Raw genomic sequence first — 144,179 nt, forward strand, 5'->3', positions numbered from 1 at the left:
TTCCTTTTGTCAGTTCCAGGGTTCTTTACCCTCTTGCTTTTGACCTCCCATCTGGGTGCGAGTCCCAGGCTTGCCACGACTTCCTTTAGTCCCCTGCCAAGCCAGTGTTTTCTCATGGACGGTCTTTCTTTCACTCACATGGTCACAGACCCTCTTCACTTTAAAATCTGGTTTCTCATATGGGTCCCAGACTAGCACTGTGGCATAGAGTGTCTGCTTGCTTCACTTCCTTGCCAAGCGTACACCTCTTCCTTCTTTTAATTCAGGGCCCCAGACCCTCCCTTTCACCAGTGTCTCAAACTCTTGTATTCTTGCTTCCTTCTTTACTTCAGGGTTTGTTAGGGGTTATAAATTAGAGGCAGACACACAGTTGTAATATTTTCATTCACATACATCTTCATTAAAATAAAAAAAGGTTGGATAAAGTCCTCTCTGTCCCTATCCTAAAAAGGGTTTCCCTACCTAGGAAACTAAAACTAAAGATCAGCCTGTGTCAAGTTGTCAAAATGATATAAACTGCCCGTGTGTCCAAAACATACTAATCTGACCCTCATACTAAAAAGGAACAACAAAAAGTGAAAGTAAAATGTCTCTGGCTTATGTTTGGCCAAAGAGTGTTCACAATTAAAGCATATAGATACATTGAACAAATATAGTCTTTTTCAAGGAGAAACCCTTGGACCCAGAGGGTGGTTTTCTTCCCCTGGCTATTTCAGGTAGGGTGGAATTGTCTTTTCCAAACAACAGTTTCTTGAAGATGGCAGAAAGTGTCTCTTTCAAACAACAGCTTCTCAAGGATGCCAAAAGTGTTATTTCCAAATAAGAGTTCCTTAAGAATGGCAGAAGTATTTTTTCCAAACAGCAGTTTCTTTGGTTCTTTATGCCAGACTCAACAAGTTCCTGAGCAAACAATATGTCTCATGCCGTTTAGCTCTTCCTACACTTTCTCTGCAATTAGTTCATAATAAAGGATCTGGTTCAAATAAGATGTTCCATATAAGATTATCTTTATCTTCTTTGAGTATCTTGGTGGATTACCTGATACACCTGTCCATCAGAAGCCCTTCTGTGAGTTCTTTGGGTTTCTGAATGCATCCCTTCCCCAGGTGTTTAGGTCTCAACATAAAGGAAAGGTCTTTGTTCAACTGCACAACTTCAAATGCCTGTTGTCCTAGAGTCTCTGTTATATTTTTCTGCCATGTGTTCTACAAAGTAATGAAGTGTAATTCTGTAACTTTAGTTGGCCTCCTGGTATACTCCCCTGCCAGGAAACCATAGTTGGTTCTTCAAATCCCCGGATGTACTCTCCTGCCAGGTATCTTCTGCAGACCTTCCTCCAGCGCTTCTGACCACTCCGGGCTGGCAAGAGTGCTGCTTCTCGGCATGACCATGGCTGCAGTAGCTCTTCTGCTTCTGCCAGTCCTCACACGGTCCTCTCACGGTGCCCGCTGTGTCTCTCTTGGCCTCGCGCCACGCTAGTAAGTCATCACGAGCGCCCGCCTGGAAATGCCTGCATTTTACAGCACAGTCCTTCCCTGTACTGCCTGCTTCTCTGAATCTGCCTTCCTCTTTGGCTCTCCTGCCTTCCCAAATGTGCACACCAATTTTAAGTGCCCCGCGCACTTGGGCTGCATCATAACAACTAGTTTGCATGGTTAGCTTTGTGTTTCTGTCAGTCTGCATTGACTCCTTCTTCGTCCGCCTCTTCTCAGAACTTGAGGCTTTATGGGAGTCGGAGTCCATTTATTTTCTACGTTTCTCCAGGTGATATTGGTTAGGGTTTTTATTTGAAAAAACATTAGACAGGGGATGTTAAATGTGTTAATGAGGTATGTAAGGAAGGCATGGTATCAACAGTAAGACAGACACAAGTGACCACAGTTCAAGGGTGTTTATTGAACTTTCACAAGGGTGTGATAAATGCCTATCTAAACCTAAATCTACAAATGGGAGCAAGCTACAACCATCAAATAATAATAAAGCTGTCCTAGTGGAGTCTTGTCAAAATAAAAGGGCCCATACTAAAAAACCTATTGCCAATCTTTAGCGCTAATTTACAAATAGTGTGTGGAAATGTTTCTGAAAATGATATGTCAGGATGTTCGGGCCGTTGGTCCCTTCCCCATGTTTTCAGCACGGGGCAAGTCGGCTCACTTGAGCAAAGCACACACTCTGGCTTCTTCAACACGAGGATATAGTTCTACTTTCAGTATCATGGCCTTTCTGTGCCCAAGTCTCTTTTCTCATCAAAGTCTCTTGATTCAGAGGAATTGCACACAACAGGATAGACAGGATAGATAGCGTATAAACACAGCACAGAGAATAACTGAGAATTCTTTTTGCAGAAACGGAGCGGCACTGCAATAAGGAAGGTGCCCTTCAGATATATCTTTCTCTCACCATCAAAACCGAGGCAGGGAGAAGCCTAATACGCAAACAAGCAGTAGTGTTACCACTAATCCATCACAAAAGAGACTTGAAGCCAAACCAACAGAGTGTGTTCTCAGACGTCCCGAATACTACTGTGTGGACAATAGATCAGAAGATCTACCACTGGGGAATGGAATTGAGTTTCCCGACTATATTGCTTTGTCCTGAAGAGGGCCCAATAATTACATTGAGTGACAGCCTTTGAGAGGGTGCAGTACATGCAAGAAGGGCCGAAACATATGTCGACCAACTAGGGAACCTAAAATGTTTTTTCCCTATCTCGTTTGCATAACTTAATGACTGTTGTGTTATCTAAGAAAAGCAAAACGAAGTTACCCCATGAGTGAAGTTAAATTGTTGTATGAAAGTGGTGAATGTGAAATATTTAGTAAATGTTGATATGTTTTTTACATTGTTTTTACAAAAAAGGTAAATAAAGAGAATTGTTTAAAGAAATGTTTTTGATATAGAGAAGTGTCTAAGCGGCAATGGGTGTTTAATCTACCAATTTATCCAGTAGATTCCGATCCTCCTGCCAGTTGTACTAAAGGGCCCTCTAGAGAGGGGTAATCGATCTGTTGTTTCACAGTGTTTGCACCTCTTGATTCAGAGGGCCTGATGTACAAAAAATAAGATACACAGTTCTTTGCTTCTTACAAGTATTGAACTTGGGTGCTTTTTTCCTGGATCCCCCTCTGCCGGGCTCAGATCCATGTTATTTTATGATCGTTACTGCGGATTCCCCTCTTCCGGACTCAGATCCCACCTTTTTACAAAGTTCAGAGACTATTCGTTTTCTCGGTTGACTCATGGTACACCCTGGATCACCCTCAGCCGGGCTCAGATCCTTCACCTTTTCCAATTAGTCTTTAGTCTCCCTCAGCCGGGCTCGGACCAACTGTAGTTCACCTTGGTTTAACAAAGACTTTCGAATGTGCACGGGATTTTAGCTTGACCCACTGCAGGACCACTTCGATACAAACTTCCCTTTTACAATAAAGTCGCCATTCAGTTGGATAACTAACAGAGAGATTCGAATGAGCACCCACGTGGTGCCAGACCACTCTGTATACAGTATCTTACTTGGCCTCTGTAAGAAACCTGCAGGTGTCTCCCTGCCTAGACCTCAGGGATCTGTCATCCAGGTGGCCAGGATACAGCCATCGCTATTGGATCCAGTTCCTGGGGGTGGACCAGTGAGGGAGGATCACCTGGATGGGGGATCCTCGGGAGTAGGAATGGAACACCGACAGGTGAGACGTGGTATCCTGCTTCCTTTGACACCTTTTCTCCATCCTCTCACACAGGACATTCAAAACCACTACTCCACCCCCCCTCTTTTCTGACAGGAACACTTTCGCAGCACAACACAAAGGACAACAGACTAACACCAGAGCCGTTTACCTGACATGTCCCAATACCAGGGTCAGGCAAAGTCATGCAATTAACCTGAATCACACACACACCTGACAGCCCTTTCCCTTCCCCACAGGGATAAAAGGTGGAGCAAGAGAGCAAAGTATGAGCAAGGTGAGCACGGCAGACAGCACAACGAGATGGCTAACACGACACTAACCTGACGTGGCAGTTCAAGAGAAGGAGAAAGGCAGAAGGAATCGAGAGGGTGGCAAGGAGAGAAGTGACCTGGAACCTTTCGCACCCATGATAACAGCCTTGACTCCAGAAAAAACAAAAGGCCAGTGGTTCATCACAGCCGGTGAGTCGAGGGGAGAATCGATAAGAACCGGGCTGTGTTGAGTGAGAGAATCGCAAAGTGGCAAGTTTGAACAAAGTTCAAGGAACTGTGAATGAACTGTAAAAATGTTAAGCGGAGACAAGCTGCAGAGGGAAACCGGCACCACGTGGGTGCTAACTCAAGAGACTCTGGTCGAAGGGCCAGTGAAATAGGTCAAAGTGGTCACACAAAAGGTCGAGCTAAATCCCTGTACAATCGAAAGAATTTGACCTCCAAGCACTGTGAAAGAAAGGGAAGTGAATCCTGCAATCATTGAATTGTGTAGAAAGATCAAATTGAAAGTAAAGAGGGGTCAGTGCCCGGAAGAAGTGGACCCAGGGGTGAGCCACTATCACCCTGATCGAGAGCCACAGTAAACCTGGTGAAGGGAGGCTAAGAATCGAGAGGGGTCAGAGCTCACAAGAAGGGGATCTAAGGGTGAAAAGTTGTCACCCCAAGATTGAGAAAAGTTAAAGCAAAGTTAAGAGACGGCAAGAGTGAACCCAAAGGAGGGATGCCAGAGAAGATGGGTCTGAGCCGAGCAGAGGGAGATCCAAAGGTGAAGTTATCACCCAAGTACTAACAGTCAAGAGGGGTTTAAACCCAGCAGAGGGAGATCCAGGGGTGAAGCCATCACCTGAGTACCGCCAGTCAAGAGGGGTCCAAGCCCGATGGAGGGAGATCCAGGGCTGAAGCTATCATCCAAACTTCAAGTAAGAAAAGAACTGACACATTAATTGAGGAATACGATACATAATGGGTCAGCACCCAGAGGAGGCCGACCCAGGGGTGAACCCATCACCCAGCGAACATTGGAAACAAACTTTCATTGGTTAAAGGAACTTTTGCATTGTAAGCTGAATCCACCAGTCCCTCAAAGGCAAGAGACTTTCAAGTGAAACAAGACTTGGCCATCAATGGTCCTGAAAGCCGCCGTTAGAAGTGTTATCTCGTGCTGGAGAAGCCTGTGACTGTATTGTGCTCCAAGTTCCCATCTTACCCCGTGCTTAAAACGCGGGGAAGGGAGACCCAGGCTACCGCATCCTGACATATTATTTGAGAACACTTCTTTCTTTTCTTCAGAACTATCCCACACCCTTTTGTGCATTAGTTGTAAGGCTTGGCAATAGGTTTATTGGTATAGGCTCTTTTTATTTGCCACAACGCCCCTAGGACTGCCATCTTTTTCATTTGATGGTCGACGCTTGCTCCCATCTTAGATTTAGGTTTAGATTAGGCGTTTTTCCAACCTACATACAGCATTCATTGTTCAATAAACACCCTTGAACTGTGATCACTTCTGTCTGTTTTACTTATTGCCACCATGAGTTCCTTACACTTACCAAAGTGCATTCACTCCTTTGGTTTCCAATTATATTCACATGCGTTTCACACACTGTCCTCTTTGGATCTGTTCACACAATGTTGCCGCTTGTAAACCTGGTTCAAACACAAGCTAGTTTGGTATCAGTCTCTCTGACTCACCGGCTGTGCTGACTTTACTGGCACTGCTTTGTTGTAGGAGCCAAGGACAGTACCACTGTGCAATCACTCCTCCCTGCCTTGGTTGCAGACACAGGAGAGCCCCGGGTACCTTTAATGCACAGTGTAGGTTTTTTCAGCTTTAGTTCCCGGTTTTAGGCTTCTTACTTTCCACGGTTCACGAAAGTAATAGTCCATAAAGGTTAAGGGCACTTCCCTCCTTGCAACCCTCTCTGGCCGCGACCTCTTTTTCCTTGTATTTAACTGCCATCTTGGAACTGTTGTGTCCTCATGTGCTTTTCCTCGCTCAGAGTGTGCTCCGCCTTTTATCCATGTGGGGAGGTGTGATGGAAGTCAGGTCTTTGTAATGATCAGTAATTGCCTGACCTTGCCTGACCATTGTATTGGGACATGTCAGGTATAGAGGACTGGTGTTAGTCCGTTGTCGCTCACAGTGAACTGTCTGTGAGAAAGTGTTTGTGTCGGGAAAGGGGGATTGAATTCCTATGTACCCTACCTGGTAAAATGGGGATAAGGTGTTACAGGGAAGGTGTTCCACTTCCTCTCTCCGAAGGCCCCAAATCCAGGTGATCCTCCTGCACTGGTTCACCCCAGGAACTGGATCCAAAAGCGATGGCTGTGTATTCGCCACTTGGATGACCGATCCACGGAGACTAGCGGGTGAGACACCTTCAGGTTTCTCACAGGTATGAATGTTATTTTGCATAGAGTGATTTTCAAAAAGGGGTTTCTGGGTTTTACAATGGGAGGGATATATATAGTGACAACAGGCCATGAGGAAATTTAGGGATTATGGGGTTTTCTTCTGCAGAAAGGGAAGAATATCATGTCTCTCCTGATGGGGTCACACCTTCCCCCGACAGCCATCGCCTCCCACATGATCCTCCCCTATAGTACCACCCTGAAGGTCAGGATCGGGTAGCGGCTGCCGTTCCCTGGCCATGTGAGAGGAGATCCCGGATGGGGAATCAGTGATGACTCCACAGGATTCTTCACATGTCCCAGACCCTCTTGTTCTGTTGCGCTGAATCTGCTTGATTCACTCTCCTGCCAAGTATACAACTCTTTCTCTTTCACTTCAGGGTACCAGGCCGTCTCTTTCAGGCTTCTACGTTCACCCTGTTGCTTCCTGAACCTCCAGCACCTTCTGGGCAACCCATTTACCTGTTTCCTTCCTTTTCGCAGGTATCAGCAGTTCCTGGGCAGCTGCGTCCCTTTCTGAGGCTTAGGTAGCATTCGGGTCTCCAGCGGGGTCTGCAGCGTCTCTGCAGTCTGTCGACGATTCCCGGCTGCGTGTACACACTCTCTCGTGCTTTGCCGGGCCCTTGGAGAATTCACTAGGTAGCAGCCTGAGTAGTCCTCGCTTTGCGGACCATGCTCGAGTACTCCCGTACCTCCAGTTACGGCATTCCCCTTGGCTCATGTCAGCTGTTTCTGTGCACAGCTTCTGCTGTTCCTCCTCAGAGAACTACTCTCCTTCAGCATCCCAGCTGATCTGCTTTCAAATTGCTGCGTAGGATTGCTGTACTTCTTTGGGCCAATCACTTGTGTTGAGAAGCTAGACAGCTCACTCTGCTTCTTCTGAGTGATCCGTGAACTCCTGGTCATTTTCTTCTTCACAGTACCATTTTTAGAACTATATGTATAACAGTTTATACTTTCTGGTGTTTCAGTCTTGTCATGTCTGTTGGGCTGATCGACTTGCCAACAAAACATATTAGCTCTGACTAAAAAGGGGGAGGGGTTTTAGGGTTGGAGAAGGTGTTAAGTGCATTGGAGCAGGGTCATACCATGTTCTCTGGTGATGGTCGTCCCCGACCCCATAGAGAGGTTCCTTTCCCATGTGATCCTCCCTCGGTACAACACCCGCAGAGAGACTATTGTGCTATGGATGCACCGCCCTGGCCCCATGAGAGAGGTCTCCCTTAGGGAAGAAGGGACGACATCCTCATATACCTTTCCCCATATGAAGATTGCTTCCCCTTCTAAAGATGATGGTGGGGGTCTTCTGTACTTTTACAGCGGGTGGTTTCATCAGTGACACAACCCTCCCTTCCTGCACCTCTATCTTTGCAATCTGGGTAATCCACTAGTTAAAGTATGGTATGGTATTGCCTAGAATGAATTGAGTGGGCAAGTTGGGAATCATAGTGACTTTATGTCAGGACCTGCGTGTACTCATCATCAGACCTATTTCTAACCAGGTCCGCTCCTTCCCGAAGATAGAAAGACTTTCTTCCTGAGAGCACGGCTTGCAGGGTATTAAAACCTCTCCAGCCAGGGGCTCAGACAGAAAGGCAGGAGAACGCAGCAGAGCTAAAGAGGGAATAAAACACAAGATTGAATGGTAAGTATGGTTCTATCTGGACTTCCCGCTGGACACCCAAACACCCCCAAAACCCCACAATCTTACCTGTCGTCTTCTTCTGTTGCGAGATGAATCTACTTGCAGCTTCACGGAAGGTTGCAGAAGCGAAAGAGTAAGGATAGTGGAGGAGTCCCAAGAAGCGGGAGGAGAATAGGGAGATCCCTGACCCGGGCGGAACGAAGGCGCAACTGGGGACAAGGTTATAGACACTTGAATGAGTAATCCATTAAGTCTGTAGGGGAGGCAGAGATCCAAACTGGTGCAGGTTGATCCAATGAGAAACCAGCAGAGCGTCCATGTACCTGAACAAAACATAGGGAAATCAACTCTTTCACACACACACACACACCACACAGTATAGCATCCCGGAGTGTGAGGAAAGCAAACAATGAAATTAAAAGGACAAAATAGAAGGTCCCTCACACGGAAGCAGCAGAGCGTCCCAAAATGTGAGAGGAGGGAGGGCTGAATTGCACCAGGGCAGGAATCAGTGAAAGGTATGCAAAAGGAGATTTGTAGATGTTTTCACAGGGGGTTAAGGCAAACTGACATAGAGGGTTCAGCAAAGGCAGTACCGGCAAGAGTAAACTGCATCAGGAGAACCAGGGGAAGCAGTCCGTAGGGGCCGAGTGACAAACACAGATAAGGACGAGGCAAGGCGTAGTCAATAACAGGATAAGCAGGTCAAAGTCCAGGAAAACATAGAAACAATGAGGCACTTTGAAGTAGCTGCTTCACCGCGCCGACAAAACAACGGTTTAGGAGCATCGGGGCAACAGTAGGGCTGTCCCTATAAGCCATGCTTCCGGGTGAGGTATGGAACGCATGGTGGTGGCATTCCACGCGCTTCACTGTGCGCAGATGGGAGTTGTGGTCTTGGGCCTTTGTCGTGGCTGGCTTTGTCCCAATTTCCATTGCAACCGCCAAGCCCTCATGCTTCGGACATGTGGAGAAACCAGGGGAGCATGGGGCATGGCGTGGGGAGAACCCAGGAGAGCGTGGGGCATGACACTTTAACCCATAGTTCTTTTCCCAGGATGGTCAGAGGGATTTGTGTGTGGTGGTATCTCTCAGTATGCCCATGAACACAGATGGTTCTTTCTCTTCCAGCCACTTCCCAACCCCAACGCCAGTTTGTGCTCCTTTCCCCTAGATTTCTTCTTATCCTATATGTATCCCTTTTGGACTTCTGAGGCCCTTTTCTCTTAGATAAAATGTCAGTGGTCAATTCACAAGGTAATGCGTCTTGTGTTTGTGCCTCTTTATTCTAGCACCTTGGCACAGTTTGCTATCAAGCGTAGGATTCCTTTTGTCAGTTTCAGGGTTGTTTACCCTCTTGCTTTCGACCTCTCATGTTGGTGCGAGTTCCAGACTCACCACGGCTTGGTTCACTCCCCTGCCAAGCCAGTATTCTCTCATAGACTCTCTTTATTTCACTCAGAGGGTCCCAGAACCTCTACACTTTAAACTCTGGTTTCTCATATGGGTGCGGGTACAAGACCCGCACTGCAGCGTAGTGTCTGCTTGCTTTACTTCGCTGCCAAGTATACACCTCTTCCTTCTTTACTTAAGGGCCCCAGACCCTCTCTTTCATCAGGGTCGCAGACCCTCTTATTCATGGGTGCGGGTCCCAGACGTGCACTTTTGCGTTGTAGCTGCTTGGTGCACTCTCCTGCAAAGTATACAACTCTTTCTCATTTGCTTCAGGGTCCCAGACCCTCTCTTTCAGGCTTTTACGTTCCCCCCATTGCTTCCCCAGACCTCCAGCACTTCCCGGGAAACCTGCATACCTGTTTCCTTCCTTCTCTCAGATATCTGCAGTTCCCGGGCAGCTGCATCATTTTCTGAGGCTCCAGTAGCGTGTGGGTCTCCAGTGGGGTCTGCAGTGGCTCTGTAGTCTTCAAACGCGACCTGGCTGTGCGTTCTCACTCTCTCGCGCTTCGCAGAGCCCTCTGGCACTTGGAGGATTCACTCGGCAGCAGTGCGAGTAGTCCTCGCCTTGTGGACCATGCTCAGGTTCTGCCGTTCCTTCAGTTATCGCTTTCCTGTTGGCTCGTGTCAGCTGTTCCTGTGCACGGCTCCCGCTGTTCCTCCTCAGAGGAAGCTCTCCTTCAGTGTCCCAGCTGATCTGCTTTCAAACCCCAAACGTATTCTCACAAGAAGACAGTTACTTGCTGTGGAAAGAAATGACACTAAGCTTGTGATCGCTCCAGCTGAACACAAGGTGCACAGGTTTCTGAGGTTTCCTGGTGAAGAGGAAGCTCAAAATGAGACTAGTCATCAACCTCTGAGTGCTCAATGCCTCTCATCTAAATACATTTAAAGATGGAAGGTATTCACCGTCTGCAAGATATTTTACACAAAGAGCCTGGCTGGCCCGAGTTGTTTTAAGAGATGCCTATCTGACAGTTCCCATTTACAGAGCACATCATCGCTTTCTACAGGTTGTTTAGCAGGGACAGTGATGGGAGTTTACCTGTCTCCCCTTCAGGTTGTCGTCCACACTGTGGTGCTTCACCAAACTTTGAAACCAGTAATGAGCAAGCTACATGAGCAGGGGATCAGCCTAATAATCTAACTGGACGATATTTGCATTATGTCCCAGAACAGCCACCTGCTTCAGGTGCAATTGAAGCAAGCAAACACGTGCTAGAAGAACTGAGGTTTCTAGTGAACTGGGAGAAGTTGGCAATCAGCCCTGCCCAGACACTGGAGTTTCTGGGCTGTGTACTAGATTCAGCACAGGGGACACTCAAACTTCCACTTGCCATCAAAACAGAAATCAAAGCAGCGCTAGCAAAAACCTTTTGTCCCTAAGGAAACAAGCGAGGCTTGTGGGCCGCTTGGCATCGTCGATACAAGCTATTTTCCCATGACCGCTACACAACCAATCACTGCAGAATTTGAAGACCCAGGTCCTTGGGTGAGGGCTCTGTTATGACTATTATTACTAGAAAGTTCCTCTGTCAAAGGGGGCGAGGATAGAGTTGTCCTCAGGGTCTCACCACTTAATGCTTGGAATGGGAGAGCGATTTTCTGATCCACCCCAGACGTGATCGAATCAGATGCCCATCGAAGAGGCTGGGGAGCCTCATGCAGGGAAGTAGCAACCACAGGGTGATGGTCGAGAGAGGAACGCAGCCTTAATATAAACTATTTGGAGCTGCTAGTGGACTCCTTTGCAGTGAAGTGATGGACCCAGAAGGCAGTCAAATGCTGTATCTTCCTAAAAATGGCAATATCTCCGCAGTGAGATACGTAAATCCCCTTGGGGGACAAAATCCAGGGTACTAGCAGAATAGGCAAAATAGTTCTGGCACTTCTGCCTCAGAGCAATATCAGCATGATGGCAGAATACCTCCTGTGCCTGGCCAATCTAGTAGAAGATTGGAATTCAAGGCAGCTCAAGAGATTGCAGTGATTGGCAGGTGGACGAGACGGTATTCCACAAGCTCATGCAACAGGGAGGTCCATGTCAGACCAACATTTTTGCTTTGAGTTTGAATAGACAGCTCAAATAATTTTACAGTTGGAGGCCAGATCCGGAAGCAGCGGCAACAGATGCCTTCCTTCAAGTCTGGGGACCGCAGGCGGAGAATGTATTCCCACCGTTTGCGATGATTGCAAAAACACTTGTTCAAGCAAGAAGACAGCGAGTAAAGCTAGTCCTAATCACGCCAACCTGGAGAGGATAGGCATGATTTTCGGACATATCATATGAGAGTCCGATTCTGCTACCACAGGACCAGAGGATCCTTCGGGATCCTTCAGGATCACCTGACACCTTAATGTAGCAGGGGACCATGAGACTAATAGCATGATCGATTTCAGCAGAACTTGGAGCAAACCAGGGCTTTCAGGAGAGGCTGAACACCTCATTATCCTGGACACCAGATACAGCAAAATCTTACAAATCAGCTTGTGCCAAATGATGTAGCTGGGGCATGGCAGGGGACTTGTAGCCTGCTAGACAGATGTAATTCATATTGTAAACTTTTTGGCAGCGCAAGGTAAAGCATATAGGATGGTGAATACGGTTAGATTGGCGATCTCAGCAGGTAACAAACACAGAAGGGGATTATCCGTGGGGATCCACTCCTTGGTGCACAGGCTACTAAAAGGAGTCAAGTTTTCCAAATCTCCTGTTCCAAAATATACACATTTGTGGGATGTAAACAAGGTCTTACAATTGTTTCAGAGATGGCAGGGCAATGTAGAGCTGTCCAGGTGGCCCTTTCAGCCAAAGTGGTAACACTTTTATGTTTGCTGTCATGCAAGAGAGTATCGGAAGTTAGAGCGCTAAAGGTCCGTAACATGTCATACTCACCAGAAGCAGTTACTTTCTAGATCACTAAGTGAACCAAAATGGGCATCAGGTCAGTGGCTTACCCAGTCTTCCCAGAGCAGCTGAAACCTTTGTCCAGTCAAGGGTCTCGCGGCTTACGAGGTCATGATGAACTGTTGAGGCCGCCTGGGGAGATGCACCTGTTCATAGCATGGCAGAAATCCTTCAAGGCAGTGTCTTCATCCTAGCTAGGTGAGATGGAGTATCCTATAGGGAGGCATACATACATACATGTACAGGTGCACACTGCTGGAGAAGCTACGGCTTCCGAAGCTTTTGAACTTAAGGCTCGTCTGGAAGACATCCTGAAAGCCGCAGACTAGTTGAATGAAATCAGTATACAATACCTTTTATTTTAAACTGATCAACCAAGTTTCTTTGTTGGTGGTAAGTAAGCTTTAAATAAACATAATTTGAGCCTCTGGTCTTGACTTAGAATACAGATCTCCCACACTATTGTAAAAGAAAGTCATGATTCTATTAAAGACACTGAGGGGAGATCTTGGTCAATGGACCCAAGACATCCAGGAGCTTGTCCTGGCAGGACCTCCAGAATCTATCAATTCCTTTCCTAATGTCTCTGCCATAACCCCCCATGAAGAGCAGCGTCTCACCCATGTAATCTGGGACCAAGGGCCTGGGACATTCCGCCCTTAACTTGCTTCTGGCTTCCTTGGATAGGGAGCACCTTATTCCCTTCTTTATGTAATTGCCAATCTTGGCGGGTGGCTCCCATTCCGCTGACCTGGGGTGAATGAGCGAGTCGGGTCAAATACTTCCCCATCTCCTCGTCAGTCCCTTCTTTTCCTTTTCTTTGGAGCCTTATGCCTTACAGAGCGGTTTGAAGAGGATGTGTCTGCTTCTAGTGAGCTACATACGGGTGAATTTTCCCATTCCTCCTCCCTTTCTGTGTCCTCTGAATAGGACTTGTCTTCTGTGTGTGCCCCTCCTGTACCAAGACCTCACTCTCTTTTTGCCACCTTTAAACTTGCGTGGTGTGCCCGGGGGGGTAGGTTGCTGCGGACCTTTCGGGCCTTCTTTCTTTCCCCATGTCCCTCACGAAACCTTTCTGTGGCCTCTCATCTCAGAGCTTCCATCCCCTGATTGAAAGAGATAAGATCCTCCACCAGGCTCCTGCCATGTGCTGCACCCCCCACATCTGTCCCCAGTACACTCTATACTAATCTAATAGTGTTAGGCGATTTTAATCTTCGTTATAACACTCCTAGATCGAACGAGCTTAGCTCCTTCTTCGACAGTTTACTTGATCTTGAACTGCACCAATTGACCCATGGCCCTACCCATAGTCTGGGCAATACTCTTGATCTGATTTTTCTGAAAGATTCTTTTTTGAGCCTGGATACCATTGAACCAGTGGTATGGTCCGACCATTACCTGGTAACTTGTGTATTTCAGTCCCTGAGCCCCCCAATTAAGAACCTCCCACCTAAAATGCTGTTGCGGTCATGGCTCTCGGTTCATACTAAAGAGCTCAGTGCCCATATAATTATCAAATAAGACTCTGTGAGGCCTCCGTCTTTGCGCTCACTGTCTGCGGTATTTCAGGAATCTGCTGACTCTTATGCTCCCCTGAAACTGGTACAGGGTCGTAGACTACCATCCCAACCTTGGTTCTCAGAACAACTAAAAATTGCCCGTCTGAAGTTAAGACAGACCGAACGTAAATGGCGAAACAACTACGATCCCTGTATTAGAAAATCTTATAAAGCCTGTCTGTCCATCTACTTGGCAGACATTAAAACTGCCAAAGCCACTTTTGTCTCCCATAAGATTGAAACAGCACTCTGATAACCCAAAACTCTCTTCTCTGTAGTTAAATCTCTAACCTCCTCTGAAGCCCTTACCTCCAGGGTCAAACGTACCCAAGAACTGTGCGACAATTTATCCCTTTTCTTTATCAACAAAATAGAGGTTATTCGCACCAACATCGCCAAATCTCTAGCTACATCAGCCTCTGGTGCCAGCAATACACCTTCTATCTCGTCCTCTGATAATTCTGCCATTTGGTCGACTTTCCCTCTCTTTTCCGAGGCTGAAGTCCTATCAGCTATTCAACAAATCAAATCCTCTTCTTCCGCAGATGCCATTCCTATGGAGGGTTACCAGTCATTTGGTCGAAAACCAAATGGTCGAATGACCATTTGATCGAAGTAAAATGGTCGGAAAAAAGGTCGAATTTTTTTTTTTTTTTTTTAGGTTGGGGTTCCCCCCAACCCCCCTTTTTCTTTATTAAAAATATTTTTTAAGCAAATAAAACTTAAAAAATATATATAAATAAATAAATAAAAAAATTCGACCTTTTTTTTTCGACCATTTGACCGGACACCCCTATGGAGATTATGAAGAACATCGTTCCTGACCATCTGGTAGCCCTCACTTCAGCTGTAAATGACTCCTGCCAATCTGGCTTCGTCCCCCCTGAACTTAAATCGGCTAGGGTTCTACCCCTTTTGAAAAAGCCCACGCTTGATCCCGCAGTTCTTTACATTTCTGCCCTATTTCCTTGCTCCCTTTTCTCTCTAAACTCTTGGAATCACTAATTGCTGCTCTATTGTCTTCCTTTCTGGAAACCACTAATATTCTTAATCCTGCCCAGGCAGGTTTTAGACCAGGCAGAGGCACCGAGAGTGTGTTGGTGTCCATACAGGACAATATGTCCAGACTGGTTGATTTAGGGGGGGTTGGAGCCCTGATTTTGCTTGATCTCTCAGCGGCGTTCGACACGGTCGACCACCCCATCCTGGTGTCTCGCCTGGCCCAGATCGGAATTTTGGGACAGGTTCTGGCCTGGTTCACCTCTTTCCTGTCGGACCGCACACAATCTCTTGCCATGCCTCCTTTTCTTTCTTTACCCTGTTCTCTCACATGCAGTGTCCCTCAAGGTTCTTCCTTGTGCCCGATTCTGTTTAACATTTATATCTGGGCTTTAGGGTGCCTCATCCGCGCCCACGGCCTCAACTGTTACTCGTATGCCGATGACACCCAAATCCTGTTCCGGCTAGATCGGGATCAGGTGGCGGCGTCAGCGTGCCTTTGTGACTGTTTGAGGGCCGTGGGCGACTGGATGGACCACAACTGGCTCAAACTTAATGGGGATAAGAATGAGGTGCTGGTGGTGGGATGTCCCCCTGATCCCTCACTGTGGATCTCTGCCTTCTGGCCCTCTACTCAAGGTCCCCTTCCTCGTCCAGTTAGTAAGGTAAAAAATCTTGGGGTTATTCTTTCTGACACTCTCTCCAGGACTAACCAGGTGGCGGCTGTTTGCCAAGCTGGCCACTATCAACTTAAGATCTTGAAGAAGGTGCTTCCTATGATACCTGAACCCCTTCGTCCTCCAGTTGTTGCAGCACTGGTTCTATCTCGCCTTGATTATTATAACTGTCTGTACCTGGCCCAGCCAATCGGCCTGATACAACGGTTACAACGAATACAGAACCTAGCGGCTAGGTTAGCCAAGGGCACCCCATATGGAGCTCATATTTCCCTGGTACTGCGTTCGCTTCACTGGCTGCCGGTAAACCAGCGCATCCTTTTTAAGGCTACGTGCATTGTCCATAGGGCTATTCACGCCCAAGGAGCTGAGTTTCTGCAGGCTAAATTTCTTCGTTACCACCCCGCACAGTATCTTCGCTCCTCTTCCGCCGACCTCCTGGCGGTCCCGAGGTTTCGGCGTACCAGGATAGGCTGTCGGGCCTTCTCCATAGCTGCGGCTAATCTATGGAATGGCCTGCCGTTCGCTATGAGGAAAACGTCTAATCACCTAGCTTTTAGAAGAGCTCTGAAAATGACCCTCTTTTAGGCCTTCGTATTGTGGCCTCAACAGCAATGGATCTGTTCCTCCTCTCTAGCGCCATGATGCCTTCGGGTGACCGCGCGCTTTATAAATGCATATAACATAACATAACATAACACACTGTACTGCTGTAGCCTTATTAGCCGTCGACCACTGTCTGCTGGGGTGGGGTTCCTCGGCTTCACTGGAGCTATGCATTTTACTATTGGTGGGTTATCAGCAGGTATCTTGGGCCTGCTCCTGTCTGTTAATGCAGCTAAGTGGGTCTGGGTGTACCAATTAACAGTTTTTCCCAGGTCCGTGCCATTTATCTGGTGCTTAGCAATTACTGTTATCTTGGCTTCTGCCTCTGTACCTGCCCCAAGCAGTTTCACCCAATTTGGCTCTTCTGGGGTCAATAATTGGTTTGGCCACTAGGTGGTGTAATTGAGTAACGTTCAGCTGCTTTTCTCCGTCAGCCGTTCTTAATAATCCTAACGGCGGTGCCGTGTAATGATTTATCCCAACTATGGTCTGAGTACTGCTCTCCGCACCAAAACTCGCCTGTCACACTCCTTTACGCTGTGACCACTGAGCGCCGGAACCTCTGAGGTCCCGTCGCCCTCCTGTGTCGTCGCGTGCTACAGTGCCCCCTCTGCTGTGCTAATGGAGTTGCGCTGCCGGAGCTACGAGGTCCCCTCGCCAGTGTTGCCAACTCCTCAGTGAAGAAAGTAGCTATTGGCTCCCCTAGAAGTCGCCACAAGTAGCTAGATGAGTCACTGCCTAATTTGCATAATTACCTCCGCTTTCCCCCTACGATTTATGGCTTTTACTGTGGCCCCCTCCCCTTTTAACCATTTTGTTTAGGTCCATCCCCTTAACATACAGTTCCCCTAGAGCGTTTCTGGGGGCGGGCTGGCTAAGAACAATAAAATTGCAGTGATTAACAGAAAACACCTCCCTTTTAAGTTCATAGTGTGTTTTTGCATTACTCCCGTTAGAAAACGGGCGAATGACCACACTTTTTTCAATTGGTTTGGAAACTTGCATAAATGAGCAAGTCTCCAAACCAAATGAAAAAAGTAGCTAGATTTCTCGCTAGCTGCTTTTTAATAAAAAAAGTCGCTAGGGGGGCGTACTTTCCCGCTAAATATAGAGAGAAAGTCGCTAACTTGGCAACACTGCCCCTCGCTGACTCAACCTGTTATTCCTCAGCAATGCGGATATGCTCTGCCAAAACCTGACCAAACACTGTGTGCGCAATTGCGCTCCGATACTCTCATCACCTTGTTCTTGTAAAATAACAATAATAATAATGTCATTCACACTATGATAAACGAGAAAGGCACTTAGCTGGCTGCAAGGGCAGCAAAGAAAGAGGAAGGACACAGAAGGACAGGAGAGGCTAAGGGACTCGACTTTGTCAGATGGTATTGGTTGAGGAGGTCATGTGACTTTAAAGTTCATGGACATAAAGAGAACGAACTACACCCGGGGGAATTTATTTTGGGAAATGTAGTTTTGGTTGTGTTTTTTTCCTTTATGTGTTATGATGTTAAAAAATGATGTTGAATGTTGCTCGATCTTTCATAGTAAAGGAAGAAAGCATAATCCGAGTCTCCGGTCTTGACATAGAATCTGTATTCTACAGTGTTTGCATGGAGAAATGTAGTTGCTTGTTGGAGAAAATATTATTGCTGTCAAATATGTTTATAAAGATATCGTTCTGCCAAAAAAAATACTTAAAAATATACAAACGCCACAAAATAGTTGCCACAATGAATTGGAAAAACAAGAACGGGATTATACTGAAGAAACGTCGAGGCAGTGATGAAAGTAAACTATCCAGAGAAACGGACCAATAATAGCAAAACGAAGTTTGACCAGAAACTTCAGATGCACGCCAGATTTCTCCACGAAGTTATAGCAGCAGGTCGATGCACGACAACAGTGAGGGTGACAACTGTCATTGTCAAATACAAGCACGTGCAAAACAGCGAAAAATGCACATGTAAGAAGAAAAATAAACCGCCCCCTTTAAGAAAGAAAAAATGTAACTCTCTTATAAGTTTGGCCCCGCCTATCGGCATAGACATAGGACTAACAAATGGTAGGCTACCGCGAGTGCATCATCAAATAGATGGGAGTATGGCGACCATTTTGGATTGGGGCCTTGCCAATGTATTCTGCATAGAACGTTGCACCCCAATGACACCGAATTCCTTTCATCATTAAGAAAGAGGTCGAGGTGTCAGTATATGTTGCTGGTGCATTGCTATACATTGAATTGGAAATTCAAAATTAAAATATGTTTAAAAATGTATTTTGATATATTCCAAATTGTACATTTAAAAACAACTATTTATTTGAAAGACTGTATAATTGTAGTGAGACTTTTATTCCTAATGTTTGACTGTATGCTTATATGCAATTAAAACCGCACCCTTTAAGGTGGCATCGATCGTGAGGCCGCCCAGGAAGTACACCAATAGTCAACCTTCTATTTATCGAGACCGGGTGGCACGAAGATAGTGTGATGTGGGCCGGCCTTGGCTCTCAGCTCATATCCAATCACAAGGGCTCCAGTCGGATCGAATAACCAGTCACGGTTGGGCTCGGCACAATAGGGGTGTGGCCTGTCACTTAGCTGCAGTCAGTGGTGCTGTGGGATGGGTTGGTATGTTCATAGCATATCTGAGTTAGTAGCGTGACCCATATCTGTGCAAGTGCGGGTTCCAGACTTAGTTATGTCTGTAAAACCATGTTTGGTTCTTCTCTGCAGCGGAAAAAGAAAAAGTGGCAAGGATTACGTGACAGAGCTATTACGTAACAGGTACGAGCACTAGTGGCTAAATGGGTATCGATACAAACTTCTAGTGGTAGCAAGGACTAATAGGATCTGGGTAAATAGACGGGAGTGACATGATGATGACTCGATGAGAGAAGGCCAAGAGGAAGGAGCGTGGCGGTAACCAAACAGGAGATGGGGGCGTAGAAAATACCATAAGTGGCGTCCCTAGAAATCAATATTAAGAGGGCACGCATAGATTAGGGGTGGCATGGCTGAGGAGCAACCGGCCAAACTCACTGGTATAAGTAAACCTATTTTAACACGCTCTTTGCATTTATTACAAAAAAGTGAAATTCTGCAAGTTCATTGAAGGTTTGCGACAATAAAAAGTTTGCATCCATTTTTGTATACACCCTACTACAAACTATGTTTAAGGGTTTTAACAAGATGCCCCTCAAAACATTCCAAAGGCATTTGGTCTCACAAGTGTGTTACTGTTTGTTTTTCATTTAACACATGTTACATTTCTTGCTTTAACTTTAAATCATAACACTATTTATAATTTAACAATGTGCAACCCCCTCCCCACCCCCACTATTACCTTTCATGATTTACACTTCATCCTGAATTGCACCATAACAAAACGTGCATGTCATACATGCCAACTGTATACATTCCCTTCGGGAGACACTCGTCCAGTCCTTGTTTTAAGGTTGCATTCTGGGACTTGTAGCCCTGTGTTTCTAATGGGGAAATCCAGGACTACAAGTCCCAGAATGCAGGTTTAAATCCAGGACTGGACTACTGTCTCCCGAATGGAATGGATAATGTTGGTATTTATGCCCATTAAAACTCCAAAACAGTTCAGTGGTGTTCCTTAAAGTGCCCACCCGCTCAGCTCTTTAAATGGCTAACCCATAACAATGTTCCATCTAACCTTTCTCCATTATTTCAAGTTTAACAATACTAATATTACGTTTTATTTTTTGCTTCGTGGGCGATACATCCCTTGCCTAACTGGTGTAATATTTGTTATAATTACCCCAATGTAATGGTGATGCGATGTCTTGTATAGCACATCTGGCCTTTGGTTCTGCCACCAAAAATAGATGGCGTGGGTTATAAGAAAGAGACCGATGTGAAATGTGGCCTTGATGAGTGTGGGACAGAAGTATCAGAGTCCTGAGTGTCGGTAGGGTTCTATGTGGTTTGTGGCATTGACATAAAAAATCTGGGAGAGCCTGTGGCACAGTGTAGAAGGTTGTGCAATGTGCTCTGAGCTGTTCGTGCAAGGTTCCTGAGGGTGGGGTGGTGCTAGCAGACCTACATCTGCGTGTTTTAGTTTATGGGTGCTATTAGAGTAAACAGAAAATGAGTTAGTTGGGTGTTAGGAGGAGGAGGTTTCGGGCTTTTGAGGAGTCCTGTTATTTGAATTTTAGGGCTAGCCTGAAGTAGAGTATTTTGTTAGACATTGAGATGAACAGTTTCGGTTCTGGGTTCCATTTTATGACAATTGTGAGGTGACGGCAGTGTCCTGATGGGGAGAAAACGTTGGGGAGACTATCCCTACTGGGTTCTGATCTCCAAGATGTCCTTGATTTAAGTGTTGGGCACAGGCATACTTCACAAGTCAGTGATGTTGCACAAAAGGGATTGGTCTCTACTGGTTTGCGAGGTTGGTGATCTGATCCGTCTTTGTGTGCAAGTTTATGTTAACTATTCTGCTCTTAACATCCGAGAGGTCCATCCATTGGGAGATGCTGGTTCATGTGAATTGTCGTTGTATAACTTTATTTCGGCGCAGAGCCATAAAAGTTAACACACCAAGTACAAAAAACAACAAACAATACGAATATAAAAGAGTTAAGGATAACATTTCCCGATCAGAGACATCATTGGATTAGCCACATGAAAGGAAGCAAAAAAAAAACAGTTAGTGTTATGATGTGATATAGCATTTATAACGCGCCTATACACAAGTGTTTCAAGGCGCGACGAGGCAAGGGAGGGGAAACAGAGGGAAAACAGAGACAACGTTTCCTACTAGTCACTGTGACATTGAGATTGTGCAAGTGCAGGGAAGGGGAGAAGTGCAGGGGTAAGGGGAGGGGGCAGTGCAGTACATAGGATAACAGAAAAGATAAATAAGACAAGTGGGCCGCAACCATTAGGGGTCTGGTCTTAAGAAATCGCTCGTCTACCTTTTCCCCAGTGGGACAGCATTCGCCCCTGAATGTGCAGTCCTCTGGGGCGTGTTGGCACATGCTGCTTACTTTGGCTATTTTGATGAGCTTGTTGTTAGTATGATAATACAGATTTTCAACACATTCGTTATAGAAAGTCATGATTATATTAAAGACTCGGAGGCGAAAGATTATGCTCAATTCTTCTCTTTGCTTCTCGAGCAACCAACAAAATCAACATAATGAAAAACAAACTAACAATGAACTACATATCCCAAGAAAAATGAGTGAATCTGTAATTTGTTTTTCATAGGTTTGTATTTCCACATGTTTCTTTTAATCCAATCACGTTCAACAGTTCGACATAAACACTCCCAACGTCTGTGGTTCCTCCTCTTTCTGCAGCTAATCGACCTCTGAATAACTTGCGCCCCAACTGGTAGACGTCTTCTCTCATTCTAGTAACCTGAACACTCTACAAGGCCGCTGGTTTATTCTCTGCCCCTGTCAAAACCTACATAAACTCAATGAAACGACTCTTTCTGAACGGTTGGGCAATCGCATATAATAACAATACATGACATTTCCATTATCAACAACAATATATCGATAAAAGTCTTGTTATCATTCATACACTGAATGGGTGGAATAATCTTTCACCTCCAAATCTTTAATAGAATCATGACTTTCTATAATGAATGTATTGAAAATCTGTATTCTATGTCAAGACTTTAAGAGAATCTGTAAATTTGTAATACTAAACTTGTATATATTTGTAATTCGTTAAATACATCTACTGCATTCTCTCCTGCCAAACTGTACACATGTTCCTTCATCGTCACACTGTAATTATGTAATGTAATGTATAATTATGTAATGTAAAGTATAAGCATCCTGTAACCAAGCTTTGAATCACCTTGCTGCTCATGCGCCCTCATACCCTCGGGTCTGGTGCGCAATACAAATGAATAAACAAACAAACAAACAAACAAGACTCAGAGGCTCTTATTATGCTTGTTTAAAGCTTACTTACCACCAACAAAGCTATCTGATCTACTGGTCTAAAATAACAATTCATAAAAGTCGTTTTGTTTGACCAATCTACCGCCTTCAAAATATCCTCTAGGTGTGCTCCTAGTATTAAGGCCGTAGATGCCATAGCACCTCTAGTCGAATGTGCCCTGAACTGACCCATGTCAATGCCTGCTTGTGCCATGCACCATTTCACCCATCTTGCTAATGTGGCTGACGCTACTGCCGACGGTACTGCCTTAAACGCCTTCCTCACCGCTATTAACAGCTGAGACTTTCCTGCGGGTCCGACTTGTTGTGTCATGGCCTCATAAGGTTTAAGACACCTAACAAGGAATACTTTGGGCCTTTCTGGGAAAGCCATATACTCTACGGTCTTAATCACTGTCTTCGACCTCCTTTCTATGTAAAATATAACTCCTATGGGAGAAAAAGATTTCCTGTCTAACTCTAAAGCTCTGACCTCTGACACTCTTTACAATAGATTAAATGCAATAATGTAGTCAGTTTCGCCCAGAGTGCTTTCCTGGATAGATTTTCGTTGTTCAGCCAGGACTCAAACATACTCAACACCACGCTCACGTCCCAGAGGTGCGAATATTTTGGGGTCGGTGATGTTTAGCTCCCTTCAGTAATCTACAGTTCAAGGGGTCTTCCCCCACCGGTTTTCCCTTTATATATTCATGACCGGCAGATATCGCTGATCTGTAAGTGTTAATTGTTCTATATGCTTTGGCTTGTGCTGCCTGAGCTGCAAAAAAAATCACCACGTGAATCACATCTGTTCGTACGGGATGCTCTTCCCTCTCCATGCACCAATACTCCATTTGAGCCATGCCACTCTGTAAGCCTTCCCGATCCCTGGGGCCCATGATTCTCTGATAAATTCTTGTGCTGTTCCCAAAACACCTGGATTGGCACAGGATCTCCTGAAATCACCCATGCTATTAGGCTCAGGCTCCCTTCTTGAACCAGTGGTTGAAGCTCTCCAGCTGCTCCCAGTACTATGTCTTTAATTAGAAAGGTGTAAGACGTTTCCAGAAGATCTGGGAACCATGCTTGACTTCTCCAGTCGGGTGTCACTAAAATAGCTGTCGCTCCCTGTCTTCTTATCTGTGCCACAGTTCGTGCTATCATGGCAAATGGTGGGAATGTGTATTCAGTCGCTGGTCCCCAAACCAGTAGAAAAACATCTGTGGCTACCGCTTCTGGGTCTGGTCTTTCAGTTGGAGATCTTCTTGTTCCGCTTCGAAACAAACAAATCCGTCTGACACTGACCTCACTGATGCATGATCTCCTGGAATACTGACTCTTCCAGCTGGCAATCGCTGGAGTTCCTCAAGTGTCTCGAGTTCCAGTCTGTAGCCAGCATCCTGGATCTTGTTCCTCCCAGTCGGTTTATGGACTGCTGAGACGTTGTCCGTCTTGAGCAGAATGGCGCATGTCGCTCCTTCCCGAGTCGAGTAACGGACTGTAAAGGATCCTGGCAACAGTTCAAGACAGTTCATATGGAGACCCAATTCTTCGCTGGACCACCCCCGCCCCCTCGGTCGGCTGGTCGCCGCATCTGGCACCCCAGCCCCAGCGGCTGGTGTCCGATTCTATTACCAGGTCCGGGGAAGAGCCGAATATCGCTCTGCCATTCCATGCCTCCATGTGGTGGTACCACCATTCTTGCTTCGTTCTTGCTTCCTGAGAAATGGGTACCCTCTGCTCATAGGATAAACCCTTCCTGAGATGTTCTATTTTCAACCGTTTTAATGCTCTGTAATGCAGCGTGCCTGGAAAAATGGTCTGAATCGAAGATGAGTCGGCCTACCAGCCTGGCTATTTCCGTCAAGGAAATAATTTCCCTTGTCATCATGTTCTTCATCTCTCTCTTGATGGAGTTCGCCTTCCCCAGGGGTAAGCTGAGTTTGCCCTGCACTGTCTCTCTAAGATGACACCCAAGAATTCCATTGACTGGGTTGGATCTAATTCCGATTTTTCCCAGTTGATTAGAAATCCTAATCTCTGCAATAATTCTGTTGTTATCTTGACCTGTCCCGCTAACGTTTCCTTGTCCTGGCACATTATGCATGTATCGTCCAGGTATATAATCAATCTGATTCCCTGTTCTCTGAGGTGCCCCGCTACCGGTTTCATCAGTTTGGTGAAGCACCAAGGGGCTGACGATAACCCAAACTGCATGCTTGTTAATTCCCATTTCTCTCCTTTCCAGAGGAACTGTAATAGCCTCCTCTGACTCTGATGGATCGGTATCATCCCTGAGATCTATCCTTATTAGCCAATCCCCTCTTTGTAGGATGTCCCTCAATAGATGAATTCCTTCCATCTTGAAGTGTCTGTATATCAAGAATGAATTCAGTGCTCTGAGGTTTATCACTGGTCTGACTTTGTGTTTGCCTCTCACAAGAAACAAATTGCTTACAAATCCTTTCTGTTCTTCTCTGGCCCGGCTGATTGGCTTTTTTATTCTTGGCTGTTCTACTTCTCTGTCTAGCAGTGCTTCGTATTCCCTGCTGAACCGTATCTGTTTGGGTGGGAAGTCCTGTATTGGTTCTTGCCAGAATTCTAAAGAAAACCCTGAACCGTTTGCAGAACCCATGCATCTGAGGATATTTCTACCCAACTTTTTGCATGCTGTGCCACTCTCCCTCCCACTGGAGGTACCCCCGCTTCTACCTCTTTTGCTAGCGCGCTTTTTCTTCTCATCTGTGGCATTTTGATGTTGCTGTCTGCCGCTGCCTCTGCCTCTTCCCCTGGAAGGGAAGAACGGGTTGGCCCTTTGGTCCTGCTGCTCTCTCCAGTGAGGTCTATCTCTGTAAGACCTGTAATAAGGGTACCGGCTGGCGGAGCGGCACTTGCCTCTGCCAGCCTTATCGAAAAACTTTATTCCGAAAATCTTCTTGAGTGAAGCCTGTGCCTTGTCCATCGATGCATAAGTATTGGCAAACTTCGCCATGTCTTTTATGAAAGACTCTCCGAATAATTTGCCTTTGGCTGCCGCCGCAAGTGCTGATGGTGCCAGCTCCCCCAGCTTCGAGTCCATCTTCATGAAGATACATCTCCTTCTCTCTGTGGCTATTGCGCTATTCACATTCCCCAGAAGACATATCGTCCTCTGGGCCCAGCTGGCAATTATTTCAGGGTCAATGGCTTCTTTCTTTTGGTTGGCCTCCTCTGCTAGCTGCCATAGCCTTGTGATCGGTCTGACCATATCCAGCAATTTATCTTGGCGGGATCTCCAAGAACGGTCTATGCCCTTCTTGACATCTCTGTCATATCACCCCAGGAATGTTAACATCCTTTCATCAATCTCGGGTGTCTCTGCCACTCCGTCCGTCACCCTGGGTCTGGGGCATTGTGACCTCATTTTGTTTCGGGCCTGTTTACTTAAAGGAGCTCTGAGTCTCTTCTTTAAGTATTCTGCAATATTCGCTGGGGGGTCCCATTCTGATGTCCTCGGGTGTACCAGGGCATCCTGTTCAAATTCATCGCCCCGAGGTTCCTCATTCTTGGGTCTGCCTCTCTTGCTCTTGGGCCCTTCACTCGAGGACGAGGTTTGATATTCTGACAAGCTGTGCTCGTCCGACTTGTCACTGCTCATGCAGTATTCGTTGTGTAATCTAAACTATACTCATATTTGGCTCTTGACCTTGCCTTCCTCTTGCTAGTTTTGTTCTTCCGTGGCGAACCCGGGGGGGGGGGTCTGGGTGCTACAAACCCTGCAGGTTTTCTTTTTTTCTTCCCCCTTTATCCCTGCATGCTTTTCTCAGTTCTGTCATACCCCGAGAGAAAGTCACCAGGTCCTCCATTATGCCCCTTTCCTCTCTCCTGGGGGCAGTGCGTTAAGTGGGGTAAGAAATTGAGACGATGGGCTTGGTCTAGGGCTTGATGGGCGTGGCCTAAAGACGAACATGTACACATGCTCTGGCCTATATAACTAAGTGCATATCACAACACAGTCTGCTTGGTACAAACTGAATAGATAATTCAGCATGTGCACCCAGCACACAATGCATAAATAAATAAACCGGATCGTGTATGCAGGTGAGTCCTTGTGACCCAAGAACTGTTCCCGCTCAGCGCACTACCAGGTTTAATGATTTATGCATTGTTTGTCGGATACACCTGCAAATTCTCTCTGAAGTAGTTGTTCAGGTTACCCATCAAGAGCAACCATGTAGAACATTGGAAGTGGGCCTCTCTTACTGTATCAAAGGACCTCAGTGGAGGTAAACTGGAGCCAGAGGCCATGGGGGTGGCAGCATGGGCTTCATGGCAGAGGATGGCTATTCTGTATAACACAACTCTCAATGTGTTGCTAGCAATCCCCCTTCCTGGGTGTTGGTCTGTGTCATAAATGCTGTCCTCATCGGAAGATGAATGACCATGGGGCACTTTTTGAGATGATCGGCTGTAGAGGAAATGTGTGGGACCAAACACTTCAGCCTATCAAAATAGTTTCAGGGACAATCAAGATTCAAGGAAACCCAAAAAGAAACCGGCATGTAATTGTTGAGCGCCTGTGCAATGAGTCATACTGCTGTTAGTTCATTTTACGTTATTTCAAGAAGTGTCTTACGATGAGCGTTTTGTCAATTAACTCTTCTCCAGGCTCCCTGTCATCCCTTTCTTCTTGCCTTTCCTTTTTCGATGCTCTCATTACTTCTCTGCTCCATTCTCATGTCTTTCCTTTTCTCTTTTCAATCCATCTCCCCTCTTCGTCAGTCTTACCACCTTTAATTCCTCTTCTTCCATCTTGCCTCCTTCTCTTCCATTCCTTCACCTCTCCTGCATTCTCACCCTTGTCTTTCTTCTCTTTCCATGGTTCCTCATCCATCTCTCATTCTTACCCCTGTCTTTCCTTTCCTCTCCTCTTTTCAATCCTTTGCCCCTCTTCACCAATCTCACCCCATATTTCCTCTCATTCCATCTCTCCTTTCCACCTTCTCTTCCCCTTCTTCTCTATTCGCACCCATCTTTTCTTTCCTCTTCCTTTTCTCTCACCTAATTTCTCATTCATTCTTCTGTAACATCGTTTTCTGTCACTTTCTTGTGTTTCTTTCCTTCTTTTCCTTCTCTTTCCATAGTTTTCTCCCCAATGTATGCACCCATCGACTCTGTTGTGTCCCTATCTTTCCTGCCCTTATTTTCTCTCTCACTTTACCTCTTCTCAATATCATTTGAATATTTCACCACTTTTATGTCTCACTCTCTTGTCCTCTCTTACTTTTCCCTTCACTCACTTATTACTCTACTTCTTTTTCTGCCTCCACCTCACTTTAATTCATCCCCTTGTTCCTTTCTCTGTTCTCGCACCTTTGTTTTCACTCCTTGAACAGACCTGGTTTATTTATGCATTGTTTGTCGGATACACCTTTATGACAAGCAATGCATAAATAAATCGGGTCTGTTCAATTGTGGGCTCGGTTTTCGAATCTGCAGCGTACATCCCCGAGGTACGCCGAGGGTAAAAGACGCCTCGTGAACTGGGGCGCTGGTGCGGGCATTATTCTGCCCACAGGCAACGAAGGAACTGTAGCCTCCTCTCCTGACCCCTCGTGAGGAAGTTACAGTTTGGGGACGCTGCAGTGTGTTTCCTGCAGGCAGCTGTGACTGACAGAAGTGTCAGCCAGCCACAGCATCGCTTAGTGCGACACTAGGGCTGGCTGGCACTCCTGTCAATCACAGCTGCCTGACTCAATCATGATGGCGGGCTCATCACCCGTCGCAGCTGCGGCCATGTTGGGATAATGGCACACCATGGCATGGTGGGAAAGGCGCGCCCCGGCTCAGCCTCACTTTTTGGAGACTGCCAGGGCTCGGCCCCGGCCCACTTAACGCACTGCTAGGGGGCCCTGCCGGCACACATCACTCTCTGTACCGCCTGACTTATCTTCATGCCACTTACGTGGGGTCCTTCTTGGTCTTCCTCTGAGTACCCACTCATAATGGCCGTTGTGCTGTGTGTTTTGCCTTTTCAGTTGTCTTGGGCTGCCCCAGTCAGTTTCACTCTCTTCTTCGTAGTTGGGTGGGTCTAATGCAATTCTCAGTATTACCTGGGAGTGTCCCCGTCTTAACACATATGCTATAATACAATGTATATGTCTATAGAGCCTCACCTCCTCCTGGGACATTTATCTGCTCTTGATTCACAGTTTTTCCTGGGACTGTGCCCGTCTGTCCTTTGCACTTAATGTAGATGATGCTGCGGTGCACTCTTATGGCCACTAGAGGGCGTACAGCTCTATCCATTCCTCCGTGTTCTGTGGAACTTGTACTATTTGTACAGAACGTGTAGTTGACCTACGAGCTTCCTGCTCGTTAATCCGTTAATTCTTTCTCCTGTACCGTTGAATAAACTTCTACACTCTGCCCACGGAAGTTCGCAATGGCGCCGGAACCTCTGAGGTGCCGTTGCGTCCAACGTGAACTTCCATGTGGCAGTGCCTCCTACCGAGGCTTTGGAACGCCAGAGCTTGTTCAACCCGTTGGGTTCCTTAATGCGGATAAGCTCCGCATTAAGGAACCCAACGCGTAATATCCCGTGCGCCCGCCGTCGCTTAATGGCTAAATACAGTTCTAATCATATATCTCAACATTCACCAATCACCTCATAAAAAAGTAAGTCACTTATCTTAGCTGCAAGAGCAGCAAAGAAAGAGGAGGAATCACGGAAGTTGGGAGTGTTTATGTGGAACTGTTGAACAGTGATTGGACTAAAAGAAACACGTGGAGAAACAAACCTGTGAAAAACTACAGATTCACTCATTTTTCTTGGGATATGTAGTTCATTGTTAGCTTGTTGTTCATTATGTTTATTTTGTTGGCTGCTCGAGAAGAATTGAGCATAATCAGATCCTCCAAGTCTTGACATAGAATTTATCGTCCATGCCCGGATCTCTGAAGTAAATTCTAATGGAGTCTGTAGCCTTACTTCCATAACCTTGAATCCTAGTGCAGCCCACAATATATGTTCCCGTTCGATGAAAATGGAACCCCTCACCGTCCGTATCCAGTGAGTGAATTTATTGAAAAGTGTATTGCGTGGCTCAAAGAAATTGTGGGCCAATTTGGGGACATTATGGAGATAGTTATCCTCCACACCTGCCATACATGGATCTGATCTTTTTGATGATTTGCCCTTTTGTAATAGAACCCCCAGGTAGCTCAGGCCCAGGGCTGCACAGTGCATGCTGGTGGATACACTTTCTGTGGGCATTATTGTCTAAATGGACTTTAGAGTGTGGCTCAGCTCCCATTAACTTGGATGGAAGGCACCCACTTACTTCGACCCCCCCACCTCTTGGACCACTGCATGCCCGGCTTGGACTTGGTTTCATGTCAGGGATGAGTGCACCAGCTATCACTGTCGGGTCATGGGCCATCTTTACATCTTCCTGCACCAGCAGAGGCTCCTCCTTGCTCCATGCTCGTGCTTCCCATTAGGCCAATCGGAGATAAAACAAGATTTTTTTAGAATTAGCATTTCATCCAGCAAAAACACAACATTTGGCTCTATAACTCCCACTTTAGCCTCGTTTAGGGTGCAGTTCACCGCATCTGAGCATAGAGATAGATGAACAGGGGATCCTTTGCCTGGGATGGGGACACTATACGACCCTACGGATCGCTTGTGAGGTCCCACTTTTTCAAGCCCCATTAATTTTGTTTTCAAATCAGTAGGTCATTGGAATGCCCCATGTGACGAGTTGCGAGCTTTGGGGAACAGGAATCTTTAACCAAAGCGAGCATCTCCGGTTGAATATGCCCCCCCGCCCCCCGCCAGAGGCACTGCTGGGGGTTTAAAACAAATTGCAGTTACTGTCTTGCTGTGAATGTCCAGGTGCATATTCAGCGTGGGGTGCCAATGTCAGGGGCATGGTGCTGTTCGCAGTGAAGAGGGTTCCAGAGTCAAGGGATGACTTTCCATCCTCGGCCGCCTTTTTTGGGGGGCATGCGCAATCTTCCGCTGCAGCTCAGTTCCTGCACCTCCTAAACAAGTACTTTTCCCAGATTCATTATAGCCAACAGTGCCCCCTCCCCTGGGTCCATACTGACTGGGACTGAGGCTTCAAACGAACCTAAAAAGTTAATTTAACTAATTGCAACCTGCCTCCAAATCTGAGGTCCCCCTTGAACGGAAACATTACTCTGCCATCATACAAGCATAAACGTGTAGGAGGCTTCATCTTGGAGTAGGTGGGTTAGCTGCATGAAATCACATTAGAGGTGAGTGAAGTCAGTTGGTAGAGGAGGATCAGGAGGGAGAGAAGGGGAAGTTGTATGTTTAGTTTTGGGCGTAGCTTGCAATTTCCATGCCTGTTAGCTATTAAAATGCTTTCATTTCTTCTCCCCATGCACTGAACTGCATTATTATCTTTTGGAGGTGAGTAGGTATTTTCAGTAACCCTACCTACGCAGCTGTGAACTTTAGTTTCTGTCTGCTGGGCCCTCCCATCCCGGGCTACTCTTAAAAGTTGTATCTAGTTATTTACTTGCACATTGATTTCTAAAAAATGTGTACTTCTGTGCCCCTGGTGGAGGAGGGCAGGTGGGAGCAGCATGATGAAGATTGACTAGAGTGACCAAATATCTATTTGACACTGAGAAACTTTCTTTTTCAGGAGTGGTGGCTACAGAGTGCTTAGCGCTTTAGCAATGGGGCAAGAGCCTGACTTTGCCCCCCCGTGGACATGTTTACATTTTTCAATTTCAGACGGTACATCCTAAATGAGGCTGTGTGTTAGGCGGAAACCTGTGCAGTGCCCTCTGGGACCACTGCAAAAGATTTAGGACTACAGGTGTTTGGCAGTAAACCCACTTGGTAGCAGTGTGTACCACACAGATTCACTTGGTAGCTGTGGCTGAGCAGTCAGATTTCCCTCAAGAAGAGTTAGGCAGTATGTGGAGTATACAAAATACGGCAATTTACACAGTAGAACAAGCAAACACGGAACAGAGCTTCGGTGTAAAGATGTATAGTTATTTATATATAAACACCTCTATGGAAAACACACTGGCACTAATACGGCAAACAACTTCAATCACAATTACTATAAGTAAATCAATCCCCCTAACAATAGTTCGACAAGTCTAGGTTCCACGGCACCACTTATTTGCAGACAGAGGTGAATGCTTTAACCTAGATGGCACTCTAATATTCGTTAGGACGGGAGAGAAAAGGCAGGGTATGAAATCAACTCGGTACCAACACTTTTACGAACAAATGCAAGGCAAGTAAGGCAGGGTCTACTGTAGATCGCAAAGTTCAGAGGCCAGGCCCACTCGGAGAGAGGCAAGGCGATATGTCCCCAAAAAGTATCACAGTGGAAACACACTTCGAGTCTTTGTCGCAAATTGCTATAGAAAGATTGGACCAGTTCAGAACAGAAAGTTAAGAAGGCTTGGAGGCGACCCAATGGAGAGGCGAGGATTAAGACACCTCACTCTAAGCGACACAAGGGAAGCCAGGCAGACACGGTACCTTGTATGTGGAGAGACAGCTCCGGCGGGGGCAGTTGTTCCTGGTGGTGGATGCAAGTCGGGGCTTTGCCAAGAGAAGAGATGCTCTCGTCGTCGAAGGAAAGTTGAAGATCGTTGCACCACCAGGGAAGAGACCAGCCGCGGAATGCTCCGTCACAAGGTACCACCTTTTGGTCGCGGTACGGGTTAGTGGCTATCCGAATGCCGGGGTGCTCAGCACGGGCAATTCGACCACTACGCCCTGGAAGCGAAGGAAAAGCAAAGGGGACTGGTTGTTCCCACCAGTCAGGGGAAGAAGACTCTCCAGCCGGGAGATCTCCTCTGTCGTTGGGAAGTGGTGAGTCGGTTCAGCAGGGCTCCACCGGAGGTGTCGTCTTTGCAGGTCGGCTCAGCTTTACCCTCGTCGGATTCTTAGGTCCTGTGGCAACCTTTTAAGATCCAGTCCCAAAAGCCCTGCTTTTATGCAGAAAACCCCCATTCATTCAGCCTAGCTGTCAAGCAAAACACGCTAAGTGGTGAGCGGGGTGGCTCACCACTTGGGCCAATCACACCAGAGTGCGACTTGAGTTGGCAAGGCAACTCAGTCCAGGGTGCCTAAACCCCCTCCGACACCCCCTGTGGTACCCAGACAGAATGGCACCACTTTGGAGGGCCTCTGTGCAGAAGCCCGCCAAAAGTGGAACAAAGGGCTCAACCTTTGGTTTAGGAGTCACAGAGACGAACACAGACGCCATTTTAAAAACCGAGTTCTGGCAGAAAATACCAACCAATAGATTTATTTAAGATAAATAAACCGGTGGTATGTTAGAGATTAACGAGAAAGAGTATTAACCTCCAACAATGGGAAGAATCCCATAGAGTTATATTCGGGGTCGAATATAACAAGTAGTTTCCACTGCCACCAGCCAAAACTCGACGAGGGGGGACGGGACAGTGCCCCCTCGAATAACAGACCCAGGAGTAATCAAATTACCCCTACTAGTACGTCCACAATAGGATGATTTGTACTAGTTCTGTTAGTAAATTTAGGTCTAGTAAAGCCAATGGTGACTTTACATGCCCTGGGAGACAGTAGTCAGTCCCAGGGTATGGAGTCTATAGTGGGGATCCTCTAGGACGCCCCAGTGTTACGGCACGGAGGGTTCGGTGTATCACACATAGTAAAACATATGAGACCCTATGGAGTAAAAGACCCCATAGCCCATAGAACACATTTGACATTCAAAGGAATTAACCACATTCATGTCCAAGAGTGGGAGAAAAAGAGTCTCACTCTTGGCAGGATGGAAAGAACAAACTCCAGAAATCCAGCAAAGCTGCTGGGGGACTCACTAGGTTAGGAAATTCAGCCTAAACGGAGAATTCTCCCTAACACTGTGCATATTCAGGAAGCTGGAGATGAAACAATATTGGCTTTTAACTCAGGCTTTTAACTCATGTAGATGAACTGCATTGGTGATAATACACTAATTTTGAAAACAATTTGGTACCTGCACCCAAAGTTGGATTCTTTGAAAGTATAGAGATGTGTCCTAACGCAGATGGCTATCCATGTAGCTCAGCAGGTTGGGTGACTGCTGCTGAGATGATGTGTGCTTCAAGCTGCCTGTAAAGACTGTTTTTTTGCAATTTCTTTTAAAATGTATGTGCTGTGTGATAAATCAAGAGTATTCTCCCCTTCTTCCCCAGGGGAGCCACCACCTTTGAGGCTAGGGAGCTGAAAACGCTCTGCAAGACCCTCCCTAGTGGTCTGGTCAAGTGGGACCGCACTGGGGGTGACTCCCATATAGGGGACAAGGCCTCTCATTCCCCCAAGGAACGCCCTATGCTAGCAATACTATCTGCCTATATGGAATTGCCTTCCATCACAAGTAATGCGTCTCCCTCCTTGTTTGGCTTCAGGTAATGCTGGAGCGAATTACACACATGAAGAAAATGGAACGCCCCTTTGTACATGAACCCGTATCTAACCAGGGACGAACCAATAGATAAGGCGTAAAGAGCCATATGCAGGGGAAGCCGTCTGATGTAGCTATGCCTTGGAGGGACAGAGCCATGTGGAGGCTACAACTGTCAGCGGGGAAGAGAACGCCAGCAGAGAATGCCAGAGGACTGGTGTTATGAGTGCGGGCAAACGTACTGTCAGGACAGAGTCCAAAAGACCGTCATTTGGGGCGGTGTGACCACGCGAAGTCTGTGGCCCGACCAACAGCGTCGAAACCCGGAGCCAGACCAACGACACCAAAAACCAGAGAAACTGGAGGAATTAAACTTGTCTTGGGCAGTGTAATGCCGAGCAAGCAGAGCGAGCGAGACGTCTAGAGCGACTCCGCAGTGGAGTCGATAAAGCGGAGGTAGACCCACAAGGAATCTGTTCGATCCTGACGCAGCTCCCCTAAACCTAACCCTGTGGAATGAAGGCACCGGGGTAGAGCGAGTAAGTGGGAGGCAACTAGAACTACAAGTTATATGTGAAAATAACTACAATATTGAACATGAGGCAGTAAATAAGCACAAATGTGTAGTTGAGGAAACAACAAGAAAGTTACCAGGTATAATTTGGGAGGAAACATGGACTTTATCGTTAAGAGACTTGGAAAACCGCTCTGTGTTAATTGCAAATGTTACTCTTTTAGATCAAAGTAAGAGAAAGGGGTCCTGTAAAGAGGCCCCAGGAGTGGTGGTGCCACTCCATAATTAGGGGTGTGGCCAACCCCAGTAGAGAGAGAATCAAGTGTAGAGTATAAAGAACTAATAATAAGTGGAAGGACTATAGAAGACTACATCCAAATGGATAACAGGAAGGACATTGATTGATCTCGCACTCTGGAACAGTCGACTTATCAACATTCAGCACCAACTACAGAAACTCATGAGAGAGCCACTGAGAATCAGAATCAATTGTTTCTTCTAACTTGGCCTCTGTAATTGACAAAATCAGACCTGTGGTGATTGAAACCCCTGAAATAAAGCTCAAAGACAGAAGGCTAAACGGAAGGTGCGAGAAGATGTATATTTTGGCAATTATTAGTTCTAGTGGTAGGACCAGTTAGCGCTAGGTTTTGGACTGAGGACCTTTTTGCTTTGGACTTTTGATGACAGACGAGCACCCTTAGTTAGTTTGGTTAGGTAGGGACCATTTCCATAGCAATAGGGAGAGTTAGGCATTTTTCTTATAATTTAAATCAAGGAATTCAGACTGTCCAACACAAGTCAGACTCCTTCCGACCTGCCACAGCTGTAAAATGCACTGTTCAATTATTTGCTAACCTTATTTATTATTATTATTTGGGGGAGTTTTGCAAATGAAAATAAGAAAAGAAGTTTCAATGTTCTCCTTTTGAATGCTATATTGCTGTTGATTTCTTATTACGCTCATCGAGATTTCAATAAAAAAAGACAAATTTGAAGAAAAGAAAATGCACTGCTCAACCAGAGGAGGGGTTGGGCTAGTCGCATACTCATATTCAGGGTCGGGATGACAGAATGTCTACTTTCATAATGAAAAATCAAAAGTTGGCTCCTACGAACTCGCAGCTCAGTTTCCTAATAACTGCATTTAATATTGATTGAGCAGTTTTGGACAAATAATCTGGGACAAATACTCCAAGGAAGGGGCAAAAGAATGGCAGGGTCTTTGTGAGGCTATTCCTACCAAAAACTAACACGTGTTCAGGAATTCAATTGGTGTCTTTAGGTTTAAGAAGTGGTTCACTATGGAAACATTTTTTTTTAATTGTTTCATATTAAACTGTTGGAGCATTCATCAAACAGTGTGGGAAGCCGACTTTTAACAGGGAAGGCTCCTGCCACAATTATATTAATGAAAGGACAAACAAAAGAGGCTGTAAAACATGAAGGGCCGCTGTTCAGAGGATCAACATTGTCTGCTGAAAAGTGGCGGGGCGGAGCACCAATTAAAGGGGGCACATGCCCCTTTTCCCCACCCTTATGGAAGCCCATGTTCAAGTGGAGGCACATTTAAATGGGGAACAGGTGAGCAGAGGGAGCGAGTGCCAGAGCCATTGAGTACCTACAATAGGGAAGGAGGAGTATGTTGAAGGGAGAAGCCAAGTGGTGGAAATAAAGCAAATATGGTGTTGGTGCCAAGCGCCTTCCGGTGTGGCTAGCAGGGCTGTGGGTGAGGGCCTAAACGTCCCTGACAATAAAACACACACACACCAGTGAATGTAGTTTTCGATGAGGACTGCTCCTGTAGGGCACATTCTGCCTTTTTATTTACCAAAAGTGGTGACGACTTTCTTCTGTTGCCACTCTAACGGCAGGCCTCACATGACGCAACATTCCTTCTTTATCCCAAACCAGCAAACCACCAAAACCCAAACTTCGAAAATGAACAAAATCACGGATCATATGAATTTGCATATGTCCGGGTCCATTTCTGACATATCTGCTGCCGTTTCATGTATACATTAGGTAGTCATCCGTTTTATTTTGCACACCCCATCCCGTTCTCTTTTAATATATACTGTTCAGGGTAACCCCTCTGAGCGTGAGTAGTAGATTCACTGGCATCGTGTAGAAGGCACCATGGTTGCTCCAATTCCATGATCACTTGTCTCCAGTTACGAGCCAAACCATGATTGTCGGCACCCTCTGTCAGTGGGGCAGTACCCTGGGGCATCCGCCTCGCCCTCTAAATTGCTTGAAGAAACTGGAGTTTCTGGTGATCGTTTTGGATTAATTGGTGGTTGTAATCTTTGAGCATGTCACTTCTGACATATGCCACAGTTGAGGTGTGAAGGGGAGGCTTATCTTGCCAGTGGGCTTCCTATTCTTAAACGACAACCAGTCGCACACTTAAAAATCAGTTGCAACCAGCTGTAATGTCAGCGAGATGACCAAGACAAGCTCTGCAAAGGGAGTAGCAAAGAAAATGTCATAACTGGGTAGGATCCAAAGGGGCTCTGGTTGTGCAAGGAGTGGCTACATTCAGAATGGCAAATGTAAGGAGCTCTTAAAGCAGTCCACAATTAAGTGGGCCCTACGAATCCAGTTGTGGGAGACCCCTCCCCCCGGAGCAATTTGGCTCAGCCCTCTATGACCACTCAATGAGGTGCCATCGCCATCAACAACATCACTCTTTCTATCCCTTCAGCCTTGCTTCCTCCCTCTCTGATCTCGGGAGATGTGCAGGAGGTCCGACAGCATGCACAAGGAGTATGAATACGCTTATATGAGTCCACGGAACAGTATCGGGAGAGATTCAAATTTTCAGAGGGCCCTTGTCATCCTACCATCTCCACCATCACCTCCTCTTCACTCTGATAGATCCACTCTTGAGGCATTGGATACCTCAATTGATCGCCACTACCAGAACTGTGTGCGCAGACTATCTTGTGCCTCCATGAGGAATGCAGACAGGAGCAGCACGGCTGCTGATAATCATTCTATTTTCGACCAGCCAGGATTTAGCCTCGGCCCGGTCTGCTCTGATAGTCACCCTCTTATGCCAACACTGCGGCTCTTGTGTGCTCCCCTAATCCTTCCTTTGTTCCTCGCCCAATAGAGCCATCGTTTATCTCGAACTCTGCTATTTCCAACATTATAGTGGACCATTTTTACGGGATTGCAGACAGTTATAATAACAGCCCTGCTGCTGGTCAACCTTTTTTGGACAGCAGCATAAGTCAAGGCATGAGGAACAACAGTCTAGATCTTTTAGAACAGCAAGACCTGTGTATGGATAACTCCAAGGTCCATTTTAGGAGCCCCCCAGTCCCCATGGGAAGAGCACAATGAACTGTTAGACTCTGTGAATCCCAGTGGATCCCAGTGGTCCAGAAAGAATCCTGCAGAATACCAGTTTCTTAGTAGACTGTGTGAATCGGTTAACAAACACCTATAATGAGATTAATCTCTCCTTACGACATTTGGCTGAGCAGAGAGAAAAGGACACCATTTATATGGACAAGTATTTAGATATAATTGCCACTGTAACTAATATGATGGAGGGTTTTTACAAGCAGTCTGCCTCTAAACCCTATGCTGCCTCAGACCCCAGTGCAGGTGGTGCAGTGGCTGCACTTGGATTAAGTCAAATTACTAGCCAGGAGGCTGTTGCAGCTCTTGATTCAGGTGCTGCACACCTCCCGGGCCAAAAACCTCAAAAGCCTTTGGCTCAGACCCAAGCTGATCAGGTGGGGCTGTCTCCTCCTCCCTCTGCCTGCTCTTGTTTGCCTCAGCCCCCGGCAGTCAAGACGGCGAGCGGAAGTGGAAGTGCTGAGGCATCCCCAGAGTCTTGCCCTTGGGTACACTGCACTGGTGGTGTCCTTCTAACTGGCGATCCTCTGAAGAGCTGGAGGGAACAGAATGTAATTCTCTGCTTTAAGGGATTAACACATGGAAACTAACATTCTTATAAAAGAATACTGAATAGAGCATTGTCTGAAGTTCTTGGGATTAAGGATATCTCTTTCAAATTGTTTCCTTGTGTGCGAATCCTCTCAGACTGTATGTACTGTAAGAGCTGCAATATTCGGTTTTCTTTTGGAAATACTGACTTTGGATCATGTATTTTAAATAATCGTGAAGAGCTGGCAGCTAAAGGTATTGAAGTGTACAAGGATGTAAGTGCCTCAGCCTGCCACCTTCACAATTCTAACACCTTTTGTATCGCAAATGGATAACGTGCAGGGTGAGCAATTTTGGAGTACATTGATGGGGGCTACCTCTCTGGTGATCACCAGTGCTGCATATTATATATGGAAGAATGCATTGGAAATGATGGGGGTGGGGTTTAGTTTCGTCTGCTCTTCTGGATTTCTTTTACATGAAAATAAGGAAACAATATAGTCGTTTTTTCTTTTCCTTTTTTTATTGTTCTTTTAACATGTATTACATATCAAATGTACTGCTTTCAGAACTGTCTATTGTATTATATAACATGTTACCTGTTTTTTTTTTTAATCGAATTTCTCTTTATTCATTAAGTGCTTCACTAAGGGTCAGTCTTGGTTGGCTTACTCCACCTGCAGCTCGTTTGTTGAGTTGGAATGTGGCGGGAGTGGTGTATAAATTGGACGATCCAGATTGGTGAAGCTGGCTAAAAACCTTGCCACCCTGATACTCTGATCAGGGAATTGGGATCCCATTCACATTCTTTCACCAACAGACCAAATTCTCTTGAGGTCCACCACAGAGGGCAACGGGTGGGGGGGAGAGAGGGGGGTTGTTTGGTGCCAGACTCCTTATTGGGAATACCTTTCTGCATCCAAAGGAGGAATTAAAACATATTTTATCCCCAAACAGGTGGCTGGCTGAACATCTATTTTGTGAATTTGATTCTGCTACAGTCATTTTGGGGGATTTTAATGCCAGACTGCCTAAGTCGGGGGTTCACTCTGAAAGGCTCCTCCTTGAAGCAGCTTGTGGGATCCCCAAGCGAAATAACAAACTGATTTCGGGTGACCCACGGGGTGCTTTATTGAATGCTTTTTTAAATGCAACTATGCTGGTTGAACTAAATGGGAGGTCACAAGGCGATGTACTCCCAAAACCTACTAATTAACAAGGGGGGTCCTGGGAGTCCCTCTGCCAGACATTAGTCCTGGTTACGAGAGACTTGCCCAGAGTCTTTAGCTCACTATCTATCACAGAGAAGAAATATCCCAAACATATCAGTCTTTGTCCTGCCCTGGGGCAGTCCAGCACTGAAAGGCTAGGCAATACTGCTCTGAACAAGAGTACCAACAGCAACCCCAGACACGTGTTTCGGTCTGGTTGGACCTCATCAGTAGGGTGGCGCTGTGCCTCTCTAAGCCGAGCTGGAAGCAATTCTTTAATTGATTGCTGTCTGGATGATTGCTATTCGTTCTGGCGAGTGAGAAGTTTCAAGGTTTGCCTGTGCCCGGAGAGCAACCATGTTCCACTAATTATTGGTTGGACATTGGCACCCTCAGGCACTGTACTAAACCTTTCTGCTGAGAGCTGTGACAATTTGGTTATGGCTCACTACTCATGTAAACTTCCTAAAGGGAGGGTGGCTGAACTTTTGAGTATTGCACGGCCCAAAAGGGATGCATTTTTGACGCAGTCTTTTGCAGGGGACCCTGATGCCTCTGTAAGGGCTAGTGAGAAACTGCTGAACTTTATCGCGAACCTGTGCCAGGGTCCGGCTCTGACATCATCAGGGAACAGCAGAAGGAGGAACTTGGGGGTCTGCTCTGACACCCAGTGGTTTGATGTGGAATGTCGCAGGGCTATGTTCGCCTTATGGCTTAATGCCAGATTGGGTGCTAGATATGCATCTAAGAAAGATTATAAGAAACTTCTGAGTTTAAAGAAAAAATTATTTTATGAATCTCAGTGGGGAAAAACTTGAAGCCATGATACGTAAAAAAGATATGAGAGGTTTCTGGAACCTGGGTGCATGTGGGTTCCGGCAAGGTTCTTATGATTGGGTCTGCCCTATATTAGATTGTGAATATGCTGAGCAGTTTTAAGACTATTATGCTTGATGAGGGTGTTTTTGCAAGGCCAATAATGACCTTCCTTTCTCTCTGGATGAGGTGGAGAAAGCTATTATAGGCATTAAGCCAGGCAAGGCTTTGGGTCCAGATAATATCAGGCCTCAGTGCTTCCACTTGGTGGATACCAGTTTCATTAAAACTTTTCATTGCATTCTCTGCCTCATTGATGTTTCTTCACTCTTGGTCCCCGAGTCTAATCAAACCAATTTTAAGAAAAAGATTTGATGCTTGATCCTCACAGTTGCCCCATCTCACTATTCGAGTGTAGCGCAAAAATATATATTAATTAGCTCCTGACCAGGCTTGAGTTATGGGTGGAGGAAAATGAGATACTCCCGATGCATCAGGCTGGATTCAGGAAGGATTTTCGATAACGGACCATGTTTTTGTACTCTCGACAATCTTAGACAAATATGTAAGGATAAGAAGGGGTGTAGTGTATGCAGCCTTTTTGGACTCCGCTAAAGCCTTTGATTCCACTGAATGACCTCTTTTATGGGCTAAACTCAAGAGACTGGGTGTCTCCATCTCCACTACTCCATTTGATTGTATGTTTATACTCCGATACTACGGCCACTGTTAGAGGCCATCCCAGCGCAGGACCCTCAAGTGAGTTCCCCACAAAGGTGTGCTTTTATGCAGATGATGTGGTATTTCTAGATCTGACTCATAAGGGGCTGTCTCGTAGCCTTGACTATGCATCTAATTATTTTAAAAACGACGGTCTAAAATTAAATCTAAAGAAAACTAAGATCGTTGTGTTTGGTTATAACAAAGAAAATAAATATAACTGGTGCATAGACACAGTTAATTTAAGTTCAGCGTGGAGGATTCATACTGCTATTTAGGTGTTAGGTTTGCAAGTAACTGCCAGTGGTCTCTGGTCTGCACATCTTGCAATGGTGAAAACCTGCCTAAGGATTAGACTGGGTAGGCTTAGGCGATTTTACTAAAATGTTGGTGGATTTCGCTTTGATAAATGTGTTCAAGCCCTGGAAATTAAGATCTATTCTGCCATATTAAATGGCAGTGAGTTGTGGGGAAGTGTGAGTTGCACCTGTCTGGACCGTATACTTGGTATTTGTCTAAGAAAGTTGTTAGGTTTGTTGCCAAGTATTCCGGGAACCACTCTTGCACTAGAGACTGGGGTTTCAAACATTGGCGTACAGGCTGAATTTAGGTTTCTAGAATATTCCTGCAAACTATATTCTCCATAACTGAATCCTAATATTCTGAATGTTGGAGAAGAACTAGAAAAGGCAGAGATGTATGCCATATGTCCCTGGTACAAGACTGTACTAGCTTGTGCAAGAAGTGGGGAATTGGTTTTGACGAGCTGAGGAGTGGTACAATTACTAAAGAACAACTATCCATGAAATCTCAAAGGTGAAATTGTGTTTTTGCAATAAATAGTATGGATAATTTAAGCTCGTTGGGGCATCTAAAAAGGGCCCGCCAGACCCATTATGAAAACATTTCTCTGAGTGCTATCCGCTCACCGACACAAAGACAAATCATTGGGATGATCCATCTGAATTTTTTACTTTTTGAGGGCACGGATGAAATGGTTGTTTAATTCCAAGCTCTGTACTTGTGGTTGTGGGATTGAGGAGGATTTAACTCACTTTTTATTTATCTGTCCAACACTCTTGGACCTGAGACGTTTATGGCTGAAAAACCACTTTAAAGCTAATAACATCAGGCATGTCTCAAACGCTATGAATTTTTTGTCATGTGTAGATGCACATTTTATTAAGGACCCCGTTGAAGCTTTTAAACGTTTGAGAAATTTTTTATCTGCTTTTATATTTAGTTATTATGTATCATATTTTACTTATTGTTAATGGTGAAAACCGAATGAAGTGTTTAACTAGCTGTCTCCTGGCTGTATCTCGAGCATTGATCACTATTAGTTTGTCCCATACAGTCTCCTTGTCAGTCCGAGGACAACTGGTTGGATGAGTAGGAACTGTGCCTCACAGGCACTTTCCCATTAGCGCTTCTGCGGGCACAACCCCCCCCCCCCATGCAGTGTCAAACAATATTCTCAGAGGAACTGATACAGGGCTCTTGGCATAGAGGAAGCTTGTCCTTGAACAAGTCTGAAAATCTTATTTAAGGTGCGCATAAGCTCTGCTTCCCTGTTAGCTCTTGGCCAGACTGGCATTATCCGCTTGTGGCAAATATTCAGACTTGCCACATTTTCCTGAAACTCTCTTCCCTGCAAAGGATGACCATTGTCTGCCTTGATTTCTTTAGGCAATCCGTGAGTGAACAATATCCTTTCAAGTGCGGGAATAACTTCTGTTGCCATGGAGCTAATACATTTTACCTCAGGATAAAGCAACTGCTGGTCGATGCCCACCACAAAATGTTTGTCCATGCTCCATTGGGCCCAAGGTTGGCAGTGGCAGCATAGGTGATGGATGTTGGGTGGATAACTGCTCGACAACACACACATGCTCGCACTATTGCATCTACCTGATACTCTAGGCTAGGAAACCACATCTTCTGCCAAAGCATAGCCTTGGTTTTGGGGTTAACCTTGATGAGCCTGAAATTGTTAGTCTCACATCTCGCAACAGTAGCCCTTTAGTTAAATAACAAATTTTATGTAGGAATACAAGAAGGGCATCATTTATAGGTGGAGCCTTTTTGTGTCGTTGTGTGAATTTAGGCATTGGATGTGCATGAGAGTGTATGCGTATGAAAGGTGGTAATTGCTAGATATCAAGAGTGATTTGTCAATGTAATAATCTATATGTGTTTTAAATTGTGTGGTACTTTGTGAAGTAAATTGATGGTGTTTTGTATTGAATATAAGTGTGAATTGTTTCTTAAAATATATGTGTAAGCAAACATGTCCTGTACAGCAGAAAGTCTGTCCTGTACAGCAGAAAGTCAATGTGATTGTTTAACACTTATCTGCTCAGTGATTCTTGTGGCTCCCGGCTACGTTTCTTGCCTCGCGATCATGAGGCATGGGTTTGAATCCTTGACTGGGTATACAGTGTTCATATCGAATCCTTTATATTGAATGCCCATATATCGAATATTTTATATTGAAATCCTTTATAGTGAATGTGTTTAGGGTGAGGTAAAGGGTTAAATATTCTTGGGAAACTGTTGGGATGGGTTTTGAGGGGTGGGGAACAGGGGTTTGTGTGGGGGACACCCTGCACCACAAAAACAAAAATGCATTCACTATAAAATATTTGATATATGGGCATTCATTATAAATGACCTAGATATAAAGACATGTAACCCCAAGACTGCTGCTTCTTCTTCTCCTTCAGTTGGCTCCAGCAATTTTTAGCCGGCAATTTCCATCTGGATAGATGATGCTCGCCATAAGACACACCAATCAGCCAAGCAGAGCCTCTAAATATCTGCCCACTTCCCAGTCTCCGCAGGAACTTGCTTTGCTTATCCTCAAACCCATTTTTCAAATGGAACAAATCCGATAACCCCCGCACAACCACACCAATGCCACTCATCCTGGCTCTAAGCAGTTCCCTCTGCACGCTAAACTTTACACAGTCCAACATATAGTGAGCCACCGTCTCCAGGCAACCGCAAGCCTCACATTCCGCAGAGGCAACTCAACCCATCATACACCTCCACCCTACCAACACTGCATGACCCACCCTGAGGCGATTCAATATTGTCTCCTCTATCTGTGCCCACTCTGCACCCCCTGCCCCCAAATGTCTGAACCTGCACTTTCCTGTGCAGGGCATACAATTGTTGCCCCTTCAATCTCATATCCCAACGGTCTTGCCACATTCCTTTAATGCTGTCTCGCACCACCACCTGCACCTCAGCCACAAGTGGACCTCTACATCTATCTACCACCTCAGAGTGGCCTTATATACAGCCCTGTCCACGAATTTGTTACCCAAAACCCCACAATCTCTGGGAACCCAAGCCAACTCCACTACCGTACCCCCCACAATACACTCTTCCAACCGCTGTCTTATAAGCATAACTATATACTCCTATCACCATTCCCATCCTTGATAGCTAACAACGCACTGATCGAGTCCACAAACACACCACCCTAGCCAACTGCTTCTCCATAAACCTAATCACTGCTATATTAACTACCATTAACTGCGCCGTGCAAATGACACATTATCCAATAGCCTAGCCATCCAAAACTCCTCTTCCTCCCGAAAATTGTAGCAGGCCATGCCAACTCCGACCCTCTCTGAGGTGGGAGTATTTTACTCAATTTTGAGATTTGAAGAGTAAATCCAAATTCAAGAGAGTAAAAATTAGTTTTCACCTTTGCAAGAGAGTTAAAGATGTTGAACATCCATCTAATGTGTGCATAAAGTTAAACGTTTGGAAAATACTAGAAACAATGTTGTCGTATTTCATGTTCTCTGACTTCAAATAATGTATTACACTTGTGGAAAATGCTCTCTCACACAGTAACTTGTAGGTCTGTGCAATCCAGATGCATCCTCATGGCATTAGGACACAGGACCTCTTAAAGATTGACTATAGCTACAGAACCATATACCAACTAGTTGGGTATTCATAAATAAAGTCCCTTTCTCTACCAGCATCACTAGTATGTCTTTCCCCTCTGACTAATGCTGCCTCCTTACCTATGTTTGAGGGCCTCGTCCTCATGTTTTGGTTCTGCCCTTCCTGTTGCTACTTTTTTCCGTGTCTTTGATGCTTTAACTCTCTCATTGAGGGTTTCCATGTTTATTGTTGTGCTCTCTTGCTCTGTATCACTCTGCATATCCTGTTTTGGAATACTATTGCTGTTGTTTCTCTCCTTTGTCTTGCTGTCTGCATTGCTGTAACTCTAGTGCCTCTCGCTCCTATTAATTCCTCCATTATCTCTCACATTGTATTACTCTGGCTCTCCTTTCCATTGCGTTCTATGTTCTGTCTGCCCCAAATTCAGCCCTGTGTCTCCTAGATTCGTAACAGCTCTTCCTCTCCTTTTTATTTAGAATTTGGCATAGCAATAACATGTAATACAAGCTGAAAATACATTTTGCATCTATACATATAGTTTAGTTTGACAATTAGAGTGTGGTTCCTTTTAAATGTATGCAAACTTGCTTTTGGAAGTTAGGCTGGAAATTGCAGATTTAGAGTTTCCTATCAGCAGATGCTGAATTTGTTTTCATGCAAATGCTTTACCTACACTGGATGCCAACTATAGCAGCACTGATGAGATGTGTAAGCTCTAAACCATCATACATTTGCCCTCTGGAAAGCTAAGCCAGTTCTACTACAATTCAAACCTTTTATCTCCATCTTTAACACATATCACTGCATGCAGATGCATGAGCTCACCGAGCTATTGACAGGTTTGGAACTCACAGGTGAAACATTGATCTGTGTGGCAGGTTTATAAACCCACTGAACTAAGTTTCCTGACGGGCTTAGTCAAGGGACTAAGCCTTGTAGGGTTGGGCATCGCCAGTACCTTGCATAACTGGCTTGTCCCAAGCTCCACGCCTCTTTCAATGAAATATCCTGTACTTGAAGCAGGAGATTTATAGAGGTACTAGAGATTTGGCAGTGCCCCATAATAGTCAGACATGGTAGAATTGGAAGTTAGGAAAAGCGCAATACGGAGAGCGGGGTGGCTTGAAACCTGCCAAAGCAATGCACACTTTCCTCACACTGTCCAGCAGCGTGCATACTTCCACATCAAGAGAATGGAGGGGAGACCTAGAGACTGTTTCTCTTCAGTGCTTTAGCTGCATACTGAAACTGCAAACACGTGTTGGTACTGCGTCTTTACAATGCCATTGTTGAAAAATTCAGGTACTGTTCCAAAACATAGCAGTCCATTAAGGAATCTGGTTATGATGCCACTAAGCGTGCTTTAGCCCTGCTGTGAATAGCTAATGATCCCATATGGCAGCTCTGCTGAGCAGCTAGGGTACTGTACTTGAATATATAGCATAGCTGTTGAGAAGTACTAGTATAATCAACCCTACTAAAAATATATAAAGCAATGTTGGGAATTGATGACCTGGTCTCATAAAAAAAAAAAAAGAAATAGCTAGTCCTGTTGGGAGAAGGACTGCTAGTATCCCATTCCAGTTATATAAAAGTCCATCAAAGAATTGCTGGTAATTTCTCACCCCACCTATCTGTATGAATTATACCTGCTCAGGGGAATGGTGGAGTAGTAAAATTAATGTTCAGACCACGCATCCAGCCATTCCTTGCTCGCTCTGCTGTGACTAACAAGTGAATGTGCCTTTTCATGCATGCAATCACACATACGCACAAACGCAAATACTTGCAATATTTTAAAACTATACCAAACATTTCTATTAATTTAACATCAACCCTTTCGTAATGAGAAGTGTCAAACAGCTGCTTGCTCGGAGGCTCTCCTAAAACTAAAATGCATCAACAACTTCAAGCCATCAAATGCCACTGATGTGCTTGTGAGATAAAGAGAAAACCTAGTATGAAATGTCTATGCAAATCACTAGTAAAATTAACTGTCGGCACATCGGCCTCTATTAAAACCAATGAAAACAGCAGCGATAAACAACACAAAAATGCAGCCCTTGCTATAACACACTTTTAGACTGTACTACACTAATCTTCAAAATCAGGCTCAATAAGAATGCCAATTCTAATTGAACTTCTAAAGTGTCAAAGCAATTTGCAATTAGTGATGCAAAATTCTTAAATAACATTGTAACACAGAAAATCAAAGCATTTGAACAAAGTGAAAAACACATTAATTTATTTCAAAGTGGTACACTTTACAATTTCAAAGTGGTACACTTTACAGACCTTCGCTAGATGAAATAATCAACACAGGAAAGTGTTAAGTGAACAGATCGTGACTCAACCCAGTTGGATGTCAGCAGGGAACTTCATGATTTATGGGGTGCTGCCAAAAATATCCTCATAATGGTTATGAAGAGGAAAAAGAAAGTTGCTGTATTCACAAGAATTAAGTGCTTAAAACAGCCTGATATGCACCTGGTCTGGAGCGCTGCATGCAACAAATTAACCACCAGGCATTTCTTCACTGGGTGCCACACGCTGAGGACTTCACATTTCAACTTATATTTAGCATTGACTCCTTCCTTCTCAAATCTAATGACAACATCCCTGCCAACAATTGCACAGCCTGAGTAGGCGACAACCAAACCATCCCCTTGCGCAATCCTCAACGGCCTCGCCTGGACACCATCTAACATACCACGCAGAGTCTGACTATAACCATCCTGCCCTTCAACCCCAAACTGCAACACACTCCTGACCATTTCTACATATAACATTCTCAATCTCCTCTGTCCTCCACCCCACTCCTGGCCCGACACTGCCATCAACAAATTAAGCTGTCCGTTACACTTCGCCACCGTCCTCGGTACTTGTAACTTTCAAGACAGCCGCTTGTCTAAAAGTACACCAAGATACTGTAATCCCGACACCTGTGCCTACGCATCCACTCTTGACCTGAGATCCAAAGCGACACGTCCCTTGCTAAACAACATAAAAACTGTTTGGAGGAGGACAACGTAAAATCCAATTTCTGACACCAAGCTTCTATAACAGCCAAAGTCTTCTGCAATCTCCCTTGAATCACTTCTTCAACCTGATCTCTCATCCATATCACTTCTTCATCCGCATTGAATCCAACCTTACATCCACTCTCCCGAACCCTCTCAATAAGGCCAACCACCACCACATTAAACAGGATAGGGCTGACAATACTGCCCTAAGGCGTCCCATTCTCCATCGGAAACTCCTGGATAACACTTCCCTAACTCGCACTCCTAACACCTTATTCTGCAGAAAATCCTTAACCCAAGAATACAGTTTCCCCATAACACCTTTCGCCCGCAGCGCATAGAGCAACCCTCCTCTCCATATCATATGCTTTCTCCATATCTTCAAAAATCGCACCACCATGTCCCGGCAGGACAAGGCCTCTCTCAACGTCCGTCGCCAAAGCAACCACAACCTCCATTACCGACCTACATTTACGAAACCCATGCTGAAACAGACTCAGCCATTGCTCTGACTCCAAAAAAATGCACCAAGCGACCACACACCATTTTTTTCCATCACCTTACACAATACAGACGTCAACGAAAGGGCTTCTCCAGTTTCAGTATCGACAGGATGACAGCCCTCTTCCACCCACTGGGCAATGAAACGTTAACCCACACCGTAATGAACAGCTGCAACACCACCATCAAACAGACATCCAGCAAATGATGTAAATAAACATAACGCATCCCATCCTCACCCGGACTAGAATCCCTACACCCGCTCACAGGTCTTGCAACTCACTCATAGTAAAGGACATATCCATACAGGGCGTCCAACCTTCCACAATGTTCAACACACACTGATTAGTAGACAGAACCTTGCCCGTCTGGTTTCCAGGGAATAACTATTCGTACTGTGTACACCCACAAAATGCACACCAAATGCCTCTGCTTTACTACCATCATCCACCATGTCACATCCCATAAGAGTTCTAATCAGAATCAGAGATTGACCTTTCGCCTGACCTGTCATGCGCAGAAATCCACCCATACCCATGACATACAAGTCTCACCAGAAAGAGTACCACAATAAGTCCTCAAATACTCCCTCCTATGATAACGAAACACCCTCTGCACTAGCACCCTGGTCTTTTTATATGCCACAATGTCCACCACCGCCTTAGATCGCATGGCCTTCTGTCGTTTCCTCTTCCTATCCCGAACAGCCACTCTACAGTCCGATGACCACCACGGGACCTCAAGTTTCCTGAAGAGTTCACCCCGAACCAGAGGCAGGTCCTCCAGAACCCTCCAAAAGATGCCTACCAGTGCCAAATCCAACTCATCCACAGTAGTCGGCAACTGTAGCCACTGGGTGCCACCCACCTCCAGACCAACAATCGACCCACTTCATCCCTCCCCAAACTTCACCCAATCCATATAACATATGTTACATCCCCGTGGGGCATTTCTCGTTGACTTCACCACCCTAACATTAACCTCCAGAGATATGGAGCCATGGGCACTCCCCATCTCCCCATCCGGCCTCAACTTTCTCACACACTTAGAGACCAAAGAAGCAGAGACCCAGATCAAATCAAGGCAAGACCCCATACCCGTATGATTATCAGTCCTCGTATGTTCTGGTGAGTTCAGTAATCCAAGCCTGCAGTCATCAGCCAACACTCAAGTTTAGCCCCATTCACAGCCATCACGGGACTGTTCCAGGAGTGTATTGTGACAGTTGAAGTCACCACAGAAAACATACCTGCCTCCATGCCCCAAGGCTTGCTGCAATGCTCCTACGTCAAGGGGCCTACACGGGTTATAAAAGGTCAATATAACCAACATAACATGACCCACAAACAACCTCACACCAATCATCTCCAACTCCCCATCAAACTCAAGAACAGAACAATGTATACCGTTCTTTACCAAAATGCCGGCCCCTCCTGTTATGCTTGAGCTAAAACATGGCGCTGGTGTGCAGTGTATTCTGAGAGCACTCAGAGCCATAATGGATATTTACTTCATGCCCAGTGAAAAGCTGTACTCATTTTGCTGAGAGCTGGAGAAAACATGCTTTCCAAACCTAGTATGCAGTCAAGGACATTCTGCTGGGAAAGCTGGTTTTGTTATGAGTTATGGGACTGTTTTCCGTGGCGCTTGTTTTTAGAGGAGGGAAGCGCTTTGCTCTTTGAGGTTACTATCGGTTGACCCAGCTGGCAACCAACGGTTTCCCATCAATGCGCAAGTGCATTTGCCAGAAGGTTTGAGAAATTACCACCCCTTTTTGAGGAGTGCATATATGCGGAACCCCTCAACGGTCAGACGGGACAAGTACAAAGACCTCAGTCGGAGGGGGGACGCTTCCGTCCGGCATACCTGTGGGCTGTTGTGCTCTCGGCCTGGCTGTTATCGGGGTCTTCCAGCCGCTTCTGGCGAGATGAGGGATTCAGTTACGCCCACAGTGATGTATTTTCTTTTGAATTGTCTTTTCTGTGATTTATTTCTGTGTTATCACTTGTTGCTTCCAAGCTTTGAATAAATAGCTGTATAAGTGCTCATTATTTTCTAAAGTGCGTGTGGTTGTAAGTCATTGCGTCATCTACCTGCGTAAGTATTGGCTCTGCAATTGCATTGGTGATTAATGACTGTCCGTGCACTTTGGGCGAGCAATACATTTTGGCACTGTGAGCAGGGTAATTGCAAGCGAAAGTAATTTGGCAGCGAGTGTTGGACTGTGTTAATCTGTTTTTTTGTTTTTTTTCCTTGGTGTGTGCGTGCCTGTGCGAGTGACTGCAGTGTGGAAAGGAAAAAATATATAGATATAAAGAGGTTTTGTGCAGTATTGCAATGATGAATAGTTTGTTCAGGAAAAAGAGCGTTCCCGCTGGCGGTGAATGTTCTGATGTTATCATTCCAGGCTGGGCTAAGAGCCCATATGATAAATTGGCCCAGGTGTGGGCATGCGGCACGGGGCTAAGTGAAACATGGGATCAGGGATTGGGAGATGCTGATCCGTCTGATGTAATGTTGTGTTTACAACAAGTTTCAGTGGAAAGGCGAAGGGAATGCGCTGCCCTGGGTAGGCAGGGTCGGGTTCTCCTGCATGCCTATAGGAAAATACATCAAAGGAATTTGGAAATGAAAAATGAGATTTTGCGATTGGAAAGTGCTGGCTGCAGAAAGGCAGACTGCGTTAATGCAGCAGATTCAAATAAAACTTTTTAAAGATAAGGCTGACACATACCAGGCTGTGGCCGAGAGGGCAGCAGTCAGAGTAGCCCGGTATAAGTATAGGAAAAGACGGGGAGGGGTCAACCAAAGAAAGCTGGCAGCTGTAATCCCTACCGCAGGTGTGGACTGGGTTCCGGATAATTGGGATGGTGAGACCGCAAAGCGGAAATCAAGCAGAAGACAGTGGTTGCTAAGCCAGTTAGAAGACGGCGAGCCAGGCCCCACCCGCAGAATCCTGCAGGCGGGTTGTGGATTTAACCACGCTGGAGGATTACACCCAGCAGGAGGTTGGGGAAATGATTACCCGTTTGAGGCAAAAATCAGGGGAACCTTTATTGACCTGGATGGTGAGGTTGCTAGATGGGGCGCTGCGAGGTTGTTGGTAGATTCCACGGACTCACCGCGTTTTCTACCCTTGTCAACTGACACCAATTGTACAGGAGGTCTTAAGGGCAGGGCCGTCCCCCGGATGAGAATGGTCACGATTCACAGGTGTCTTTGTTGCACCCAGCAGCCCAAGCATGTAACCGTAAATACCCCATTACCACAGATTGGCCTAGCGAGGAAACAAAAAATGGTATACTTTGAAAGAGGCAATTGAAAAGGTCAGAGAGCATGCTATGAAAGAGGCAATTCACGTAGATGCTCCAGGATACATGGGGGCCGTGCCGCTCTCAGTTTCAACTAGAAACATGGTGATCAGAACTGCACCACCCGCATACAAAAGTGTCATTATGACTTTGCTCGTAGGTATGACGGGCAAACCCACTGATGAGGTAGTGGATGCCATTCGGCAACTGGCAGATTTAGGGGAGTGGGACAAGAGTGATGACAAGCCACGGGAGAGAGAGGGGCGTAGTGAGAGAAGGACTGAAGGCAGGAGGCAAGATAGTAGAGACTCATGAGTGTCCAGAAAGGACATGTTTTTGGCTTTGTTAAAAGATGGTGTGCCACGAGAAGAAATTGATGGCACTGAAACTAGGGTAATGTATGAATTCTACAAAAAGAGAGGGCTTGCAGCCAAAGAGATGAGGGATTCAGTTACGCCCACATTGATGTATTTTCTTTTGAATTCTCTTTCTTTTCTGTGATTTATTTCTGTTATCACTTGTTGCTTCCAAGCTTTGAATAAATAGCCGTATAAGTGCTCATTATTTTCTAAGAGTGCATGTGGTTGTAAGTCATTGCGTCATCTACCTGCGTTTAAAGTATTGGCTCTGCAATTGCATTGGTGATTAATGACTGTCCGTGCACTTTGGGCGAGCAATACACCTCCCCACCCCTCGACCTACCGCTCTATCCTATACATCCCATACTCTGGAAAGCGGAAGTTAATACCATCTCTCAACCAAGTCTCCTGCACTCACACAATATCGATATCACTCATCCTCAACAACTCCTTCTGGTCCTGCCCATTCGCCCATAGACTCCTTGTATTCCATTGCCACAATCTCAAACCCCCAAACTCTCACGGGAGACGTCACCACCACTCAGCCTGTGGACATCCCTATCAGTGATGTTTGTAATCTTCAAACACATTTCGGCATCCTTCGCCACCGCCAGCGACCTGACAGATTTTGATTGACACTAAGACATCATATTGATAGCCCTTGGGGAAGGGTACAGATTGACTATCACTGCCCTCCATCCTCTTCACTCATCGGTCGCAGGAGGATAGCTTGGGGCCAACGTGCTCGCCTTGGAAGCAAGACAACACAGAGCGACACAGGTTCGATCCCCGGGTCCGTGCTTAGAAACCTCTGGGTATTAAGCTTGTTATAAACAATCCTATCATAGCACAGCAAATCCGCCATTTTGATAGTGACGCCCCCCCATTCACCCTACCATCCCTCAAAGTCTCTCTCTCTCCCCCACCTGCTTCACCATTACTGTTGGGCTATCCGTCACATCCACCCGCTTCTCCCGCACCCTCTTAACTGCAGCAGCATAGCTGATGTTATGGCTCACCTTCATATTCACAACCTTCCAAGCCTCCGCATGTGTAGCGCAGCCCCTAAAGGAAGCTATGTGGTCAACACCACAGTTTCAGCACTTCGGCATACTCGCAGAAACACAGTCTTTGATGTCATGGGAACCATCACATTTACCACACCTCCTCTCCTTCCTACAAGATCGCGCCACATGTCCATACTCTTGACATTTATAACACCGAAGAGGGGCCAGAACATAAGACTTCACCCAAAAGCACTGAAACCCCAAATACACATTCTTGGGCACTTTGCTTCCACTAAACCGAATAGCCACAGTCGTAGAAGTATTGCCCCCATCAGGGTCTTTCCTACCCAACCTCCTAAACCCCCAAATTCTGCAAGGAATTCACAATATCCTTACCATGCTCGCATTGTCAGGGACTTTAACCTCCCGGCTAATAAGCTAAACTGTCTTCTGGCCACTCACTCCGTGACATCGATGTTTGACTATGGCTTCTCTCAGCAGGTTGCATATCCCACCCATCAATTGGGCAATATTGATGATTTTATCTTTGCCCCCTTGACTTGGTATCGTATTCCCGGCGCTTCCTGTTATTTGGTATGATCATGTAGTGGTGCCTTTTTCAGAACAGTTCGAGCTTTCCCTTGCTCCCCCTCCCAACAGTTTATTCAGAAGCGTGCCAAGCATACTCTCTCTACCCAGGATCTCAGTACTTTCATTATTAACAGCTGTGCTAATTTCCCTGGTTGCACGCTGGTGTCTCAGTCACTTCAATCTGCGGCAGATTCGCTGGCTCAGCTTAAATGTTGTCTGGTGAAAATCGCTGCTTGGAACCCTAATTTATGGCTGAACTCAAAGACCTCAAACTTCGCCGCAGGCAGGTGGAGAATGGACTATTTAGCAGATGAGAAAACTCTTTCATCTTGCTACAGTAAACTATCATAGAGCCATTAATGCGGCTAAACAATCATTCTTTAGTGATAAGATTGAACAAGCCATGAATCATCACAAAGCCCTATTTGAGGTTGTTCAGTCCTTATCTGTGCAATCCAAATCACAGGCGAGCGCTCCCTCTTCTCAGGAGCTGTGCGACTCTTTGTCTGTGTTTTCCGATGACAAAATAGCCACAATTCGTCGTACGATTGACATGGCTTGCACTCACCCTCTCCCCTTAGGGAGAGCAGAACCAAGGCTGACTGTTCCAATTTTCCTTTCTTCTCAGCCCAGGAGATCCTGGCTTCTATTTATAGTTTAAAATCAGCCTCTCCCCTCTGACCCCATCCCCTTGTCCATCTTGAAAGATGTGTCGGGCACGATCATTCCGCTGCTGGCTAGGGCAGTTAATGATTCCTTTGCCTCAAGGAATATCCCTGCTGGCCGTAAACACGCTCTTGTCGTTCCTTTTCTAACATAAAACGTCTTCAGACCCCTCTGTTCTTTCTAACTTTTGTCCCATTTCTTTGCTTCCTTTCCTTACGAAATTACTTGAATCTCTGGTCTCTCCTCTCCTAACTACTTTTCTGGAAACTTCTTACTTTTGTTGACCCTTTTTAAACCAAATTTCAGCCAGGTCAAGGCACAGAATCTGTCCTGGTGTCAGTTGTGGATGATCTGGCGTGGATGGTGGACCAGGCAGGGGTGGGGGGGGGATCTCATTCTATTACACCTGTCAGCAGCTTTTGATACCATCGACCAGCCCCCTTCCTCCTCCCTGGTCTCCCTCCGCCCGCTGGCTTGTCGGTTCAGGTACTGGCCTGGTTTTCCTCCTTGTCGGGACACACTCAGTCTGTCCCTGCCACCCTTTCTCTCCCAGCCAGTGCCCCTTCTATCTGGAGTCCCTCAAGGCTCCTCGGTATCGCCCACCTTGTTCAACGTTTATATCCAGGCTCTCGTGGCTATCAACCATGCGCACGGCTTCCGTTGCTACTCTTACTCTGACACACAGATTTTACTGCGTCTCGATCTATCATAGCCTGAGACTGCAGGTCGGCTTAGGAGTTGTCTCGAGGCCATGGGGGAATGGATGGCCAGGAACTGGCTGAAATTGAACATTGGGAAAACCGAGGTACCGGTGGTTGGCATTGTGAACCCCTCTTTGTTTTGTACCCCAGAGTTTTGGACTGCCAGTCTTGGCCCTTTTCCTGAACTGGTTCCGTCGTTTAAGCACCTAGGCATTCAGATTATGGCCTCCCTGTCCATGTCTGAGCGGGTGTCATTGACCTGCCATAAAGGCCACTTTAAATTGTGCACCCTTGGTACAGTTTTAGCCTACATCCCTACTAAGTTTCATGCTCCAGTAGTTTCTACCCTAGCCATCAGCGGAATTGATTACTGCAATGCGCTTTATCTGGCCACTCATCATTACTTATTGCTCCGGCTTCAACTGTTGCAGAACATGGCTGCTAGGGCGGTGCCTCATCCACCCTATGGCTCCAACATGTCTCCGGTTCTCTGTCCGCTCCACTGGCTTTCCATCGAGCAACGGGTGAGTTTCAAGTCTCTGTGCTTGGTTCAGAGCTTTTTCTAAAAATGGGGCAGAATATCTCTGAGAGGATCAGTCCCTATGTCACTTAGAGAGTATTGCGCTCTCAGGACTCTCTCACCATTTACATTCCTAGGATTAGGCTTTCTCGGGTGGGGGGCCGTACTTTTTTTGTGGTCACTGCACGTGTTTGGAATTCTCTTACTCTGGCTTTACGCGCCATTGCGGCTCACCTGCCGTTTCGTTGGGCCTTCAAACCCTTTCTGTTCTGATTCAGCTGCATTGAGTGGGCATTGTACTTTCTAGGTGTAGCGCCATAATGCCTTTGGGCGACCCATGTGCTTTATAAGTGTGCATAACGTAACCTAACAGAGAGGCACCCCATAAATCACACCCTTAAACATATCACCACTGTGTTCCGACACAGAAACGGGGTTCCTCCCAAGGTAATCCAAGTCCAGAGCTTTATTCCTGGTTCCCTCAACCAAAACTTTAACCAACAAACAATCTCCCACCACTGTTCACCAGGATAGAATGCACTGCTCCCATCCCTCTCCGGACCGACTCCGACACAACAAAAGGGCTGACTCCACTAAGATCCTGATCTGGCTTTGCCGACTTTATAACCACCTGCCAACCCAACTCTCCCTCCACTCGGTCGTCCACAGAGTCTACCTTTATATCCAGAGTCCAGTCTCTTGCTGATGTCTGCTCGGAACCCACAGATCTCCTCCAGGAGGGCTGGCATTCCCTTATTTACTGATTGGGCATCCATTGCTTCTGGTCCCACAGTAGCAGGTGAGAGGTCCACTTCCGGTGCCGGGGTCTTGGAATGGCAAAATCTTTGTAGAGATTTTGCCAGGCCATCGGCCGGAATCCTTTAAAATAGCCTGCACGAACCAGGAAGGGGTCCCACCCAGGCGGTGGCCCGCAGGAAGTCCCACCGGGGGTCGGAAAGGTGGACGGAGGATTTCTGCGGGGGGTCCCACCGGCAGATGGGGAATTTAAGTTGGTGCCGAAAGACTATAGGCTCTGTTAGATGACAGGTAATGTAGCCTCATCTGGTAGGTCGCATGAGGGGGTGGGGCAGATGTGTCCAGGTATCCCACCTACTACATAGAGTAGACCAGAGGTTCACCAGATTGATGCAAAGAGTCCAGGGGGAGCCCAGTGCAGGAATTTGGGACGGGGTCTCCCTCACGCTATGTGTAGACGGTGAGAGCCCAGGGCTTAGGGTTGAGGCAAGGGGATCCCAGATTCTGGTGGGCTTGTGAGGTCCTGGGGCGGAGTTGCAAAAGCAGGGCCTGCTCAGTGCCTGGGCTATTGGCCTTTGGGGTTAGGGTCTGCCTTGCAGTTGGAGATATCCAGATGCTGGTTCACAAGAGGCTCACCATCTCCGGCCCCGCGGGAATGCTTCACTCTAATGCCTGTTGAAGAATTGTCCAGCGATCCTAAGCAGATCCCTGAAGTGCAGAAGCAGAGTACATGGCCCTGCGGGAGGGGTGTGGGGGGGGGGGGGGAGTCACACCGAAGGAGCGGCTCTCCCCAACCTCTCGGGAGGGAGCACAAGACTCTAGGAGGGCTCTGGGTCCTCTTTACCAGGGTGACAGTCACCAGGTCCGCTTGTATCTTTCCCTCCCCTTTTATGCCCTCTCACTGCTCACCTTCAGGGGTCTGCGGATGGAATGGAGGTCTTCAGCCCCCCTCGGGGGGCCTGCATGGAGGTAGTCCTCCCTCGGTGCCCAGGAAGGCCGGACTGGGTGTGTGCTGGGGGGAGGGGTACAGAAGCCAGGTGTAGAGTCACTCCCTGCGCCCACCGGGGCGGTGGGGTTTAGGAAGAGCTGGACAAGAGTTTGCTGGTTCCGGGGCGATGCGCGAACATATGACTCTAGGGAGGGGGCTTGGGGGGGACAGGGCTCCACTGAGAGAGGTTCTGTGTCCTCCTCAAGCGGGTACGTCCCAACCGCGGCGAAATCAGGTTGCAAGAGCGATGGTTTTCACATTAGGAGTCTCGGTATGGGCTGCAAGAGCCCTCTCCCCACCGGGGGGCGGGAGAGTCTGGTGGCACCAGCGGTACCCCCCCCCCCGGGGTAAAGGCAGTTCAGCTAGCCACAGGGCACAAGCGAGACTTCCACGGGGGGTAGAGGGTGCCAGAGTCTTCAAGGCCGCATTCTGGGGAGACGGTGTCCCATCACTCACCGAATCCGGGTCTCCCCAGGCCGTCGTCGGCTTCCTCTTGGGGGCAGGTGGCTGCACCTGGCAGGGATCAAAAATGGTCCCGCTCCCCGCTGCTCCCCGCCAGGGTCCGCTCCACCTGGTTCCTCAGCGGAGTATCCGGGGTTCCAGGCACTCTTTGCTCAAGCGTTCTTTCTGGGGCTCTCACGCCAATGGCTCAGGTTTGTCATGGCAGGGGGGGGGCCCGTCCGTAGGCACAGGGCTCCACCTCACCCGAACACCTCTGAACCGCGTTGGTCGGCGGGGGGATAGCGCGCAGGCTCCAGTGGGCTAAGAAAGCGGGTCGCGGATCAGGGTTGGTCTTCCGCTCCCCCCTGCTGAAAGGATCCCTCTCACAGCGGGGTATGGCTGGAACTCTGCCGGCCGAGGGCAGAAGGCGGAGACTCCCTCGGTCCGAGGGCTGGAAGGCCATCTGTCATGGTGCTGGCTCACCAGATCGAGTACAGCCACCAGAATAAGGTACTCTCTGAGGAGCTCCCGGTGTTATGGGCGACAGGGCAGGGGTTCCCTGGGGGCCAGATGCCGGCCCGACCTCTATAGGCCTCACAACTCCGCCTCTGCTCACAGTTCGTCCTGGAAGAAGTGCACGGGCTGGTAGACTCAGGAACTCCGCCCTTCCTGCAACTGCCCAGATCTCAACCTTTAAAGCATGTAGGAGGACCGGGATTTCTCCCCTTCGATGCTCCGCCAACTTAGGGTGCTCCTGGGATAGGGGGGGGGAACAGGTCTTCACTCCTGGGGGGCTAGAGGGGCTCAATCCTTTAATTCGGACTTCATGGAGGAGGATGGATGAGGAGCTTCAGAACATCTCAGCGTCCTCTGGTGGCTCTCCGAGTAAAAGGTTTTTGATGTGACAATATGTTGGAGGAAAGGGGCAATTCTGTTATGTTGACTTAAACCACACACCTCTACCATTTGCATGGCCACCAGGCGCTCAAGTGCCTCTATAAGAAAGAGGGTGGGGTAGGTTAGTGAGGATAGAGGTTGTGCTTATCTGTTGATGTTTGCAGAACCAGGAGAAACTGGTGTCTGTGCTTGTCAGATTTCTGAGTGTGCTTTGATTGTGTGCACTGTCTGTTGTGTCCAGAGGGGTAAGGCCCAGTGTCGTGGCTTTTTTTTGTTTGCGGCTGTTTGTTGTGGAAGGTGTGGGTTGTTGTGTGGAGGGGCTGGCCCTGTGGAAGTGTGTGGTACCATGGATGTATGCTGGAGAGGAGTAAGGAGCAGGGGCCATTAGTACAGTGACAAACATCAGAGTGCAGCTAGCCTTTGAAAAAGGGGGCAAGATTTGAATGGCAGCCGTATCATATTCAGCCTAGTGTCCATGCTTAAGGTGCACCCAGATTAAAACATTGGCTGTGCTCAATAATGCACCTGCATTCTATACATTGGTTGTCCTCAAAAATGCAACTAGATTCAATACATTGGCTATGCTCACAATTGGACCTAGATGCTATACATTGGCTATGCTGCACCTAGATTCGATACATTTATTTTTGTGTTTGTTCTTTTTGTTTTGTTATTGTGCATTCAGTTATTATAAACCAACTTTTTGGCACATAAAACCACATGCATAAAAAAGCTATTACAAATATTAGATCACTGTTGCAAAATTTCATCATTATAAAATATATAAAACAATCGGCATGTATTTACATTAATATTATGTGTACTTCTTAGTTTTCAAGTTTGATCAATTTTTCTCAAGAACTCCTTTCATGCCGCATATGTTGCAGCACTAAATACTACAGATTCAGCACCAAGGATAGTCGACCATAACTGATCGCCAGACAAAACCTCGATCTTTAAGACAAAACTCAAGCATCCATTCATATATTTAGCCTGAGCGCTCGGCATGCCAACAATAAATGGCGGCTAGTCTCAACATGAGCCCTATATAAACGACAGTAACGTTCTGACAGTGGGGAATTTTCCCAAGATCCCGTCACCTCTTTTGTTGCGAGCAAATTTAGCCGCAGAAGCAAAATTAAACGTTTTATACTGATAAAGCAGTGCTTAATCAAATAGCTGCGCGGGGTAAAAAAAGGGGAGACTCTGAGATGAGAATTCCCTATAATTTGCTTTGTCATGGAGTCTATCGACATTGTTTGCTCGATCCGAAAGCTTCGACTGGGTTTTGATTTTTAATTCATAATTGGGTTCAAGGTCAAATATATTGGGCTTGTAGTTCAATGAAGTTAAAGGTGTCCGCGCAGTAGATTGTAATTCGGCGATGAACACATTTTTTCCCTGCCTCCAACATTGTGCCCGTCCAAAGTTTTATACAGTTCATTTGAGTTATTTGTTTTTAGACATTTGGCATATAACAATGTTATGCGTATTGACCATGTTGTTGTTAGTGACATTAAGCCATACTTTAGTCTCAGTGCATCCACTAGGACTGCGTTTGGTAAATTCATTACATAACAAAGAAATGTGCCTTCAAATTTGTCCAGAAAGTGTACATATACATATGGGAGGGTCTCAAGTCCGTAGAATATTGACAGAACAATGCTAACACGATAGATTTCAAGTAAACCCTCAATGTTATGTCCTCCGTGGTGTGCTACATAATTTTTCAAGGTCAACGTTTTTTTTCCAATTTCTTTCCATGACAATTTCTGCATAATACAACATTGGTGGATTTATTTTTACGGGAGATCCCAGATATATAAAGTAATTAGTACTCCCCAATTCACTATTCTGTAGTTTCCATACAAAGGGATTTTTTCCTAACATACTATTATCCAGATACATGGTCTTTGTTTTTGTAGTATTGATGGTCATACCATTTTTCTTTGCATATGCTACCATAGTGTCTATCGTCCTCTGGAATTGGCTCTGCTCGAAATTGCACCTATATTCAATACATTGGCTATGCTCAAAATTGCACCTAGATTCAATACATCGGCTATTTTTATGAATCCAAGGATAACATCACTATTTTCCCACTAACAAATGCTATTTCAGAGACCAACTTACAAGAGGACTTAAACAATGTATCTCCTCCTCCACCCCTCAACCATACCAGATCCACAAAGATACTCCGCTTGACCAACTCTATTTGCAAAAACACCTGATACTGGGAATAGGAGGCCACATGAGGAGGCACACAACTCAAGACAACGTTCTAGCGGTTGTAGAACAAGCGCAACTGAATAGGAAATAAAAACACAGAGAACAAAAACCAGGACACAGTAGTAGAGTGAGAAATTGCAGACCAGTTTATGTGAAGCAGCTGAGACTGAACAGAAGCATTGGCGTGGCAGTAGCTAGGGGTTGTGTCTGTTGCAGTTTGCAGGTAGCGCTGAGGTACACCCTGAGGAGCTGGCAGAGTGGTGCTGAAGCAAGAGCTTCATATCGCAGAGGCTGCGCAGCGGGAAGCAGCGTAGCGTTGTGCCAATCCAATAATTCCCCCAAGTACTGCTGGTTACCTCTGGGTGCCCATGGAGCACCAGAGTGTCAGAAGGGCAGGCTGAGAACATCCGGAGTGCGGTAGAAGAGTGCAGGAGTGGTCGCACAGTCTACAAGAGAAAGTGCCAGTATAAGCGAGTTTCGCTGAATTACGAAACACTGAATTGCTCTGTGCATGAAGGCGGGAAACCGGAGCAAGTGTTAAACAAGCATTGTTGAAGTCATTTATTCCCAAAAGACTGGTACAAGAGCAGAAACAAAGTAGAGAGCCATTGTTAAACACATTGAAAGGCTCTTAACATCTCACGAGTGAACTTTCCTTAATCAACCAAGCTGAAACTTTGTATCACAAGCTGTGGTGAAGGAGAAAAAGAGGAAAGAACCGTAACACTAGTAATACAAAACGCCTGAGAATCTTTTGTGTCATATAAAGAAGGGCTGGGAAATCAATGTGGGTAGAATCAGTGCTTTATAAAGACTTGTTGGGAAGAGCAATGTATAAGTATATGGAAAACTTGCTAAACAACATTGTCAAAATTCATGGATAGAAGTGTTAGGATATCATTCTTGGCATAACTAAGACCAGGGAAGGGCTTGTTCCCCTGGCATAACCAAGACCAGGGAAGGGTTTGTTCCCCTGCCATAAGCAAGACCAGGGAAGGGCTTGTTCCACCTGGCATAACTCAGACCAGCAAAGGGCTTGTTCCCCTGGCATAGCCAAGACCAGGGAAGGGCTTGTTCCCCTGGCATAACCAAGACCAGGGAAGGCTTCTTCCCCTGACCTAACCAAGACAAGGGAAACGCTGTTCCCCTGGCATAACCAAGGGAAGGGAAGGGCTTGTTCCTGTGACATGAAAAGAAAGCGCAAGAAGATCACTTCCCTGAGGGCACTACCTGGTCATCACTGGGCCAAATAAGCAGTGAGAGACCGAAGGAGAAGAACCGCTGCAGGACAGCAGCCAATGTATTTAACCTCATAGTAGTTTTGTAGGATTTGAGTGTGAGTGTCAGAATACGTTTTGGACACAGCACAGTCGACTTTATTTTGGACATCCTGGCACCGACTCTCACATTAGTTTGCTTTGTTGAGGCATTGAAACCCCTCATAGATATGGGCTAGTGAGGTATTTTTCCCATACCTTTTATTATTTAGATAAATGTATTGTTGAGCAACCCTACACTGTGTCCAACTCCTTACTCCGTCGCCTCCACACTATGTTAAGTTGCACCTAGATTCAATACAGTGACTGTTCTCAGAATTTCACCTCGATTCAAAACTTTGTCTATGCTCGAAGTTGTACCTAGATTTGATAAATTGTCCATCCTTAAAATTGCACCGAGATTCAATACGTTGGCTGTCCTCAAAATGACACCTAGATGAATGCATTGCTGTCCCAAAATTGCACCTAGATGCAATACAATGGCTGTCCTCAAAAATGCAACTAGATTCTATGCATTTGCTATGCTCGAAATAGCACCTAGATTCAAAACATTTGCTGTGCTGCACCTACATTCTATACTCAAAATTACACCTAGATTCTATACATTGGCTATGCCCGAAATTGTACCTCGATTCGGTGTCAACGATGGCAACACCACATCCACTTCTGCCTTGTTTTGGTTTTGATAGAGGGCATGTTCTGTGGCTAGATTGTCTAAGATGCTGTTAAGAAACAAGAGCAGCAAGAGTGGTTGAATCTCAGCATGTGCATTAGACTAGGTTGCATCTATACCTCAGAGAGGAATCCAAAACTTGCAGCAAAGCAGTCTGCCCTTGCGCAAGCCATTCAGATAGGGAAATTGGGAATTATCATTGACCACAAACTGTCCCTGTTCTCCCAGGTCAATGTTGTTGCTTCAGCCTGGTAACTATTTATTAATTGTGATTTTTAAAGAGCTGCATGCAAGGACATTGCTTCGAATGGCTTGTGTTCTTCCACGTATTCCTCCTTTTAGATATTCGTATCGTCAGCTTTGCTGCTTTGGAAAAAGAAATTCCACAGCAGAAGGCACTGTGCTCGATGACGTAACGTCTATGTCCCTCAAGGGCTGCCGTAGAACATCGACATCCGTAGTATAAATAGCTCGAGCCACGCCCGTTGGCTTCAGTTGCGTTCTTCCGAAAGCTTTCGCTTTGTGTGTATGAAAACGGCACTTCAGTCTTTCAAGATGTCTTTATCATCTAATCCTTCTACCCCTAAAACGGGTTTAAAAAAATTCCTGAATTGCGGGAAGAAAATGTCCATAACTGATCCCCATCGAGTATGCCTCTGGTGCCTGGGTCCTGACTATCGAGTTGACGACTGCGGTTCCTGTCAAGCTATGACAGGTAAAGCTCTCAAGGAACGATGAGGTAAATTGGCGGTGGGGGAGGAATCTTCAACGGCCCCTTCGAAGAAAAATTAAGTCTAGGGAAGAGTTCCGGCATAAGTCGAAGATGTGTAGCTCGAGCAGTCGGTCAGGAAATTCTTCTTCTTCGAAGAAGGAGAGGAAGAGACGACACTGATCTCTTTCTTAACCTTCTGATACAAGGGTTATCACTTGTCCATCTAAGCATGATTCCCCTAGAAAATGGGAGGCTTTTAGAGCCTCAATGATGCAAATCTTCGAGAATGCGGCCCGACCCCCTCGAAGAAATCGCGTGTAGACCATGCCCCAGCTCATTCTACAGATGACGGAGGAAGATCGGAGGCTAGACTCACTAAATCCGCCAAAAAATTGTTGAGGGTGTTGTCGAGAAAAACCTCTGATACCACATAAAAAGAGCAATCTCTGAGGATAAACCCTCACAAACTACGAGTAAAATGTATAACCCTGTACCAAGAAAATACTTTTTAAAGTCTATGGCCCCTATTTATGAGGAAGAACCATCCTCGGAGGAGGAGACTTCCCCTTTTGGGGTGAGATATGGTACAAAGAATGTTCCTGAGGAACTAATTGACCCTCAGTCCAAAATGTCTGACCTATATGACTGTCTCCAAACAGCTAGTGGCATAGACACTTCATCTGAATTAGAATCCGACAAACCTGACCCAGCTGATCATGCTGATTCAGCATATAGAAATATTATGAATAGGGTGGTGGAATTCATGGGATGGAACGGAAATGTACCCACCTACGAACAGGATGACTTGACTGACATTCTCAGTCACGATCCTCCAAAAAGATCCTGTTTTTCCTTTTCATACAGCACTTCAGAGGAGGGTTATGGCTGGATGGGAAACCCCAGAATCTGGACCGGCGGTAAACAGAAATTTTGCTAGGAAATATAGACCCTCATCCTCAGATCCTGACTATTTAACTAAGCATCCTACACCTGAAAGCTTAGTAGTCCAGACAGCTAAACCCACCAGACAATCGACATACCCCTCTATTCCCCAGATAGGGATGATAAGAGAATTGATGCCTGGTCTCGCAAGATTTTTTCTTCGAGCAGTATGGCTTTAAAGTCAACAAATGTGACTTGCACCCTTGCAAGGTTTACATACCCCATGCAGGATTGTATTAATGCGGCGGCTGAACACATTCCTGAGGGCGAGGAACGGGACGGCTTCCTCTCAATTGTAAAAGATGGAAAGGAGGCTATGGGGGAATGCCTCCAGTCTGGACTGGACACTGCTGACAGCATCAGCAGGTCCATGGTTTCTAGCACAGTGCTACACAGGTTTGCGTGGCTGAGAAAGGCGGGCTTTGCACCGGATGTGCAGGCCAGACTTCTCCATATGCCATTTGACAGCTTGAGGTTGTTTGGCTGCAAGGCGGATGAAAGTTTGGAGAAGCTGCAGACCTCTAAGGCGGCAGCTAAATCACTTAGCGCCTCCATAAGTCAACCTCAGCAACACTTGTACACGGGCTCCTCTTCCTGGACGGGTCGTCCCTTTTTGTTTTTATTCCTCAATTGGAAGAGGACAGGCTAGTCAAAGAGGCAAAAGAAAAGTTCCTCGGGGTGGACGAGGAAAAGGTGCTAGATCAGCCCCAGCAGCGGCAACTGTCCCCTCAGCCGCTGCTGCAGCTGCCTCTAAGCCACTCTAAGGCCTTGACCCACAAGACCCTGGTGGGAGGCAGGATCTCTCAGCATCTGAACGAATGGCGGGACATTACTTCGGATGCTTGGGCACTGGAAACAGTGGCTCAAGGTTACTGCCTTCCTTTTCAGAAAAGGCCTGAGGACCATCCACCGGGATACAACTCTGTCAAGATTCCAGATCTGCTCCTTTTGCAGGAAGTTTTAACACTGCTAGAGAAAGGTGCAATAGAACATGTACCTGTAGCGGAGAGGAACAAGGGTTGGTATTCCTTATACTTTCTCATCCCAAAGAAGGATGGAGGATTGAGACCCATCTTGGACTTAAGAAACTTGAGGAAGGACAAGTTCAAGATGGTAACCCTTTCTCAGATCCTTCAGGCTCTCCAACTCCAAGACTGGTTGGTATCAGTGGGTGTTCAAGATGCTTACTTTCATGTGCCAATCCATCTCAAGCACAGAGTACCTGAGGTTCGCGTTTGGCAGTTCTCACTATCAGTTTCGAGTTCTGCCATTCGGGCTGACCTCCGCCCGAGAGTTTTCACCAAGCTGATGGCGGTAGTGGCAGCGAGTCTCAGGAGAGGGGGGATTCATGTCTACCCCTTCCTGGACAATCGGTTAATCAGGGCACGTTCACCCGAACAGGCCCAGAAACATCTGAGCATGACCTGCCACTTCTTACACAGGCTGGGCTTCTCCCTCAATTACAAGAAGTCACATATGATACCATTCCAAAGACTCCAATTCATCGGAGAAGTCCTGGATACTTCCCCGGGGAAAGCTTTGTGTCAACAACACCATAGGGGAGGAAGTGTCGACACTCTCCCCCGAACCACAGAAGCCGAATGAAGTCGACCCTCCACCCGTGGTTGGCACAGATACCTGATATTCAAAACACAGGATACCACGTGGCAGCCAATGGGGGGGAAGAGGGTTAGGGAGAGGTTGTGGACGGGGAGGGGAAGTTTAGGGAAACCGGATAGAGGGTTAAGAAACACCTAAAATGGATAGGATAGGGGAAAACCCTACACTGTCTAATGCGTAGATAATGTACCATGAAACATAACACACACATAGATCTCAACATATGACCCCCTTAATACAGGCCAAAATAGTACCTAGCTAGTGTAGTTGTGCTCTCTAATAGCCCCTTGATACAGGCACATGCAGTAATTACCAGGACATAGAATACATGTATGAAAGCACCAATGAAACAAACTCATGGGATGTGATTCCCAATATGAAGAACATGACACATGGCCCTTTGGGCAAGCGTAAGCAACATAAAACACTCATAGAACATGTAGGACCAAAGGTGTGAATTTGACTCCCACAGAGAATGGATTCCAACAAACATATACACTGTAATACTAAGCTGTAGGTTGCACTGCATGCCCCCTTAGTGCCTCCTTAGAAATGGATTAATCATAGTGTTCTGCCCATATGGCACGCTCTTGAAGTCTCTCAAAAAGATCATAATGCAAACATAGCCCCACGTTAACTCACGAGAGCAAACAAACTCATAAAGCACTCATCTGGGAGACTCGCAAGCCGTTCCAGACAAAGAATGATGACGCCTTGAGATGGAGCCCCGTTCAGTGTCTACGCCGGTGGGGGAGCGGAATTTGAACAAGGCGGCAGCCCCTTTCACAGTGTCAGCACCGGGATGAGAGCGGAGCTGAAACGAGGCGGCGCGCGTCCTCCTTAAACTTACTGGGCTCTGCCGCTCGTTCCGCGTAGTTCTCCGTGTGCTGCTGCTACCACAAACCCTGAATCCGATTAGAGCGTGCGCAAGACCGCACAAACCTCCGGCATGGCTTCACCTCATGAAAACAATAAGCCACACCTGCCGTGCGCCGTTGGCCCTTGATAAGCTGTTACTAATTAAGAACAGCTGGCCATACGTGCGCACGGCAAGGACTACAAAACACCAAAGGGGCTGCTGGGAAATGTATTTAGACACCTTATTCACCTCCACCACCCCAGATTCCTGGCATTTTGCCTCCCGAGGTGAGAGCTCCTCACATTCTGCAGATGGTAACAAAGTTCCAGAATGCCCAGCATCTGCCGTCCTTCGATTTTCTGAGGTTGCTTGGACTCATTGCATCCTGCATTTTTCTCTGGTGCCAGAGGCCAGATTGAGAATGAGATCCCTTCAATGGGCCCCCAGGACTCAATGATCCCAATTTTCGAGGAATATGTCAGATCTTTTGCAAGTTCCGGCTAGAGTGGCTCAAGATCTTTTATGGTGGGCTTGCAAGAACAATATTCTCAAGGGAGAATCTTTTTGGCAACCATGGCCAGAGATAACAGTAGTGACGGACGCCTCACTCACGGGGTGGGGAGCTCACACCAACGATCTGACAATCAGCGGTTGTTAGTCTCCATCGGAGTCCAAACAACACATCAACCTTTTGGAGCTGAAGGCAATCGGACTAGCACTGAAGGCCTTTCTGCCCTCTGAACAGGGAAAGAATGTCCTGATTATGACGGACAACACAGTGGCAGTGTGCTACCTCAACAAGAGAGGAGGCGTAGGGTCACTACCACTGTACAGAGAGGCAATGTAGCTCTGGTTCTGGGCAATACAAGAAGGTATCTCTCTATCAGCAGTTCACCTAGCCGGAGAGCAGGACACAGCAGCAGATGTTCTGAGAAAGCAGAGCACAGTCTCCCACGAGTGGGAACTAGCTCAGGAAGTCCTTCAAGAGATCTTCACCCTTTGGGGAACCCCGCAAGTGGATCTGTTTGCGACCAGTGTCAACTGGAAGTGCGAACTGTACTGCTCAAGGGAATTTCATCCAAGAGGAGCTCTAGGGGACGCATTTGTAGTGGACTGGGAATTTCCACTCCTATAGGCGTTTCCTCTAGTCCCTGTGATTCCTCACTGTCATGATCTCTGCTTCCAAAAGATCAGGACTTGCCCGACTCCCTTGGAAGCAGACCCATAACCCCGGTTCCGAGTGCCAGCCAGTCCCAATTTGGACCTTTTGGACCCTGTCCTGGCGCCAGTGGCACCAGGCTCATAAAGATGCCCAGTCCCAGCGCTGGAAGCGCCGGGCTCATAATGCTTGGGTGGACTTACCTGCAGCAGACCATGCTGCTTACTTACCTGCCAGTTGAACCCCTGATCCTCTTCTGTTTGGGACTACTTTTCCTGTTGGGTGGGGCAGGAGCCACTCCCTAGGTTCAGAACACTGGAACTCTTCTGGAAAGCATGAACTCTTTTCTTAGGCGTGGCTGTGGAAGGAGACACCTAAGCACTACAGGAGGCTATTTAAACCACACCCGATGGATGAATCTTGCTTTGCGTTATTCTGCATTCTCTGCAGCAGAACGCTCATCGTGTCTTCTGCTTCTGATCCTTAGCCTAAGGGAACAAAGGCTTACCATCCTGGAATCCAGTCTTCAGCAGCACCTGTAAAGACAACGAAAGAACAGGTTAGCACTACGGTCTTCAGTGGCAGCGCATCTCTTACCTGGTCCATCGGGTGTCACCAACGCCTCGCGCTGCATTCCGGCATCTGAAAGACAAAGGCTTACCTACTCTTCGCATGCTCCGGAGGTCTTCGCACTGCATTCCGGCATCTGAAAGACAAAAGCTTACCAGCTCTTCGCACGCTCCGGATGCCTTCGGCACTGCATCCCGCATCTGAAAGACAAAAGAAGGTGCGTTTTAAAGACATTGGGCAACTTTATTACTCACGTGCCATTACTCCTTCCCACGCCGAATCCAGTGGGTATTCCAGCACCCTTCAGCTTCTCTAAAGCTCCGAACTTGTACCTGCAAGATAAAAGGGACAGTTAGTGCGCATCGTGAAGCAGGCTACAAGCGCTTACTTACGTGCTTCCAGGCGCTTCTATTCCTCACGCGGGTTCGATCCTCAACTCTCATCCGCCCGCCATCCGCCATCGCCGGAACCCTGCAAAACAAGAGATATCATTACAAAAGACTTTTAAGACATTTGAAGTGCCCAGAATTTACCGTTCGTGCAGTTAACGACTCTGAGGTCAAGAGGCCTGCACCCTTATCCAGTGAAGAAACTGGTTACGGCACCCTGCCCCGAGGCAGATGGAGAGCTTGGCGTTCACTTACCTAAGACATCTTACTCTTCGAGTTAGACATACAGTGCACAGAGGTCCAGCCCAAAGAGCCAACTGTGTGTTACACATCACCTTTCAAGATACGGCATTCACCCAGTCAAGACCGGCGCCTCTGCGGGAATCAGGTGAGCGTTACAGAACGCAAAGCCAATCGCAAAACTCCCACCCAGGCGCTATGGAAACCTCGGATACCGACCAGCTAGCCCAGTTACTTGGGGAACTAAGAGCAGAAGTGCATGCAGCCCGTCAGGAAACGAATGCTCTAAGAAGGGAACTGATTATTTCCAAGGAGCGAACAGACGATCTCGCTAGACAATTGCTACATTCACAAGCCGGACAAACTCCGTTACCCGCATCAGGGGCAAATCTTCCTTCAACATCCTCTACGAACCCAGTGCAGATCAACCTACCTGGGAATGTACCTCTGGCTCCGCCCGAACGATTTTCTGGTGACCCAAAGAGGTTTGCAGTATTTATTAATCAGTGCCGGTTGCACTTCTTATGCCGGCCAGCAGCCTTTCCAACTGATCAAGCTAAGGTAGCTTTCGTGCTTTCGTACCTTAGTGGCAATGCGGCAGACTGGTCGATCCCTCTAGTTAATAAAGATGATCCGGTTCTCCATGATTTTCGAGCTTTTCAGCTCAGTATGGAAAAACTGTTTGCAAGACATTCACAGGGGCAGGCCTTGGACAATGAGCTCCTTTCATTGCGACAGGGTAATCAAGACCTTTTGGCTTATATTGCGTCTTTCAACAGACTGATAGTGGAAACTCGTTGGCCTGAGGACAAAAGGATTACGCTGTTTTATAGAGGTCTACGTGGAGAGCTCAAAGATGTGTTAGCCCAAGTAGTGAATCCCCCGCAAGACTGTTCGGACTATATTGACTTAGTCGTTCAAATTGACCACAGACTGCAGAACAGGAAGGCCGATCGTTCCAAGTTTGATGCTCGAGTATTTTCCAAACCACCAACTCCTACCAAAGGAGTAGACTCCGGGGAACCCATGCAAATAGGGGGCCTGAAAGGACCACTAACACAAAAGGAGCAGGAAAGGAGAAAACAGCTGCAATTATGCCTCTGTTGCGGAAACTCGGGGCACTTTCTTCGAGACTGTCCGGTGAAACCAGCCAAGAAGGCAGTAGGAGCTGCAGTTACCAGGGTCACAAACTCTGAGCAGGGAAACGACCTCGCCCGACAAGAATAGAGGTCCTCTTGCCGAGCGTTAAAATCAGTTCCGTGACCTCGCATTTCGTGATACCTATGGTCCTCATTAGCCCTGAACATCCGGATCGATTACATGCGATTGAAGCTTACGTCGACAGCGGTGCCATCGGCAATTATGTGGATCATGAAATGGTTTTGAGGATGAATCTGACTCTTTGTCCAAAGGCTGTAAAGGACGTCATTACTACGGTGGATGGTACGGAGATAGCCTCCGGACCAGTAACGCATACCACCCAAGAAGTGACGCTAGTAAGTCAAGATGGACACCAAGGAGAAGATCGTGTTCGATGTGATCAAGGCCCCCCAGTTCCAGATTATTCTAGGAATTCCTTGGTTAGAGAAGCACAATCCTCAGATCGATTGGCGAGCAAGAACGGTTCAGTTTCCAGAATGTGTCTCCACTTGTCACCCTCGACCTGGTGTTGCACTGGCAGCAATTTCCTCGGAGGCTCCTCAGTAACCTCCTGAATACCTAGAATTCCAAGATGTTTTCCGGAAGGATCAGGCTAACTCTCTACCTCCCCATAGGTTTTATGACTGCCAGATAGACCTGATACCTGGATCTACTCCTCCTTGTAGTAGAATTTACGCCCTCACCGAGCCTGAGAATCTTCACCTCCGACAATACCTGGATCAATACCTAGCGAATGGGTTTATTCGTCCTTCCAAGTCCCCTGCTTCCTCAGCTTTGTTCTTCGTTCCAAAAAAAGAAGGGGACCTTAGAACTTGTATAGATTACCGCGCCCTGAACCAGATCACCGTTAAGAATAGATATCTGTTACCTTTGATCCCTGAACTCCTGGACCAAGTCAGAAAAGCATGCATATATATACAAAGCTGGATCTTAGAGGAGCCTACCACTTGGTACGAGTAAAAGAGGGCGATGAATGGAAGACGGCCTTCCGCACCAAGTATGGGCTATTTGAATATCAGGTCATGCCCTTCGGACTTTGTAATGCCCCGGCCGCCTTTCAATATTTTATGAACGATGTCCTCAGAGAGCTCATAGATGTGTGTGTTGGTGTTTACATTGACGACATCCTCATTTATTCTCCATCGGAAACTGAACATCGGAAACACGTGAAAATGGTCCTCGAGAGATTGCGTCAACACAAACTTTTCACTAAATTGGAAAAATGTGTTTTCAACGTGACTGAAGTTGAATTCTTGGGATTCATATTATCACCTAGCGGAGTGCGTATGGATTCAAAGAAGGTCGATGCAATTCTCAAATGGCCATCACCATCCTCCGTAAAAGGTGTTCAAAGCATGTTAGGCTTCGCTAACTTTTACCGCAGGTTTATCCCCGAATTCTCTCGAATAGTCCAGCCCATCACCGCCTTGTTAAAGAAAAACAAACGTTTTGAATGGTCTACTGAGGCGGAACAAGCTTTCCAGAATTTGAAGACTAGATTTATCTCTGCACCGATCTTAAAACACCCTCGCCCAGAACTCCCCTACATCGTTGAAACTGATGCTTCGAGCCTTGCCATGGGGGCAGTTCTATCACAAAAGGACCCAGTAACCAATCAGTTGCATCCCGTGGCATTTTGGTCCCGCAAATTCTCGCCTCCTGAAATCAATTACACTATTACTGATAAGGAACTTCTAGCTATCAAGTCCGCCTTTAAGGCTTGGCGGCATTATCTTCTGGGGGCCCGACACACCGTTACTGTGATTACAGATCACCGAAACCTGCAATATTTGAAAACCGCAAAAGCTCAATCCTCTAGGCAACTCCGTTGGGCACTATTCTTTGCCGAGTTTGACTTCATAATTACCTATCGACCTGGTACAAAAAACGGTAAAGCTGATGCCCTTTCTCAGATGGGAGTGGAAGAACATTTGATCAATCCTAAACCTGTACCTATCATTCCCGAACAAAGAATTCTAGGTGTAATCGCCATACAATCCATAGAGGAAGTTAAGGATAAAGCCAGGCTACTGGTAACTCCAGCAGACATACAGAATTGGCATCTGCAGGGAAAGGACTTTACGGTGAAGGACAACCTATTATATTCCCAAGAACGGTTATACCTGCCCAGCACAGATTTACAGAAAAAGGTAATCTCTTGTTATCACGATTCTTTAATGGAAGGACATCCCGGTATGACCAAGACCTCAGAAAAGATCAAGCGCTACTTCTGGTGGCCGTCTTGGAAAAAAGATATCAGAGACTTTATAATGTCCTGTGTAGTATGCGCCCAAAACAAGAGTCAAAAGGAAAAACCAGCCGGCCTCTTATGCCCTATTGACATCCCGCCTCGCCCTTGGCATACGCTTTCTATGGACTTCATCACCGATCTACCTCAATGCTCCGGATACAATACGATCCTAGTAATCGTGGACCTATTCTCCAAGATGGCGCATTTCATTCCACTCAAAGGCTTACCAACAGCAGCAACTCTGGCCCGAGAATTTATCGAAAACATCGTCCGACTGCATGGTTTTCCTTCAGTTCTAATTTCGGATCGAGGTAGTCAATTTATTTCTCATTTTTGGCGAAGTTGCTGTCGGTCGGCTCAAATTGATGTGAGACTTTCGACCAGCCACCACCCTCAAACCGACGGACAAACCGAGAGGACCAATCAAACTCTGGAACAGTATTTGCGCTGCATGCTACAACAAACTGAAAAAACTTGGAAAGATATCCATTGGATAGCCGAATATGCCTACAATAACTCTGTCCACTCGGGAACTGGGAAGACCCCGTTTTTTCTTTTATACGGTAGTCACCCTCGAACCTCGGAGTTGGATCCACTCCAAGATCTTGGAACACCAGCAGTAGACCACCTGCATTCTACAATCACTCAAGCCTTTAAGGAAGCCGTTTCTCACCTTCAAAGGGCTAAAGAACAATACAAGAAACAAGCAGACCAACATCGGAAGGAAGCCCCCCAATATCAAGTAGGAGATCAAGTCTGGTTATCCACCAAATATCTACCTCTAAAAGGACCACGCACATTCAACCCAAGATACCTTGGTCCCTATTTCCATCACTACCATAGTAAATCCAGTAGCAGTCAAGTTGGACTTGCCCCCTCACATGAAGATACATCCGGTCTTCCACGTCTCTCTATTAAAACCCGTGCAACCTCAAACCCGACTAACTACATCTCCAAAACCTATTCTAGTTGATGGAGAACTCGAGTTTGAAGTCAAAAGCATCCTGGATTCCAAGATCTCCAAATCTAAACTATTTTACCTGATTGACTGGAAAGGCTACGGTCCCCAAGAAAGATCCTGGGAACCTGCAGAATATGTCCACGCGCCTCGTCTAATCAAAAGATTTCATTGAACATTTCCTAACAAGCCCAAACCCCCGGAGAAGCCCGGTTTGGGAGGGGCCTTGAGGGGGGTGCTGTCATGATCTCTGCTTCCAAAAGATCAGGACTTGCCCGACTCCCTTGGAAGCAGACCCATAACCCCGGTTCCGAGTGCCAGCCAGTCCCAATTGGACCTTTTGGACCCTGTCCTGGCGCCAGTGGCACCAGGCTCATAAAGATGCCCAGTCCCAGCGCTGGAAGCGCCGGGCTCATAATGCTTGGGTGGACTTACCTGCAGCAGACCATGCTGCTTACTTACCTGCCAGTTGAACCCCTGATCCTCTTCTGTTTGGGACTACTTTTCCTGTTGGGTGGGGCAGGAGCCACTCCCTAGGTTCAGAACACTGGAACTCTTCTGGAAAGCAGGAACTCGTTTCTTAGGCGTGGCTGTGGAAGGAGACACCTAAGCACTACAGGAGGCTATTTAAACCACACCCGATGGATGAACCTTGCTTTGCGTTATTCTGCATTCTCTGCAGCAGAACGCTCATCGTGTCTTCTGCTTCTGATCCTGGGCCTAAGGGAACAAAGGCTTACCATCCTGGAATCCAGTCTTCAGCAGCACCTGTAAAGACAAAGAAAGAACAGGTTAGCACTACGGTCTTCAGTGGCAGCGCATCTCTTACCTGGTCCATCGGCTGTCACCAACGCCTCGCGCTGCATTCCGGCATCTGAAAGACAAAGGCTTACCTACTCTTCGCATGCTCCGGAGGTCTTCGCACTGCATTCCGGCATCTGAAAGACAAAAGCTTACCAGCTCTTTGCACGCTCCGGAGGCCTTCGGCACTGCATCCCGCATCTGAAAGACAAAAGAAGGTGCGTTTAAAGACATTGGGCAACTTTATTACTCACGTGCCATTACTCCTTCCCACGCCGAATCCAGTGGGTATTCCAGCACCCTTCAGCTTCTCTAAAGCTCCGAACTTGTACCTGCAAGATAAAAGGGACAGTTAGTGCGCATCGTGAAGCAGGCTACAAGCGCTTACTTACGTGCTTCCAGGCGCTTCTATTCCTGACGCGGGTTCGATCCTCAACTCTCATCAGCCCGCCATCCGCCATCGCCGGAACCCTGCAAAACAAGAGATATCATTACAAAAGACTTTTAAGACATTTGAAGTGCCCAGAACTTACCGTTCGTGCAGTTAACGACTCTGAGGTCAAGAGGCCTGCACCCTTATCCAGTGAAGAAACTGGTTACGGCACCCTGCCCGAGGCAGATGGAGAGCTTGGCGTTCACTTACCTAAGACATCTTACTCTTCGAGTTAGACATACAGTGCACAGAGGTCCAGCCCAAAGAGCCAACCGTGTGTTACACATCACCTTTGAAGATACGGCATTCACCCAGTCAAGACCGGCGCCTCTGCGGGAATCAGGTGAGCGTTACACTCACGTAATCAGGAGGTTGAGAACGTTCACAAAAACCATTATCCTAATTGCATTGCCCCGGATTGGGCCAGGAGGACGTGGTACCCGGACCTTCTGGACATGTCCATCTGCCCTCCAATATGTCTTCCACAAATAGAGGATCTTCTCTTACAAGAGGAAGGTTAGGTTCTCCATCCAGAGGTCAAGACACTCGGCCTGTAGGCATGGTTTTTGAGAGGCTGAGATGTGACTCCCGGAGAACATAATGGAGATTTTGCTTCCCGCCAGACGGCCAGCAACAAAATCCTTGTACCGGTGTCATTGGAACAAGTTCAGTAACTGGTGCAAGGATAAGAATGTGGGTGGGTCAATTTTTATGTGGTACACCTATGGTACTTTCTTTCCTATTACATTTGGCTAATCTGGGGCTCCAGATTGGTACAATAAAAGGATACCTAGCTGCGCTTTCTATTTTTAAGCGCTCCCCGGAAGAGGTGCCTTACTTCAAAATTCCATTGATTGTGCAGTTTTTAAAGGGTCTGACTAACGTGTACCCTCCAGTCCCATTTCAAGTCCCTGTTTGGGATCTAAATTTAGTATTAAAATTCCTTACACGCATTCCTTTCGAGCCTTTGCATTCTTGTCCGCTAAGGCTTCTCACTTTGAAGACAGTGCTACTAGTGGCTATTACATCAGCCCGCAGGGTGAGTGAGTTACAGGCTCTCTCTTGTAAGCCTCCTCACACCATCTTCCATAAAGACGAAGTTATACTTAAAGTCAAACCTTCATTTCTACCAAAAATAGTCTCTGACTTTCACTTGTCTCAAAAGATCACATTGCCATCTTTCTATCCTCCCCCTCATGCAAGTAAGGAGGAAGAAAGGCTCCACAGGCTGGACCTAAAAATGGCTCTTAACTTTTATATTTCTAGACTGGCAAAATTTCGACAAAGTGACCAACTTTTCATTGTAATATCGGCCACAAATTGGGCCTAGCAGTAACAAAACGGACCTTATCCAGATGGATCATTTTAGGAAGTGGAGCATGCTACAGGCTGGCAGGTAAAGAACCTCCATATGGGCTGATGGCTCATTCTACTAGGGGCATGGCGACTTCAACGGCTCTTCAGAGGGGTGTCCCAGTGCAAGATATTTGTACAGCAGCCACATGGTCGTCAATGCACACTTTTGTGAAACACTATTGTTTAGATTCAACCTCATCCCAAGGAGGTATTTTTGCTAAGGCTGTTCTACATACGGTCCATGAGTAGAATTAATTGGTACTCCCTCCTCCAAAAGTTCACTGCTTTGGGAGTCTGTCTAAGATGAGTAATGCATGGGAGGACATAATCCATTCGAAGAACAAGTTACTTACCAAATGTAACGTTCTTTCGATTGGATGTTCCTCCCACGTATTCCTAATCGACCCTCCCAACCTACCCACCGAACAGTTTATATATTCTACACTCAATGTTCCTTGAGAGCTTACAGTCTAAGGGTGCGCCTTTATCAACTCCTCAGTTGAGGATATTGAAAAAACAGAACTGAAGCCAGCGGGCGCAGCTCAAGCTTTTTGTACTGCAGATGACGTTGATGCTCTACGGCAGCCCTCGAGGGACATCGACGCCACGACATCGAGCACAGCGCCTTCTGGTGTAGAATTTTGTTACAAAGCAGCAAAGCTCACGGTAAGAATATTTAAGATGAGGAATACGTGAGAGGAACATCCAATCGTAAGAACGTTACAGTTGGTAAGTAACTTGTTCTTCTGGATGCTATCCTTGACCGGGTGTTGCTGCATGCAGTCTCTGCCTCTTCCCCAGTCAGCACTTTATGTCCTTGGTCTGATCACTATCTTCTAACTTTTTTGATCACGTTGCCTGCTTTGTGCCCAAGAGTTGATGTTAGACCCAGACTTTCTCTCACGGCTCGTTCCTTTAAAAAACGTACTCCTCATCGATTGTCTCAGGAGCTCGAACATCGATTAGGTAATATGCAGAACCTCAATAGCTCAGCTGATATTTGAGCGCACATGAAAAGTACACTTGACTCAATCATTGAGGATCTTGCTCCTATCATCACCAGGCATATTAAGCCTGACACACTTACAAAGCATTGGTTCAATGACGACATTCTCACCCTTGGGCACCGTAGGCAAGCTGCAGAGCGTGCCTGGAGGTAACAAATGTCTTCAGAATTGTTAGCTGAATACAAACGTGCTGTAAAAAAGTTTAAAACCGCCGTCATTCTGGCAAAATCTGCTTACTATAACAATCACATTGGCCAAGCAAAATCTAGGCCTAAGGAGCTTTTCTCAATTTTACGGGACTTTAATTCTAATACTCAGATTAATTCTCAGCCCACAAGATTCTACATGGTGTCAAACCATCCATGATGCCTTTTCAACTACAATTGCCTCTCATTTGTAGGCTAGTGTCTCATCTCTGACCAATGTCACGCAGGGCCCTTTACCCCGGGCATCAGAACCAATATTGTTGCCTGTATCGGAACAGCCGAGTCCTAAGACACCAGCTGCGCCCAAGCAGCCTAGCCCCAGCCCAGTGTTACCTGTATTACCACCTCTGCCTTCCTCCGTGTTGGGCGTCGCTGATATGACACACACTCCAAAGCCCTCTTTTGCTTTCACCCCCTGCACAGTCACCGAAGTAACCAACATTATTCTTGACATGAACCCAACCACATGCAAGGGCGATGCATGCCCCTCTAGGTTACTAGTGCAGTGTCTCGACACCATCGCTCCAGAAGTGATTAAACTGATCAATCAGTCCTTCCTTGAGGGTCAGGTACCTACCAACCTTAAGGAAGCTTGGATTACCCCACTGCTCAAGAAAGCCAATCTCAATCCGCTTTAGCCCAAGCACTATCGCCCGATTACAAATGTTCCTTTTTTGCTTAAGGTAATGGAGAGTGTGGCCTACCTTTTTAGCTACACAAATTTATCGAGGACAATGCTATATTGGGCCCTCGCCAATCGGGATATCGTGCCCGTCATGGCCCAGAAACTGCCATGCTCGATTTAAAATCTAATTTGGCCTGTCTTATCGATCATAGCCATCTAGCACTCCTTATGTTGCGGGATCTCTCTGCTGCTTTGAATTTGGTTGACCACAAGCTTTTAGCTTCTAGGCTACAATTTCTTGTTGGCTGCACTGAGTTAACCACCCAATGGTTGGTTTCCTTCTTGGACCCCAGAATGTTTGTGTTGTCATCCACGACGACTCCTCCAAACCTTCTTCGCTGGCATGGGGTGTCCCCCAGGGATCTTCCCTATCTCCAACACTTTTCAATATTTATATCCTTCCACTTCTCTTGCTGCTTGATGATCTGTGTGTCTTGTATACTAACTATGCTGATGATACCCAGGTCATCCTTGAGCTCTCGGGTTCCTACCCCGCTGACCAGAAGACCATGGCCGCCATCTACTCTGTCATCCACTCTTGGATGATTCAGAACTCCATGGCATTGAACGTGGACAAACTGAGATCCTCATAGCTGCTTCCAGGCATATGCTCAAGAATTTGTCAGCCGACTATGCCTGATTTCTGATTGCCAACGTTGCCATCCCTGTTGCCAAAAGCGTAAATACGCTCAGTGTCACCATCGATGCTGAACTCGCCATGAGATCTCATGTGGCCAAAACTCGAGCCTCATGCGGTTTGATCAATAAGCAGCTTTGCTCATTGCACCCTTTTCTGTCCGTCACCAATATGTCTACACTTGCCTCTGCTCTTATCAACTGAAGGCTAGACTATTGCATCAGTCTTCTTGCAGGCACGGCCTTATCCAACACGCCCACTCGGCAGATCACACAGAATGGTGCAGTTCGAGCCGTGCTGGGTCTGGCAAGGCGGCATTCCATCTCTGAAGCCCGGCAAAAATTACACAGGCTGCTTTTCCGGCACAGGATCTTTTTCAGGATCATTACTTCCCTTCAAGTGTCTAAACGCCATTGCACCCAGTTACCTTTATGGAACGTATCCAGAGATGCTTCCCAGGACGACCTCTCCGATCAGTCTAACAGGCCAGGCTTTGGCAGCCTCGTTTTCGTCTTCCTAAATTTGGTAAAACCAAGTTTGATGTTACTGCCCCAGTCTTGTTGAACTCTTCCACTTTACCTTAAGTCTTCAAGCTCCTTGGTTGACTTTAAAAAATAATCTGAAGACCTTCCTCTTCACCGCACCTTAGCTCTGCTCTCATTCTGTTTTTGGAGTCTTTCTTTCCCGTCTGTCTCTGACTGTGTCTTTGTTATTTTGTTTCTTGTGCGTCGTGAGGCCTGCAGGTGATTTGGCGCTCTATCAAGAATTTAAATAAATAAATGCTAATGGTAGAACCGTGGAAGGAGGGTGAGCCTAGAGAGACAGTTAAGTTGAGGTATTAAAAGATACCATTAAACAGCTTTGAGATTTTGATTATTCCTGAATCTTGACCGGCAAGGCAGGGTGTCTTTATGGTCTGTGAAAGCATCTAGAAATCTTGTACTACAGGAGAGGCTGTCCAGGAGTACAGATGTGCTTAGGTTGTAAAGAAATTATATAGGATAGCTGCAGTTCCTGGTGCACCTAGGCTCAGCCCCTGCCTAAAAACCATTAAACATGAAGTTGGATATATACCATTAAAATTGCACTTGTCCATAAGATTTAGGGGTGTACTTTTAATGTACAGTTTGGCCATCCAGTCCGTAAAATACGTTTGGAGATGAACTGTAGTTAATTTGTACGAATACTGTAAAGAGAAAATTGTCAATCTTGCGTTCAGATCAAAACTTCACATTGCACATAGTATAAATCCAATCGAATATGCCCCAGCTGACATGTGTTTCGACCTATAGGGTCCTAATCAAGGCTTAACGTGGGCAGGTAACTTGTTAACAAAGGTTTATAATCATGTATCAAACAGGGGAGAAAACATTGTGTCATAATATAGAAAGTTAAATGCTGGATCTGACCTTTTCACCCTTCTTCTAATGAGATTTGGGGCATGTAATGTGCAGAGGGTCCTCCGTACTGAGTTTGGCAGAGAGCCCTTGTTCCTCTTTATGGTATGATCCAGCATACATTTCTTTGACAGTCATTTCTTTGGCTTTCATGGACAGGCACAGTTTTCCATTTCCTTCCTTCCTTATAATGCAAAGGAACCTCATCCGCTTTGCCTACACACCTGTTATGCAGCACTTCAGCACATTTTCACTCTATACTTTGGTAAGGAACATAATTGCAAATAACCACAAGCTTGTATGATTTGCAAGGACAATCGAGCAGATTTGCAGGGACCTTAGTGGAGATAAATTAGCTCCATGAGAGGGAGCGGGAGATGGAATATATGAATATCAGGGTGATGGGGAACATTACTTTAGGAAGAGTTGGTACTTGTGGAGGGAAGCATCCGCTCCATCCAAAAGAACCTTAAGTGAGATTTTTGACATGAAATGTTGTCCACCGTCTTCCATGCCGATAGTGTTTATTCTGGAACATGAATGCTATTGGCCAACTTCTTCTCTGCTCTCTAACTCTTGCTCAGATCGCTCCAACTTCAAGTCGCTGCTATCATAATGGGGAACCTCAACCTCTTCAATTTGTCAAAGGCCAGGAAGCACCAACTTGACTCCAGTCTGCAACTCACTGGTCAACCTACATATCCTCCCAATCCCAAAGCAAATCTTTCAATCCCCTATTCCAATCTTCCACCCTAGTCTCCTCTGCTGACCCCACTCCCCTTCACTTCACCATCTCCATTTTCTTTTAAATCATTATTGTGATATGGTTACATATAAAACCTTACACAAAATAGTCAACATCATAGAATAAATAAAAAGGAGACAACAATTCATCCATTCAAATTACATGCATAACATTAGAATGTCAATAATAGATGAGGTGAGATAGGTGAACTATAAATGAGCAAATATGGTCAACACATCCCAGATTAAGACCAATAAAACAGTTGCACTAATCAGTAAGGCTCAATAGTTAATTAGTAAAATGTTTGAATGAAATATGCGTCAACAAAATTAATTAAAGCAAAATAGTAAGGGACAACGTGTCCCCAACATCAACCGGGACCACAAAGACTCAGTACCTACCCAACAAATTTAGGCGCAGCTCCTTTGCTAGACAGTCAATGACCAAGTGTCTCAAGGTTTCTAATTTTTGTTGCTTACATAACCTACAAGTCATGTTATCTTATACCAGACCTATACGAGGACCCAGGACTTCCAAGGTAAGCAAACAGTTAAAACAAAATCGTTAAAGGAAAAGTTCTAAACTTCGAAGGAGGAGATTTGAGCGAATAGGATACAGGCTTTTTCAAGGCAGCTGATCAAAGACTAAATTCCTTGTATAGGTTACAATTACAAATGCTTCCCCATGTTTCAGACTTATCCCAAAACATCAATTTTCTTTTCACAGTTAAATGACGCCACTCTTCAACAATAGAGGCTTCATTTAAAAAAAATTAACATAAGCCCATAAAATTCACAACTGAGAGATCTTCTGCTTTTCTAAAAACTTTACCCAGGCTGTTGAATAACGAGGGTTCAGGGTCTAACTTGATCTTATAGTATACATTTATCTTATTATATTTATATGTAGACTACAGAGCGTATAGACCCAGTTCCCATCTAATAACAGCAATCGGAACATATCTCTGTTTCTACCCGACTCTCCAATCCCCCTCCCTCATACATCACCAAAGTAAATTCTAGCCTGACTCCGTAACCCCCTACCTCAACCAAGCCATCTCACTCCAAACTCTGGCTCCTCCACCTGGTCATTCCATTGATCTCGCCTTTACTGAATTAAACTCTGCTGTGAACTAAACTCTCCATTGTTTTAACATTTAAGCATGCCGCCTGGGATACTTTCAATGACCGCTATCGTGCTTGCTCCTTTACCCCTTCCTGCCCTTCCAACCAGTGATCTCCCCATCCACCCCATTGCTGAGGGCAATCATGTGTCGCTGCTTACACCACGGACACAAAAAACACTTTCTACTGACCTTGACCCCAGCTCTCGGCACAGGCCAAACCTATTACACTAATCTTGTTTCCCTTCGCTGCTTGAACCCTTGCAAACTATCACGGACCATCCAGGCCATACCTCCACCCTCCAAGACCCTTGCTTTCCTTTTCTCTCTCTGACATTGCCTCCTACTTACCCTCCAATATGGTACATCCTATCCACTATATATCTCTCATTTCCTACAAATTAAGGAACTTGCACTTGTCCCTTCTGCTAACCTCTCCGCCTTATTCAACCTCTCCCTCACACTCACTCTAAGTGATGTCTTTCTAGCCTCTGCATTCACAACTCTCCTAATTAAAGCAACTGTTGACCACCGCAACTCCTCATTTCCAGACCCCACTCTCTCCTTCCCTACCACCATATCCTCAAAGGGTATTCTTCCAAAACATAGAACACTCGAGGTACACTCACTTGTCGACACACTCCAATTTGGAATCTGGTCCAAACACTCCACTGATAATGCACTCATCCACTTTGCCAATGCTCTTATCGCCTCTCCTCCATTCTAAACCTTTTGACTGCATTCATCACAGTGCATCATCCCTCCGGCCTTCAAATGCTTTCCTTCCTTATAATGACTGTGTACTCAACTATGTGTCCTAGCTCTGACCACTCCCTCTCCATCTCATGGGTCTTCAGCACCTCCTCCCGAACACCCCTCCCAGTGGGTGCGCTGAAAGATTATTCCTAGACCCACATCTCTTCACCCTATACACCACCTCCTCTGCAAACTTATTTTCTCTTTTGGCTTTAACTATAATCACATGTTTGCTGATGATACTCCAATCTTCCCACTCCGTCACTCTCCTGCATGCATAACCAACTACTTAAGCGCCATCCACCTTTGGATGGCTCTATACTGCTCATGCTCAACTCCTCAAAGACATAAGTCCTGTTTCTCCTTGCCTCCAACACCAACCACACTCTCCTCAATCCCATTTGTCCCTGTCTCACCCCCTCAGCACCCCGATTGACTTGTAATCTTGAGGTCCTCATTGATGGGGACCTTAACTCTTCCAGTTATTTACAACCACTGCCACTTCAGCTAAACTTAACCTCCTAACCATTAAAAAAATCTGTGCACACCTTGCGCACCACTCCACAAAAATGCATAGCTCTACTTTTGTGCTCGGCAAACTGGATTGTGCGTGCTTACTTCTTGGTCTTACCCACATACTCAGTTGCTCCTCTTGAACAAAGTCTTCAGTTTTGCAAAACACATCCCTTTTTTTTTAACCTACCCTGATCCTTCCCCTGGCCATCTCTTCAGTGGAACTCGAACACATCTCAAACTCCACCTGCTAGCAAAGGAATTAACCCCCAATCCCATCCACCCTACAAACTAACTGCCCACTGCCTCCGCCCCTTTCCTGCATTCTGCCCTCTGTTCCAAATGGGAGAGGAAAGAGTGGGGTTAGCGTCAGAGGCAGGTAGAACGAGAACCTCTGTCTTTGAGGAGTTGAGCATAAGCAGTATAGAGCCATCCAGAGGTGGATGGCGGTCAAGCGGTTGGTTATGCATCACTGAGATTGCAGGGCTTAAGGAGTGGGAAAATCGGAGTATTATCGGCAAACATGTCTGTGCTTTCTGGAAGTGCAATGCATTGGAAGCTACCTCCAGAGCCGGAATTCTGTTTTCTAAAGGCATGGGAAGGAAAACCTTTTATTTAGTTTGCATGTGCAAGTCTTCCTTCTGTCACCATACTTGGGACTGAAGATGCTTGAAGATGAGAATAAGTAAAAAGCAATGTATGCAGGAAATAAAGTATGATTAGTCCTTCGCCCCTTTCGGTAATATAACCCTGTTTCTTGATGGTGCTTGAAATACAGTTTCCACTTTTAGGCATTGAAAATAAGCCAAAAGTTTGACGAGCGAAAAGTGAGCCTCTTGTAGGCAGAGCCACATTTTCTCGAGCTTCTATGCTCTCTGAATGCTAGGGCATGTCCTCTGGTAACATCCAATGAAAGGACATCCAAGTAAAGCATACATACGACTCAGCTGCGAGACTAAGAATTTAATATTCACTGCAGTGAGTAAAATTTTCTTTCACCTCCACTGATGTCAGGCTGACCGACATCCTACTTGCCCCTACACATACCATCTTTCCAAAATGTATCCAGGGAGTGCATAAACCAAGTAACACTTTTGCCAGTGCAACAACTCTCCCATGCTATTTAAAATGGCAGGATTAGCCTATGCATCAGTATTCTATTGACAATGGTAGATGCTGCAAACATTTTATGCCCCAACATCCTTTTCTATATTGTACCATTTCTTGTTTTAAATAAGGGTCTCAATTTGAGTTTAACATGTTTCACTGACCATGCCTGGTAATTTGTTTACCATCAACTGACCAATTGTGATGGAGGAAACCTAAATGTCCTCTGTTAATGCATTTTCACGGTTTGAGGAATACTGCATACTAATTGAGGTCGCTTTAGGGTGCCTCTGACAGTATATCCACAGCTTCTGCTTTGATTCTGGAGTAAATTATCACGAAAGGGCTATCTTTGCCTATGTGGTCCATCTTTAATGATGGAAAATGTATCTTTTCTACAGCATGCTACTGGGTATATTTAGTCCCAGCTCTTTCATTTTTTGTATTTTATTTATTGAATATGTATAAGGCCCGCTATACAGCAAATGGTGTTTCCAGGTGCCAATCATCGTATTATTAGGTTTGCCTCATATATTTTTGGGAACTGTTCTTCCTGGGGAGTCAATATGGCGCTTCATGCAATATTTGGCTTTTCTTATATGACAGGTTAGGCAGTGATGTCTGTGCTATCCTGCGCCTATCCGGGCCTCTGAAGGAGCAGTATGCTAAGGTATGACCTTGCCAATTAGTCTGTCCACTTTTCTTGCCTTTCAAGATTAGTCAAACTTTAGCCGCATACTAACTCTATGAATATTTCTTTCCGTAGGAGCATGGCCTAGATTTCAACCGTCTTCTCGACCCCAGTGAGTATAAAGAGACATACCGGTCTGACATGATCCAATGGGGAGAAGCGAAACGGAACGATGACCCAGGATTTTTCTGCAGGATCATTGTGCAAAGTGCTTCTCAGCCCATCTGGGTAAAGTAATTAATTGCAATGCCTACTTCTAAATCAGTCACAGATTCTTGTTCCAGAAAATCGCAAACTTAAGTTAATACTTGTGACTGCTCACGATCCCAATGAAATCTTCAACTAGGGTCACATTTTTAAAACTGCTTGGCAAGGGCTTTTGTTACTGTAACACAGGTTTCCTCGTCCTAGCACACTATGAAAGGTACAGCCTCGGTTCCCTTAAATTTCACCAATGGGACATAAGAGGGGAGCACGGTTTGTGAAGGAAAAGCCACATACTGAAAAAATGGTCCCTGAGAAACGGAGCCCTCTGATCATGTCCCGAGATGCAGAATAACATGTGCTACTCTATTTGTACTATACCACTTTCTTCACATGAAATCATCTTGTTTTTCTAGGATTTATTTATTTCTGTACAGTGCAGATACTGTGAGGACAAACCTATTGGAGTTTTCTGAATACCCTTAGTATGGCATTCAGAGATACCCTCTGTAATACAGTGAACGGATACCCCCTTAAGTTAGCCCAACCTCACTGGTAAACGTGACTATAAGCAGCAGGGCTTCGCTTATCAAAAAAGTGGAAGCTGGTGTATAGTACAGATCACATCCACAAAGGATAGCAAGTAAAGTATGGTCCATACACGTACATTCTGAAAATGTGTGCTGTGAGGAAGTCCCCCTTCCTTGTTCTGGACCCAAGTTCAGTGACAAAGGAAGGGGGGCCAGGTGCCACCTCGAGCTAGTAGATTTTGGGCCCTGGGGCCAATCCCCAGGAAACTTTACCCTGGTCTATGCCACATAGCAGCGGTCAGTCACTGTGCCTCAGCCAGGCCAGTCCCAGGAGCCCAGTCCCTCCCCACACCACTAACGCATCTGCCCAGACTATATTTAAAGGTTTAATCCCTAATTAGAACCCTTGGATTGAGCTGCAGGGTAATGAGGCGCCCTCTCCACTAAAGTCGGATCCTGCAGCTCCCTTTAAACAAACCTTCAGCTCCTGTATAGAAAAAAAAACTGCCTTTCTCTTTGAAGGAAAATATTTCCGTCACGAGACACTGCTAGTGTGTATAGTAACATTGTTGGTACACCAGGGAAGTCCTTTCACAACTGAAAAGACACACATAATGAATCCTGCAGCTTTCTCAGCATTGTTTGCATTAGAGGAAACATTTAGTAATAAAAGCATTGTCTCCTCAGCAGAGAACTCACTGAGAACACAATTAAACTAGTCTGTGCACTCGAGTGTAACCAACCAACTTAACTTGTTTCCAGTATTAAATGCACACATAGCATAACAAATGTAAAGTTCAAAATCGATGACAGGCCAAGTATAGGCTTGGTCCAACTCCCTGAGCCCAAATCTGCCACGGCTATACTCTGGGAAGCCAGCCAATCCCAGCCTTAACTCAGGTGCCACTCACAGATACAGACCATCATTTAAAGTGCCACTCTGGGGAAGACCGGAGCACAGTATGTGCAACCAACCCCACTGGTGGAGGATGGGTGACGGAAGCAGGAAGCTTGTGTTCAGAGTAGGCTGTAGATTGGAGAGTGGCAGCAGTGGAGAGCAGTAGGAAATGGTGAGAGCTATAGGGGTCAAGCAGATGGTGGTAAGGTCAGGGATTTGGAATATACTGAGGGAGCTGTGAATGTTGAAGCTACAAAAGGGAGTGCAATCTAAGAGTGAGAGGGAACAGGCAGTGGTAACATTGGGAGAGGAGATTGAACAAAACGAGGGGGTGGTAGCAAAGGAGGTGATAACCTCAGGAAGACGTGGTGAAAAGTTGGAGGAGGTGGTAACATCAGGCGTGGAGAGTGAACAGAAGGAGGTGGCAGTAGCAATTAAATGGAAACATCGGGCAAGAGTGAAAAGTTGGCCGAAATAGAAAATAAGGTGATTATTATTAGGAGGTGAGTGTGGTCAAATGGAAGTAGTGGTAGTGAATGAGGCTGCAGCAGGTGAAGTAGAGAGTTGGCAGAATATGGTAATGGAAAGTAAGAAGTAGAAGAGGGGAACAAAGGAGAAGGAGACTAGGCCAGGCAAACTGGGGAGGTTGGAAGGACGTCCCAGAGTAGGTATAGATATTTGAATCTGCTAGTGATACAGAACCCAACAGAGAAAGTGTTGTATGTAGAAGGTGGGAGGAAAGTGGAGAAGAGCAAGGATTGAAAGAGGGTGAGTAAGATCAGGGCCCGTCAACTAGAAAAGTGAGGTTCAGGCAGTCCAGGTCAGCCATAAGAACGCACGGACTGCGGGAGGAGGAACGAGGGCAGGAGTGGGAGGTTGCAGTAGGAGTAGAGAGGGCAAAGGACCATGTTCCAATAACCAGCCACTCAGCCAATTTATCAGTTAATTCTCTCTTTCTCAAGCTTTAGTCTTTGTGGGCAAATAGCGGTTTCAGGATCCCTTAAACTCAGTCCCTAAAGGGAGAGGCAAGCTACCTACATTCGATGGTTGAGAAGTTGTAGGCGACATTTTGTTTGTTTGTTTCATTTTGCAAAAGAGCATCCTCATTTATTGTTTCTTAGGGGTCCTTCATCCCCAGTGCCAATTACATGACAATACACATACAGAACAAGTAATGGGGCCAGATTACACAAGTTCTGCAATGGTGCAACTGCAAAGTTTGCATGGTATTAGCACTAGGGCAAAGTTGGCCCCATTTCTAAAAACACTTGCAAATATTAGAAAACCATTGCTCCAGAGAGCCTGCTTCTACCAGAGGGTGATACAGGCCAGTTGGGCTGAGAAGGAGGTCTGGGCGATGAGGGATCATCCTCGGAAAATCAGAGGAAAGTTACATCACTACTTGAAACCAGGGCTGAGATTTCCAGAGGGGGACCACTAGTACTAGCTCTGCTTGGTCTCTGCGAACCTTCGCTAGAAGTCTTGTGATCATTATGAAAGGCGGACACGCGTAGTGAACTGCTCCTGTCCACGACTGTAGGAACACATCTGTTCCCGCTGCCGCCGGGTCCATCCTCCAGCTGAAGTATTTGGTCGTTTGTGCATTCAGTCTGGATGCAAATAGATCTGTATCTAGAGGGCCCCACACTTGGTTTAGTCTGTGAAAGACTTGGGGAAGCAGCTTCCAGTCGCTGGAATCTGTCAGGTATCGTGAGTTACAGTCTGCTATGTTGTTCTGAGCTCCTGGAAGATATTGCGCCAATACTGCTATCTGATGTTGTAGGCAATAGTTCCAGGAATCTTTCGCTAGTTCTGCTAGCATTCTCGATCTGGTGCCACCCAGTTTATGTATCGTACTGCGGAGATGTTGTCCATCTTTAGCAGCACGGAGCACTTGACTCTGCCTTCGGTGAAAGTCTGAACCGCGAAAGAGCCTGCTAGTAGCTCGAGACAGTTTATGTGCAGTTGTAACTCGTCTTCTGACCATTTTCCCCCTGTCTCTATCTGGCCACATCTTGCTCCCCACCCTGCTCTGCGTCGGATTCTATTATAAGCTCTGGCACGTTGCCGAAGATGGCTCGTCCGTTCAAGCCTTCCATGTTTTGCAGCCACCAATGCAGTTCTGAGATTGCTTCGCTGTGTAAGGTTATCGGCTGGTGGTAGCCTAGACCCCCTTGCAGGTGTCTGGTCTTGAGTCTCTGAAGGGCTCTGTAGTGCAGGGGACCTGGGAAAATGGCTTGAATGGAAGCTGCAAGAGACCCTAATATCCTGGCTGGGTATCGTAGCAAGATGATCATCTTTGCTAGGGCTGTTCTGATCTCCTTCTTTATTGCTCTCACTTTCTGGTTCGGGAGTTCCAGAGTCGCTTTCACTGTGTCTATGGTAAAGCCCAGAAATTCTACCTTTGAACCGGCTTTAGTTGCGACTTGTCGAGGTTCACAAGAAAACCTAGAGAAGATAGTAAAGTGAAAACCCAATGTATGTCGTTGGCTAGGGAGAACTTGTTCTGGGTTAGGATCAGAATATCGTCTAGATATATTATGATCCGGATGCCTCTTTCTCTTATGGCTGCCGCCACTGGCCTCATCAGTTTGGTGAAAGCCTATGGGGCTGAGGCGAGGCAGAAAGGTAGGCATTTGAAGCGCCACACCTCCATGTTCCAGCGAAAACATAGGTACCTGCGATGGGCTTCTGCTATTGGCACTGTGAGATAAGCGTCTTTCAGATCTAGATGCGCTAACCAATCTCCCTCGCGCAGCAGTTTTCTGAGAAGATGGATTCCCTCCATCTTGAAGTGATAGTACCTCAGCCATTCGTTCAGGTTTTTTAGATTGATAACCGGCCAGACTTTTTCTTTTCTGTGTACGAGGAACATATTGCTTATAAACCCCGGAGAAGGTTGTGTCTCGCGCTGTACCGCGCCTTTCTGGTGAAGCTTCACTAGCTCACTCTGAAGAAGCGCTGCTTCCTGCTCTGATAGGTGGATCACTTGCGGCTCTTGCCATTGAAAGGGGTCGCCTAGAAACTCTATGCGCAAGCCTGCCATGGTGTGTAAAACCCAAGCATCGCAGGATAATGCATACCATGCGCTTATGATTTAAAGGGTCCTGACCCCCACTTGTACATTCGAGGTACTCACCACCAGCGGCACCTGCATGCCTATAGGCTCCTCTTTGCCTGCAATCTTTCGGGAACCTCACTCTGGCGGAGAAGAAGGCATCCTGTTGTCTTCCCTCCCAATATTGTGCTCTATGGCCTTGGGGCCTGCGATGAAAGGAATATCGACGGGACGCTCGGCCCCTTTGCCGTCCAGCCCCAGCAAAAACTTGCCCGGGAAAGATTCTTTTTATGGAGCTCTGAGCTTTCCCGAGGGCAGAATAAATTCCCACAAATTGCGACATTTCCTTAGCAAAGGCCTCGCCAAAAAGGAGTCTTTTCGCTCCTTGCCCCGCTTCTTATGACGATAGGTCACTTAGTTTTGAGTCCATTTTCAGGAGAACTCCTCTTCTCCTCTCTGAAGAGAGGGCGCAGTTGCGTTACCCAGGAAACACACGGCTCTTTGTGCCCAATTTGCTAGGACAAGAGGGTCAATGGGGGTCCCGGTGTCTTTGGCTTTCTCAGCCAGATCCATAATTTTTGCTAGAGGGCCTGCTAAATCGAGGACTTTGTCCTGGCACCCTCTCCACGCCCTTCCTGACGTCCCTGGAAGCTTTTGTTACGAAGGTAACCATTTTTGGGTCAAGATCATGTCTCTCCGATAGTTTGTCAGGGAGGTCTGGGCGGGGACATTCAGATCTCATGCGAGATCGTACTCCATTGTCAAGCGGTTTGCGTATATGGTGCGTCATGTAGAGCGCTACTTTCGGGGAGGGTACCCACTCAGTGTATTTTGGGTGCCTAATGGCCTCTGGATCGAACATATGGTTCGTGTCTTCTTCTGGATCTACTGTTTCTTATGCTGCGGTGTGCCCTGGAGGGTCCTCTTCTTCCCCTCCTTCATCATCGGGCGAGTAGCCCTCGTCTATGTCCCCTAAATTATCCACCCCTGGGGCAGGGGGTGTGGTCTGGCGTTCTGATGACTTCGCCAGGAAGGCCTTCTTTAGTCTTGCGACAGGGTCGTCTGCCTTGAGGGGGTCGTGGTCGACCTTACTTTCCTTGCTCGGGTTCCATGTAATAATGTCCCCACAAAAATATTGCCATGCAAAAATATCGCCGAAAAATGGCCGTTTTTTGTGGGGATATTATTGCATGGAACATGCGGGGGACACCCCCGCAACCACCAACTCTTTTTTATTTTTTTTTTTTGTCTGCCCCTATCCCCATATAATATCGCCACAACCTTTTCCCGGCGATATTATGTACGGCAAAACCATATATATGGGGATATTACCTGATACCCTTGCTCGGTGGGGGGGGTCAAAGAGTCTATGATCTTCCGAGCTTTACACCCCTGATCAACCCCTCCAAGGGGGTGTCCAGTCGACGGACCTTCGCCTGGGTAAGTGCCCTCTTCTTTCTGGGGGATTTCTGGTCTCTTTCTAATATCCATGCTTCTAGCATGTCCAGTCTCTGGGCAATTGGCTGCACGCCTTCCGAACTGCTTGGGACAGTGATTCTCCCAATACTTTCTTAAAGCTGAGTGACAGCTCTGTTTCTTGATGAGGGTTCTTCCTCCCACTCTTCCTCACTATAGTCTGGAGTTGTAGAGTGATCCATATTGGGCCATGATCTCCTTGTGTTAGCAAAGCTAACTTTCTTTGTCGACTGTGAAAATTTGGCCCACAGAATGAAACAGGACCATTAGGGCTGCAGGCCTTCTGGAGACACAAGCCAAATTTTAGATTATTATTATTTTTTTTTTATGCTGCTGACAGCAGCTGTATTCGGACGTGCTCTGTGTAGGGAATCAATATAAAAGATAATTATTTTTTTTTCTCCAGAATTCTCTTCAGGGCACTCGCACACGCAGCTCTCCTTTCCCTTCCACATACGCGTTCTGAAAAACGAATGTCGGAAGAGCCCGGGGAGAGATGGGCAGGCTTGTGTCCTCCCGCTCCCTTAGGGTCCTAGCGCACGCCTTCCGTGCGACATTCTGTGGAGCGGACCATCTGCCTTTCACAGGCGAGAGCACCCACGGCTCCGGCTCTGCCTCCACAGCGTCCCGAGCCCTGAGCTGGGATTCTTCATTGCGCGGCTCTCCAGAGCCACTCGACTATGAACAGGAGGGGGCGCGAGGGCGCCACGCTAAATATTGAAATATACTACGAAAACGTGTAAATATATTTAAATTAAGTAAGATTATTACTTATATTCCTACACGCTGCGCAACTAACGCCGATACATAAAGAAAGTAAATTCTAAGAGAGGGGCACATTTAAATTTGGGGATAGTGCACTTATCTCGTATGCTGGCAGAAAAAGAGAAATCATGGAAGATAGGTGCTCCTCCCCTTTTCAGATATTTAGAGGTACGCGCCAGGGATGCCCCTTCTCCCCGCTAATTTTTGCCATTGCCCTGGAGCCCTTGCTGACATGATTCGGCAGTCACACTCACACAGAGGGTTGCGCACATTTGGCCAAACTGATATTGTCTCCCTTTATGCGGACGATACCCTGCTGTTTGTTCGGTCCCCTGAAATTAATCTTTTACCTATACTGATAGACGTGGCTCGATTTAGGAACACCGTTGACCCCCCCCTCATGTCCGCCTTGAGAAGCTAGCTGTCTGCGACTGGGTGATCGGGTCCCTGGTTCTCCAGCCAATCCCCCCTGCCTTCAGCTCTGCGAATCCGCTGGCTTGTACGTCCCTGGCGTTGACTAAACTCTGGTCTATGGTCGACACACCTCGCCCGTTCCATGGGGATCTGCCACTGTGGAACTTCCTTCCCGATGTCCCGCACATTCCACTTTCGGTGGTCACTCGTTGGGCTGCTGCCGGTTTCTTGACCCTGCGCGATGCCTTTGATCAGGGAAGTTTCATAGAATGGTCTGATCTCCCCCCTTCACTCAGGCGCCGACCCTCGGTGTGGCTACAGTGCTCTTCACTCCGAGCACATCTCAAGTCCAGATACTCGGATTTCCCCGCCTAGCCCACTGATGAACCCATAGTTGAGGAGCTTTGCTCCTATCTCTCCTTCAGAGGTAAGGTGTCGAGGCTCTATTCCCTATTGCAGACTAGCGCGGCCCCCCACTTCGCCGAGCTGAGACACAGATGGGGGGAGGACCTTGGTACTGAGATCACCGACAAGAGGTGGGCTCGGATGTGTGCCCGTACCCACGAGGTCTCCTACAACACTAAATTTAAACTCATTCAGTTTAAAATTTTACACAGGTATCATCATACACCCATGAGGCTCCACCGCATGTTTCAAGCCAACCCCCCACTTGTCCTAGGTGCGGCGCAGATCAAGCCTCCTATATACACATGTTGTGCCTTTGTCCCCATCTGTCCCAATTCTGGCTGGACATTTGTTCTACATTGTCTGACATTCTGGGACACCCAATCACCCCCACCCCACTGCATTGCCTATTCCATGATCTCCCGCAGTTACCCCATGATGGTAAGAAACTGGCAGGCCTCTGCATGCTACTGGCGGTTCGCTGTATACTACTCTGTTGGCTCCGCCCTAACTTATACTCAATGGCTCAGATCGGTCACATGGGCTCACAACACTGAGCAGTCCCGGAGTGCCATGCAGCATTCCCACTCCAGGCCGAGGGACATCTGGCCGAAGTTCCGAGACTATATTGCTGCCATGACCTCGCCGTCTATTTCCCAGTCTGCTTCCCCAGGTGGTTCCCCTTGAATAGCGACCTGTTATGGTGTATGTATTAATACTTTGTGTATTGCTTTTCATCAATATGCTATATTTACGAAATATGCACTGTGGATTACTAAGTTTTATTTACATTTAGCGCTGGTGCCATGTGGCCCCCTCTGGTTGTTGTTGTGCTGTCAAGTCAATAAAAAAGAGTTTAAAATAAAAGAAAAGAAAGAGAAATGAACCTTATGCTGGTAGTCTTTATAGGAGAGATAGGCAATGGATTGGTGGAGGAAGGACTACTGGTTACGAGGAGGCTCGTGGGACTTGTAGTGGAAACTGTGAGGAGCCTCTAGAGAGGAGGAGAAACCTTTAAACTAAAAGATTTCTTTTACTGATCACAATTTGTTTTGAAAAGTTTATTAACATTTTGAATTGCTGTGTTGGTGGCAAATTAAAGAGTAAAGCATAATGCTCGCTTCTGTCTTGTCATAGAATCCTCCAAACTATCCAAACATCTGCAGCATTCTTCCAGACCTATCGGCTCGCTCCAAATTCCTTCCTCAAACTTCTCCAAATGCCGAGACCTCCCCTTACGTGGATGTTCCTTATATACCTTAATACAGGTATATAAGGGTGGGTTGGGAGATGTTTCCTTCATTATTCCAAGGAGAATTTCCAGATGTATCTAAGAATGCATACATTAAGTTTTAGCGAAAGGTACCATTTAGTATGGTGCTCAGATCACACCCATCCCTTCTAAGCTTACTTGTTTCCTTAAAATGGAAGGGATCCCAAGTCTGGTTGCCGCCGTACTTCAAAGGAGTGACTTGCACGCCTACAAAATGGCCAACCAGCAGATATCCACAGATTGGCCTCCTAATGAGGTGAGTGGACAAGCCTTTAACATAATTCATGCTTTTATGTATTTGGAGTTTACTTTATTGAGGACATTGAAGAAACTCCATGATCAAAATATTACGAAGTGTCTAAAAAGATTCAGGTCTAATTACTTCTAGGACAGAAGAGCCATATTATTCAAGGATCTACAAAGGAGCTACATAGTATATTACCAGTTGTAACACATAGCCAAGTCATAGTGAGGTGAGTCTAAATTATGATTGGTCACAAAGTTGGATATTGGGTATCAAATGTAGCACAGATCACTCAGCAAGGAATCTGTTTTTACAGGAGATGCCTGTTGACATAGAAAATGCAAGAACTCCATGCTGAGGAAGCAGGTGAGATAGTCATCATAATCTTCTACTGCTCACATACATCCATGACCTTTTGAGTTTTCTTTACTCATCTGATTTTGGTTATTATATTTACATCAGGAAGGACAACTGTACAAAAGAAAGAGTAGACAATCTACATAATTGTGTATTTTGGAAGAATCCGGAAACCAAGAGGTATTTGTGTGGAAAATGTACCTATTATATATGATGTATGTAATATGTTACTACATCATTCATTAGTTGAGAGATGGAAAAGTGTTTACAGAATCTTTTTCTGGATTATTTCTAGACATTTTTATGAACACTTCCCCTGATGAAGAGATGAAACGCGCTGGGACACCCCCCTCTTTTGATTCAACGTCATATTGAAAATAAAAATATCTTATTCAAAATACTTAAAGCTGTTCTATAAGAACTGCTATTTCTATATTTCTCTCTTTAAATTCATATATTAATTGATGAACATATTTATGAATTATAAATATGAAGTTTTTGCCTTCTAGCCTAAGGTAGTGTGCAGGGGTTGGGAGAACTACATAACCATGTACTGATGTCAGGACCTACTACAACGTAACCCAAGAAGAGGTGTGTTTTGAATATGATCTGAAAATAATAATGAAGATAAGCCTGACCAATCAAAAGGGCAAAGTTGGGGAAAGATGGCATGTCTTTGAAGACGTTTTCGTCCAATCATATTTGCGGTATAGAGGGTAATAAAAGTATGTGAGAGTTTTAAATTGTTGCAAAAAGTATATAAACTGTCAACTGATGTCGTATTATTGAGACTTGGATTAGCTTGGTCCTGCAACACCATCTAACCGCTCCTCGAAGCTTTTGTACAATAAATGTGCTTTATGTACAACCCTGTACTCGTTTCTTTTTTCCCTTTTATTTCTATCATTTTCATAACAGATATAACTAAATCAACCTTTCTTAATCTTCCCTCCTCCCACCAGAAGTATGCACTGCTTCCTTTTTACCACAAATCAAGACACAGCTTCAGAAAATGTCCAAAATCCTTATCTTATGTTGACACCATTGTAACATATAGTCACTCTTAAGGTACTTCAAAACGGTACCCCAGTCCTGCTTAAAGGAGTCTCTATCACCCTGAATGTTGTAGGTTGCCCATTCCATTCATATGAAACTCCACACTTTCTGCAACCAATACTGGTTTGTCAGACTCTGTCTTTGTTTCCATTGTTGAGCAATGGTGAGCCATGCAGCTACTACTAGAGTCATAAAGCCCCTCTTCTGTCTTCTATCGCCTGAAACATTCCCCTCGTTCCCCTAATTTGTGCTTCCAGCCCCTTCCGGAATGGCTGCAGGATCGTGCTTTCCACCAACCATGTAACCAATCTCCTAACGCCTCACATTCCCTCCAGCAGCGATCCGAAACTATACATGGCATTTAGTCTTTCCGGGGTGTAATGCCATTGAAATAGTACTTTGAGCCACATGTCCCTCGTATATTAATTTTGGGATTAGACCCCACCTATAAACCCAGTGATGTTCTGGTATGGCTGTTCCAAGTGTCTTGTCCCAATTGTTCATATACTTCCATTGGACTAAGGGTGTATGGTCATTAAGATGCCTATACAAAGTTGAAATCATTTTCCTCGTGCCCATGTGGGTCGTAATGAACTTTTTGAAATGGAGTCAGCTGGCGTGTGGCCGCTGTTCTGATAATTGGACCATTGAGCCAGTGCTTCATTTGATTATACCAAAATCTATCATCTTCTTTCAATCCTATATCCCTTATACATTCCTCAAATGTCCGAAGGGTGTGGCCCTGAAACATATCCCAAATCTTTTGACATCCCGCCAACCTCCACACCTTTAAATGCCCCTTTTACCTTCTCTGGCAGAAATTCTGGATTTCCAAAGATTGGTAGGCATGGGGAAGGGTTCCCAGTCCGGGCCCCCCTACCCACTACTGAGTCCCAAACCTCTGCTCCCAGACCACTATTTCGCTGACCTGAACATTCGGGTGTCTATGCTTATCAAGCCAAAAGAATTCCGAGAGGGGTGCCCCCGCCACCGCCCTATCTTACTTTGCCCAGATTTTCTGTCGATTCTCTGCAAACCATTCTCTCACCACCGGTAGTGGAGCTGCTTCAAAATACCTTTTACAAATGGTGGAGTGCCAGATTTCCGTCCCCCCACTCCTTGATTTCTTGGCAGCGTCAAAGTTGACATCGCTATCCTCTGGGTTTTGTTTTGCCACATTTATATGCCGACAAGATTTTCAGGAGAGATCAGAAGTATGTCTTTGGGATCCGGATTGGGAGTGCCTGTAAATCGTATAAAAGCTCTGGTAGTATTACCATCTGTATCACCTTTAATCTCTCCATCCAGGAAGTTGCTAGGGGGGGCACCATTTCTGCAGATCAGTTTTGATCTTAGTAAGTAGTTGGGGGTAATTTGCCCCATGCAGCTGCCTAGTGTTGTGGTCAGGATTACTCCTAAGTATGAGATCCCCTTCTCCGCAATCCTCAATTGTGTCTGAGAGCCCAACCTGTCAGTGTCTCCGGGTCCACTGATAAATACAATATTTCTGATTTCTGCCTATTTATTTTTAATCCTGAGACAATCCCAAACTTCTCCAGTTCTTTCATTATTACCGGGATAGAATTCCCTGGGTCTGCCAGCGCAATTAGCATGTCATCAGCAAATGCCATGGCTTTATGCTCATCCCCCGCCATTATAATCCCTCTTATTTGATCCGTGCCCCGAATTCTGGCCAATAAGTGTTCTAGGTAGCTAGCATACAGTAAGGGAGACAAAGGACAGCCCCGTTTAATGCCACGCCTAATCTTTATGTTACCCAGCACCACACCATTCACTGCTACTCGCATTGTTGCTGAGCTATAGTTGGCTCTGATCATATGGAGAAACCCTTTTCCAAACCCCATCTTTTCCATTATGTGGAATAAAAATGGCCATTCGACTCTGTTGAATGCCTTTTCTGCATCTACGGTCAGTAGAACTGCTGGTTTTTGCATAATAGTTGTTTTCTCTACTAAATGGCATATTCTGCAGATGTTCTTGTGTGTTTGCCTCTGCAGGAGGAACCCTGATTGGTCTTGGTTTATAAACTTGGGAATTAATTGGGTCATTCTGCCTGGCAGGATCTTGGTGTATAGTTTAGCATCCAGATTGATCAGCGCTATCGGTCTATATGATCCTGGAATTGTAAAGTCTTTACCCTGTTTATGAAATACCACCAATTTTGCCTCATTCATGGATTGTGTGATTGGACCTTTCATTTTAAATGTATTAAAGAGTTTCGTAAGTCGTGGGGCTAAAATGTCTAGATATTTTTTGTAAAAGCTAGCTGCGTCGCCATCCGGGCCCGACGCCTTATCCTTCGGTAGTGATATAACCGCCTTCTTCACCTCTTCCTCTAGTATCTCCCCCTCTAGATGCTCTCTTTCATCCTCTGAAATCTAAGGAAGCGTAGCTTTTGCCAAGTAAATTGCCCATTTATCCAATGGAGGGGATTCGCTGTCGTATACAATGATTGGTAGTACCCCTGGAATATGTCCATTATCTCCTCATTCACTGTTTCTATGTTCCCCTTTGAATTCTGTAGTTTCATTGCCCCCTGTGATGGTGTTTCATCCTTCAATTGTTTAGATATCAGCCTATCTGCTTTATTTGCCTTCAGGTAATATCTTTGTTTCGTATAGAGTATGGCCATCTCGGCTCATTTTGTACAGAGCGCATCTAATTGGCCTTGAACATGCCTCAGAGCTCTGTGCAACTTCCTATTCAGACCATTCATCAGCTTTCCTTGTATCTCTTTGTTTCACCTCCATTTTCCCCTCCCACTGCCAACTTAATAGCTATTAGTTGGCCCCTCAAAACTACCTTAAAGTCATCCCCAACCGTCTCTGGGGGAATGTCCGATGTCTCATTTTCCCCAAAATACAAGTCTATTTTATATCGTATCGATTCAGCTATTACCCGATCTTGTTACACCTCTGTCGGAAGTTACCCAACGTTATCATAATCATCAGTGTGGCGTGATCTGATAGGGATATGGACCCCAGCTCTCTGCTTTTGAGAAGCCCACTCAAGCGTGTGGAGGCCCAAATATAATCTATCTAAGACATGGATAGGTGTGCATGTGAATAGTGAGTAGATCCATGTGCCTGTCCCCTTTTTGCCCTCCATGTGTCATGTAGGCCTAGTGCTGTAATCTTTAATTTAAGAGCCGTGGAGGGGACCTGTGCCTGTTGAGTGGCTCGTATGCTCCTATCTCGTTGGGGAACCCACGCTATATTAAAATCTCCTGCCAATATTATGTCCCCTTTTCGCAAAAGCATCCAGTCTTGACAACTTCTCCCTCAGAAACCCATCGTGACCTTTGTTGAGAGCATACACTGTGGCCAATATGTACGCTTTGCTACATTCAAAAATAGGGACCTGCTTTCTGTATCAGCATAGGAATTCAAGACCTGTACCCCCAACCTATCGTGCAGTAGTGCAAGCACCCCTGCTGTCTTATCCAAAGCATTCGCCTGATAAATCTAAGCGAACCCTTTGGTCCTCAGCTTCCCCTTTTCCCACTTCCGTATGTGGGTTTCCTGGTACATAATAATATCTGGTTTTTCCACCCGCAAATAACCTTCTAATTCTTGCCACTTAGTGGGGGTGTTCATACCCCTCACATTATATGATAGAACCTTGACCGTCATTGCATCTCTGATTCCTTTAAATCACCTGTGCCCCACAAACATCCGTGCAGTGTCTTTCCCTTTTGGTAACCCCCTCCCTCAACTTCTCCCAACCCCTTCTCTGAAGAGGGCTCAGGTTCCTAGGATTGCTCAGATGTATTGCCTGCCGCGCCTGGCTCTCACTTATTCCCAGAGTCCTGTCGTGGGGAATACTAAACCCCACTCTGATTACCCGTCTTCCGCCATTCAAGCATAAACCCTTGGCCACCTGGCTAAAAACGGGTATGCCTCCTTCCTTGAAACAATAGATAGTCCTCCCCTCTCAATTCTCATCATTTGTCCATGGTGGCACCTCCCCATTGCTTAGCGAGATATGGATGTTTGTTTGGGAATTGCTTACCTTCTTAATTCTTGTCCCCACCCTTGCCCTTCTTGGTTATTGTCTTCCACTCCCCCGCCCCCCTTGCGCCATGCTTCTCTCCTTTGTAGGCTACCCCGACCTTCAGTGGTTTCCTCTGGAAGGTCCAGTATCCATGCTCCATGGTCGCAGGACGTGATCCTAAATTGAGGCCCTTCCCACGAGAAAAGGAGGCCGAAAGGGAAGCTCCATTTGTACCCAATTTGTTTCTGCGCCAGGAATCTCACCATAGGGCCCATCTTCCTCCTTGTCTGTAGTGTGGATTGGACGAGTTCTTGGTATAGCTGTATCTCTAATCCATTGACGTTTGTTGGGCATGCTGCTCTCACTGCTCTTAGAATCTGCTCTTTCTGGTTGTAAGATGCCATCGCTGCTAATACATCCCTTAGGCGTGAGCCTCGCTCCAGCCTTTGTGGGACCACCCAATGTACCAGATCTAACAGGATGGGTTCCTCCTGGGTACTTGTCAATATGTCTGCAAACAGTTGATGCACGGTATCCCTCAGATCTTTATCTGTAATTGGCTCTGATAGGTTTTCTTAATCCTTGTGTTGGATCTCTGAGAATGGCTTTCCATGTCCTTGTATTGGATTTCCAAGTTATATGACAGACGAGAGAGACGTGGAAGAGCTTCATCGCTCTTCTGCTTGTCCACCTGGATACCCTGAAGTGCCCTTTCCATTGTGTCTGTTCTTTCATCAAGTTTCGCCAAAACAATTTTTCAAGTCCTGCACCAACTGTTTAATTTCCTCCTTTAAAACCTCGAACTGGGATTGAAAGGATGTCATGAATTGTTCTTGGAACTCCTTAGACCAGCTCTGCAGATCTTTTCTCATTGTCGATGCCCCCTCCTCTCTGCTCCCCTGCTGCGACATATCTTGCCTTTCTCCTCCATCCGCTGCCTGAGGGGGTGTTCCCACTTCCCACATGATTTTAATGCATGTTTTCTAGTGCACCTGGGGGGTTTGCGTCCGACCGACACCTCTTTGCCCTCATTTTTTGACATAACTTTGCTCCTCGCCCTGTTTTTGATGTTGTGAGCTCTGTGCCATGCAGATTCCTGGGAGTTTCCAGAATCCTCTTGGTGTGGTGCTTTATATTGTGTCTCTAGGTGCCTTGTACGTCACTTATCCCTTTCTCGCATCGCTTTTGTCCCTCGTGTGCCCCTCCTGGGCCCAGCCTCCCCAGAGTACCATGCAGGGCCTTCCTGAAGCCTGGGCCACCCCTCCTTGTCCCTCAGTGAATTGGTCAGTCTTTTTGCTGTGCAACAGTTAGAATGCAGAATAATCACATGGAACCGCTCTGAGCAGTGGGAGCACTATCTCCCATGAGTGGGAGTTTGCTCGGGTAGTCTTTCTGGAGATTTTTGCCCTTTTGAGGATCCCAGAGGTGGATCTGTTTGTGTCCAGTGTCAAAAACCTGAACAAAATGCAACTAATTCTTAACTAAGCCCTCCGAGCAGCACTAGGCATAAAAAAGAGAGACCATATTTCTCCACACAGGAGAGAAGCTCACTGGCTACCCATACGAGCTAGGATCATACACAAAACCCTTACCATAGCACATAAATGTATAACGGGCACAGCTCCAAGTTACCTCAACCAATGCCTAGCCTGCAAAATCTCAACCAGAACACTCGGATCCAACACACACACTTCTTTGCATCTGTCGCTTCAAAAATGTGAAATTAACTCCAGCTTCCCAGTAGCAGCCCCCAGAATTTGGAACTCACTCCCAGCCACCATATCCAACGAGCCATCCTTCCCCAAATTCAAGAAATCTCTTAAAACCTGGTTATTTAATGAATTCTAAATAAGCCTCAAAGTCGCCTGCACATTAACCAAATGCAAACGTATATACTCCTTGTAAGATTGTAAGCCTGTACCACTGTGCCTTACTGTGAAGCCCTGTTTGATTCTGTAACGCTATATAAATGCTTTTGTGTAAGTTGTTTAAAGAAACAAAATTATTAGTTTATAAATATGCTAACATGTACCAACTAAGTACCAAGTAATCCTGTAAACTATGCCTGATACCCGAGGGTTTGGTTGTGTAACCAAATGAAATAAATAAACTGGAAGTGCGATCTATTCTGCTCCAGGGAATTTCCCCAGAGACGAGCTCTAGGGGACGCGTTCGTAGTGGACTGGGAATTTCCACTTCTGTTCGTGTTTCCACCACTCTGTCATTCCTCATGTCATCAGGAGGTCGATAAAGTTTGGAAAGTCCATGATCTTGATTGCTCCAGATTGTGCCAGGAGAACGTGGTACCTGGATCTTCTAGAGATGGCCATCTGCCCTTCACTTCGTCTTCCCCAAAGAGAGGACTTGCTCTCGCAAGAGGGGGGTCTCCTTCATCCAGGAATCAGTACTCTGAATCTTCATGCCTGGTTTCTAAAAGGGTAAAATACAAAGATTGGGCCCTTCCAGAAGATGTATTGGAGTTGCATTCGGGCAGAAGGCCAGCAACAAAATCTCTGCACCGCTGCCATTGGAACAAAGTTTGCAGCTGGTGCAGAGAAATGTTTTGATCCTTTCACATGTAAGACTAATACAGTATTGTCATTTTTGCTTCACCTGGCACATCTAGAGCTTCAGGGTTGCACAGTAATTTGTACTTGGCAGCACTTTCTATTTTTAAGCGTTCTGCTGATGAGGGTTCTGATTTGAAGGTCCCTATTGTAATTCAATTCTTGAAAGGGTTAACAAACATCTTTCCCCACGGCTCCTTTTTATTGTGCCGGTCTGGGACCTAAACTTGGTGTTGAGGTGTCTGATGGGAGCACCTTTTGAACCCTTGCATTCTTGTCCACTCAAAATGCTAAGCCTTAAGACTATCTTTTTGAAGACAGTAAATCAGCCCGCAGAGTCAGTGACCTTCAGGCTCTTTCTGCTAAACCATTTTTTACTACCTTTTTTAAAGACAAGAAGGTGGTTTTGAGGGTACATCATTCTTTATTTTACCAATAGTGGTACCCGAGTTCCACTTAGCACAGAAAATAGTGTTACCTGCCTCCTATCCACTGCCTCATCCTTCTAAGGAGGAGGAGAGAATACATTGCTTAGACCCTAGAAGGGCCTTAAGCTTTTACATTTCTAGAGTGTCCAAGGTAAGATAAGTTGATCAGCTTTTTGTAGGCTACTCGGGTAATAAATTGTGGGTAGCTGTCAACAAGTAAACCTTCTCACGCTTGATAATCCTATGCATTTCATAATGCAACTCATTAGCTGGCAAAGAATTACCTGATGGTTTAAGGGCGCATTCCACTCGAGGAGTGGCTACTTCTTCGGCTCTTTGAAGAGGGGTGCCTGTACAAGACATTTGTAGTGCGGCAACTTGGTCCTCTTTACATACCTTCAGTAAATACTATTGTCTGGACTCTGTCGGTCAGGAGGCCAGATGTGCCAAGGCTGTACTTTACAGCATTAATCAACAGTAATTCTCTATGCCCACCTCCCTTATGCTTACTGCTTTCGGAGTGTATGAATGATGAAGAATACGTGGGAGGACACAATCCATTCAAAGAACACATTTCTTACCCCTGGTAATGTTCTTTCGACTGGATGTTCCTCCCACGTATTCCTCATCGTCCTCCCATCCTTCCCCTCTTACTTGCCGATAATTTTATGTGATTTGACACCTTCCTCTCTTTGAACGTCTGGGTCACCCCTTAAGACAGCTGAGCATTGGAAGGGTACAAACTAGAACTGAGACAACGGTTGCCGCACAAGCTACTTATCCCAGCATCAATGTCACGGGCCGAAGGCACAGCGGGGGCTGTCGAGAGCCACAACCCGACAATGCACAGGGCCCGATATGAAAAATGTTTCTGAAGGTTCAAGCAGACTTACAAATGTATCAAAGATGAGGAAAGTGTGAGGGGAACATCTAGTCAAAAGAACATTACCAGGAGTAAGTAATTTGTTCATCTCAGCAATATGTAATTGGCTAATGGAACAGTTACAGGGCAGCATCACATTGAGAGTTTTAATTAGTTGGCATCTGTCTTACCAACCTTGAGAACTTGGCTAGTCACCAGCACATGAGCAATAATGGTGGTAGGGGGAGTGAAACCAAGGAACTGCATCTTCCAATTGAATGAGACACCATCCCTTACTTCCTAGGCCACAGGCCAGTGCATTTATGATATGATAGTTTATTTATATAGTGCCTATACAGAATGTGTTTCAAAGCGCTTTAATTATTTAGCTTTGTACTTGGCCTTGTCCGGTTGCTCTTGTTATGGGAATTTGTGGGGAGTTGAGGCAGGTGCCGTCTGTGTCTGGAGTTAATGAATGGACAGTGTTCTTCAGTTATAGGTCACGAGTGAGAAGACCATGTTTTGAATTTATATGCTGGACTTATGCCACTATTTTGGCTAATATTAATGCAGTTTTATTACCCTCTTTGGCCACTAGAGACTTAGTCGATCCGTTCTTCATATTGTATTAAGCCTTTAATTAGTCGGAACCTGGTATTCAGAGGCTGTCTGTTCTTTATAATCTAAGAGAAATATGTCTTACGCTTGGGAATTATTATCTTCTACTTTCTTTGGAGTCATGCAGACTTCCCTTATTTCACAGTAGCCTTGGAAGGGGGCTGCGCAGCCACTGTCTAGCCTGCAGAAATCTGTATTTCAGCAAGTCGAATCTCCCTGCAGTCCTGAGGCCTCCCATTCACACTAATGCAACTCTGCCTTCCATTTTATACAAGATGCACATTATTCATAGGTGCATTATACATCCCCAATAAATAAAAATCAATTACTGTTACAAGTTATATGTGTATATCGTTCATATTGCATTTCAGCGTATACATTGGCTATGTTGTGTTCTTCGTGTCTATATGGTGCAAGCAATATTCTTTGTTTCTAAATACACGTTTGACCAAGTGTTCGTGTTTCTTCATGGTCCGTGCATATCTACTTCATGTCTATTGTATTAACGTGTTTCAGTCAGCAGTGAGGTCACTTGTTCTCGCCATCTTCAATTACATCCGGTCCATCTCTTTTTCTCTTTTCCGTGATAAGGCTGATAGGGTTGCCTTAGTGCATAGCGTCTCTCACCTTTGCTGTATAGAAGTGGAGGAGGAGCAGTCGCCATGAATGACGTATTCATCTGCCTCTAGACATGTCCTTATTAGATGTCCTTATTAGAGGTTATTGAAAATGACTTGTTAAAATGTCTTCTTGCACTCCCCAGACCATTTCTAATTATGCCATTAATTCTGAACTAGGGATATTCTTTGTAGAGGATGTGATCCAATTAGAACCTGTCATCATTGGTTGAGAATTTGGTGCAAGAATAAAGCAATTTTGGCACAACAACTCATTAGGCTTTTAATGGACAAGTACGTTTTTGTATCCATCCCTTGGCTAATGCATGTAAAGAAAATGCTGGATAAAATGAATGGCAATATTTATTTTACAAATCTGGAGAATATAGAGCCTATTATCAATCGATAATTAAAAGAGATCTACTGCTTCATTTTATTAGTGTGAGGGAAATGATTGACTTAATAAAGTCCTGTAATCGAAGATATATATACAGGAGTATTTACTATGGAGTAAATATCAATATGACCTTAGACTAATTACTTGTGCCAAGTTTGACCTCTTACCATTGAGAGCTGTGAATGCGAATTGGTCTGGTGACCATCTGGCCACTAGAGATTTTATTCTATGCTACCCTTTCTGCAAAAATGTTCTGCATGTTATTCTTTGTCCTATTTATTCCCAGATCGGAAAAAGACTATACGACGGGTTGGGGGAAGGGCAGTAAGTCCCCATTCCCATTGGGTCACGCTATTATCGCTGGCGGTAATATTGCCAAAAATGGCCTTGAAGCTGGCGAGTTCAGCTCTGAGTTGGAGGTGAATGCCCCAGAACACGGGATTGAGCAGAGCAGTAAATGCGGCGGTAATAGCGTGATGGCCGCGTTTTACTGCTCTGCCCAACTCGTGATGAGGCCCAATATTGCCAATACTGAGGGGATGCAGGCTTTAGACGATGTCGACAGGTTTTACTTTACCTTTTGAGAGCAAATTCTCTTTTAATCAATTGGGTGTCTTCTGCAAGCCCTAAAACTTAGAAGTACACTTATTCCCTTTGTATTGTTATTTACAAAGTAGTTTAACTCTCATGCTGATATGTATCTTCGATAGGCTCAGGTGTTTTGGATTCCCAGAATAAATGTGAGATTTGGTGTCTTTGTTTTTATTTGTTTCACATGTCCATGTAAAGTATGCATTGTTTATTGATGCTTCTTTTTATTCCATGTACGTTGCATGGAATGCTGCTTGCAGACTTATTTGAACGAGGGAGTGGCTATGAAGTCCTGGGTAGTCGGCTCCGAGGCATCCATGGCTTCATGTGTCTGTATGTGGATTAGGGTCTGGTGTCTGGCATGGCTGCCCTTCCTGGACTCAGCACAGACCCTGCAAAGAGGCACGACGATGGCCAAACAAAGGCAGTGCTTCACAAAGAAAGGGCTTAACCTGTGAGTTTGCCATTTACCCACTATGCTGAACCAAAAGGCAACCTCACTGAAAAGAGACAATGGTGCACTGTATGTAGCAGCAGTAAAAATAAAGTAACACTGCCACCAGTCTGTCAGGAACACACAGCCTGCGTGGAAAATCCACCCATCGTAAAAGAAAAAATGAAAAAGATGCCACGGCCCACCTGCAATAATGGCCATGAGTGCCATTAGCTCTAGGCAAGAGGCTCAGTGGGGAGCAGGATTCCCCTGCACTGGCCGCCATAAGACAGGCAGTGATGCCCCAAGGAAAGAGTTGCAGGAAAAACCAACAAGAATCAGAAAAACCAACTCAGTCCGAACATATGCTGGGGAGCTCACAGAATGAGGCGGTAAAAACAGCAAAAAGGAAAAACGTACCTAACCCCTATGATGCGTTTTATTTTTTTTTATTTTTTTTTAGTAGGTTTTTTTATTGCAGTGGCCACATTTGGGGGTCCTAACTCGGCTGTGTGTGGTTTAAAAAATTTTTTTTTAAAAGGCATAATGTCTTTCTCTACCACTCCCTCCCCCCTCTCCTTTTCGTCCTCTTACAAAGGTGTAAAACACATGGATTCGTATGAACTCTGCCTTGCATTCACGCCTTCCGATGAGCAGGCAGATTTCATAGGAATCCATTAGGCAATATTAACTGTATTGCAAAACGGAGCATTTTCTTACTCTTTACTTTTGCACTCCGCCTTGCAAAAGTTTCAATTTGCATGGATGGACCGACAAAACGCAAGCGTAAGCATTGATCGCCCACTGCATACAATTTCCACCTGTTTTAAAATGACCCCGACTGTGCCAACAGAAGCCAAAGACTCTTCATTTTATAAAAAAAAATAAGATACATCGAAGTAAATAAACTGGCCTGTGTAATGCTTTGTCACCGTTTGGACACAAACAGCAAAACGCCAGGGAGAATCGGTTTCCTATGCTTGAGTGACAAAATGACTTCATGTTAGCAAGACAATTTCAGTTTTCCAGGCCTGGGCTTTCATTTGACAATTCATGCATTCCTAGGTTTGTAGTGCTTGTCCAGTATAGTTAAGCAAATTGGATTGTAGCACTTAATTACAAAAATAATAGATTCCATGACTGTAAAATGCGTGTCCTATGATTAAAAACCAGTACTTTTGACACCATTCTCCAACGGTAACCCCACACATGTGTTGCACAGTTATTTGGCAAGCAATAAGCGAAAATACCTTCCAGATCATTGAGTTGTGCTTACTGACCGGTGTGCGGAAGCATTTTTCCCATGAACTCATACTAAAACCTACACTTTAAAATTAACTGCCTTTTTATTGTAGTCCTGGAATTCAGGTGGGCGGGTGTTTGTGTGTATGCATATATATGTATTAAACCCATCCACTGTTTTCTGTCCCTCCTTTGCTTGTTGAAGCTGTGACTTGGAAGAGATGCAGCCGCTCTCCAGTATTGCATGTCTTCCTCATGTTTGCCATCTTTCACAGGTTGTCAGTGACACACGCCGGCGCTCTGACGTAGACTGGTTCCGCGCCTCCTACGGGGAGGTGATGCAGACTGTACGGGTACAGGCTTCAGAAGATATCCGGCGGCAGCGAGGCTGGGATTTCACACCTGGTGAGTGGCACTGTTGCAAGTTGGGGGGAAAACATGTATTACACATGCAATTCTTATTCACCATACATCACAATAGAGGTATTATCGCCCTCCTGAGCCTAGTTTTTTATGGTTTTAGATTTTAAAACGGAGAGGTCGATGAGATCCCTCTTTCATTGGGATTTATGGTGAAAGAAACGATGGATTTTATGCTATGCAATTTATTTGCTATAATTTTAATTGATGTAAACTGATGCAAATATACATTGAGTTAATTTATTTTTTCCAATTCTATGAATGATGGATGTACCAGAAGACTACATATATCGAATACTAACAAATAGCTTTCACTATTGAATACTTTCTGTGCATTGCAGTAGTGAGATTAGCACCCCCACACCCTCTTTTCAAGTTATAGACCTGCAGTGGATGACATGCTCTGTACATATGATGCCCCCCCACCCCTACGATAGCTCCCCTCTTCTGTGTACATTGCTGGCACTTTTTGTGCAATGTGAGCAACGCATCATACGTTTTAATGAATTCACCAGTTGTTGGGTTTTCATATCAACATTTCCAACCACAACATAGGCTTTATGTGTTTTATAAGTAAAACCAACAGAATAGAACTAAACATTACCATTCCAATCTCTATCCTATAATCAATTGTCTATACCGTTCAAGGTAAGTACACCAGGTCCTGGGTACTTAAAGGATACTTAGTAATTGTACTTACAATTCTATAGAGAAGGAGGGAGCTTCATGCAAGTGGTAGTCCTAGAGTCAGCCCAAGAATGTGTAAGCAAAGTCTGATTTCCCTTGAAGGGGAGAGTTGTCCCCTATCTCAATGCACCAGGGGACCCCTGGAGGAATGGCCAGACTCAGATTCCACCACAAAATGTCAGGCCCCGGTAGCTTCAGGAGTGGACATTACACCAATATAGAATTAGAGAATTGGGACAAGTGAAGGTAAGCACCCCATCCTCTGGAACTCATTTGTTTAATTAGATTTGTGTAGCGCGCAAACAGCTCAGGGCTCGACGCGCTGTTACATGCGAAGCCTTAGTTACAGTGGGCGCCATAGGTGCTTTTTGGGATCAATACAGGTTAGTTACATACATAATACATTTTGTCACAGTATATGTATAAACTGGGTGAGTGCTGATGAATTTAGGTGAAGAGCCGGGTCTTAACTGCTTTGCTCTGATTGAAGGAAGCAACCTGCGGTGAGGCAGTTGGAGAAATCTGACCTTACCGTTGGCCTGTGGAAATGAGGCCCCTGGGTCGCAAGGGCAGAGGTCACTTCTGATGTCTGGGTTGGGTCCAGCTGAGTTGTGGTTCCAGTCGCCAGTTACTGGATCCCTGAATTTCGTACTAACAGATTGGACCTCAGAATTCCAACCAAGAATCTCTACAGCTTGAAAAGATCTAAAAAAGGCAGAAGACAAAGGATGCAGTGGAAAGCCCCTGCAAGGTCAGAAGGCACAAGGAGGCCAGACCAGTAAACTTGGCTGCAAGAGACTTCCTTCTTTGAACCGAAGGCAGAACAAGCAGTCAAGGTTCCAGCCCCATGACGATGATGCCCAAAACGTTTCCAGTCCCAGGGCTAGACTAGATCAATGCAGTGAGGATGCCCCTTCTCCAGTGGGTACATGCCTAGGGAGACTTCAGAGTTCCAGTTGGCGAGAAAAGCAGAGCAGGTCACAGGGCTTTCTGTTCCCACTAGTCCAAGGGAGGCAGGCACCAAGTACAGGTCTCCCTGTCGCAAACGATGCAATGCAGCGAATAGGAGGTGGATTGGTTTGCCCATTGTTTGTACAGCAACAGTCCTCTGTTATCCCTCTGCAGTCTCTTCGTCTTTTGCTTCTTGGCTAAGGTGGTTGGTTGCAGATTGGCTCCAGATCATCTCCTAATATTTAAAATTTGGAGCTGAGGTGACCCCCCCCCCCCTCCCCCAGCCCAGCAACGGGGGGGACCTGCAACATTCAAATGGGTTGGCTGTAATCACTCTGGCTGGAATGTGTCTTGGATCTAGATAGCCCCTCTACCCAGTTTGTCAGTTCCACACCAGTTGGCAAATATGTATGGGCTTTGTGCAAGAAGTCCTCTGCGGTGCATGACCATGTATGCCCATTTCCTACCTGGTGAGAAAGGAGGATGGCCAAAGAACAGAACAGTAGAAAAGGAGAGTAGGAACCAGACTGCCCCTCCCTTAGATGCACAAGGGGGAAAACCTATTTGAAGCTAGAAATAATTAATAATTACTTTGACAGTAAAAATGTGTTTGAAATTTGTTACTATACATTGATCTAACTTTTTGATTCAGCATCTAGGACACGACATATGAATATCTGTCTTCATGGTCACCAATAGTGAATTGTTGTCCTTTTTGTGTTTTAAATGTTTTTTTTTTAATTAAACTTTGTTTTATCTGTATGACCACAAGTGTGATCCTCAATAGCGAGCACTAATTATTTCTAGCTTCAAATAAGCTTTTCCCCCCTTGTGTGTCTAAGTGAGGGGCAGTCTGGTTTCTACTCTTTTTCTATATTTACCTTGCTTTCCAGAACCAGCCCCCCCCCCCGTTAATAACCAAGAAAGCTATCACCCATCTTTTCTCTGCAAAGAACAAAAGAACCAAATATAGGACTTAAAACATATGGTTTAGCCATTTTTGACCAGGAGTGTGGTAAGATGGCAACCTTCCAGTACCAATTCATGGGGCCATGATCAGTGTTCCCTCTAAGCTGTGCGCATGTGCGCTTTCCCAGCTTCCTTTTGGGTGCCTCTCAGAAGATTTTTAGCAGCGCACACAGACAATTTTCACCTATTAAGAAAACATTTAATAAGGCACAAGTCACAGCAATTACTTGAAATTTTCCTTCTCTTAAAATAAGCAACTAGTCTTGATATCCTGCTCATTTGCATTACACTACTATGCAAGAGAGACTGTAAACACCCAAAATCCCTAACAGCAAAATACACACATAAGAGGTTAAAAACGAATATGAAAAACTGGCTCCATGAACAGAAGTATCTAACCAAGCTATTCCTGTACACATTAACCTGATAATGTTCCCTCCCCACCCATGACTCCTAAGCTTGATTCTACCACATTTTTACCATATGACTCTAACTTCTGCCCCAGAACACATTAAGATGGTATCGGACAACCTTGACTCTTCCTCTCTTGGCTCTGGCTCAGTGAGTGTTTACTGCTACAATCCCTCACTTTTTACAGTGCTCTATCAACTAGTATTGGAGGCTAGCGCCGGGGCCGAGGAAGGGTATGGGTGGAAGAGCGCAGGTCATCACTCCTTGCGGGTGATGAACAAAGCAGCACATTTCAAAAACCAACTCAGACGTTTCGGCAGTACACTGAAGGAAATGTGTTGCTTTTTTGCCAAAGGATAGGACATTTTAGTACCCGTCTAGACAAAAGCTCCTTCTTTTTCTTTCTATGATCAGTGGCTGAGGGCTTTTCAATATAACCATGTGCCCTGTGTGTATCGTCTCTAGCATCCCCCTGCATCTTATTTAACTGATAACAAAGAATTACAGAAGAGGGATCCATAGTTATAGAAGAAGGCACTCAATCAGTTGTATCTCTGATGAATTGATGCTATTAACTTAAAAGGCATATATATGTGACTTTCTTCAGCAGGGCTCTATAATAAACCTCAGTAAGGCACTTATTTAATTTTATCTAGGCTGTGGTGTGGAAGGATGGGCAAAACTATAGACTTTATTATGTGCCTTGTCATTTAACTTCTTACGTCAGGGGTATAAGCAGGTCTCTAATCAGATTTTGCTCCCTACTTGGAATCAAACGATTTATTTTTCAGGAAGTCAAAAAGTAATTCGCTTTGCCAATAGGTATACTTTCTGCTTAATAATAGATGTTCTACCCCTTAGAATTTCAGTTGAGATCAGGCGAGTAAAAATGGATGGTGTATATGTCTCTTAGCTGTAAGGCTGGTTTTATCAATACCCACAGGACACGTAATGTGGATAGTAAGCAAGGGCACAGGAATTTTTTATCATATTCTGAGGTGCAGTTATTCTGATGCAATAATCATCCTTATACACATTATTAGAAGCATGTTCTCCTGGCCCTTGAATTACTTCATTAAATTGGCACTTGAACTCCTATCAGTATGTTTTTTGACACATTGCTTTTAATTGCCATTAATTCATTGGCAAATGTATTCTGTCAGAATTTCTTGACAGCCACATATATTTGTGTTTTGTAGTACATATTAGTGATTTTCCAGTGGCATAAAACATTTGCAAGGTACTGTGGCAGATGTTGAAGACTTGGACTGGTTGATGAGTTTTCTGTTTAATCACATATGACATTTTATTTTAGCCTTTGTGTTTGGCAAACGTGTTGTAAGGTTTGTCAAGAATTGCAGTGGCTGGGAAGAGGAAATTCCTTTCCAAACTCTCTTCTGCGACAGTAGCTCACTAAATACGCATGGTCACAAAGTGGCTTACCTCATTAGTCAGTTGCGCACATGGAAAATAATGTGCGCACAACAGCAAACCAGTTGCGCACATAGAGAAAAATATTTAGAGGGAACATTGGCCATGATAGTGCGCGCAAAAATTAATTAGAGAGGTACCACTGCCACTAGCCTACAACGGCTGCACTGAGAAGTATGACAAAATACACTAAAAGTAAAAAGTCTAGAAGCAGCGACGACCATGACAGGACATCTGAAGGATGCAATGCTTATATTACAGTGTACATTGTAGAAATTCTTGCTCAGTGGAAGGGAACAATTCATACCATTTTGCACATTGAGTTTTGCACATGTTGAATCAAATTCCAAATGATTATGCAATAAATATTTTTGATAAACAAATTCTCCCTTTGATTGGCGATAGGTTTGGTAATTAGTAACAGTCATTACATGGGATCTGTATTGTGTATAGATTCCAGTGTCAAGCAGCACATTGGAGTACTGGAAGCTTTTGGAAAAACAGATCCACCTAGTCACATTGAGTAAAGTATAGGGGGGCTGCGCTAGCAAGGTTTGATATGGCAACAAGATGAACAGTGTTTCACCATCCATGTTCGTGGAGTCCAAGATATGCTGGTGCATAACCTCTGGACAAGTCCTCATTCATGGGGCTTTGGGATCAAATCCCAGCACTGTACAAAGTACTGGTGTAGAGAGACCGCTTCTGTCCCCAAACAGGAGTCCAGGTCATGCCCTCATTTCTAATCACCTGTTTTTAAACCATTCAATGTTTTGGTGGCCAGCCAATCTGTGCTGGTTGCCACATTTGATCTTTCTTGGGCATCCCCCTGGGCAAAGACAGGCAATGTGGATTCCAAGAGAATCTTAATCATCCCCAACCCTCCCTCGCCTCCCAGGCACATCCACGCTAGTCCCTTTGAGCTCCTGGCCAGCGTGCATGTCGGACATTTCTATGCATGATCAATCCCAGCCCCCCCCATACCTCCAATTCATTCACCTCTTCAAGCAAACAAGGGCAACCAAGCACAGTTGCCTGCATACTGGATTCACAAACTAGACTCCAATTTGAGACCCTCCAGGAAAGAAAAAAAACGTCCTCGATGCCAAAATGGCTACTACTCCTGGAGCCACCATTGTAAGGTATAATTCCACTAACAAGAACAAATCACTGATTACGTTCACATGTCTGGCAAGACAAGAGGGCACCTTGGCTGTGGCCTCCATCTTTCTGGCAATAAGGGACTCCAAAGGGCCACATACATATAAGAGACTTGTCCTCAGTGCCATTTGGATGGAACTCGCTGGGGAAAACTAGGCTAGGCATCACAGAATTAAGCAAAAAGTGAAGAACACAAAAAACGACTTTCCACCTTAAACTTCTATACACATGTAATGGACTGGTTGTTTTCCTATATTTATGGGCTGCAGTAGTTGCCTTATCTGAGCACTGCAGTATCCTTGTTGAAACCCAGTCTGGAGTGGCCGTCTCCGCTGGGCAGTGCAGCAACCTCCTGCAAGAAACAGCTACAATGGATGCGTCTTCTGAGCAATGTAGTGCCTGCCTAGACACCCTGCAGTAATTTCCTAAGATCTAGGACAGGAACATTTGTCTCCTCCAGGCAATATAGGATCTTCTTAGCCACAGCCTAAGAAGCTCCAGCACTAAAAAAAGGAAGCATATTTCTTTTTTCAAGAGATGTAACGAACAGGATCCGACCAGATTTAACGGTCCCTCAAACACCTTGCACACTCTTTCGCTTGTTTGAACTTAACACCTACAAGCTGTGGAATACTCTCCTTTCTGTCTGGTGGTCCGCCTGTCACGCCTTTTAATCCTTTCTCCAGGCACATCTAATGATTTCCCTTCTTATTTCCTCTTGTTGTTTAACCAATAACTGTTTTATTTTACTGCTTTGATTATTTTTGTGTACTATATAATATCCCATACAAAATAAAATGTGGCAAAGCCCTTCATCCCCTGTTTGTGCCATAGTAGACAATCTGTCACTCCACTAAAGCTCAAGTGCCCCTGCTTGTTGTTTTGCATTTTCCCCTACTGACCTCGGTGACAACCCATGTTTGCTTTTTACAACCTCTCTAGGGGTTGATGATGCTGAGTCAGAGTGTGGATTGGACAATGGCATCGACTTCGATTGGACCATCACAAACAATGCGGACAACCACGCGCTGGATTCCCAGCTGGATATGCTGCTACACTTCATCCGCGGAAAGCTAATGCTGTCGACACATGTGCCATGATGACGCCCAGGAAACAGATCAGTAACAGCAGCCAAATAAGCCCTCCTGCCATTACTAACAGTGAATGATGGCATTTGGACACAACATAATGCTGGGCCCGCTGAGCTCTTGGCAGATGTGCCGTGGTGATAATCTGAATAACCTCTGTGAGGTGTGCTTAAATGGGGGTATTGTAATCATTGCCACTGGTCATAAAGGGCAACAAAGGAGTCTGGCCTGGGCTTCAAGGATGCTTAAGTAATATTGCACTTCCATATTATTGATTCTAATTCAAATAAACTTTAATGGCTTGACAGGCTATAGAAGTATACCCAAAGTTATTACAAGACCCATAGCCAAGAAGAGCAGCTTGGTACATGATTTCATGCATGCTTTGTTTTGAAAAATGCATTTATTAGTTTGTATACACATGTATATATCGATCACGCAACTTAATTATCTCTGACAAAAGTTGAGGGAGGGGCATTCCACACATTGTACCGTAGAGATGACCTAGTCCACATGATCATCCACACTAAGGCAATTTTATTTTATTTTTAAATTTAGATTTCCCTCCATAATCCAAGCACAGACAAAAGCTGGGGGTGGGATCCTTTTTGACAAGGGAATGGAAACATATTGGGTTCAGTGATTCCAATCAAATGTTGGACTAGTACGGCCTCTCGGCGATGGTCTGCAATCAAAACAAATTTAACACTATTTGGGAATTAGTATTACTAGTGTGATTTAGTTGATATGCTTTCAAATTATGAGAGCTGACCAATGCATGTTACACTGGATGACAGTTCAGTTTTAGGTCGAGCTAAAGAGGGCACAATGTCTGATCTGAAATACTGTTCAGATGCATGGTTTTTTTTCATTAGATTTGGCATGCCATCTGAAGCGAATTCTTTGTCTTGTGTTAGTCTTTGAAACAAAGTAGCATATGTGTTGCAGACCAGCAGCTAGCCCCAGAAGGGAGATGACGGAATAAAGTGTGCAACCCCCGAGGCCTAGACCAGGTAGGACCTGAGCCGGCAAGGCCCACCCAAAATCTATAAATGTCCTATAAGCACGCAGCACTGTGTGGGCATATACAGATGTCAATTTGAGGCTGAGCAGCAGGGTTCGCTCTCCGGCTCCTGCACTCAGCACATGCTGGGAACCAGGAAGCTCTCCCTGCTTTCTGGTTCCTGTAGGTATGGAGCATGTGGGAGGCAGAGGCCTACGGAGCAGCTGAGGAGGTGTCCGCAAGTCTGGGGGGAATCCGGTATGGGGAAAGTGTTTTTGTTATGTGCATGTGCATATGAATGTGTGCAAGGATTGTATGTATGTATGCGTGAGTGCATGCATGCAAGGGGGTGTCTAAGTGCACGCATATGTATGAATGCAGTGCAAATGGTGTACATGGGTGCAAGTGCGTGCAATGCGAATGATCTGGGTGCTTGTGCGAATGACAGAGTAGCTATAGGTGTGTGTGGCTGGCAGATGAATGTGTGTGAATGAGGGCGCTTGTGTTTTAGGTGTTTAGGTGGCCAAGAAAGCTTGACATGCTCAGATCCCAGCCCTGAGGGTGAACGAGCGAAAGGGAATCACCTGGATGGAAGAACCCGGGGTTATGCTCAGGAGATTTCCCCAGGTGAAACACAATCTTACACCAGAGAAAGGGATGAGGAAGACGAGGTCCCCAAAGCTTTTATGGGCTGTACAAACTGAACCTCCCTTTCAGTCGATAAAATTCCTTTTCACGAATCCATCATCTCCACTGCCTCTGATGAATCCATTACACATCCCGCTGCCTCCAGAAACTATCTTTTCCAAAAGTTCTGTTTTTCTGTTCCTTATCCAAATACCCACAATCATTCTTCTTCCTATCCATCTGATTGTTATTTTTGCACACTCCCAACCTGCTCAGTTAAACTACTACAGTTCCCACAAGCCCGTGTCGATTTCACGATCCTAGCTATTCCGGTTTATCAGCAAACCCTACCAATGCTTTCCCTCTGATTGTCACTTTCTGTACTCCAGTCGAAATTGACCCACAATTACAATTCCCACCATCCCCTATGTTCTGTTCACCGTCCTGGTAATCCTCAACCATTTCACATACCTTACCTGTTTCGACTTTCTCAATCCACCAACCGATCCCCTTCTTATAATAGCATTGCTTCCTCATCCTATCCCACAGAACATTCCGACAGGAATACTGGTTTACAATGGACTTGCAATAAAACTGTTCACCTGACATGTCCCAATACAAGGGTCAGGCAAAGTCAGGCAATTTACCTTAATCGCACACACCTGATGGCCCTTTCCCTTCCCCACAGGGATAAAAGCTGGAGCAAAAGAGCACACTACGAGCAAGGCGAGCACGGCAGACAGCACACCGGGGCGGCTATTCAAGCACGGCAGTTCAAGAGGAGGAGAAAGGTGGCGGGAAGCGAGAGGGTGGCAAGGAGGGAAGTGACCTTGCCCTTTTTGTCCCAGACTCGCAGAACCTTCGTGGAGGAGAGCCTAGGACTGCAGACAATGGCACAAGTGTCTTACATCAGATGTCAACGGTACACGGAGCGTGTCAACGCTGATAAGCAGGAGCGAGGGAAACTCCCACTACCGTGGTACTAGCCTTGACTACAGTAAAGCAGAAGGCCAAGCAGTTCATCACAGCCAGTGAGTTGAGGGGAGAACCGATAAGAGCCGGGCTGTGTTGAATGAGGAACGCTAAGTGGCAAGTTTGAACTGCAATGAACTATGAAAGAACTGTAAAAGTGTTGAGGGGAGACCAGCTGTAGAGGGAACCGGCACCACGTGGGTGTCGCTTCGAAAGACTGTGGTCGATCCCCTTTTGAGTAAAACTACAGAAACCAGTAGGTCGTAGGAGAGCCTCCAGAAGAGGTCAATGTGGTCATACTGGAGGTCTAGAAAAATCCTTGTACAATCGAAAGACTTTGATCCACAAACTTGAGAAAGCAAGGGAAGTGAATCGTGCATTGTGAAAGTAAAAGAGGAAGTGAATCCCGTGAACATTACAAGTAAAACTGAATGTGAAGTTGGCAAAAGTGAACCCAGAAGAGGGGTGCTAACAAGATGGGGGCAAAGTCTAATGTCCCGAGAAACAGAGTGATGACAAAGATAAGGGATGTCCACTATGAACTGTTTGAAAAGACATTGAGAAATCAAGTGGAGTAAATCCTGCTAAGGAGGGGACAGGAGAAGTACACTGTCCCGCGGGTCGTTTTGGAATCCAAGCCGGACCGAGGGAGAAACCAAGAGACACTGTAAGACGGGAGAAGTACACTGTCCCCGCTTGTCAAAGAAGGGTCAGCCCCAGAAGAGGGGGGCATAGGTGTAAGCCGTTATTACCCTGATCACATGAACCCGAGAAAGGGAGGTTCACAGCAAATGATTGAACAGCCTTTTGTGAGAACCATAGTAGACTGTTGAAAGCCAAAGGGAACCCGGCAGATGCCAACAGTCGAAGCCGGTCCAAGCCCGAACGAAGGAGATCCAGGGGTGAAGACATCACCGAAAACCGATTAAGAGAAGGAACTGTTTTTGATGGGTAAGCCTCAGAAGAGGGGAACCCAAGGGTGAAACCTCCACCGGACGTGAACAGCAAGAAGAGCTTTGTGTTTTATTTGTTTTGAGAATATACAAGGCCCTCGAAGGCAAGAGACTTTCAAGAGTAACGGGACTTGTCCATCGACAGGCCAGATTGCTGCCATTGGAACTGTTAACTCATGCTAGGAAGGCTCGAGTATGTGCTGTGCTCTAAGTTCCTATCTTACCCCGTATATGAAACGTGGGGAAGGGAGTACCAGGCTACTGCATCCTGCATATTATTTACAAACACTTCTTTCCTTTCCTGAAAACTATCCCACACCCTTTTTGTATTAGTTGTGTAGGTTCCTTAGTATAGGCCTTTGTTATTTGACACAACGCCACAAGGACTGCCTTATTTTTCATTTGATGGTCCGCGCCCATCTTCAATTTAGGTTTGAATTAGGTGTTTTCCCACCCTGCACACAGTTAAAAATACACCCTTGAACTGTGATCACTTGTGTCTGTCTTACTTGTTGCCACCATGAGTTCCACAGTGTGCATCTCTTCTAGATACTGCAGGGAAGATATTTGCTAAGGTGTCTCCCTCGACTTGATGGGATGGATTTCCGAGCAGGGGATAGCTACTCCTCTGCAAGCTGGTTTCCAAGCAGGACAGGGCACAATGGATCAAAACGTCCACCACGTTTAATTATTGCAAAAATGTGTGGTCCTGAGGAAAATAAATCTATACTGCCTTCATTGATTTGAAGGTTGTTTTTGATGGAATCCCTAGAGTCGAAGTATGAGAGGTTTGAATGGCTCAAAGATCCCACCAGCTCTTTTGAAAGCAATCCAGTGCCTCTATTGTGGAAATGATGGTAGAGTGCTCTGGAGTATTGGCGGAAGTACCACAAGCCCAATAAAGATAGAAAAAGGCGTGAGACAGGGATGTGTATTGGCGCCCACGCTGTTCTGCATTTTTATAAATAAGTTGGTAGACATGCTTGCAATGTATTTACGCTATTCTAATTTCCCTAACATCCTCTGGACTAAAGAAGCAGCTGGCATGCTTCAACGAAGGTTGCAGAAAACGTGGGCTGGTGCTTAATTTGAACAAGAATAAAACAATAATAATAATAATTTAGCATTTAAATAGCACTATGAACCCTCGGGTATCTGAGCGCTGCTTATTATTACCCACGGTGTGTGGTGCTCATTTATCGACCTCAGAATGATGAAAGGCTGAGTTTGGCTCTGCCAGGATTCAAACCTGCGATAGCAAGCTCTGCACGGATGTCAAAGCTAGCGCTCTACTCGCTGTGCCACTTGACAGGCTAATAGTTTTCCTTCCTGCATCAACAAAAAAAACTGTTAAAGTTGGTAATTGATGATTACACGTTGGAACAAGTCACAAGGTGAGTTTACTTAGGAATTAGGCTGATGGGTAACTGTAAATGGACTGTACAGATAGAAAAATCTTGCATTGGACTTGAGAGATCATGTAATAGCATTCTTAAATTTGCATCAGGGCATGGGAATGGAGCCATATCCCCTACCTTCAGCATCTATAAATATGCAAGTAGTTAAGGGGTAGGGGGGGGCCTTTTTTCCAGTGTAACATTTTTGACAGGTGGGAACGCCCTCTGGTTGTCCTTATTCCCACCCCCTTTTGATATGGGTTTGATTTCTTTTTTGATATGGAATTTGATAGCCATACATTTTTTATATCAAAATGTTTCAATATCAAATTTTAAATCGATTTGATATCCATTGTATATAAATGGATATATAAAGTGTGTTTGTGTACTTTGATACGGTTTGATATAAAGTGTATATCAAAATGTTTCTAATATGGGACAGCACGTGTGCGCTTTTGCTTGGTCGAGGGCAAAGTGCGTTGTGAGGAGTTAGATGGCGAGTGTTAGGGTTTGGTGACGCAGCGATGATGTGGGGCAAACCTTACTGACGTCATCATTTTATATAGATTTGATATAATGTTACAATATTTATATCAGATTTTTTTGATGACGGATATTTTTCTGATTTATTTTTTAAATCAAATTATTATCAGGCATTTTTATATCACAATCATTTTTTTATATCAAAGTTTCTCTATCAAAAAATAATACATACTATATAAACTTTATATAATGTTAATATAAAATGTGATTGAAAGGGCTGGCCTAAACTGATGATGGCGGCTCGGGTGGGGGGGAGGGGTGTCAGATAAACTGGATATATATCGCTCAGCGATGGGCTGGAAAACAGTGCTTTTTGAGCTTTTCAGGGACTATTCCGGAAGCAGCTATCATGAACAGCCATGTCACGATGAGGGAAAAACCATATTTTTTCATGGATAATGATGATCTGGAGATTGTTCAGGACCCGTTTGCGGATCATGAGAGCGGGGAGCTCTGCAATGATATGGCTAAACTCGCTGTTGACATCAAGCTGGCTCTTACTGTCATCATGGCTATGGGGGCTGCTGTTGGAGATTGTATTCAAAACATTAAGGAACATGTGCCGTAACAATTGCTAATCTGGGAATGGCGATGACGTGGTCATGGAGCAACCAGTCACAGGGGATGCGTGGTCTGGAGACAGTGGATATGAAGCTATGGTTCTGCAGGCGGACGCAGGAATGACGCCAGAGCCGGATCAGACCCTAGTCCTGCAGCAGAGAAAAGGGGGGCCATGCACCCCGGGTATAGGACGACCTGCTATCCGGTAGGTATGTTCTGAAGCGGGTATGTGTATTTTTTATAAGCCATAAGAAGTAGCTGTAGTTAAAACTATGCATATTTATTTTGTTAACCTTTAACCGATAAAGTGGACGGCGGTGAGAATAACCAGGCTGTAGCAGAAACAATCAATATTTATTGTGTTTGCTGTTCAAGCCAAATTGAAAATGCAGGGGATGCTGAAAATATTTTGTGTAAGACCTGTGTTTCACTAATAGAAATCGATAACGTTGAAGGTGACACGTCCACAACAGCTGTGACCTGGATCGATATTATGGCCATTGATGGTATTACGGCCGTTGTTGTGGAAACATGTTTAAAACAACACTTTCACAGCTGGTGCTCGGGACATGTATGATCCTCGACAGGATGCTCACGAGTGTTTGGAAAAAGCTTATGTGGATAATTTGATACGTAAAATATTTCACATGATATGCTCTACGCATTGCAGGAATGATGCGGTTGACGCAGTCGCTAACACAGCTATGGGTCGGCATAGGGTCTGACCGCTGCATATCTAAAACACTGTGGGCCATACAAACAGCGAATAGGCCCTTTTGAAAATGAAGCAATTTAGACAGGGGTGTCTTCTGTGTGTTAGCATTATCGAGAAAACAGTTTGTAAGTGGGGGGGCAAAGTATATCAAAAACAGTAGCGCAATGCGCCAGGAGCCCCATAAACTGACCTATGAGGACTGAGTTTATGGATTTTTTTCTTGTATGTTTACGCTTATTTATCGGAAATAAAAAATGAACACCTGCTGAAAATGAACACCTGCTGAAAAGTGATCAGTTTAATGTGAAACCAGCAGCTGGCTGTGTACAGCGATTGTTGCTGGATCTACTTAAAGCACGTCTGGCTACTATATGTCCAAGGCTGATGTCTTATCTGGATGCACCTAAGGTGATATACAGAAGGAAATGTAATGATCTTTTATGCAACGCAAACATCTGTGTCAACATCAATCACCCACTAAAAGATAACGACTGGCAAAAGCATCACAAAGGAGGTCAAGCTGATTTAAGATTACCGGTGGAACACACATTGAGAGTAAATGTAACCAACCTTCAACAGGGCTTTCGATGCGTCAAAGGACAATGGCTGGTTGACCAGGAACTTTATGAATTTTTATCCACCGTCTCTCTATTATGTATGTATGCATATCGACGCAGTGAAAGACAGGCGGTTTATGAGTTAATTAATGATATATTGAAATTTTTATCGGGGAGGATCATTGTGCAACATTTGATAACCCAAGCTATTTGATATGCAGAAAATCTGAATAAAATTGACATTCTAAATGCGAATAAAAATCTGTTGTTTTATAAAACATGACTATGTCTTTATGTTGAACGGTTACTGGGGCCAAACACACCCTACATAAAACAGGTAGAAATATACAACGAGATAAAAGGCTTCAAGACTTTACAACAATGTCTGCGAAAATAAAAAGTCAACATTTGAAAACCAAATGCTATCATGTGAATAAAAACAGACCCTTTAAAAGTTGACAGATAATAAAGAGTCGGACCATTTTATGATTTGTAAAATATTTTCCTTATAAAAAGGATATACATAATACAGAAAGGAAAAATACAAGTGTAAAAATATTTTATTCATAAAAAAGATTTACATAATACAGAAAGGAGAAATACACGTGTAAAAACAATTTAAGGCAAATAAATATAAACATGAAGATACAGATACCCGAAATCCCAGACACTTGGCTGTGAATTGATACAGGGTCGCTGTGCAATAGCGAGGGAATGCTAGCGGTTATTATCAAAATATTTAATAGCCATAGGGATGCGTCAACCCATCTGCCTCCAGGGTACTTTTATCAAACACAACACTGAGCGTCTTTTGTAGAATGATGGTGCTAACTTGCCACAGTTTTTTATCATGCACTATACCTGGATGTGTAACCACGATAGACTATCAGTCATTACACGCAGTATCATTTATAAAAGACTGCACCAGATCTTTTAAACTGTCAAAATGTATTTGGTCCGTGTTGTTATTATTGAATGTTCTACCTTTTACTTTCATGTTGACGGTTCCTAGAGATGAGCGATGGGTCCCGCAGATATGAACTCCACAATATATTTGTCAGGAGTTCGCTCAGAAGTTAGATCCCCCTAGATAATTGCCAGTGGACAAAAATAATGCTGTCAGTATCGTGATACAGTACCCGTTCTTGTAACTGCTCCATTACAGCAAACAGTTTAAAGCGGGCGTGAACGGTTGTGAACACCGCTATGAATATGTTGGTGTTGTATGAAGTTGTTGGTTGTGGAATATAGCACCAACACAGACAAACCGTCTTATCATCTCTGAACACGCAGCTGCTCATGTTGTAAGAATTATCAAATGGATAAGCGTGAAGCACATCGGGGTCTGTAATGATGTTTGTGTCGGACAAATTAACTCTTTGCGCAAACTTACCCCACAGTGAATTAAGGCATTATGCCACAGAGTGGTGGTGTCCTCAATGCACTCCATACGCAAGCATATGCCCTGGTGTTTATAATAATCATCAATTTAGGCCTGCTTAGCGGCATCGTCCACACATTCGACCGGAAAACCACAGGCTTTTGTTTGTGCTGTAAGAACATGGAAACATATTCACAGAAGAGTTTGAGGGTGACTGTTTTAAAAAGGCCATATTTCATGCATTGCGCCCTTAGCGATATCCCAGTTTCAGAGCCGCCTGTAACTCAATTGTACACCATATGTCGATCGGGCGTCTCTCTGTATCCGTGTGTTCGCAGTGGGGCTGTTTTTTCTCGACGCATGTGCGGCACAGTGGAAACATTAGTTTACGGTCGCACCTATAAGGCAACACGGGTATGTAGGGATCTCGGGGTGATTAGACCTTGCACCCGATTAGACCAAAATATTGGTCTATGTTGCCAAAAATGTTACAGATGATCTCTGGGTGTCCCACCGTGTAAGGTTTATCATTATTTATAGAGGGATACAGACTGGTAAAATCCAGGTAGTGTATCTGCTCCATCTGTGAGACGCTCTGGTGTAACTTTAAAGCATTTGTACGACCCGTGTATAGCGTGTTTTGGGGGTTCAGGGACTCGGCTAGATTAATTTCTTTAAGAAAACGGCACACATCGGGATTGTCTTGCACCATAGCGCGCCACTCGTGTTCCCAGATGGTGATGATGCAAACACCCGACCGGCTAGAAAAGTTTGTTTCAGCAGAGTGTGTCTATACAACTGTTCATAAGTAGTACCCGTTAAAGTGTTGCAGCGACCGGCGGGGTAGCAATCGGGACAGCCGTGATAAAAGCACCTGTTAAACTCATAGGCTGTTTCCACCCCTTGAACCACTGCATAACCGTCTAACCAGTATTGTCCTTAGCGTTTTTCACCACTGCCGGTTAGGGCATGTTGTATAGAGATGTTCTCTGTTTTGGAGATGTATAAAAGCCACTGAATAGCCGGTGTGGGTTAACTTTTTGTCGACTGTGATATGCATCATGGGGCAGCAGCGCGATAGTTTTAGGTTTTATATAGTTTTCTGTAGATCTGCATACAACTAGCTAGGGTGATGCTTTGAAAAGGGTCGATGTATGACGCATGCACCCCGCCCTTCATAGGTGTTTCACGCTGCATCATTTGAATGATGCCGTCCCTAAACAAATTACAAGCCTGTTGACAGAAGGCCCGTAACTCCTGACGAAAGTCAAACACGCCACATTAATTTGCATTGTACCAGGCCATAAACTGCTCTTTTTCACCGGGCATCATGTATTGAACCCCGTATTGATTCAGGGGTGGGAATGGGCCGATGTTGTCTTGGTTAGTGGCGGTGTTAAAAAGATGGGGAAAGAAACCCTTTGAACCAGGAAAACTAAAAGCTTTTGGAAGCTTGCTGAGTTTCATGGGCAAAAAGTTCAAGGAATCACTAAAGCATATCTGTAGAGCTAGCACAAGGATCACCAGAAGCTTGGCACCCTGGAACCAATTCTCTCAACACCAGGTAACCATCGTAGTATTCAGAGTTATGGGCCAGAAGGGTGTAAGCCTTGAATTTACTTGTTATAAAAGTTCTCACAAAGGCAGCAACACGGGTATCCTCTGTAAACTCCCAATAACTATCCCCTGTTAAATGTCTGGCATAGATATAGTTTGGTTGGTGGGTTATATTTTCCTGGCGGGCCTCCATGTCATATATTATGTAGCTTTCCGTTTTATTCTGCGGTCTCCTGACCGTCATGTAGCACAGATGATCAGCCGTATTGGCAATGGAAGCTTTGCCCACGCTACAAGGCATCCCTGTACAGCTGTAACTCTGGAAGGCATTTTCAGCACGCTGGACAATCAAAATGGGGCTCACACACGACAGCCCCTAAAGCCACATTCTCAATGTGTGTGCCTAGACAGACCCAAGACCTCGCGGATGCGCAACACTGAGGGCATTATGTAGGTTCTTCCTTATTCGTTTGTCATTCTTCTTTCATGCACAACCGACAGCGGTATTGGCAACTGTGGTGACAATGATGACAGAGATATTTAGCCCCCAAAAAACCTTTTAGATTCAATACACTGTAGAAATGGTTGTTGTGGTGTAAAACATATAAAGTGTTTTTGGGTGTTTTAGCCATTAGCAGAAAATATTGCCACACGCCGTGTTGAAATAGTGTATCTTGATGGGTCTATTAAAATATTCCTCAAAGAGATTCAGTTCTCCAAACCCTATTGGTGTGTCTGTTGGTAGTTTTAACTCTTTATGCACTTGCAAAGCTTTTGCACGTATGTCAGCATCTGTTATGCTGCGCGGTTTTATTAAACCTATAAGACTAGACGCCAGGTGGAGATTTAAGGGCCTGTGATCAAAATGTAATAACCATTGGGCTTCAGATTGTATGATGTGGCTGTGCAGAACCTGGCGCAAAGGCTTATAAGCACAGCCGGAGCGTGGATTGACAACTAACGCCATGATTTTCAGTGGGGCAAAGCACAAAATCTCAGTCTTACTCTGGAGAAGTCTGTAAATTTTACAAAAACTGAAAAACGCAGAAACTATCACGATGTGATCGCCTTGTGAACAAGGGTCTGTTTAAACGCTCAGCCTCCATTCTCATTTGAACGAAATCACTGGGGCCGACAATTTCCAATATTTGGCGAACCAGTGTTTCCACCGCCTCCATTATTACCGTTATTCTGTGTCCTAGGAATCGTAAGTGGTTTAGGTTTACGAATCGAAATTTCTCGTAATGCTCCATGGCTGCGGATGTTTTATAACTTCTTTGATAAGCCTGCACCCTTTCCAAACACACCGGTGGATCGGGTGTCCGGTACGGTGACAGCAACGGTGTGGTAGTTTGATCACGTCGGGCTATAACCAATCGGGCCTTTTTCAAGATTTTAAATAGTCAACGTTTCTGCGCTCGAGATATGGCCCATTTTAAGTTTTGGTTTCGGTTTTTAGGGTTCTATTGAAACAGATGGCTGCCACAGCTTCAAACAATTACCCCATCTGTGCCAATGACGCCGCCTTTGTCTGTGTTGTAAATTTTAATCGATCTCTCAGAGCAGATTTCTGTAGGAGTTCATAGGGGGTCTTTACCGGGTGTCGCTAGTTGCTAGTCATAACCTTTGGGTGCCCTTTGCACGTTTGATATTTGGGGTGTTTCAGGAGCAGGCGCTGACATGGCTGAAAATACACTACGTCCCACAAATGTTTCACAAGCTGCATCGCTAGACGCTTCCTCGACTAATGCAGTGTGTTGAACAACCAGGCCATCATCGGGCGTAATACTGATCTGTAGCTCTGTGACTGCCACACACAACGGTGCCGGCAAGACCTTAATATCACCCGCCAGGTGTTTTACTAGCATCAAAACAGTCGCCTTCGCATTTTCAAAAGTGCTCGGAATCATAGACTGCACGACCTGCTTCTTTTTACAGTGGGGTTTTAAACTTTTGACGATGTTCAGTAATTATTTATAAAAGTGGGCTTTTTTATGCTTGTTCTTTTGAATAACCGCTACATGCTCACACGGCACCGGCAACGTTTTATCAGGGTTGGCAGACCTTGAAATGTTCATGATCCTATAACCATCCCGCACACCCTGATCAACCTCATCTTGAAGGTCTGTATCGCTATCCAGAATTAGAATTGGATCGTCGCTCAATGTTTCAACCTGTGTATTGGTGTTATTGTATGATGTTGATGGACGCTCTGGAGGAGTAGCGAGCCATGTTTGAACACTCTGCACCTGAACATTTGAAATATTAACATATGCATTGTAGACCCCTTCATCCTTGTGTACTCCACACACTTGTTCATCATCAGAAATATTAACAATGTCCCCATCCTTATTCACACATCCCTCCTGAACACAGATAGAAGTTCCAGCCCCCACCCTGTGCACACTCCCCACTTGAGCATCAACAAGAATATTAAAAACACCTATGCCCTGAACATCATCAGCGACACTACTGGAAATATTAACATTGTGCGTTACTCCTCCATGAACATCAACAGAACTATTATCAAGGCCAACACTGTATTTGCTTCCATGCCAGTATACACAGGCATCTTGACTATCAAGGGGAGGTGTATTAATACCCCCAATATTTTGACTCGTAGCCACATTGGTATGTATACCTGCTTCATCAGTTGTATTAACAATGCCTGCATCCGCTAGAAGCGCCTCCAGAAGGTCTTTAATAAACTCTGGATTCCTCTGCATATGGAATATTCGCGCTTCCAATTCAGATATTGTGGCATCCAAAATTGTGGCTGTAGCGCCATCTGGCATATATGCCATGTTGCCCGTACTCACCAACAGTACTATGTTTTTATGTATAAACCTGGGAACCACTGTCAGTTCATCGGGTGAAAGCCCTGAAACTGACATCTCGTTGGGGCCTACTGCTGCATTAGATGGGGCATCTACATTTTGAATGCTGTCTATGCTGGTTGCATTATTTAACCCTTTTACAACATCTACATTCTGCAGCGCATGTTCTGCTACATTTGTCTTGTTGGTAGCCATCATAAGCATATGGCTCATGTCAACCCCAAGCGGTGCAGATCAGTTTACACACCCCACCATCTTGACATTAGTTTTCATTAAGTCTCTGTTTACCCCGGCAACCCTGTGGTTGTCTCTTCCCCCCGCCCCCATCCAGATCCTTCTAAACATTATGCTTTGCATTTTGCAGCTTAAAACATGCAGAATTTACACCATCAACCCACAAACCTGTTTCACACCGGTGCTGTCTTGTGATTGTACACTTTTAAAGGAGGCTTGTAGCCCAGGGATGGCGTGCGATCTGTCTGAAAATGTATGAACGCCCATTGGCGCACCAGGTGTTTGAATATTTAAATGGCCGGTAATTTCTGTAAGCACCCTCGAGCCCCCTAGAGCTGAGGGAATAACTCTATAATCGGGTTTTAGAACCGGAGCATTCCCTATTTTACTTGAGGGGTGCCGCTGTGTTCAACGCCGGCTTGAGCCGGTAGAGCCCTTATACAAAGTGGCCGTGACTGGCCCCTTGGTTGTAAAATCATGTGTCTGCCCATTTTCAAGTTTTCATTCATATGGTTCAGTGTTGAAACAGCGCAATAGTCATAAACAACTGTCGGGCCTTAGAGACTTTACCGCCCAATAGCCCTAGAGACACTCGATCAGGTGTAGCAAACACACAAAACCCAAGCATGCCCAATGTTGATATTTCAAAAGAACTCTGCGGTGTCTGCCACACAGACACTCCGTCGGGCATAGCAAACGCACCATACCCAAGCGGGCCCATTGTTGGCTTTACAAAAGAACTCTGCGGCGTTGGGGTCCCCAAATCCCATCACCCTTGCTGATGCTGTAACAAAAGAGGGTACCCCATTATGATGTATGCAATTGAAACATTCCAAATGTGCAGAACAGACCCGTCACAATGCCCTCAAAAATCCCAGTAGAAACAGGTTGCATCATTCCATTCACCTCGGGACATCCAAGGTTAGTTGAACCAGCTGCCAAAAGCGCCATCCCCGCTCCATCCTGCCATCTATAATTTGCTGAATCAGTCGCTCTACAATTCACAGCCAACGATTGCGACGCCTGTGACATCCGGGTGTTGTAGACCATTTCTATAAAAGCAGAGGAATATAGAATCGACGGCTTATAATGCTAATGTTTATACCCTGAGTCATAATATAAGATCCTGAATCTCAGCGGCTTAAAAAAATAAAAGGTGTTATATTTTAAAATCATGACGCTGTGGGCGTGGCTTGGAGCACCATCGATGTGGTCACTCCTCTGAGGCCGCCCGTGGGATGCCCGCCGCCACCGTCAATTCCCGGCGGTTCTAAGCGGGTTTCCGTGTCGCCAATGCTATCTAAGGCGACCGGAACCGACATGGCACAACCTGGTCAAACATAGCCTTCGACGAGGAGGCGTTCTACCAGAATTCAGCTGCCGAACTTCTCCCCCATCTCCAACCGAAGAAACCAAGATGGCCGCCAAGCCGGAACCCAGCAGCACACTCCGCACCTGGTGGTAACGGGGCCTTAGAGCGCCGAGGAGTTGGAGAGGGGGAGCGGACTCTAGCACAGAACCATCCGATTCATACTAAGACTGCCCGGAACACACATGTGTGCATCCTCGGCGGCTGGGGCCTGAGTACCCGACGCACACTCCGAGGGACCGGGAGAGTAGGCTTCCACCCCTCCCCCCGCTACGCGGAACGAGTCGGGACCTCCGCTCAGCGACAGCCGACATCTACAGAACCGCACACGGGAGGTTCACACAGGGACCTGGGACCTCCACCAGCGAGGGACCACCGATGGAGACTTGAGGAGGGGTGGGGAAGCAGCGGAAGAACTGCTTTCATTCAGAGAGGCCTCGAGTCCGTGGGCCTCATCGCAGCGACATACCCCCCCATCACGCAACAGTCGGCCATCCTGCACCGTTCCCGACTGAGACCCCCCCCCCCACACCAACGCTTCCTGGGGCGCCCCTGCCCACTCGCCCAGATCTGGACCAGAGAGGAGGTCGAGAGCGATGCACACCCCGAGTGCAGCCTCCCACTGCCCTGGGCCCCGTTGCTACTCTTTCAATCAAGACCGCCCAATACGAGCAGCATGTCGAGGCAAACAAAGGTGAGCAAGGGCACAGATATCTCCGCCATGTTTGCTGCACCGGAGAAACCCAAGAAACAAGATCCTCCTAAACTGACCCCACAGAAGCCACAAGAGGACAGGGGCGCCCTCGCTACCAAAGGAGACTTGATAGCCTTCATGGCGGATATTAAATCGGAGTTTTGCGCCTGCCTCTCGGAACTCACCGCTAAAGTTGATCAGACGGACCAAAGGGTCACAGAAATCGAACAGAGGCTCGGAGAAATAGAGGACCATTCTCAGGACCAGACTACCACGCTGGGGGAAGTGCAAAGATCCATCGATTCCCTGCACCACAAATGCGAGATCCTGGAGTTCAAACATGAAGACCTTGAAAATAGGGCACGTCGCAACAACCTCCGCATTCGGGGCGTCCCATCCTCTATCCCCGACAGCAAGTTAGCGGATTACGTGGGAAGCTTCTTCGAGGCCCTACTCCCGTATCTGGACAAATCTCAGCTCCTTCTGGACCGGACCCACAGACTCCGCCCGCGCCGTGGGACAGAGTCAGACCCCCCCAGATGTTATTACCAGGGTCCACTTCTTCACAACCAAAGAGGCAATATCAGAGATCAGTCGCCAAGGAGAAGAGATCACTTTTCAAAGCACCCCACTTCAAATATACCAGGACCTCTCACCACTTACTCTCCAGAAAAGAAGAGCACTCTGGCCTCTGGCAGTGTTCCTTCAGGAGCAACAGATCTGTTACAGGTGACTGTTTCCGACAGCTCTCCAGTTTACATATAAAGGCACCCTACGCCGAATCAGCCATCTGGAAGACGCAGAGAAAATCTTACATCCAGCCTCGCCCCGAGATCCTTCCATGCCAAACCCGGAGAGGACCGAGGACTCTGGACCGCCTCCCTCCCCAAAGCCCAAACGCACGTCATGGTCGTCGACCCAGCGGAGCAACAGAAAGAGATGAACGAGGACGCTTCCACGGTCCCAGGTTCTGTCAGCAATTTAGCCTGGACACAGGTGCGATTACCTAAAGTAGGACCCGCCACCTTTGTCTCGAACTAAGGAACCTTGAAGGCGGTGGCGGCGGGCCATACCCATGGTTCATACCCACTCCAAGGATACTTTCCAACCTTTGTTCCTTGGAAACCCACAGTACACAATACGTGATGGGACAGTTGGCCCTGTTGGCCGAGGGTATGCCCGTACTTACAATGTCGGTCTACCCTCCAGTTAAAGTTGCGGCCCCTGTTGGGGTTCCGCGTTAAAACCTCAAGTGCAGGATGATATCAAGAGATTCCCCAACAGACGTGACAGCTGAATCACCGCCCCACGACCCCCCCCCCTAACCCAAGGAAAGGAGAGTGAGAGTTCAGCGGACCTCCAGATGCTTCGGGTCCTCTCCCTGAATGTTAATGGCCTGAACTCCCCTAACAAGCGAAAGGCAATTCTACTGAAACTCCGGGACGAAGACGCAGCGATAGCCATGCTCCAAGAGACTCTCTGTCAAGGAGTGGCACTCTATTAAGAGTGGCACAGGACACCCAGAAAGGGTTTGGGTGGTTGTGCCAAATAAAGTGGACAGATAAGAACACACACAGCGGAAAGGAAAGAGAACGAAGAGTAGGCAAGAGTAGCAAGGGAAAAGATACAGAATGAATACCCTCTTGGGGTGTATGCAGATATAGGAAAAGAGTATTCCACGAACCTTGGAAATACTCTAGCCTTCTGCACAGTTTGCTATAACAGAAGCCCACGCTGATTGCTCATGACTTGGAACAGCAGCTCTGGGTGTCTGTAATGTAGAAACAGGACAAGGGAAGGGGCAGAGGTTGACTGATGGGAACCAACAGACAAGCTCTGTACAAAAGGGTCTACAAACAGTACAAGATAAGATACTACAGACAAATCCAGTAAAGGAGGTGATAGCAAACTAGCAGAAGGAAATGAAAGGAAAGTCGTGTAACAGGATAGGATAGCAGAGGACAGTAAGGAACAAGGTTGAGAGCTCAGAGGAGCAGGAAAGCAATGAGTAAGCCCACAGGAGTAGGACTGTAAGGTAGAACGCCCAGAGGAAAAAGGGCTTAGGGCAGCAGAGTAAAGCAGACTGCACAGCAAGGATCCTGTAAGGGCCAGGCAGTAAGGAGTGAACCCTGAGGGACAGGGCCGCTGAACGTAGAAGGTAGCAGAGGACTGTAGAGGGCTGCTAGGCCGAGCACCCAGCGGAAAAGGTAGGTAGTAGGCAGCATAGCGTGATAAGCTGCAAAGTAGGAAGGCCCAGAGGACAAAGGCTGTAGGTAGTCAGAGTGAGGTAGGCTGTAGAGCAGGGAGCCCAGAGGACAAGGGCTAAGGCAGCCGGAGTGAGGCAGGCTGCAGAGCAGGGAGCCCAGAGGACAAGGGCTGAGGCTGGAAAGCAGCAGAGCGTGATCAGCTGCAATGTAGAGAGCCCGGCAAGGCAAGGGCGGAGGCTAGAAGGCAGCAAAGCGTGATCGGCTGCAATGTAGAGAGCCCAGCAGGGCAAGGGCAGAGACTGGAAGGCAGCAGAGCGTGATCGGCTGCAATGTGGAGAGCCCGGCAGGGCAAGGGCGGAGGCTGGAGGGCAGAAAAGTGTAACAGGCTGCAAGGCAGGAAGCCCAGAGGAGCTGGACTGAGGCAGGGAGCCCAGAAGGCTAGGGCTGTAGGCAGCAGGGTGTAGCAAGCAACAAGGCAGGGTCCAAGTAGGAGTGAAGGTAAACAGCATACAGGATCCGTAGGAAGACGCGAAAGGTGGAGGAAGGACTCTCAGATGCAAGAGGCTGAGCCACTGCAGGCAGCAGCCTTTATACTGCCTAGCCCAGCACAGAGGCAGGCTAATTGGTTGCACCTGGCTAAGCACACCTGCAGGCAATCGGCCACCTCCCTTTCTGTTCCTGGGCTGGTGGAAGCAGGGCAAGTCCCTTGGGCTTCTGGGGGGTGTAGTTCCTTTGATAACCCATAGGAACAGCCAGGAATCGATGCTTGTAGCCAGGTGCATTGTGGTATACGTAGTTTGTGGGAAAAATAATACAGTTCCCAAAGTAAATATAGATGGATCCAAGAGCCTGTTGCAAATAAATGATAAACAAATAGTCCATATTGAGCGTAAATGGATACGCCCATGGCGCAGGCATGACACTCACTTGCTGCCGGCAGATGTGACCCGGCTTCGCTCCCGGTTATTCCCGCTCCAATTCTTCGCCTCTGGCACAAACCAAAAAGGAGGTACGGCGATCCTCTTCAGGAAAGACTTGAACCCACAGATTCAGGAAACGAAAATCTGCCCAGAAGGCCGATTTACAGTGGTCAAATGCCTCCTAATGGGAGATCTATATACTCTCATCTCGCTGTACGCCCCTAACACCGGACAATCACACTTCTATGACTCCTTGGGCACATCTCTCGCTAGCTTTGTGGAGGGCCAAACAATAGTCGGTGGGGACTTCAATGGGGTTCCCGACCCCACCAAAGACCGGTCACACCCCCCGACTCCAAGCGAATTCACCCAAGCACTTAGCCTCCTAACCCAGGACCCTGGAAATAATAGACTCATGGCGGGTGTTCCACCCTGACGAAAGAGATTTCTCTTTTTACTCTTTCGTCCATCGCACCTTTTCAAGGATCGACCTGTTCCTGATCTCCCTGCAAACTTTCCCCTCAGTCAAAGAAGTCTCCATCGGCACAAGAGCGATATCCGACCACGCCCCAGTGCTCTTGGAACTCCGGGTTCAGAACCCTAACCTCAATAACCCACGTAAATGGATGTTGTACGACCCAATCCTTAACGACATGACCACCAGAGACAAGATCGCAACAGGAATAAGAAATTTCTTTAACGAAAATCCAGCCTCGGACACCTTGTTAGCAAACAACTGGGACGCCATGAAGGCAGTAATCAGGGGCTCCCTGATAGCCCAAGGTGCGGCCTACCACCGAGACAGGCGTCAGACTCGGACGGCTCTAGAGAACGAACTAAGAGAGGCCGAGGCACTCGACAAGGAGAAAGGCTGGTCCCCCAAAACGCAACGGATCATTCGTACAGCAAAGAAAAAACTGGAAGCCCACTATGCGGAACAAACCGCCCAACTAATGGCGAAGGCCAAACAGTCATACTACGCGAAGGGTAACAAGGCGAACAAGTTCCTGGTGGCCAACCTAGCCAAGCAGAGACGCGTCAACGCGATCACTGGTCTGCGTGATCCCAACGGGGTCACACGATACTCAGAGCCCGAAAAGCAACGCCTCGCAATAGATTATCTGACCCAAATCATGAAGGCAACCCCACGAAACTTACCACAACAGAAGGAATACCTGCAGCAGGCAGCAGTGCCCCGTCTCTCCGACGCAGCGAGAGACGAACTGGAGGAGCTCATTACAGTGGAGGAAGTTGAGGAAGCCATCAAATCACTTAAAACAGGGGCCCCCGGCCCAGACGGCTTTTCAACCAGGTTTTACAAACTATTCAGAGCACAACTGACCCCCCCCCACCTGGTTACCCTATTCAACTCCTTCAGGGAAACGGGAACAGTGACCCCATCGATGCAGGAATCAACCACCATCCTCCTGCCCAAACCTGGAAAAGATCCAAGAAGCATAACGTCCTACAGACCGATCGCACTTTTAAACATCGATGCGAACATATACTCAAACATTTTAGCAACCCGCTTAAATCGCATCTTGCCGAAGATAATTCACCCCGACCAGGCAGGTTTCATCCTACAACGGACAGCAGGTGACAACATCCGGAGAACCCTGAACCTGGTGGATCTTGCCTCCCGGAACTCCCAAAAACTAGTCTTAGTGGCTCTCGACGCAGCTAAGGCATTTGATAGGGTGGATTGGACATTCATGAGACACACCGTAGGGGCCTTCGGCTTCAGGTCAACTTTCCAAACGATGGTTCTAGCCAACTATAATAGCCCTAAAACTAGCCTGAGAATCAAAGGACACAGCTCGGCTCCAATCCCCTTATCATGCGGAACCCGGCAAGGCTGTCCACTGTCACCCTTGCTTTTTGCACTCACCATGGAGCCCTTTGCACAAAAGATCAGACGAAACAACCAAATCAAGGGCATACAAAGTGGCCCCACGCATCACGAAATCGCCCTATACGCGGACGACATTCTGCTCACGATCTCGGAGGCCCACTCATCTCTAAAACACGCGATACGAGAAATCGCCAGCTATGGCGAGGTCTCAGGCCTCACCATAAACTTCGATAAATCATCCGCTCTGGGTATCTTCCTCACCCCAACAGAACGAGAACCACTGACTAAGATGTGCCCGATAACATGGGAAAAAAGAGCCATCCCTTTATCATGCGGAACCCGGCAAGGCTGTCCACTGTCACCCTTGCTTTTTGTACTCACCATGGGGCCCTTTGCACAAAAGATCAGGCGAAACGACCAAATCAAGGGCATACAAAGTGGCCCCACGCATCACAAAATCGCCCTATACGCGGACGACTTTCTGCTCACGATCTCGGAGGCCCATTCAACTCTAAAACACGCGATACGAGAAATCGCCAGCTATGGCGAGGTCTCAGGCCTCACCATAAACTTCGATAAATCATCCGCTCTGGGTATCTGCCTCACCCCAACAGAACGAGAACCACTGACTAAGATGTGCCCGATAACATGGGAAAAAAGAGCCATCCCCTATCTAGGGGTCCACATCCCGGCTGACCCAAGAGACACATACAAAGCCAATTTCCCCCGACTCTTTAAAGAACTGGAAGGCGACTTGAAGCGCTGGGGGACCCAAGAGATCTCACTGCTCGGGCGCATCACTGCACGCAAGATGAACCTCCTTCCGAGGTTCCTATACGCCTGTGCCTCCCTACCAGTAGCAATCCCCACACCAACTCTTCGAGGGATCCAGAGAAAAATGCTGAACTTTATCTGGAAAGGTAAGAAAGCGAGAATCCCTCTCAGAACTATGCTGGGGAGTTCCAAACTGGGAGGATTGGGGGTCCCAGACTTGCAGGCCTACAGAGTGGCAGCCCAATTGGCTCGGGTCCAGGCATGGCAAAATACGACAAACCGCCCCAGATGGGTAGAGCTGGAACAATCACGAGTGCCCCTACCCTTACGATTTCTACCACACATCCCGCCCCCCCCTCAGGACCCAATGGGGAGATCTCCTGCTATCAACCACACACACCCTTAGCTCCTGGGACTGGGCGCTAAAACGAAAGGGAGTGCCAAGAGGACTGAGCCCACGCTCCCCGGTCTTCCATAATCCAACGTTCGCACCGGGAACGAATCCTCACAATTTTCGTAACTGGATTAAGGGCGGGCTGGAGACCATAGACCAGCTGTATATGGGTGGGAGACCTCTTGCATTCGCCCGATGCAAAGAGAAATTCCAACTCCAGGAAAGGGATAGATTCACCTACATTCAATTATGCCACTGGTGCTCACATCCCCAAACTCTGCAAGCAGCGACATGCCCTCCTACTGCCCTAGAACTCACGCTGGGAGACCTTCCAACCCGCGGCAGAGTATCCACCCTATACAGGCGCTTCCTAAGTGACTTCCTGACCACAAAAACCGGCTGCATGGCCCAATGGGAGGCGGACCTGGGTCACCCGATAGAGGATCAAACCTGGGTGGACATATGGACCAGAACACACACCTCGTCCACCTGCATTACCAATAGGGAATCTGCGTACAAGATCACGCTGCGGTGGTACTACTCGCCCCTCAGACTTCACCATATGAACCCCCAGGTGGATCATTCTTGCTGGAGAGGATGCGGCCACCCAGGCTCCTTCTTCCACATGTGGTGGGCTTGCCCAAAGGTCCAACAATTCTGGAAATCATGCCTGGGGTCCATCACACAAATTACCGGAACAACGATTCCCCTAGAACCAGAACCAGTTTTGCTGGGAGCTCCAATACCCGGGACCTACCCGCGCTCCGGGACCAGAGCAAAACTACTAACCCACTGCCTACTAGCAGGGAAAACGGTGGTGGCCCGAGCTTGGAAAACCCCGGAAGGCCCTCACATGGCCCAATGGTGGACCAAACTTTGGGACATTCTGGTAGCAGAGAAGGTGACGGCAGCACAAGCGGGAACTCTCCATCTTTTCCAGAATATCTGGGCCCCAGTGCTGGAATTCGACCAGCGCTTCCCCGCCCTGACCTATAAACCTACCAGAGCCCACTGGATCTTGAAAAATCAAGAGATCCATGAGGAAGATGCATAGACGCTGAGGCGCAAACTGGACAGCCCAGGAGGGAAGATTCCGCCTACAATGCCTAAGGGACAGAGGGACCAAAGGGAGGAGGGAGGGAGGAAACTCAGGGGGGGATAAAGGACTGGGGATCAACATGCCTAAATAATCACTGCTTATAATGTTTGTAATTGTCATCCTGCCTTGATTTAAAATAAACAAAGTTAAAAAAAAAATCATGACGCTGTCATGGCCACCAACCCAGGGCCAACACTTTCATCCTCTAAAGGATCCAAATGAACCCTGTCAGGCGCCAGGCTCATAAGAAAGTGTGCTCTGAATCCAAGGCACGTGCACTCAGGCCGGGTATGGCCATTAGAAGACATTGGCATGCACGTGCAGGATGCTATGGGAGTGGTGAGTTGGGGCCACAAGGCGAGGCAAAAGGGCAGTGGCTGGAGCCAGGCTACTTAAGCCAGCCCCACCCGCATGTAGAGGCTTCACGTTAATCTGCCCTGGGCAGCGTAACGCTCGCTGCCCTTTGCAGCTCTTACCTGCTTCCAGTTCTGCACTCTGGGCCTGGACATCATCTGTAACGCGCGCCTCTCATCTGAATCCAGCCATTCCATCGCTCAGCACAGCGCACATCTCATCTGAATCCAGCCATGCCACCGCTCTCAACGCAGTGCGCACCTTACCCGAATCCAGTCATATCGTCGCTCACAGCGCCGCGCGCTCCTCGCCTGAATCCAGCCATGCCATCGCTCACAGCACCGCGCGCATCTCATCTGAATCCAGCCATACCATCACTCTTAACGCAGTGCGCACCTTTCCTGTTCCTGCAAATCCATCGCTTGCAGCTCATCTCGTCCTCACCTGTCCAAGCGCGCCCACGCGGGGGGAGTCTTCTGGTCCAGGATCGTCAAGGATCTTCCATCTACCAGCCGCTGACAGGTTTTCGGACCGCCGCTCTCCACCAGTCAATGCCAGATTATCCCTGCAAGAGAAAAGGAAAGCACAAGTTTAGAAACGACATAAACACTTAACGCTTGGCCGTGCAATACCTAATCCTTGCGTTTACCCTAAAATCCCAACTTACTCGCCAGTAGGACCGCTTCTTCACCCCTCTGGCACCATGCAGGCTCGTTCCCAACACTGCGACTGTGCAAGGCCATCTTCACATCTATTGGGAAAAGGAAAGACATTATAAGAACTACGAGCCAGAACCGTGGGAAAAGACATTGCAAAAACCTACAAACAATAATCATTATTACGAACACTTACCTCAAAAAGGGGATTGGTCGCAGCCGGTCTGGACCATCACGTATACGGACCAGTGAAGCAACTAGGTTTATCTACAGCGCCCCTGCTGAAGAGAAGCAGGACGGAGAGCTCATCTTTACTAAACAGGTGAGAGTTTATGGGGAAACGCATGCTTCTCTCATTCTGGCAAGAGGAGTTCGAGGGGGATTGCAATCCAACCGCTGCATTTTCACTGCCTCTCACCTTCTCCCAAGGGCTTTGCCAGTGACCTGAGCAGTCTACCCTACAGCAGCTGAGGGTAAAACCAGATCCAGGGGAGCGAACTCCAGGGAGGGCCCCAACCGTGCCCTAACACCCCTGCAGAGATCAGGTGAGCGTAACAGACACACAGTTAAGAAAACAACACAATAGTGACTATGTAACCATCGGGCACAGAGCGGCCATTTGGACCGCTAGGGACAGCCTGGGGGATCGCCGCTGCAATACTGTGGCTGTCCCTAATGATCCAAATGGTTGCACTGTCCCTTATGGTCCAAATGGTCGCACTGTCCCTGATGGTCAACTGTGCTCTCCAGCAAATTTGAAAGAGCTTTTAGCGAATATATTTGGTATAAATGCTACTTCAGAATACATTTCTGCATTACTATATAAAAGGTGTTGCCTAATCCCTTTGTCATTGTCTTTTTCTTGTAAGCGTGTGCATACAGGTTCAGGCCCTAATAAAAATGCCCTATCTGTTGCGTTTGTCAATGGCTTTTTTTTCTTCTAAAGATTTGCTCATTTGCATCATTGTTTAAAGCAGCAATTTTTGTTGTTGTTAGTGCTGTGTCATGAAAAAGTGGAATTTCCTTCACAGAGAGGCCTATTCAGACATGTGCTGTGTGCCAGATCACAATGCCTCATGTCGCTTGTCTGCATAGTCAGAGATCAGCATATTAAAAGTTTAATTGCATAAAACCACACAGCTTTTCATATTTGTGCGCTGTCAGCGCTGTATGTGGCAATAGACCGTAGCGCCAAGGCTTTCATGTTACACAAAGAATGCCCCCGCTGCTGGAAACTTAGTAAACCAGCTTGACATTTAAAGTTTTAATTACCTAAAAGCCAACGTGTCAAAGACCCTCTCTAGTAAAACAACATAAAATGCTGATTACAAAATGACCTTATGCGCTGGGCAGATTCCAGAGACAGTTTTTCCACATTTCCAGGCGCACTTTAACTTAAATATTTAAAAATGCAGGCTGGCAGTTAATCCTGCCTGCAGCTAAAGAATACACACATTTTATTTTAAAAGCTCTGCTTGCACCATTAAAAAAAATAAAAAAAATACAAAGGGCTAGAGTCTGGAACATGCACTTTTAAAATGGTTTTCACATCATGTTTAAAATATTGTACAATTTTAAAACACAGCTATTTATTTACAAGCTTGCAGTAAATTCATAGAATCAACTCACTTTTTAAAAGTAGAATGCCTCTTTCGTCAGCAGACTTTAGATGTCCTGGGGTCTTCAGATCCAGCTGGGGCTTGCAAATTACCCAAAATCCGCAGCAATGTTCTGGCAGGCTTCCAAAGCATTGGTTTTAAAGACATCCAACCCCCCCCCCTCTCCCACCTGCTCAGCAGAACACCCCCCATCTGGCCTATTCCCTGTGTAGTCTGCTGGTGTCCTTTGAAAAGTCACGGTGTGTTTAGAATACAATGGGTCATTAAGGCACAGCAGTCACATGCTGGCTTAAGATTACAGGCATCTTGGCGCTACACTTCCTTTACAAGGAATGGGGCCATGCGAATACAGTTTAGTCACACCAGGCACATGGCGGTGCATAATTACAAAAGCCTCAGGGTTTAATTGCGGCTTCCTTCATATCATTTGTAATAAACAGAGAAAACGAAGTGTGTGTGTGTGTGTGTGTGTGTGTTGGTGTGTGTGTGTGTTGGTGTGTGTGTGTGTGTTGGTGTGTGTGTTGGTGTGTGTGTGTTGGTGTGTGTGTTGGTGTCATAGTCATCTGTGAATTCTCTGCCCTGCCGCAGCATTTTCATAAAGGCAAGCTGTGGCTGTGTTGCTGGAACACTGCTTTCTGCACAACAGGGAGAATGGTAGAATCCAGTGTGCCAGCATGTTACATTTGTTTACATGTGTTTTTTTTGTAGCCCTGTTATTAGATCTTCACTTTTCATTTTGTTCTATATTATAAACTATATATTTGCAGGCCCTGTAACTCGGCTGTTTTAAAAAGAAACACAGCGCTGCTTTTGGCATATGTTCACAATGCTTGCATGTCAGGGCATGCCCCCAATATAATTTTTGATATCAAATTTTTGAATTTGTATATAAAAAAGATAATTTTGCTATCAGTTTTTAAAAACATTTTTATATAAAAATTCTGATGTTATTTTGATATCAAATGTGTTTGATATCTCATTTTTTATATAACAATCTATATTGTTTTGATATCAAATTTTAATATAAAATGTTTAACGATGGCTGTGGTGGAGTGAGCTCTCGGACAGCCTGGCAGCGGCCTTCTAGCCAGTCAATGACCGTGCATGATGCAGCTGGCGAGCCACCTGGAGATGGAACCCTTCAACAAGGCCGTTCTCTGGTATACAGGTCCAAAGTTGACGAACAACTGAGAAGTCTTTCGAAAATCCTTTGTACGTGCCACGCAGAATTTCAAGGCACAAGCAATGTCCAGCGAATGCAAGGCCCTCTCCGCCAGCGAGGACAGCTTTGGAAAGAAGACAGGCAACACCAAAGGTTTGTTAAGGTGGAATTCCGACAGTACCTTTTGCATAAAGGTGGGGTGTGTACGCAGTACCACCCTTGAAGCGTGGAAAGACAAGTAAGGCTGCTTGCAAGACGGGGACTGAATCTCCCTGAGGAAAGCCATCTTCCACGAGAGAAACGTGAGCGGAGCCTGATGCATCGGTTCGAAGGGTGCTCCCATGAGCTTAGTGAGCACAACATTCAGTTCCCAAGCCAGGGCAGGAGCCTTCACCAGTGGGAAAGTGCTGAAGAGCCCCTTAAGGAACTCCTTGATGAACCTGAGAAACCACAGTGAAGGTCTGACCGGAGACCTGGCATGAGCCAGTCCAGCTTCGGCCAAGGAAAGCAAGAATGGCAGAAGTTGCAGAGCTGTGACCCGCAGATCGGTAATCTTCTGAGTCCAGCACCACACAGAGAATGTGTCCATTTATATCCTTAGCACTTCAACGTTGACGAGGCTGTGGCCCTGGCAAGAATGTGCTTACATTCTGTGTTGTCCTCGTCCGTACTAGAGTAGATCTGCTCCTAGAGTAGATCTGCTCCGATCGATGCTCAGTAGCTTGCCAGTCTGTATACCTGGGAGGCTCCAAAGGTGGGACCTCTTCCCTCTCAGGAGGCTGTTGGGCCTGGAGCGGCCGCCTGGTCTCTCCCTGGCACCAGTTCCTTTGCCGCTGCTTCGGCAGCCGTATCTCGCAATGGGGGCAAGGACGCCCTGCTGGGCAGCCTTCTTTTTTCCTTGGCCCATTCTCTTTCAGAGCCGCTGTGGATGTCGTTGACTTAGACGAAGTGCCTACCTTCGTCGACGGTGCCATCAGCGACTCTATTGACTTGGCCTTGGTTGCAGCCTTATGTAGCTTGGCTTCGATGAGTCCTCCCTAGACTTTACCCTTGGACTATCCGCAGACACACTGAGTTTGGACTGTGTTAGCGACTTTCTCTTCGAAGACGCTCGTGTCGTCGGCAGGCTCACCATGGAGGTTGGTGGTGATGGCACACGCCTCTTGAATGATAAACAAGTAGTATTTCAAGGGAAACGTTGGACGTCTACGACAATGGTAAGCATATACAGGAAACATTTCATCAATAGCAGCCACAAGGAAGGTATAGCGGACATAGTATAACTGCAGGACACAGATCGTATGAAAAAGGGGCACATAATCCAGAATAGACGAGCAAATCTGCTGCCTCGCAGAATGCAAAAGTGCTCAAGCATGGATACAGGCAACCAATGGGAAGAAAGGAGAAAGCTACACATACTATAGCATAGAGAACGTATGATGATTTGAAGATACCAGAGAGGTGTCTGTATCCAAACATAATGATATTAGAAGAGCGACATGGTTTTCAAGTAGTGTTGCCATTAGACAGAAAATACACATGTGGCTCTGTTGTGCAATATATCAATTTTCACTATTATTATAGTGGACGCAACCACTATATATATATAGCCAGTAAAACCATGAGCTAGTCTTTTTTTTAAAGATGATAAGTTGAGAACAAAATCACTCTGAAGGGCTGACAATTTTGAAAGGTTTAGGGACTGGCAATTTTGTTAGGTGAGGCAATAGAAGGTTAAATGAGATGCCCACGATCACACATTGGTTAAAACGTGAAGCTGGAATTCGCACCCTCTATGCAATGCCTGCACTTTACGACTTTCTTTTCTAGTTCTTACCCTTAACTAAAATAATCCCATTTCACAGAACTGTCTTGGAAAATATGCAAATCACATGACCCAACACTAACCTTTTCATAGAAAACAACAAGGTAATGTCAGTGATAACAGATTCGTCCAGGATCACTGTATGCTGGTAAAGCTGGGATCCACAGTCTGGAATTTGGATACATAATCACCTGTGTGGACTAGTCAATGGAGGTGCCTGCCTAGGTTTTACAACTCCTTATCTGAACAAACCAATTTCTAGACCTTCACCATACTGATTCTATGTTAGGTTCTATAGCAACCGCTATCTGGTGCAGGTACATTGGTGATGATAAATTCCAGTGTGCTAAAAACCAAAAGTACATGTGGATGCAGGCTTATCAAATTCATACATTGGAAAGGCAGTCAACCTTGCTGGAATTTGGTACTGTAATCTTGCATATGAATGCAAATCTCTGCAATGAGTGCTTAACACACTGAGCTATCCTCTGACCCATCGAGACACTGAAATGTATCAATATCCATTTCAACTTTGGCTATTGCACATGATCAATATAATTCCCGCAGAAAGGTGATAATGCTACAGGTGTTGTCGCACAAAATATGTATACAGCATTGAACAGAGAAAGCATTATAGGATGCAAAGATCAGAGTAGAACATACTTGTGAACAACAGCAGACAATATGCTTAGATCCTCAGCAGTACACCATAACGTGTGATATTTTAATTTTGGTGACTAATGGAAACAGACTTCTTTTAATCAGACTGCCCTCCCATAAAGACATCTCTAGTCCCATATATGTGGAACCCTCTCTGTGTTCAGCTCTGGGAAGTGAATGACCACTGGGCTTTTCGGAAAGCACTGAAAACGGATCTTTTCTTAGTCTTTGCCATGTTTCTACTGTTTCATTTAGAAGCTTCTTTTTTCACTGGCTGCTCAGTGCCTACATGCCTTCGGGCTTAGTAAGCACTTTATAAATGCTGATATGTACATACTGTAATTTCATGAATCATTCATGTACTTCATATGTAAATCCTTTGATTCATGAAATTCTATTGTTAATGTTATGTCAATTTTCATTGTATTGCTGTAAGACACTTGTCAAATAAAGTAATTTGATGATGATGTTGGAATCTATTGTGTGCGTATCTGTACGTGTGCATCTGTGTGTGTGCGTATATTTCTGTTTGAGCGTGTCTGCGGGTGTGCGCGGGTCAGTGGTCAAAGTGTATGAAAAGAAGTAGTGGAACTATGTTCCCTGCTGGCCTGCCCCCGTCCCCCACAAACTCCATCACCACACCCCCTACCACACACAATCCAAACCCCCAAACATACACATCTGCTGTTTAAACTTCTTCCTACACTTTTATTTTAAAATGACACCATTCCGGAACGGTTTCTTTTTAAAATAAAAGAATAGGTCAAACCT

At 46.0% G+C, this 144,179-nt stretch overlaps 1 protein-coding gene across 2 annotated transcripts; it reads left to right on the forward strand.

Moving 5' to 3' along the window:
• Window positions 1–18,767: 18,767 nt before the first annotated feature.
• PMVK (phosphomevalonate kinase) lies at window positions 18,768–114,803 on the forward strand. 2 transcript variants are annotated; one of them, XM_069650237.1, is made up of 5 exons: window positions 18,768–19,007; window positions 84,835–84,898; window positions 84,995–85,147; window positions 107,644–107,773; window positions 114,341–114,803. In XM_069650237.1, exons 1-5 carry the CDS (start codon window positions 18,922–18,924, stop codon window positions 114,496–114,498), a joined length of 591 nt encoding a protein of 196 aa, XP_069506338.1. In that variant the 5' UTR covers window positions 18,768–18,921; the 3' UTR covers window positions 114,499–114,803. The 2 variants fall into 2 exon arrangements, with proteins under 2 accessions (XP_069506338.1, XP_069506340.1); XM_069650239.1 differs by lacking the exon at window positions 18,768–19,007 and adding an exon at window positions 29,071–29,204.
• Window positions 114,804–144,179: the final 29,376 nt, after the last annotated feature.

The sequence above is a fragment of the Ambystoma mexicanum genome, chromosome 1p (genome assembly GCF_040938575.1).
Source record: "Ambystoma mexicanum isolate Mex_15411 chromosome 1p, UKY_AmexF1_1, whole genome shotgun sequence".
NCBI classification, from domain to species: Eukaryota; Metazoa; Chordata; class Amphibia; order Caudata; family Ambystomatidae; genus Ambystoma; species Ambystoma mexicanum.

Bases quoted from the DNA above. Each gene is read 5' to 3' on its own strand.
- PMVK (XM_069650237.1), top strand. From the start codon at position 18,922: ATGTCTGTAAAACCATGTTTGGTTCTTCTCTGCAGCGGAAAAAGAAAA. The intron at 19,008-84,834 runs GTACGAGCACTA...CTTATATGACAG, and splicing joins ACAGAGCTATTACGTAACAG to GTTAGGCAGTGATGTCTGTG. The intron at 107,774-114,340 runs GTGAGTGGCACT...CAACCTCTCTAG, and splicing joins AGGCTGGGATTTCACACCTG to GGGTTGATGATGCTGAGTCA.